Source organism: Electrona antarctica, assembly GCF_951216825.1.
Source record: "Electrona antarctica genome assembly, chromosome: 8".
Classification (NCBI taxonomy): Eukaryota; Metazoa; Chordata; class Actinopteri; order Myctophiformes; family Myctophidae; genus Electrona; species Electrona antarctica.
Window position 1 is genome coordinate 16883326 of NC_136789.1, and position 144179 is coordinate 17027504.

The 144179-nt window shown below is 43.0% G+C and overlaps 2 protein-coding genes across 2 annotated transcripts; one reads left to right on the forward strand and one right to left on the reverse strand.

The window, feature by feature from the left end:
• Window positions 1-11347: 11347 nt before the first annotated feature.
• smyd4 (SET and MYND domain containing 4) lies at window positions 11348-20662 on the reverse strand. Its single transcript, XM_079508317.1, has 10 exons — window positions 20372-20662; window positions 19958-20108; window positions 18316-18405; window positions 17040-18105; window positions 16491-16778; window positions 15203-15387; window positions 14144-14291; window positions 13014-13133; window positions 12156-12279; window positions 11348-11849 (listed from the first exon to the last, which is right to left on the reverse strand). The coding sequence occupies exons 1-10, from the start codon at window positions 20503-20505 to the stop codon at window positions 11726-11728; spliced, it is 2430 nt and encodes an 809-aa protein (XP_079364443.1). The 5' UTR covers window positions 20506-20662; the 3' UTR covers window positions 11348-11725.
• A 247-nt stretch (window positions 20663-20909) lies between these two features.
• LOC306928557 (replication protein A 70 kDa DNA-binding subunit-like) lies at window positions 20910-87722 on the forward strand. Its single transcript, XM_079508789.1, has 17 exons — window positions 20910-21082; window positions 21265-21312; window positions 21739-21826; window positions 23584-23686; window positions 24328-24419; window positions 24599-24898; window positions 39707-39818; window positions 45394-45496; window positions 46140-46208; window positions 50894-51089; window positions 59775-59911; window positions 62140-62288; window positions 67091-67217; window positions 77148-77324; window positions 78132-78239; window positions 79290-79376; window positions 86884-87722. Exons 1-17 carry the CDS (start codon window positions 21050-21052, stop codon window positions 87031-87033), a joined length of 2079 nt encoding a protein of 692 aa, XP_079364915.1. The 5' UTR covers window positions 20910-21049; the 3' UTR covers window positions 87034-87722.
• Window positions 87723-144179: the final 56457 nt, after the last annotated feature.

Consider the following 144179-nt stretch of genomic DNA (forward strand, 5'->3'; position numbering starts at 1 on the left):
CCACCAGTACTTGGGATTCAAACTTGTGTCCACTCATTTGCTGCGCTAATAAAGAAAGCCACAGGGGAAGAGGAGAATGTTTTGTAGCTTCATGCAATACGACTTGCAAGATTTGTCAGTAGAAGAGCAAGTAGACCAACTAAAACGTTATGGGTTGTAGCTTTAATTTAAATCTGAATTTAAGCATATAATTATAAATGATAAAAGAACATTGAGGATTTGTTTTATTTTTTATTGTTGTGTCATGGTCTGATGGATTCCCTTAATTTAACTCATTCTAAAATTGGATCAGAGCAATTTAATATCTTTAGGTATGTGGAATTAGTAGAAAGACAATGGTGAAAGTGATCAAAACCGTAATGGAACAGCAAAAAAACAGACTTTAATTAAAACAGAATTTCACCAAGACAAAACAATAACTAGACACTGACTACACTAGACATTGAAATAAATTAAAAAAGGACAAGACAAAAAAAAGGGAGCAACATAATTATTGCAAAGAAAGAGTAGCCTACAAATAAAACGTTTTAATGTGCGAAGGCTCCTATATGATTTAGAGGTGGGGGAAAGAGGTTTCTTTTGTACCACACAGGGCGAGAAGGTTGATGGGTAAAGTGGTGAAAGGCTCCCCTCCCTCGAGGCTTCACCCCCACCGTTCTGCTATATTACGGTGACAGACAATAACCCCATGGAGTTCCTCCACACAGCTTAGCAACCTCAGGCGACAGCAGAGAAATGTCACACACTGCTACACCAACAACTCATCCCACAAGAGGTAAGATAATCCCTCGTGTTTGGGGACGTGGTGCTAAACCTGTTCAAGCAGAGACATTGGTTCCTAATGATAATGAGGAGACAAGCATGCACGTGATTGGGTTTGTTGTGGTCTTGCCGTTTAATAGTTACAACAAGGTCACCTAGAGGTGTGCGTAGCTGAGCCATGTGTCTCATCATTTGTGGTGCGTATAGGTAGTGTGTTACACAATGTTAAGGCATTTTCAACACCCTCTGGTGAAGAAATGTGTGGAAAGTGAAGACACACACACACACACACACACACACACACACACACACACACACACACACACACACACACACACACACACACACACACACACACACACACACACACACACACACACACACACACACACACACACACACACACACACACACACACACACACACACACACGTCATTGCTCAAAGTTATCCAAACGAGGGCTGGCGCATCACTGCCTGGGGTGGATAATGAGGGCAGCGATAATTTGTTTATCACATAGCTGATAAAAGCTGCACCTTCCTCTTGTACCGCTTTCCTGTGCAAGTGCCTTTTTTCCTTTGCTTTACCATTGAGCTAATAGAGCCTGCGTCATACTAGCGTCATGTGGGGGTGAACTCGTACATCAAGCTGCCTCACACTACAGAAACAGGAGATAGGCTCCTGCCCTATATGCATGGGCCTCATGCCTTGGCAAGGCTTACTTAATAGTGCCTGCCTGCTTGTTCAGGGGATAAATTGAATCTTGACCTTCAGGTCAGAATTCGTGTCAGATCCTGTGTCTATGACCTCACCTAGACACATGTCTAGAGGTGAGGTCATTCACCTAGACCTATTTAGACTTCTAAATGTCTCAATAGAAGAGCAGGGAGACAAAAAAAAAAGCAATCCCAATTAATTGTACATATAAAACCAAACTTGAACAGTTTATCATATTAGAAGGGACCCCTTTTGCAACCAGATCTCATTTTAATGATGTTTGGGAGACAATAAACACTTTCCTGGGGTTTTTGTGTGGGTAATATGCGTTTTTAGATATTTCAGTATTTGTACAATACCATTGTATTGTGTGATTTTTAAGAAAACACAGCCCTTTTACTTTTGAAAATGTGTTTTTTCTACTATCAAATTGTTTTTTTTAAATGTTTACATAACACCTCTGACACGCTGTGATTGTAGACTATTTTCAGCTAAAGTATAGGTACTGTATAGTGAGACTAGATTCCCCAACACACTGGATAAAAGGACAAAGGTGAAAAGACATAAATATCAGCCCTGTCCACTGACCAATCTGCATACCGAGTGATGATGAGCAACATCGCTGCTGAAGGAAACCTGAGCGACTGCTGTGGAAGGACGTTTCACAGAACAACAAGGGAGAAGGGCAGCAGCAGCGCATTCTGCGGTGCAGCCTATACTCCAGATAGCCCAGTGGGACTACATCTGCCATTTCCTTGGCTCAGTTACTTGTTGACAGTAATGTTAACCGCTGAAGCCCTGTATACTTAGCTGACCAGGGAGCCCCAGGGCTCTATAGGTGATGACCAGAGGTGGAAAAAGTACTCAAATGTTTTACTTAAGTAAAAGTATCAATGCTGCAATATAGAAATACCCCGTTACAAGCAAAAGTCCAGAATTCAAAATGTACTGTGAAAGTACAAAGGTATTGGCATCAACATGTACTTAAAGTACCGAAAGTAAAAGTACTCCAAGTTATCAAATGCACATATTTTGAAAATAGCAGATCTACAAGTAAAGCTCTGAGCTTGTAGAGAAATGTATATAGCGGGTTGAAGTAGTTAATGTACGTTTGTAATAATAATCAGAATCTCCAAAGTAACTAACTAACTAAAGGGTTCAAATGAAGTAGTCGAGTAAAAGTACAATATTTGGATCCGAGATGTAATGCAGTGGAGACTGTGGAGTAGAAGTAAAAGTATTGGAAATTGGAAATACTCAAGTGCAGTACACATATCTCAAAATTGTACAGTAGATCCAAGTCCATGCTGTGTTGAGGTTGGTACCATAGTCTGAGAGAACAGGCAAACATTGATCAAAACAATTATTTTACATTCTCTACTTCTTGTAATTTAAGTAATGCAGATGTTTGAAAATAATATAACTCTTGAGAGCGTGAAATGAAACCAATGGGCCGTAAGGATCCATTTGGTTTCATTTTACGCTCATAAGGGTCCATTTGGTTACTAACTCTCCTGGGGACCACCTGGACCACCTGGTCCCTGGACCACTGGTTGAAAACCACTGTTCTATAACAAATATCTTTCCCCAAAATAGCCACTGTAGGGATCAGCTATGTTTGCCGAATGTGAATGTTTTCCCCAGAATAGGGATGCTAATGCTCTTTTTAGCTTGCCTCGCACTGACTGATCAGTGTTACCAGTTGCTATAGCTCACTGAACTGGTACACTTTTTGCGTACAATTGATGCGTTACAGCAGTAATCAGCATAATATGATACAAACTACTAAACAATAATCAACCAGAATCACATCAGACAAAGATTGACATACATGTGATAGGCCTACTGTACATCAAATTGCCTGGCTTCCAACCTCAGGCAGGTTGCCGCTGGCTCTTGGTTGGAAACGTGTCTATATATTCATCATGTCATCATTTACGTCATTGACACGAGTTCATACTGAAAGCAAAAGTTATTACTACAGGCAATTCCTTGTTACATAATAGCCTACCAGCACTTAACATAATTCATGTTGTTTCAAAAGTGTGAGACTTGAGGTCCAAGTTCATCGCCATAGTGACCACGCTGTATAATTCATGTAGTTACGGCTGTCATGTCAATGTCGGGTGACTGCCAGTAAAGACTTTGTCAGGGCAAAGTTACATATCGATATAACCGTTACATAATGATGACGCACGTCTTGTCATAGAATAGGCTACACGCAGGGCAGACTTTTCCATTTTAGTTGGATGATTTTAATCAGTGGTGCAAAAAGTAATATAGGGGCGCATACGTTGGTCCGACGTAGTCTACTAACAGTACAAGTAAAAGTCCAGAAATCAAAACGTACTTGTAGCTGGTAGATTGGCTATTTTCAAGTGGCCGAAATGTATCTGTTGAAGTGGAAAATGTATGTTTTGTAATAATATTCTAAATCTACCAAGTAACTACTAACTAAAATGTTCACATAAATGTAGTGGAATAAAAGTACAACATTTGGATCCGAGATGTAGTGGATTAGAAGTACAGTAAAAGTAATCGAAATACTATAAAGTACAAATACCTCAAAATTGTACTTACACCAGTAAATGCACTTAGTTATTTTCCACCACCGCATTATAGAAAGACATCTGATAAGGCTCAGTCTAAGATCACAGCCGTTAGAAATGGCTTCAAGTAGCGGTGAACAGTAACAGATAAATCTTCTGTGATCTGATATCTAAGGACCAGGCACATGTACTGTAGACCTGTTATGCCAGCTCTCCATTACAGTCAGTCCTTCCTGTGTATCATTTGCTCTTCCTTTCACTGGCTTTCCTTCCACTACAATATGGATTTCCTGTTGGCTGTCTGGAGAATGTTCCACACAGACCCAAACGTGCATGCACGACTTATGCATGAGAACTTAAATCTTTTGTACTCGAGAAGTTGCACACACGCACACGCACGCGTACACACGCGCGCACACACACTAAACTGCACAAACCCTAATGGTCAATAGAACAAAGCGGAGATCCGGGCACACTTAAAGGTTCAAAAGGAGGATCACTTTATTCAACCATACAACCTCACAATATGCTGCGAGCTTGGTTGAATAAGGTTTTCCTCCTTTGTGTGCCCGGATCTCTGCTTTGTTCTATAGATGTGTTATCCCGATTGATCCCAGGAGCACCTTTTAACTTTTTTACATTTTGTATACCTGTAAAACAATTCAGTGCTCCAAACTACAGTAGGATAGGTAGCCATCAAATGTGTCTAAAAAAATAAAGAAAATAAACATGCCATCTCAATAACATACTGTAGCATATGTGGACAGGCAAACAGAACACTTCCATCTCATCCATTTATTACACAGAAAGATATAACTGGACTGAAATTAATGACCAAAACACCTGATAGTTAGTATGCATCTTTACCAAATGACCTAGGAGGAGAATGTCAGATACTAGAACGCCACGCGTCTGTGTCACAGTGCAATCTGAGTGAGACATACACACAAAAAACATATTTTGAACGAACACAGACAGCGATGTATCTTTGGCCACTGACCGGCTTTTTTCTGTGCTGGTCAGGTTGTGTGGGCACTCTAGTTTGTAATCGGTTCATCGCATCACGGAAAGGGAAACTGCACCCACAAAGCTGGGTTGAAAACGCAGAGGTAGAGTCAGTGACTTATCACGACCACAAAGCACAGGCATAAAAGGCACTTCTGCATATGTCACGGTCTGTCACCCTCATTTATCAATATATATGGGTGCACGCCGGAATTACCGCAATTTTCGGCATTTATAATTTCCGCAAAACCTTGAACTTGAACGTGCCCCAGGACAAAAATCACGTCAGGTCGGGAGCTGTCGTGGGCTTTGTCCTCAGCTGTTTTTCTGACGTATAAAAGCGGAGCAGCATTGACTGACCAGCTGACAGGCTATCACAGGCATCTAAACATATGTATTCACTCCTAAAATGTTAATATAAAACTGTATTATGTAAATACATGTAAAAAAAGAAAGAGAGATTTCCAACTTTACATACAAGCAATTAAAAACAATATAACATGTTGACAATGTACAAGTTTATGCTTAATCAAACAGTGCTTTACTGGCCTTGTTAAACATATATATATGCGAGCGCACTTGTGAGATGATTCGGGAGCGCAGCGTGACATCAGATGCCTATAATCCCTGTGATATTTAAATAAAAAATCACACCTGTGTGAACCGAGTGGTGCAGTGACGTCACACACTAAACATAGCAACCATGCTCACCTGTGCGTGGGGCCACGTACAGGTACCACGTACAGGTACACGGGTACATACACACATACACGGGTACAGACAAAGCTGGTTGTTGGAGTGGTTTGCACCACTCAAAAATATATTTAGGCATAAATGGACTGCAGTCACTGCACGCCTTTATTTCCAAGTGACAATGACAAGCATAGGCCTATAGCTTGCCTATTTGCAATTGTATACGCTATAGGCCTATAGGTGTAAGGGGCTTAATCATTCACCCATTTAAATAAGTGCTTTAACAGTCATTCAGATAAACGGCAGATCTGGTCATCTTGGTCAGGATGAGCGCTTATGCGAGACGGGACGGGACCGCAGTGGGCGCCATTTAAACAGCGACACCAGCACCAGCACATACCAGCCTTCATCCATATGTTTATGATTCATTCATCAATCACTCCATAACGTTGATTATTTAATGACTGCCTTGACAGCCAGGTTATCTCTCATTAACGTGCAGGGCAGGGCTGCAGGCATCACGACACTCACCCACCCACAGCATGCACACAGCAGTGTGCTGTGTGTCAGAACAGCATGGGATCGCCTTCTCCTAGGCTACAATTTACAATTTAGGCATTTAGCAGACGCTCTTAATCCAGAGCGACTTACATTAAGCAAGAACAAAAAGCATGGGAATACATCACATATGTAAAATGCATTTATCGCGAAACATGCGTAAGCTAAGAACGTGACTAGAACATATCTATATAATGACACTATACATATAAACTATAACTAGAACATATCTATATAATGACACTATACATATAAACTATACATATATGCTATACTATGCTGTACATATATACTATGAAGTGCTATGACTACATACAATGCACTTATTGTGCTGTCTACATGACATGCTATAAGTCTGTTTCAAATGCTATATAAGTCTAAGAAGTGCTGTCTAAGGGGGGGTAGGGTAAGTGCTATGGGCCATGATGGAGTCTGAAAAGGTGGGTTTTCAGACTACGGCGGAAGATCGGGAGTGATGCTGCAGTTCTGATTGCAACGGGAAGTGCATTCCACAGTTTTGGGGCCAGAAGGGAGAAGAGTTTGGGACGTGTGGAGCGTTGTCCCGGCGTTTTTAGTGAGGGTACTTCCAGCTTCCCTGCGTTGGCTGATCTGAGTGCGCGGGAGGGTTTGTAGGGTTCAATCATGCTGGCAAGATATGGGGGAGCCATACCTTTGGTTGCTTTAAATGCCAACATCAGAGTTTTGTATTCTGTGCGGGCAGCGACCGGGAGCCAGTGCAGGGAGCGGAGCAGGGGGGAGACATGTGAGAATTTTGGCTGGTTGAAGACCAAGCGAGCTGCGGCATTTTGGATCAGTTGGAGAGGCTTCAGTGCACATGCCGGTAGGCCAGTAAGGAGAGAGTTACAATAGTCAAGTTTTGACAGGACTGTTGTCTGGATTAGGAGCTGGGATGATTCCTGGGTGAGGAACGGTCTAATTCGTCGTATGTTATAGAGTGTGAACCTACAGGATCGAGTGACAGCTGTGATGTGAGTTTTGAACGAGAGGTGACTGTCCAGGACAACACCAAGGCTACATGACTGCTTTAACGCATTGCACACGAATGGGTAAAATTATAGTAGCCTACAAACGTATTCCATTCATGGCGATGCAACTGTGATGTGTCTTGTAGCCTTGGTGCGTGCGTGGACATGACAGCCAGACAAGCGAGGCGAGAGGGAAACATGTGTAGGGTACAGCTATTATTTAATTCATGCAGGAGTTCGTTCTTTATTTATTGTCTCCACCAGGCCGAAGGCATGGGGAGAGATTATGTTTTGCACTCCGTCCGTGTGTGTGTGTGTCCGTCCTTCCGTCCGTCCGTCCGTTATCAGCTAATCTCCGGCACCGTTGGCCCGATCCATGCCAAACTGCACACACACACTCCCTGGATGCCAACGACGAACCTCTGCCCCAAATATTGCTCAAAGGCCTGTTATAGCGCCACCATGAGGGCGATTTAGGTAAAACACATTTCTGTAGATAACTCGTACACATTTTATCCATACATCACACAATTCGGTATACACTATCTCCATAGTCATGTGATCAACACAGATCTGCACAATTTCCCATCTTCCATCCTGATTGGCTAAGATTGACTTCCAAAGCTCACATGATTGGTCCGTTTCGAACAAAATGCCACAAATCACAAACACAGTGTCTAATTTCCACTAGGCCGAGGACGACATGCCACTATTTCCCCCCCAAATCAGCCTCACAGTGGCGCTATAACAGGCCAATTCCTGTTTTTACCTATAACTGCATTGATCTGTATACAACTTATGTATGCCACTCCCTAGAGGCCATGGAAAAACATTTTCTCTGCATCCCTCCACATCTGCCAGTAATAGCGCCACCATGAGGCAGATTTCTGCAAAACACATTGCAGAAACATTTTGCCAAACATCACACACTCCTATCCTCCTGGTGGAGACCTGTGCCCATAAGGGCACTTTTTCTAGTTTAAGATACAACACACCAGTTGGGCTTGCAAGTTGCGTGTGCGTGCGTGCGTCTGTGTGTTTGTATGAGAGGGGGGGGGGGGGGGGGGGGGATGGGGTGAGGCGGGCAGCAAGGCAAGCGGGGGAAACTTTTTTATTGGCTTTTTCCATCATGTAACTATGGTTTCCATACGTTGTTTGGTCGTATTGCATATGTTCATGTCGCAAAAACGAGGGCGAGGCTTGATTTCATAGGGCGTGCCAGATTGAATTTAGCCGTCACATTTATCACTGCTAGGAATGAAATTAAGGAAGGATCAGCTGTTTGGGATCACTTTATAAATGTCGTGCCGATGTGAGTGTACTCCAAAACCTAGGCTCAAATTTGGGGCAGATTTTACACTCGATTGATAAATGAGGGCCTATGACTTCGCCAACCGAACCGTGCACAAAGCTGTGCTCTTCTCAGATGTGAGAGCACAGACATTGGTAATAATGTAACTATCAGGTCAAAGTGTTACACTTGGTGGGTGTGTATATATGCCCATGGTAAAAGGGGTCAGACGGAAGCTTTAGCCTGTGAATAGCTACATTATGTTATCTCTAGTTCTGTGGTGCCCTTGGGGCAGTTTGATCTGCTCGAGAGAATGTCTCCAATAAATAAAATATCAGTTATCTGATATGCTACACACAACGAATAAAGTGGATGACATGGAAAGCACTATATGTAAATAATATATTTGGGAGGTTTTTTGGAGCCAAGGCCAACTCCAAACAGATTTATTGTCTTATACAATCCTTAAATATAACTACTCATTGTTTTCCAGTGGCATTAGACGATTTGGTATTCTCAAACAGTAAATTGATGAATAAAATAAAATGCACTTCAACATATTAAAAAAATCCATCTTATTTTTGCCAATTAAAAAGGTGGATTCAACTACTCTGAAAGCTTTAATAATGGCTTTGAGTCTCAGCCAGCATCATTACCCTCCAGAAAAAACTCCTAGTGTTTTCATATCCTTCCGACTTTCAGTTGACCTTAATTTACCACAGTAAAATCCTTGAGTGTTAATTTACCACAAGTGTAAAAAATGGACACATAAGCACCTCTTTTTACACTTTAGTACTTGCATCGACACGCTGGTGACATAAACATCAATAATGACCATGAAACATGGCACAACTTATGACATCCTCAATGTCACTCCTCCGGCTTGATTTCACTGCGAGTTACATAATGTACCGAGGTAGCTTCACACCGCCTGCCCTCTGCACCAGCCCCGAGTTAACCTTTCCATCCACTTTCCATCTGTGACCTGACCTCGAGGGACATCCGACTGCATGGCAGCAATCCAGGCTGACGCTTAAGGAACTCCCTTCTGTGTTTGGCAGTTTGTCTGCATTGCTCAGCAACCCTTCCTCCTCTCCTCCTGACAGTAAGTGAATGCTCAGTTCTCATTCTTTCATACAGCGATATCTTGTGCCGAAAGTGCTTGTAGATCAGCCATTTTCTTACAACCGCAGTGATCACTAGAAGTGTTCATACATGCTTGGTGTACCGTCTACCAGTGTGTTAATTTTGATACCGCGTGTTAATTTTGACAGAAAATTCTGATTTAGTGTTTGTTTTTTGACGAAAACCCCATTTAGTTTTAGTCTCATTTTAGTCATCTGAATTGTTTTAGTCTTAGTCGACTATATATCAAAATCTTCAAGTCTTTTAGTCTTAGTGTAGCAAGTTACACAAGGATAACAGCAGGTTGGCATATAGATTGATACATTGACTGCTTTTAAACCAGAAACAGGCTGGGAGCTCAATGTGTGAGTGAAGACCAATGAATGAGAAAGGGAAAAAGAGAGTTGAACTTAAAGATATATTGAACTTTTTAAAAAGCATGTGACATTCAAAGAAAAAAAAAGAAATGGGGGCCCTTTAAAGTGGGGAAGTTGGGAAAGTACAGTTCCAGTTGGCCTGTGGTTCACAGGGATTTGTGTCTCCTTTTTGGAAGACAACTTAACTCACCTCTGAGTAGCAACTGAATTGAGTAGAAGAGTATGATCAGCAACACAGGAGTAGGAGTATGATCATCATCAAACACGGCAGCCGAGCATGCTGCCACCAAACATTCAAGCACAGGAGGGAGTGGAAGTCTAGGAAGTGACTTTTTTGTCAGGTGAAACCTGACTTATGAACGCTCATGAAATGTAAGCGACCAATTCGGATTTCGACCTATTTATACTGATCTGATTGGCTCCTCTGGCCAATGGGACACCAAGCAACGGCAAAGCTGCCCTCTGGCCAATGGGAAGGGGAGAGGCAAATATCCCTGGCAGCCACGCAGCAACGCAGCAGAGAAGCATGCTCACACTCACGGGGTGACGGGGAAGGAAGAGTATCGATATAACTAGTACTCCCATAGAGTATATAAAAGGATAGAGACTGAACTGGCGCGAAGCTCCGCCCCCCCAGCTATTCATGTCAGTGGAAGTTGCTCAGTGGCGTTTTGAAGCACCCGGAAGACTGCCGGAAGTACCGTCTCAGAACGTCTACTTCCGCATTTGACCACCAAATTTTGGTGGTCAAATGCGGAAGTGCAACCGAGCGCTCAATGTTAAAGCCCAGCTGCACGGGGTTTCCCGGTCATGAATCCACGGGTCCGCCTGTAGTCCCTCCTCCTACCACTAGGGCCCAGAGCTTCAACGTTGAATAGCCTCACTGGCCCCTTGAGTACTCCATATAACGCGGCTGAAACAGAGCAGCGCAGCCAATGCAAAGCCACAACAAAACACAGTCCTTGAACCACGCCCAGAACGTCGGAAACGAACGTAAACAACGGCCGCGAGGTTGTGACACACAAACATACACATTACTAAAATAATAATCAGACAGCGCTTCTTTCACCTGACAAAAAACACTATGTGATCCTTTCTTGTTTTATACTTATATCACATGACTGACAGATTACCAACCATGTTTGGTAACTGGGTTACACTAGTCAACAAAATTAACACTGGACCAGTGGCTTTTGTGACTTGAATAAACCTTTGCTGTTGAGTCATGTGCAGCTTAAGCAAATGTACCTATTATGGACATTAACAAAAAAGGGATGACAGCTATAACATGCAACACATTTGATTTTGTAGGTCAGTTCAAGAAGCCATACCATGTTCCAACCATGCCCCCTCTGTTCACACATGCTCCATCCTGATACCTTGAGACTGGCATTTGTCAATGGATAATTGCTGCCACCTTGAGGCCAAGAGGTGGAGCTACATGTATGTCATTTCTGTCTCTTTCCATGTATTGTACAGTATCAACTCAATGAAATCACTGACTCCTGGTTTACCAGCAGAGTGCAAGACAACATTGAAGATCTTGTCCAACTATACAAAAATATACCACCTCCATGTAGATACCGTACACAGGTCTTCATCGGAGCCCCCCAAAATAAACAAGGTATGTTGTATTTACACAAGACTACCCTTGCATTAAGACTACCCTTGCAGGCAGTCCTCCATTGCTTGTAGCTCATGTAGTTCAGGGCACTGAGGGCCACAGTGGAGGCAGAGGAGTCGCCTGGCTCTTGGGATGACAGAGAGGGCTGCTCCTACGGCACCACTGAGTGACAAACACAGAGACACAAGTAGCCTATTAACCACTTCAACCCTAGTATCCATACTGTACTGTAAACAAAATGGGGGTCATCTTATTATCAGAGTCGTCTTAGTCGGCACATTACGGTACAAAAGATTCCAGGGGGTCCCCAGCAAAACGAGGAAAAGTTTAACACAATCTACAAGCTCACAGCGTATTGTGAGGTTGTATGGTTGCATTTTATTTTATTTTACAAATCATCTTTTATGGCACCCAATACTTTCCAATCGAGGTCCTTGACATGAACATATTGAGAATCACTGTACTCACCCATTGAAGTGTAGCTGAGCCAGTTTGAAGAGTTGTCTGCTCATTTCAATGCTGTCCTCTCCGTACTGCGAGTGAATGGCCACAGCACTGCGCTGCAGCTGAGAAGCTGCACTGGTCCAGTCACCTACAGCCACAGCAGAGTGGAAACATGTGAGAGGACTGCAAAATCCCCAATGTCCAGCAGCGGGCACCACTCAACAACTATTCATCCCGTCACGCCTTGAGTCCAGTAATAATAATAATGGATTGCATTTTTATAGCGCTTTTCTATGCACTACGTGCCTACTCAAAGCACTTACAATGGTCCATTCATTCATACATTGGGAGGAGAAACACTGAACAGTCGACACCAGCGTCCTCACTTCCCATATTCACACACCAATGGTGGCAACCACTGGAGGCAATGTGGGGTTCAGTGTCTTGCCTAAGGCCACTTCGACATGTAGACAGGAGGAGCTGGGATTCGAACCGCCGACCCATGGATAATTGGACGACCTGCTCTACCTCCTGAGCCACAGCCGCCCCAGTAATAATATCATTTGACCTCAAACAAATTGCAAAAAAACAAACTCAGCTGATTTTGTATCTTCAATATATCCTGAATAACAGAAGAAAGGTTGCCTGGAATTGTCTGAGGGGAAGGTTTTGAAAAAGGCCTGTAAAGTAAGTCATTCCCTGATGAAGGCTTACCTGCTGAAACGTTGGATTCATGATATCTTAATCTTGGGCTAAAAACGGCCATATCCGTCTTGACAAATGTGATGAGGTCAGCACATTTGGGCAGTGCATTCCAACATAACGTGATACTCATCTCCAACTCGGTTTTCATTACATAGATTGCATAGCTTGCATTCTCACCCATTGTTGCGTGTGCTCTGGCCATGGCATCTGCGACCTCCCCCTGTAACGGATGGCTCTCTGTGAGGATCAGCGCCGACTGAGACACTGTGGTCCTCTGCAGCAACCTCAGGGCCTCATCTGAGGTGAAAGCAAATAAGGATTATACAGTAAGAAACTGTTGTGAGATACTTCCAAAAGGGACTCATATGGTTCACACGGGAAGACACAACAACACAAAGGCATGTTGTGAGTTGTTTGGAGCAGCTGCAATGCATCATTGGGTCTTTGCAACATAATGTCACTGACTTCCTTCCATTGACAATAGGGACTTTAAGCAACGACTGTTTTCAGGACGGCTCCGCTAGGCGGAAGTACGGCGGCTATGACGCAGTCGCCGTAGCTGTCAAAATCGTTAAGCAAACAGCCGTCGGCGACGGCAACATTGGTTCCCATGGTGACGCGTCGATGCAGCATGTGTCAAACATAAACACTTAAAAAATATATATATATCCCCCGTCGCGCGTCAGCTAACTTGCCGATATTGCTTAATTCTTACATGCGCTGGACATGATCAGCAGTGGAAAGAGGAAGGTGCTATAGCAATCTGTGTTATTCTAAAACCGTTTTAAATTAATAAACATGGTTAATATGACAAATGGTATTAGTGTTATTTCTTCATTCAGAGCATGCCAACACATTACACAGCATAAGAGAGGTGATGGGGCAATCGGTGTAAATGTATGACAGCTATAATTTCAATAAACATGGTTATGACATGTAAGTGTAGATTCTGCCGTAGTAGAAAGGGCTGCGACGGCAAGCAGGTTTATGTGTCGAGCACTGATCCATTTCCGGTTGCCGGAGCCGACTGCCGTAGCTGCTTAAAGTCCCTATTGAATGGTAGACTGCATCTTTTACATTTCCTGTGTGAACACACCACCAATAGGGTTCATTACTCCAGTGGTTCTCAAAGTGGGGTCCTCCGGGGACACTCAGGGTTCCTTCGGGGGCTTCCAAATGGACCCTTACAGGTCTGTAACTCTGAGAGTATACAAATGGAACTAAATGGACCCATATACTCCATTTTGGTCCATTTGCATACTCGAGTCCTGCGTGAAATTACAGTAGCATTTGTCACTGCCACACACCTGGCCTGTCTCTCTCCATGAGGTCCACTGCTTTCTCCAAGTGCTTCCTCACTTCCTGCAATCTGCGGCTCACTTCAGAGGAGGATATATGCTGACCGCAGGATGGCTGTGCACACACATATTTGACCCCTTCTTGCACTTCACATTTCTGAAACGGCCAGATGGCAAGTGAGTTGGCTGACACAAATTTGAAAGACAAATCAAATTCTGACAACTACACTCTCCTGCAAATGGAGATCAGAAGGTTTCTTAAAAACAAAAAAACGTGGTGGTGGTTCAGTGTCTTGCCTAAGGACAGGAGGAGCCGGGATTCGAACCGCCGACCCATGGATAATTGGACGACCTGCTCTACCTCCTGAGCCACAGCCGCCCCAGTAATAATACCATTTGACCTCAAACAAATTGCAAAAAAATCTTCAATATATCCTGAATAACTACACTCTCCTGCAAATGGAGATCAGAAGGTTTCTTAAAAACAAAAAAACGTGGTGGTGGAATTGGGGGAAAAGATTAGTTTTGTTTGTGTAAAAAAAGTTTATCAAATTATTTGAGGTTCTCAAATATTTTTGCCTCAGGTCACCCCTGTAAATATTTTTTTTCATCCAATGCACCCCTGAATTACATTGATAGTAGCTAAGTAGCACCTTACATTTAAGTCATTTTACGGTACATAAATATGTAAAATATTTTCTACTATCCATTTTGGGCAAATTGAACATAACTTTCTACTTTCCATTTAAGCACTTGAACCCCATCATCCCTATTCTGGGGGGGGGGACATTCACCAAAAATAGCAGATCCACAAGCTCACAACGCGTGACACGTTGCGACACGTTGTGAGCTTGTAGATCGGCTATTTTTGGTGAAGAGATTCAGTGTAAACTGAAAAAGAACGCAGTAAAGTGCAACTCAAGTCCATTTCACTCAGTATAGAGGGTCTAAGTGGTTAAACTGAAGTGATATCGATAGATTCCAAGTATTCTGCGGCAGCCCTGGTCTTGCGTCTCGGCACCCACCCATATAAATCAAATACAAGTTCTAAAATAGATCAACATCCACCTTGAGTGAGCCTTTGCACTTGGCACAGTGCAGTCCAGAGGCGCCTGACCCCTGCCGACTGCCCGCTGTCTTCTCCTCTACCTCCTCCTGTTGCTGGACGCATGACTCACACGTGCACAGGAAGTAGTACTGTTCCTGCAGCAGGCGCCGACGTTCACACATAGCCATCCTGTTCCTGTGAGGACCTGAAGGACGAAAGATGGGGTGTTATTAGTGTTTCAGAGCATACCTATTTACACGCACCTTGACAGTGGGTGCAGGGCCAATAAGGCAATTATGGAAGGAGGTAAGGCCCGCACACCATTCTTTTGGTAAAGAATTACTTTATTGAATAAATAGACAACGTTTTGATCTTGACAGATCTTCGTCAGGTCAGTATCTGTCAAGATCGAAACGTTGTCTATTTATTCAATAAAGTAATTCTTTACCAAAAGAATGGTGTGCGGGCCCTACCTCCTTCCTGTTATTAGTGTTTCCCAAACAGTGGGTCAGGACCCGTATGTGGAACGCAGACACATTTTTATGGGTCAGGAGTAAACATCCCTTTATTTTTTGTCTAATGTTTTTTTTTCCATTAATTAGAAATAAATTCAATGATTTTTCGAAATAATTTCATAGAAAAATGGAAGCTTGTAGATCTGCTATTTTCACTAGTTTGGGTCCTGGGCACAGGGAATCAACCCCTCCGAGGGCCCTAGTGCTACACCAAATCAAAAGGCCCCATGCACGCGCGATTCACAGGCGTGCATGTGATTCACTTGCACGTACAGTAATACAAACAGCACTTTTTATACGGCCAGTGAATGAACATGCGTGCATCAGCACACCACCAGGACGATTGCCGCTGCTCCGAGTTATAAGGCTGCTCCCCGACGCTGGATCTGCTATATTTGAGTCTCCACTCTCCTCCAATCGAGTGGATAAGAAACAGCTGGATGACCAAAAACACTAGCTGGGGTTCCTGTGTTGCGTTACATTGAAATCGGTGATCCATGAACGCGGTTTTGACAGAAGCAACAGCTGTAGCTATTTGAAATAGTCTCGCACAGGGCCCTGCAAGCTGCGGGCCCTGGCGCTTAAGCTCCAGTAAGTTCCATTGTTAATTTGCGTGCCAGGCGAATGTCTAGTTTAAATTTTGGGTCTAAAAAGTTTGGGAACCACTGTATAGTGTACCTATGACAACTAGACACCATATCATGAAATAACACTGCATGATTAGCACAAATATTTAGACAGACAGAAAGATATGTCTGAACAGACATGGAAACAGTAGAAAACCTTTTCTCACCATAGCAGTGCAGGATCTCTTGTCCCAGAGCGATGTCTTTGGATGCTCTGACAGTGATGGCGACACCACGCGCACTGCTGTTGAATCTGTCTATGCGCTCGCTGGCATGGGACGATGCATCTGGGCCAGAGCGTACAGAGTGTGACAAGCTGGTTTGTGCACCTGCTCCTAGGCTGAATGCCAGGCTCGTGTTTGGCGAGCAGGAGTGATTCAGAAGACTCAGTGTCGGGAATATTGCCGTGGCTATCCGGACTTCGTGGCTAGATTGGACCACAGAGTTCGTCACACCTGTGGGATGCAGAGACGAGATGAATACGTTTACAGCGGCGGTAACATTCCCCATTTGTTTGGTAGAATGGGACATTTACATTCAGTTAAAAAGGAACATACCACTTTAAAATGCAATGATCATGTAACGACAAAAAGCAACATTCAAGTCAGAAGGATTTATACGGTAGTGAAATGAATGGCTTTGGAAAATCAGTCAGCCCATCCATCCTTTAAGTGAAAAAGTATTCTCTTTTAGGTTTACTGGCATCTTTGACTCACCTGCATCCTGGAGCATGCTTATTGCCTGAGCATTGCATCTCAGCTGCAGCAAGTGCCTCAAAACCACGCTTCCCAGCAGCCACAGGTCTGGACTCCAACCTACAGATCCACCCTCGGCTTCCGGGCCCTGTGATTGGCTGTTTGTCACAGAGGAGGATGCCTCGAGGTCCCAAGGCACAGGTGGAGGCCCTGTCCTGCTAAGCGTCACGTAAAGCATGGCAGCGGTCACAGCACAGAGGAAACGCAGACTGGCACCGTGGCCGTCGAGGTGATGCAGCAGGTGGTAGACACTCGAGTATGAGTCACCATAATGCACGGATGATGGCTGAATATTAATACTGTCATATGAAGTACCAGTAATTGAACATTCGGTCCCGGGCTCCGTCACTGGTTTATAACTACTGTTCCCGTCTTTCACTGGCTCCCTGGCACTTTGGACACCTTTTAACCCCGCCTTCAGTGTGACCCTGAGGGCCAGCTGTGACATCACACCCAGTGCCATCAGCGGCGCCCCAAGCGGACACTCCCAGCGATGATGCTCCTCCCATGCCTCTTGCAGACACTCACGTGAACAGTAACGGCTGCAGCTGCAACCTTCGCAGGGCACAGGACATAATGTTTCCCTCAAACACCTGTGACAGTGCCTGTCCTCTGTCCCAAACAATCCTCTCTCCTTGGTCTCTGTCCTCCGTTCATTCTTTCTCATCTCCTCCGTCCACGGTATGAGGACACAGCTGTATGGCCTGTCTTCAAGAATCACCTGTCCACGTGCTATTCTCTCTGTAGCCACCAGGTGTCGCCCTTTCTCTGGGCTGAAGGAAACAGCTACTCCTTGAGAAATGCCTGGTGGATCGATGCCGTTATGAATGGATTCGTTGGCTGGTTTTACATATGTTGTGTCTCCAGTTCCTCTCGTATCTCCCGAGTTTGGTTCAGGATAATCTGGCTTTCCACTTTGACTCCAAGAGAGATAGCTTTGGCATTGCACACGGCGATCCTGCAGTTTGTATTGGAGATGAGAGGGATAGCCAAACGCCATGGCCCTGTCGATATCATCAAGAGATTCCTGAGGAGACGAGAAACGCTGCAGTCAAAATTGCAGAGAAAATAGGAGACTCGAGAGCTACTGTAGACCTATAACTAATTGATGAAAATTGTGATTCTGGGTGCATCAAAATACTATGCAGTAACAATTAAAAAGCTGTGGCCTGGTCATTGTGTGTGTGACGACACACCCTAAGTAGGATAATTATCATGTGCTGAAAATCCATCTCACCTGGTAACAGTGCAGATGGCAGAGTGCTGCAGAGCGGTTAGCGTAGCACAGAGACAGCTGCTCTGAACTTTGGGGCGCAAAACACACGCCCTGTTGCACAGATAAGAGATGACAGACAGAGAGAAGAGTGTTGATACGCGTGTGTAAAATGAGACATCACACAATGCAAAAGGTACACAATTTCAGATTTACATTATCAAGAATATTTCATGCATTTCTTAAAGGATCTTGTCTCTGGGCGAGGACAACCGTCATGATGAATCCATACATTAAGTTGTGTGACAGATTTTTATTATTAGGACTTTTCAATATACTGTTTAGTCCCTCTCTGTCTTTCCTGTGAAGGTCTAACGACCGAAATGTCAATTTAATAAAGAGCGTCCTTTTTGCAAGTTCTAGACAATGTGCGGGACCTTTTTTCTGAACATAGTCCCTCTCTAGTGAAATGCTAAAATATCACTAGTTTGCTCTCCAACCGCGGTGGTCACATTCTAATTTGTCACGCTGTGTGTAATCACTCAAAAATGTGACAAACTGACAGGGGTCAATGTAGAGTAATCACACCTGTCTGTTTGTGTGCTTCATACATTATGCTCTCATTGAGGGACACTTAAACACGTTTAATGCTACTGTGTGTGAATGGCATAGCATCCCATCCTGTAAAGAGAATGTGGTCAATGTGAATCTTGAGGCAAAGTGGAGATATTTGACTAAATACACATGTTTTCTGCCAGAACTTACAAATGGATATGACACTAGATAGAAAAGAGCTGAGCCCAAGTCACAGCAATTCACAATTGTGTGAGTACACATGGAGCGTCACAAATTAGAATGCTGCCGAGATTAATCCCTCCACGAAAAAGGGTTAGATATAGATGTGTTATACATACAAAGAAATAATAAGTATGCAATATATACAGTAAGCAATTCTAGGGCTAATCTGCCTCCAACTCCCCTTGACTAACACCTGCTTAACAACATCTTTATAAATGAACCCATTTTGAAAGAGCTTCTTGGGTATTTGGAGGGCCCATTAAAAGATCATAAAAACTGAGGAGGGGTTAGCTGGAACTTGGAAATGGTCTCTTCGGCACAAAAACAACTTTTTCACAGGGTTGACAGTTAAGTGACAATTTTTTATATCTTAAAAAAAAACATTACTGCATCAAAAGTAATCAACACACTATTGACTATACTATAAAAGTCTGGTCAAACATTGGCCAAATGATCAAATAATATAAGAACCAGGCAACAATTGTGAAAATAGATGATTTACAAGCTCACAACGCGTTGTGACTCTTGCAAGACATTGTGAGTTTGTAGATCTGCCAATATTTGTCCCGAAGGACATTCATTTTCACAGTCTGTTCAAAACACCCACAACAAAACAACAACATAGCACAGAACAACATATCACCAAGAAAATACATAAACATGAGGTCCTCACTGTACAGTACACAGAACCATCCTATCAGCAGGACAGTTTGTTTAATGCCGCACTGGCTGAGGGGACAAAACTCCTACTAAAACTGACCTTTTCCACGCTAACTTAAAGGGTCCATTACCATTTGGTTACAAGTTACAACTGTACTTTCTCACTCATTTTGACTATGCAGCTCATGTGTGCCGACTGTGCTCAGACCTGTGAATAGTGCAGGGCAGCTCCTGTGTAGTCTCTGGTCTTGAAGCAAGAGTTGCCCCTTTCCCTGGAAATAGCTGCTTTCTCTGGGTCCTTCTGCACCAATTGTGCCTTGGTCTTGGAGATGCTCGAGAGAAGGTCCACATCCCCTTGACTGGATGGGAGAAATAGACAAGACGACCTGAATGCAATCCAATGTCACTTTTTAAGCGGCTCACTAGTAGTAAACAAACAAACAGTAAATTCATTGCCAAATTGATATGATTCATCACATCAGGAGGATTAGGAGGTGGATTAAGCAAAAGCAATTAAAGGAGTCTTACAAATACAGCACAGTCTTACTTTACAATGTATAACAGTTATAGAACAGTGTGTAAGGTGACAGATGAGATGAAGAGAAGAGGTACACCAACTCACTTTGTCTGAGTTAAGCCAAACTGGAAAACATCATCTATCTCCAGCAGAGACGTAAAGCACTGTTTACGTGCAGGATCCAGTCTGGACCACTTCTGTGCAACATGATCCTGCCACTGGACGCATGGAAGATCCATTATGGAAACAAGAAGCAATATATCTGTTCGTAACAATAATCGTGTGTATTTGTATTATTATAACTCTATGCCCACTAAGCGAGCAGCACGCATGTGATGTGGTAACCAACCAAGGCTGTCTAAAGAAGGAACGGTCAGCTACGTCAGGCACTGGAGAAGAAACGTTTCTTGCTAATGGATTGAAGTCAATGACAGCCGCGGGTGGACACTTTATACTCTAAAGTGGACACGCGTCTGAATAAACCGGAATAAAACACAAAGGCGAATAAGACACGCCTTTGACATTTTGTCAATCAAATAAACGTTTGAAAAATAAAAAGACAAAGCACACACGACGTGACGTATGTGGCTGTTCCTTCTTTAACGTCTGAAACAAACCAGGAAGCAGTACAAGTCTCGCGAAGACTGCGCATGTCCAAACAGCAGCCCTGTAAAACACCAAACCAAAACACAAGTATATACGTGTAATAATAACGTCAAGTTCAACGGCTCTTCATCTCCAGTGGCTCTAAACACTAATCAGCTGATGAAGTATTGAGAAGATATGGTTGTAACATTAACAGAGGGGGCCGTTGAGGTAGGCGCTGTCAACAATAAACTAATAATGATTGAAATACCTGATGGGAATTTTCTTGCATATGCTAATGCTGTTGGAGCAGATATCATGCATCAATAACGTGCAGTAGACTGTTGCTTGCAGCAACATGGCAAACATTATTTTGGTAAGTGTTGAACATTGTTGATTGGTGTCCTGTGTAGGCCCTGATGAAAAATGAGGGGGTGAACAGACCGGTGCTTCAAGTGCTGGTAAGTGAAAAAAAAGCATTCAACAATGACATCAAGCTGTGCATGTCCTCTCATAAACATGTATCAAAATGACCCCCCCCCCCCCCCCCCAAACATAACGGAAATTAAGCTGTGAACATAATGTGCACATTATTTTCAATGTTGATAGATATATCTTTGTAACGGCAAAAACTACAGTTAACATCACATCACAGGTCAGTAAAGTTTATAGCCATGAAACCTGCCGATTCTTATATTTACCAATAATTCGTTGGATAATTTGTATTCACAATAGCAGTGCACCCTGCAGTGTTATTGTTGGGAACAGTTTTGTACAACATTTACTTCCCAAAAAGTGAGATTGTATTAATCAACGCTATTTTTTTTTAAATCTATTTTTGTTGAGTTAAAACGCACAGTTGCTCTTTTTGTGGCTTGGATCCGCAGAAAATTGGTGAGGTGGCTGCCAACTCCGCCCGCCCCGGCCCACCCAAATTCCGGCTGATGATGAGTGACGGTGTGCACTCCAGCATCTGTGAGTACTAGTAGTAACAGCATCCATGACACATTCACATGGCTTCTATCTGTTTGCATGTTATCTTGGTACAATGTTAAAGTGCTGAACATTAAAAGCTGTGATCCAGAACTTATTTGAATGAATTAAACATAATTTCAACCTATGGTAGACCGTAGTAGAGCAGGGTTTCTCAAAGTAGATGCCGTGACACAGTGACACAAGTCCAGGGATTCTTTGAGAATATTTGGTCACGGTGTGATCGGCTATTTCTGGCGAATGTTCACCACAGAATAAGGATGCTGATGGGGTTCAAGTGGTTTCTCCCTGGAAATAAAAACGTCTGGGTTTTCGAGGCTACAGTGGTTAAACACCAAGTAAAAAAAAGTTATTTTCAATATGTCCTAATGGAAACAGTGTTCCTCGTGACGTACTGGATCTTAGAGGGAAAGATTCACATATTGTTGTAACATAATATGACATAGATCAGTGGTTCCCAAAGTGGGGTCCGGGGACCCACAGGGGTCCTTGAGGGTCCCCAGCTAAATGATAGTTAGTAACCAAATGGACCCTTATGGGTCTGTAACTCAGAGAGTGTACAAATGGAACCACAAATTTGGTTCCATTTGTACACTCTCAGAGTTAAATTTACTTTGATTTTACAATATAAATTGGGGGTCCCAGAGATAGAATTACCATTAAATAGGGGACCGTAGCCTAAGTCAAGTCAAACCGGGGGTCCTTGAAATGAAAATGGTTGAAAATCACTGCTAGAGCCGTAAAAACAATCTTCTCTTATGGGGGGTCCTTGGCATATATTTTCAAATAGGGGGTCCGCAGCCTAATGAGTATCATTTTGGGGGTCCTTGACATGAAAACGTTTGGGAACCGCTGACATAGATTAAGCCAAAAAACTAACCTGAGACAAAACAAATTGAGAGCCCAGTCCCTAAACGGGGACTAGGGCTGCAAATTAGCCTTGGCTATAAACCCTATGTACAATGCAACGGTTTCATGTTTTTACAACTTGATACATTGTTTTTGTATTGTCCCTGTTAAATAAACGTATAAATAAAAAATAAATAAATAATGATTACAATAATGCCAGAACATGTGCAGTGCTTAGCGGTGGTCTCGCTACTGTTCCATTTAGAAATGTAGATTGTTGTGTTAGTAGGACACCTGTTGGTTGACAACTGCTTGAAGCTTATATTAAGCCCAGTAATTCCCCTAGCCAAGAGGGGATTCCTTCTTGCCAAGAGGGGATTCCCTCTGCATGAGTGAGTGCTATATGTGTGGTCTCCCAGTCCAGTGAGTCCACACAGGAGAAGACCTGGCTGTGAATCCCAGGTGTCTCTGTCGGGAAAACCTAAAAAAAAATATATATACTGTGTACTTGTCTCGCTTCCCTTTGTTTTGATGATACTTTCCTACCTGTTAAAGGCACATTTTGAGGAAAAAAAAGGCTAACATTATGACTAGCACTGACTTTTAAAATAAGGACATGGACATTGCCTCAATTTCACCTATTTATGTTTTTCGGACAGAATGTGAATGTTTTGGCCTAGTCAACATTTATCATATCATTTAGTATGTATTGGAACGTTTGTTCTATGTTCAGTTGCATACTTGGGATACGTGTGCAGTGTGTGTTTATAACTATTTTTAATCTTACCAGTTTTCCATTCGAATAGCTAGTCTTTCTGAGATGGTACCTAAAGGAAAGTGGGTCTGTTTGTGTACGCTGCAGATGCTTATTCACTTGTTTCTGTGTGTAGACTTCATGCTAGCAACCCAGTTAAACAGTCTGTCTGAGCGGATGGCAGTTCACTGTGTGTGCCAGCTGAATAGGACAACTACCAACACACTGTCAGATGGAAGGTAAGTGTTCATGCATTGTTTCGCTTAGTTACCTCCTCTCTCCGTTTCTTCCTCCTCCCCTCACTTACTCCTTGGGCTCTCGTGCTCTATATGTATTCAAGTAGAAAAACACATTGTGGTTGTGTGATTCATAATATACTGTATATTGTACTATACTCATTATCTACCCATATAGGCCTACTATATACAGTATACATAGTACTATGCTATTTTATAGTAATATAGTGAAGACATTTTATGAACATATAGAGGGTGTGCGCTGCTGCGTGTGACATCATCATCATACCCAGAAGTTATCTGGGACGCCTACTCGTGGCAAAAAACTACTTTCTGGCCTACATCCAAACAGAAATATCTGATTGCGTTAAACAATGTTAAACTCACTTTGTTGCCATTCACTTTATGCATGTGCATACCCTCTATTTTGTGCGGTCGCAATGACATTGGCCTCCTACTTCTAATCATTTCACCTTTGAGTCCAAGTGCATGTTTCTGCCTAATTTGACAAAATTCCCTCAAGGCGTATGTTCACAAGGGTGGGATGTATGAATGGACAGACAACCCAAAACATAATGCCTCCGGGCACAGCTGTCTGCTGGCAGAGGCATAATTATGTTTTGTACTTTGTGTTTGTTCTTCAGACGTGTGGTTATTATATTGGACATGGATGTAATTAAGTCGGCTGAGGAAATTGGAGACAGGATTGGAAATCCCACTCCATATTCTGGCAATGGTAAGATTCTTTCAAATAAATAAATTAATGACTCGCTCTAATCCATCTTGTACAAGTGTGGCCATGTCATGTGTATTTGTGGATCATTGAGACGTTTTGGAAAGTTTGGGAACTTTAACTTTGGGAAAGTTTACACCTCAGCATCTACAACTCCTTTATGCGGTGTGTTCAACCTACAGGTACGACAAAATCTCCCCAGAAGCCCAGTCCAAACACCACTCCCCAGAAGCCCAGTCCAAGCACCACAGCGTTCTCTCCCCAGAAGCCCAGTCCAAGCACCACATCGTTCTCTCCTCGGAAGCCCAGTCCAAGCACCACATCGTTCTCTCCCCAAAAGCGAGCTCCAAGCTCTCCATTCTCCTCTCCCGAGAAGCGTCCTCGAAGCACCTCGCTCTCTCCTCAGAAGCATACCCCAAGCAGCTTCAAATTTGCATCTCCAACTGCAACACGTCCTGGACCATCAAACAGCTCCACGTCTGGTGAGTGCCATGCATTTGAATGTTTATCTATCTTCATCATGATACCGATAATAACAATGGGAAAGGCAATCTAGGTCATTCAAAGTGCTTCACACAAAACATTAAGTAGTAAGACACAGAGCACTTTTCTGGGAGAGTTTGTTCCAGATATTTGGTCTATAAAAACGGAACGCTGTTTCTACAGATTTAGTTCCGTCTCTGGTTAAGAACAAAATGACATAATTGCGGAGAAACTAATGCATTGCCTTGCCAAAGTCCAATTTGACATCTCTTGCATCTCAGAGATTTTTTTGCTTATTTTAACCCATGTGAACATCATGTGTAATTCTTCAGAATTATGGTTGTCAATGAATGGTCAGCCTCTCAGCCGTTTAAAAAAGAAGAAAAATACTTTATTCTATTTTTTTTATTAAGCATCACCTGCGGTGCTAAACATATTTGGTCAATTTGCATAATAATAAATACCCGTTTGCGCACCAGGTACTAGTTCAGAGAGAGATTAAGAGCGATGGTGTAGCTCTGTTTGGGACCATTTCACAAGGAAAGATGATGACAAAGTTGCATGTAATATTTGTGAAATGGTGCTCGAATATAACAGCTGCACAAGCAACATGCAATCAATTAAAATTAGCACCAGTGTGTCCAAGCCATCCGTTATTTATGGATGGATGGGGGGGGGGGGAGAACGTGAGGCAACTGATCTTGCTACTAATCTTATTGTTGCTGAAGACAATGGGCAAGTAAACGAAGTGGAGAGGTTTCCCAACCCCTGGAAATGACAGGGGCGGGGTTAACATCCGTGATCTAATTGTCCGTTTCGTGTTTTCCCTAGACTGCCTACCTTAGCCTTATGTTATCTGTTAACCGTCCTAGACTGCCTACCCATTACCCAACAGAGTGCCCCACTCAACATACTGCTGTGCCACCCGCTTTTGATGTTCTCAACCGATTCAAGTCAGAATGCTCCTTATCAGAACATGCAATGGAGCCATGGACATTTCCTACATACTGCCTACCGCGGGTGGCTGATAACAACGTCAGTAGGTAGAACATGTCCATACTGGCTACATTGCGTGGTCATGATAAGGGCTGATGATGACGGTCATTAAATTGTCTCGTAACATCCGAAGCCGCTAGCTGTGCTCACTGGATTCATACCAAAACAGGATGACATGTTATGCTTTTCATTTTAATTTGCGTATGTGGGACATCTTAACTGTATTTCAGCCTTAGGCTACACTGTTAATTAAATCTTGAAACAATTGATGTCATGATGTCGGCTCATTGTGCCACTGACTATCTATTAGTTGCATCCTTAGTCAGAAACTCAAGGTGTGCATGTGATTCATGCCGTTTTATTAACACAATCTGAATCTACCAGCAACAACGTACCATGGACAGTTTTGAAGAAAGGTTAGCTGAGGAGGATATAGGAGATACACACCTCTATAATCCCTATCTGATGGGTCCCAATTTCCACTAACACTACCAGATGGCAATTCATTCTTGGGGAGAGATGGCACTGTGTCTGCTGTGTCTGTCACCAGAAATGGCAAAATATGTCGCAGACAAATTATGTCAAAGCATAGTCGTGGGTTGATGAAAACAAACTGCTCTATCACATAGAGCAGTGATTCAGAACCTGTGGACCATGAGGATATGCAAGTGGGCCCCAAATAATTGCCAAAAAAGTATACAGCGCTAGTTCCATTGATTGAAGACGGAATACAATTGTTTGATAATTAAAATAAACATGAAAATGCACACGGATTCGGCTGCCGAGTTAAGTTGTCAGATCGGTGGCCTGTGAACGCCTTTGAGATTTTCAAGTGAGCTCTGATCCTGAGAAAAGGTTGGGAACCCCTGGAGTATAAAACAACTTTGTCCTCAGAGAACTTGTTTGGCAAGCTAAATTAAAGTTCAACTTCGTTTGACAAACATACGGCCAGCAATGCACTCCGAGCTCCTCAAACATTTCCTGTAGCATAACCGAGCGCTGCACATGCAGAATTCTATAATGTAATAATTATTAGTACAATTATATATTAAGTACAATTAACCTGGGCCAAATCATTCTGGGCCAAAAATAGCAGCTCTAGATGATATATATAGGACCTCGGCCAACTACCTTAAGTATATAGGGCTTAAGAGTGGTTAAAAAGTTCACTCTTTAACACTTGAGTGTCTGCAAGGTTTTTCTCATCCATTTTGAGATTTTGAAGTTGATTACCTTTTCCACGTGAAGCTTTAAATCTTTTTTTTTATCTGAAACATTTTCTAAATATGAATTTAAGCATACTTATACCATCCCTGCCTATTCGTTTTTGTCAAAAGCCTCTGGAGACAGTAGCCAATAACATTGCAGGGAAAAAAAGGGCTTTTTGACCTTAATTCAGCTTGATGTGTGTGGTAGTGGTAGGTGGCCTTACTTCAGTCATGCGAGTGTTAACCCATTTTGGGCGGGAACCCCTTTTGGTGTTTTAAACATTATGTTATAATTTAGCTATTGAAAAATAGCAGATCTACAAGCTCATAGCTTGTAGGTCTGCTATTTTTGAAAAATCGTTAAAATGCGGCACAAATCTTTGAATATATATTCTTTCAGAGCGAACGTTTTTTTTATTTCGACATCAGGCCTAAATGGGTTAAGGTTAAATGTAAGCATATTAGCATAAGCTATCTTCAAACTTAAATGGAACTCCATCAAATTCATGACAGTCCGTATGACATTTTTCATTGTCATCATATCACTTGGATCTTTTTGCTTAGTGGTTATAACAGAACATTAATTCAAATGATTTCCAGTACTGGCTGGGCCTATTGACAAGAGTGTCAGTTTGTTTCCGGTAGTGAGTAAACATTTCTGCTCTATAGGTTTCCTGGCCACATTTCCAGTGCTGTTTGTCTGTTGCTGTTTGTTTTTAGCTTGCAACCATACTGCTAGTATTAGATCAGTAGGTCTGTTTGTTTTTCAAATACGTGTTGGTTTATCACAGATACCGGTAATTTTTATTTTGTTAAAAAAATAATATATTTTATTAATTCAAAAAACGGACCTATAATCAGTGAGATCTATATTTTTGTTTGCTGCATAGCTTCTTTTCTTAACCCAATGCAAACATTCCACTAGAAATCTGCCTGTAGAACCTATATAACTTCCCTGTTAGCCTACCAAAAGACCTCATCGTGATGAGAACGCTATTTAGAGATAATTTTGACATTGATAATTTCAGAAGAGGAAAATCTCTATTTGGAAATCCTTGTATCACCAGCAGAGGGAGCAAGAGACTTGGTTGGAAAGCGGTATTGCATTATCATTTATGGTCCCCTTAACATCATACAGCTGTAAAGTGGTTGATGAGACTGCAGTAATTATCTTTTTCATATAAAAGAAACAACCTGAAGTCACCTTTTCAGCTCTTAACTAGCGGGTGGCCTGTGCATACGGTTGAAGGCTTTCGGATGTGTTTACAAAGGTTTGCTGTTCATGTGCTTTTTTTGCTTTCAAGTTCTTTTTTTCTACGTGTCACTGCCTGGAATGCACAATATATTTCTTCACAAACATTAGACCAGGATCTGATATATTAATGTAATGTTTTTAGTAGTTGACTGATCAGTCTGTTTTGGCTGTTTTGGCTGGTAGACTGGTAGACAAACTTTGAGCTATAGCCTCTAGCCGCCGTGGCCAGACAATCCCCAAAATCCCCCAGTATTTAGTTTGTTACCGTCTACAATAAAACAGAAAAGCAAACCAACACAGAGAGAGTGAGGAGGGAAAGGCGGGAGAGAGGGAGGATGATATGCAGCGTTACTTACAGCGGGGTATCATATATGCTCTCTTACTAGGTGAGCTCCGTGTTGAGATAGCCTAAAGACACAAAATAAACTAAAATGCAGTTTTGTCTTAGTAATCATCAGCATAATAACACATCAGCAGAATGCAGCCACCCCTTTGGCCACGTTAATGAAATGGAAAGATTAAAGTCTCAATTATCCCATTAGGCAATTTCTACTATTTGCTATCATGCATGCAGCATGTGTACCACGTCGACAACTATCTATATCAAAGTTTTGTTATTTGTATTAGGATAAAACAAGTTAAATAGGGTAGGCACTATAAGCTAAAGCTACAGTTGGGTGCCACCGATATTGTCCCTTATTATTTGACCCATTTAGGCCTGACCTCAAAATTTTAAAAAATCCTTATAAATCCTCCAGTTTTCTGAAATAAATATTTTCACGATTTTTCAAAAATAGCAGACCTACAAGCTCGTAGCGCGCCACTCGGTGGCGCGCTATGAGCTTGTAGATCTGCTATTTTTCAATAGCTAAATTATAACATAATGTTTAAAACACCAAAAGGGGTTCCCGCCCAAAATGGGTTAACTGTCCTTTTGCGCAGATCACGCAAACCTCAGCAAAAAGAAAAGGACAATATCGATGGCCTCCAACTGTATATCAAAGTTTTGTTATTTGTATTAGGATAAAACAAGTTAAATAGGGTAGGCACTATAAGCTAAAGCTATGGCTTCAGCCTACACCTTTTCGGTCCAAATATTCTCTGTAATGTTTGTTCTACTTAACCCTGTACATGATTTAAGATCACAGACCCATTAAAACCGAGTCCGTGGACAAAAATGGGCCCTGTATTTGGGAACCAATGATGGAGTGCCATGTATCGTAGCCCAAGAATTGTATTTGACTTTGTTATTTTTATCTTGGCCTTTGTCTCAGTCAAGTTGTTTTCTACAGCTGGCCGCTTTGAAGACAGACATTGATTTTGTTATGTGCCAGAAACATATCCAACAGTTCTCTGTGGAGGAGCTGGCTGTGTGTGGGCGTGCGGGGGATGTATAATGAGTGTTGGGCATATAGTGTGTGTGTGTGTGTGCGTGCAACGAGCGTGCGCGTGAGTGTGTATGTGGGCGGCTATGCGCGCGTTCTGTTTGAGTGTTGGGGCTTGTGTAGGCCGGCAGTACCTCTAGTTCAAGGTTTCATGAATATTGCGCTGAGTTTAGGCCCCTCGGAGAGAGACAGAGAGAGGGAGAGGAAGAGGTGTAGGAGGGGAGGTAGAGAGAGAGAGAGAGAGAGAGAGAGAGAGGGAGAGGAAGAGGTGTAGGAGGGGAGGTAGAGAGAGAGAGAGAGAGAGAGAGAGAGAGCGAGGAAATGACAGAAGGTGAGAGAGAGTAATTTGCCTCAACACTCGGCGCTGCATTAAGCAGCTCATCAGAGTGCTTCCTTTGATCCGTGCTACCCCAGAGATCCCTCTGGATACAAAGAGTCTCTTTCTACTGCCGCGTGCGATTGTTCTGCTGACCACAGAGCCTTGATCTTAAGGACCCAGAATGAGCCTGCTGTGCCAGGGCTAGAATTACTTTGTTTTCACACACATTTGACCCCAAACACTTCCCGCATGTACAGTATGCATCTAAATTGTGTTGTGTTTGGATGTAGTGGTGGACAGTAACCACTGATATTTACCAATGACTGTCCCAGCAAGCCAAATTACGTTATGATGACGTCCTCCGGTGACTCCGGTGACGTTCAGGACTATAGGCCAGATCACAGCCCATATGGGGAGGATCTATTCTGGGCTAGATCTGACTAGTTATGATATGATTTAAGTTGATCTGGCCTGAGTGACCTCTATTGGACTCTCTCTGATTCATTCAGGGACGCCTGTCTTAGTGGGCAGAATTTATGTTGGTTGAAATCAGGTGATATTCTGGGCCAGATCTGAATAGTCTTGGTTTGACCTGATTTGGCCCCTAATTGTCACTAATTCGTCCAGGTCCTGACCGTGCTTGCTGGGGTACTTAAGGAGTAGTTCTTACACACCCCATGAAGCCTTGGATTCATGGAGATGTTTTTTGTTTGTGTCGCATTCCTGAGCCAATAGACTAGCGGAGTCTCCTACTGCAGCTGTAGGAGACCCAATTGGCTACAGTATATGCACACACTTGGGCCACTTCCCTACTTCCTGGTGTTACCGATGATACTAATGAAGGCTCTGTTTCATTCTGGTCAAACAGAGTCAGGGTGCTGCTATTGTGCATGTTGGCTCACTGGAAACACTTCTGCCACACCAGTGTGTCTCAAAGTGTCCCTGAGTGGGTTCCAAATGGCTCTGTACGGGTGTGTACAAATGGAACCAAATGGACCCGTACTCTCAGAGTTATGGGGTTCCTGGGGTGTGTAATTGATTGAAAATAAGTAATTTTCTTGTGAACTACTCATTAAGTACATTATATATATTTGGAAACATGACTTTTACTCCACTGCATTTCAAATATTGTACTCCACTACATTTCTGTGAGGGTTGTTGTTAGTTAGTCATATCTTTGAAGTCAGCTGTTGAATTATTGTTATTTATTTTTTTCATCACAGGAGTAAAACCAGTCTCAGTGCCCGTAAAAGCAAATTAAATGATCCAGCTCTGTGAAACAAGTAGACAGAAGTGTAACTGAAACACTCAAGCTGTGTTCTCCCACCAAAAGATAAAATATTGCTGGGTGTTGCATTGGGACAAAGTTTTGTGGTTTGTGCCAGGGAGAAGATTGGTGTTAAAAATGTATTCAACATCTTCTAGATTAAAAAAAAATAATAATAAAAAATAACAGATGTACAAGCTCCCAGTGACGTGCTGTGAGCTTGTATATCTGCTATTTTTGTTGTGTGTGTGTGTGTGCATATACTGTATGTGTGTGCACACTAAAAAACACATGATGCAACATGTGACACAGATGATACAGATTCTATTCCGATTTTAATAGGTTAATCTAGCAGTGTGAACATAACACACTGCCCAGTGAGCTGTGGCGTTCCACAAGGAAGCATACTAGGACCTCTACTGTTCCTAATATATGTAAACGACATGACTTCAGCTTGTGACTGCAACTTGTTCCTGTTCGCAGATGACTCAGCACTGCTGGTCTCGGACAGGGACAAACTGCAGGTTGAAAATGCCCTCAGCTCTGAACTCGGTAGAATCTGCACCTGGCTCGCTGATAACAAACTATCTTTACACCTGGGAAAAACTGAATCCATTCTCTTTGGCTCTATTAGTAATCTCAGCAAGGCAAATGGCTTCTTGGTTAGAGTGGGTGACAATGTTATCACACGTAAAGATGAAATTACCTACCTAGGTTCCATCCTGGAGGCTAATCTTTCCGGTGATAAAATGGCCACCAACGTAATCAAAAAAGTCAACCATAGAACAAGATTCCTCTACAGGATCTCCTCACTGGTCAACAAAAACACCTTGAAGACCTTAACAGGAGCCCTTGTACAGGGTTTCTTTGACTATGCATGCACCTCCTGGTACCACAGCACCTCAAAGGCCCTTAAAACCAGGCTCCAGACTTCCCAAAACAAACTGGTCAGGCTCCTACTTGATCTAGCCCCCCGAACCCACCTCACCCCTGCCCACTTCGACAGGCTGGAATGGCTTAGGGTCGACGACAGAGTACAGCATCTTGCAATGGGTCTGGTCCACAAGATTCGATACACCACCAAGATACCCATGTACCTGTCTAGATACTTCCTTAATGTTAACGAAGTCCACACCCACAACACCAGAGGGAGTGCAACGAACCATGTACAACCCAGATTCGGCACAAACAAGGGACTAAATTCTTTTCGCTCCTATGCCACCAAAATGTGGAACACCCTACCAACTGTCATTAAGACATGCGAATCCCTTGACTCCTTCAAAACCGCTCTCAAAGGGCACCTACGGATGGCTGCAATTCGAAACTGGCCCCCGTAAAATCTGAATCCCCCCCCACCGCCCCCCCCTTTTTTCCCCTCACTGTATATATTTCTTTTCCCTTTTTACCTCCTTTATGATGAATTCCTGTTCTGTCTATAGAAGTGTCTATTTGTACGTCTCTAAATGTTTTGATGATTTGAACATGGTGGACCCTATTGGAAACAAGTGTAATGCTTAATTGGGTCGTCCACTCACAGTTAACAGCCTTTGTATTGAGTTTGTGCTTGAAATGTACTGTAATTCTGCAAACTGTTAATAAATTCTTCAATCAATCAATCAAAACAACTATTGAGCACCACTTCTATTTCATGACTAAAACATTGATCTGATCATCGTTTCAAGCTGTCAAAATCACAGGCCGAGGCAGGCGTGTGTTGTTGTTTTTTCCACCTTCCCAGCATGATTGAGCACTGCAGGACCTCTCCCGCTCAGAGAGAGGTCATGATTGAGCACTGCAGGACCTCTCCCGCTCAGAGAGAGGTCACCTCGGGACTCGGGAGTAAATGGAACAAACACAGGTTGTTGCATAATGTACATGAGGAACCCTCCAGAGATAATTGATGGTGTTAATGTAACTCTTGGAGTTTAACCAAAAGGACTCGCAAGGAAGTAATACATTGTAGGCCAATTAAAACTATCTTAAAATAAAATAAAGTCCAAAACAACTCGAAGTGTAATCACTGGGAGGCCTGCTACTGTCGCGCCTATCATTAATATAGTATTGTTCTTGTTAAGATTGGCCTCCTATTTACTTAAATGATTTACAAATTGGAGGATTAGAACAGGAATGCGACAAAAACTAAAAGTAAGTAATTGATAGGGTGAACTCTGCCTTTAAGCAATTTTGTACGATCACAATCATCATCACCATTAGACTTTTCATTAGACATTAGGCATTCATTAAGCATCATTAGGCTTTTTCTAACTGTGTCGTGTTTGATCCCCAAGGTTAAGAGGTGCACGCACATCCACACATTTCAACGGGTGCAGGATCCAAAAAAGTAACTAAGAAAGGAGAGAAGAGATCCGCACACCGTTTTAAAAGCTCCCAAAAAATTATTGACAACAGAGCGGAAGGAAGGTTCCAAGGTTGCCTTCAATGGGTTGGGATGTTGGAATGTCATTTGAGCGTTTTGTCTTTGTTCAACCTTTTTATTTCAAAATATTCCATCAGATTAGTTCTCAGAAAGTACGAAACAGAAATAAGGTTTCTCTCTTGCCGAGGTGTGTACTCCAAGGATTTTGCACCGTCACTCCAAGCAAGGTGTCTGTGTTCGCATTGAAATTGTGATATATATGGTTGTCATTCAGATAACCTGCGGAATGCTACAGTGGGAGCTGCATGTAATTCTGACCAGATATTTACATTTGCTGAAATGCTGTTGAAAAAACTATTCATTATTCATCGCCAACCATTCCTTGCAGGTTAGCTCTGCTAGTTTTTCTTTTCCTTTTTCTATCTTTTTCTGTCTTCACGAGGAGCCTCAAGTCACAATATTCATGAGGCCTTGAACTGGAAGAGCGGACAGCCAACGTACAGCACATGGGCAATACTCCCACCATACATGTATACAGTACATTGCAATTTAGTTTCTCTTCTCTCTGTTTTTAGAGGGTGAAGTTCTAAAATGAAGAAAATCTAAGGAATGCTAGAACAGTAATATCACTACACTACAAATGTAACCAGATGGACCCATAACGGCTCTCTTTGTAATAATACTAATTCATACAATTTATATAGCGCTTTTCTGAGTACTCAAAGTTGCTTAACAAAACGTCAACAAAATAAAAACGACTATTAGGAAACAATTGTTAAAATGTTAAAAGCTATAAAATGAAAGGTAAAAAAAGGGGGTGATTAGGGAATGCAAGTCTGAAAAGGTGGGTTTTAACTTAAGTGCAGTTTTAAACTTGGTGAGGGTAGGGGGCTTTGAGGTGTTGTGGGAGTGAGTAGTAGAGAGAGGGGCCGTCGAGAAGGCCCTGATGTCACCCCAGGTTGGTTTCTTTGTCCTGGGAGGTCCATCCCTCCCTCGGGCTTGAGGGTGTGGGCGTGGCTGTAGGAGGAGTTCAGAGGTTGTGCAGTCCCTCATTTCATTAGCTCCTGTCTCTTTAGGGCCCTCACCATTACTACATAGAGTAATAAAAGGATAGAGGCCGAACCGGAGCGAAAGACCCCCCCCCCCCCCCCCCCCCCCTCCCCTGCTATTCATTTCGATGGAAGTTTGCTCAGTGGTGTTTTGAAGCACCCGGAAGAACGGTCTAGTGCAAACGGGCGCTCAATGTTAAAGCCCACATGCACAGGGTTTCCTCGTCATAAATCCACCGGTCTGCCTGCAGTCCCCGCTCTTACCACTAGGGCTGAGCGCTTCAACGTTGGAGAGCCTCACTGGGGGCTTGGCCCTCACCCTAAAAACTCATTGTCTTCTGATTGGCCACTTTAAAATTAACATGTTAGAGGGTGGCCGTGTAGGGCCATTGTGGGCAAAGTAGAGACCATTGTAAAGAAATCCTTCAGAAGTAGACATATCTGAATGGGTAGAGAGGTCAATCGGGGAATCAGAAGGTCCCTGGTCCTCACGTCACCCCTCCTCCCGTTGGCGGTCTATGTGTCAAAGTGTCCCTGAGCAACATACTTAACCAGGGGCGTAAGGTTCTTAAAACGTCAGGGGGTGCTCCCCAGCCCCGCCTCCCAGCCCCGCCTCTTCCCCCCCCCCCCCCCCCCCGACGCGGGGAAAAACGTAAAGTACCAAACGTTTTCGTTTGGTACTTTATTTAGTTTGCTATTGAACACAGTGCGCTTTCAGTTCACAACAAACACATTAAATTGTTTCAAGGTTCAAGGTTCAAGGTTGTGCTTTATTGTTACATCTTGTGTACAGGTACACGTACATAAGAGTAAAACTTATTTTTGTTTGGCTTCCTTCAGACAATGCAGCAGCAATAATATAATACGACAATATAATACAATATAATACGACATCAAAACAGCAACACACAGTCTTTCGTAGAGTTGTACGTGATCCAGGTAAATGTCTCTTTCCAGATGGGTTGATATTTGCGCCCCCGGACTGCTGGCTGCTGCGGACGACACCTTTCTTTTTTAGAATTATTAGCTCTTAAAAGAGCCGTTGTGTTGGCGCTGACAGTGCTGTCCGCCTCGGCAGCTACGTTGTCGGCGGCGGGCATCGTGATCTTGTCGGCCGGGGTGGCCGCGGCGGCGGGCATCGTGATCTTGTCGGCACCTTATTAGCATTTGAATGAATGAATACCTGTTCGCCCAGACAGTGGCCCAAGCACCTAAAGGTGTGTGGAATGTGCCTACGTGTCTTGTTTTTGTTTTGACTTCAGTGTTGCCACATTGTGTGAGAGAAATAAGCCAACCCACCTCCAAAAACCAGGGAAGGGGATCTTCAGCCCTTGATTTCGTGACAAAATGAGGGGATATCTCAGTGGGTGCTATTTGGCTTATTAATTTTTCAGGGGGTGCCCAAGCCCTCAAGCACTCCCATAGTTGACGCCGTTGTACTTAACCCCTAACTGCTCCCCGGGGGCTGTGAAAATAGTGCCCACCGCTGCTCTTAATGATTAGGCTGGGTTAAATGCAGAGAACATATTTCACGTATGAGCAAATGTACTTGTACTATGACAAAAATAGCCCCTTTCCCAGCCATTAACCCTGACCTCTGGGAGTGTGCATGCAAAGCTTCCCACAGATGGGTCCAGCGATGCTTGTTGTGCAAAATGAGCCCCACCTTTAATTTAGTCAACGAGAAAGGCATCATCCTATGACTACAGAGATATGGTGTACCAATTTGGTTGAGATTTGTACAACATCGGTAGGAGTAGTAGTAGAAAATGTGTTCAGCAAAAAATGTGTTTTGCATAAAGATAATAATAAAAAAAAACAGGCGGAAAAGCTTGTCAGGTGTAAATGGCCTTGGCCTATTTGAGGAGTTGTGTAATGATCCATGTAATCCGGGGGAAAATAATTTAGATTTTATGACCAAGAGGCCGATTAGAAAGGTTTAGGGACTTGGACTAGTGGGAATGTAGCTTCACGGCAACCAGACACTGCTTTTATTATTGATGGCATGTTGTGCAAACTTTGGAAGCAAATAATAACCAATCGGATTGATTATGTCTCCATCACATGACCATAGAGATAATGTGTACCACTACCAATTCGCGTGAGTTTTGGACAAATTTGGGTAATAAGAAACAAGAATTGATGACATCAATTAATTACCAGCTGCTGCCTTATATCCTATGGCTGAGAGGTCGGATAGAGGTTGCCTAGAGATGAGGCAGCCAATCAGGACGGTAGCTTGTCAGTACAGCCAATGAGAAACATAGGTCTCAACTACAGCAAGTGGGCGTGAAAGCACCACAGAAAGAACATTGGCCAGATGTGATTACACAGCAGCTGATAAAAATGTGTTATGCAAAAAATGGTCTGCTGATGGCGCTATAACTGGCTGATATGAAGCAGAGTTTCTGCCTTGGGAGTGTGTGTGCAATGTTTCACGCCGATTGGTCCAACGGTGCCGGAGTTCAATAATTGTTTACAGGAAAAACACACACACACACACACACACACACACACACACACACACACACACACCTGGAGCAGACCTGTCGTTGATCCAGGCGACGGAGTCTCCGTTAATCGATTCCCGCCTGAAAGTATCTTTACTCTTGTTTTCTTTCTCTCTCTCTATTTCTCCTGTTCACTCTTGTCCCGTCTCCTCTGCCTCTCTCCCGTCTCCTCTGCCTCTCTCCCGTCTCCTCTGCTCTGCCTCTCTCCCGTCCCTTATTCCTCCTCCACCTCTTTTCTCCCAATCACTCCATCCGGGTAGCGTGTGTGTGTGTATGAATATTGATGTTAATTACCCCTTGCCTGGAAATAGCTGCTAAGTCTGTGATTTCCCCAGGGACTGCTCTCACGCCTATACACGCACGCACGCACGCATGCATGCACCCGCACACAAAGTAGGGTTTTAGAGAGGTGAGTGTTTGCTGTGAACCACAACAGGAGCTTAAAACAAGAACATATTCTCAGTGGAACTGTTTTTTGTTTGCTGTTTGTTTATACATGCTCAAAAGGGGGGGGGGGGGGCAGCGGCAGGGTGTGATACATTGTGCACGCATGCATGCACGTGCACACACACACACACACACACACACACACACACACACACACACACACACACACACACACACACACCAGTCAGTTGACTTAGCTCACAGTATGGCAGAGGTTTTATAGTTTTTATGATTTATTAGTCTGTATTCAATCATGGTAGGTCCACGTTTCTGGAAGGTGATGAATGATCTGATCTGGTGCAACTGTGCCGGTGGTCTCATGAGTGTTTTGGGGGGACTTTCTGTTAAACTATGTATGGTGTCTGGCTGTATGCGGTGTATGTTAGGGCGGCTATACCACAGTAAGTTGCAGGTATTATTGGCTGAATTGCCCAAATCTCACTATACAGTGCTCGGGAGTCGGAACACATCCGCCTCGCTTACCTGACCATCAAACGTCCGCCAGCCACTTGTTGCTAACAAAGTCGTTTTTGTTTTCTTTCTTTGCTTTGGTATGATGGCGATAATGCACTCGAGGTTGTGCTATACTGTTACGTAGTAAAGTCCTCCAATTAGTTACTCTGAGAGTGCACAAATGTAACCAAATGGACCCATAACACAGGAGATTAAAGTATAGTATTGGCACAGATGCACTGTGGCCATTGGCTGTAGGCCACACAGTCTGGCGAAAAGTAACTAAGTACATTTACTCAAGTACTGTACAAATTTGAGTATTTCCATTTTTTCTATATTTTTACTTCTACTCCACTACATCTCAGAGGCAAATAATATGTTACTCTTACTCCACTATTATTTGAAAACTTAAGTTACTTTCTAGATTTGGATTAATATTACAAAACCATGATGTACTTGGCTGGCTATTTGAAAATGTCCGATCTACAAGCTCACAATGCGTCGTTTGCGCTGCGTTGTGATTCTTGTAGATATTTGCAAAGGGTTTTTATACATTTATACATTTGAAAACGGGCGATGGTCGAGAAGTGGACGGGGCAACGTCGCCCCAAAAGATAAAAATAATTCATCTTTTTGGGCGATGACGGGCGATTGGGCGATGTGTCGGCCGATGCTCACCTGCTGTTAAAACGTACTGTCACTGCATCACAGGCCAAAATATCAGTTGCAAGAGATTCACACACTGCAGATCCATAGTTATGAGCGACGGCTAGGGTTATTTTACTGTGCAATTTTAGTCGAACACATTGGACACGAAGAATGAAAAAAGGCCTTCTAATTCAGCTTGTGTAGAAATGAGGTGTCAAATTATTTGTCTCATAGAGGTAAAAAATTGGATCGTTGGAGCCATGATGATGATATAATGTGACTGTCGTTGCCGTGCTGTTTCTATTCGCCTGTTAAATCCACAAAGCAAATAAACATATACTTGAGTTACTGTGAGTTCAGTTTGCTTGCCGGAGATTTATTGCATACATAGCCAGATATGAAATCGTGTATAAGTATTTGTGAGTTATTATTGGAGCCATTTGTCTTTGTAAAATGCATAGTGCAGCTTTAACCGTCACAATAATAATAATGGCGAGGGAGTAAAGGACATAATACAGTATAGGCTGTACTGTAGACTACCATAATGCATAATGTATTGGCTTGCAACTCATTTATTTTCTTTTACATATTCAGACCAAAGACCTACATGGAGAATAAGCCTGGGCTGGGACCTACATTTGGAAAAGTTTGCTAAATCAATGTTTATGGGATACTATCAAAATAAATCATTTTGCAATAGTACAAGTACAATGTACAGTAAGTGATGCATTAAAATAACCACCAAATATAATTGCACAAAACAAACAAAAATCTCTCTCTCTTCGCAAGTGCGAAAAAGTTTTTTTGCTCAGATCGATGGACATAATAGTTAGTTTAAAAACAAACTATGTGAAGTTTTATATCATTTATTAAGTGTGAACTCCATTTCCCAGCATCCCCCACTGCTGGCCAGGGTCGTGGCAGAGGTTTGGTGAAGACCCCTCCTCCACCTGAATCTCCAACTAAAGTGATTCCTATTGCCTGTCTCAACCCCTACCAAACCAAGTGAGTAAGCCTCTTAACGTACTATGTAACTCCTCCTACATACCCAGAACTTGCATATTGGTGGAAATAAATAAATAAGCTGTGTTCCAATGGATCCAATGTAAAGTAAGCCTTGCCGAGCCCTGAGGCCAATAGGGCAGGAGCCTATCTCCCGTTTCCTTAGCGTGAGGCTTGATGTTGCGGGGGCATGCGTCCATTTGTGCATTTGTGTATCGTGTCGGAGACTGTGTATGGTTATGTGTGCCTGCACGGTGCACGCTAGTCAGTCGATTTGTATGGAAATTAAACGAAATGGCCTCAGACAGATACTGGCTGATTTTAATGGCTGGTACTGCTGAGTGTTTCATTTATAGTTCGCTGCCGAGTTTTTGATTCCTGGTTATTTGCCCCTGATGGGGATTTGGCCCGACCTGCTCCTTTCCTCCTTCCCCTCTTCACAATCACTTCGTCTCCTTCAGGAATACATTTTACTGCTGTCCCCCCCCATCACACCCACCCAAACCCTTTCTTATAGTTTCATTAGGTTTACACCCTCCCTGTGACCTTTTAAAAGTAGCCACAAACAGATAGACGAGCGCTGGTTGATGGAGTCGTCATCCATGTTGAGCTACACATATCAGTCAAAACTGTTTTTAAGCTCACAACAACGTGGCCAAGACTGAAATTGCAAGCTGTGGAGATAACTACGCCCGTAGGTGTTGTAATAAACGAATGACTCATCTAACTTGAAAGTTTGGATGGAGCTAATGCCACAGCTCAGTGGTCTTGTAGTTAAGAGTGTCCGCCCTGAGACTGGGAGGTCGGGGTTCGATCCCCGACCAGGTCATACCAAAGAGATTCCTGCCCTATGGGCATCATGGCTCGGCACAGCTTACTTACTTAATGAAACGGATGACTTTAGCAATGGAGCTTTCAATTATGGTTGTCGTGTCACGTGTATGTGCAGTGTAGGCTTTGTTTCTCTATGTTAGTATGTACTAGGGCTGACCTCGATTAGTCGAATAGTCGACTAATCGATCGGAACGGGTCTCAGTCGACTGACAACCTCTCAGTCGATGTTCACCAAAAAAAAAAAAAAAACAGTCGGGACGAATTTTTTCTTTTGGGCCGGGTGGAAAACCCCTCCGTTATAATGGTATGCTCCCAGTCCCCGCACCGCAGCATCGGGGAACACTCTGGCAGCCAGAGTAAAGGCTGGGAGGGACCGAGCCGAGGGAGGCTACTGTACTGTAGCCTACATGTTGTTTATGCTCCGGAGTCCAGACCCATGCAGTTTAATAATATACAGTCACAACAGAATGCACACTGCTGTCTCGTGTCTCATCACAATCCCAATGCGCCACCCGTGAAGTCGGGGGGAAAATAAAAAACAGGCTGCTAGTGTTAGTATAGGGTCGGGGATCGTTAGCTTAGCGCGTAGCTACTGATTCAACCCACTGATTGAACTTCATCTCCGCCTGTAATCTAGGTTATTTTTGTATTGACAACGTGAACGAACCCCGACACCAGCGCTGCAAAAATAGACAGATCTACAAGCTCTCAACGCGTAGCGAACGGCGCTGCAAAAACAGGCAGGACGCGATGCCTTGAGAGCTTGTGGATCAGCCTCCCCGACGGTGCGGGGAGGCAAGAGTTCTCCGGGGAGGAGGAGAAGTTACCAGGGCAGGCTACATGTTGCTGCGGCTAACAACACTGTCACCAGCCAGTGGTTGTGATGTTAGCTTGTGCAGCTGCTTGTCCGTTCCAACTTCACTTCATCTCCACCTGTAACTTATTTTTTATTTTGTTACCCTGGCTGCAGCTGCGCTGCAAAAATAGACGGATCTACAAGCTCTCAACGCGTAGCGAACGGCGCTGCAAAAACAGGCAGGACGCGGCGCCTTGAGAGCTTATCGCCCAACCTTAATGCAAATGTGTTGTTTTTTTTGGGAAGGGGGGTGCAGGGGGGTGTTCAGTCGACTATCAGTCGACTAACAGCAAATTTATTCATATTAATTTCGACTATACAAATCCTTAGTCGGGGACAGCCCTAGTATGTACTAGTCCTTACCTGTTCTGAACAGCAAATGATGTTCAGTGTGGGTAATGTGATGTCATAGATCACATTACTGATAGGGGGGGAATTGTTTACAGATGGTCTTGGGAAGTTGGGTTGGGCACAAAAGTAGGCTAATTAGTAGGCTAGTTCTTTTTGCAAGAAAATGCTGCAGTACAATCATAAGTACACCATTGATGTGTGATGTAAATTTGGTGGTGATATTCTGCCCGGAATGTGTCGTTCGTGAGCTACTGAGCCAGCGTTGGTCATTGCATCCGTCTATGTATTTTTGTCTCCACCAGGCCGAAGGCATGGGGAGAGAGTATGTTTTGCACTCCGTCCGTGTGTGTGTGTGTGCGTGTCCTTCCTTCCTTCCGTCCTTCCGTCCGTCCGTTATCAGCTATTCTCCGGCACCGTTGGCCTGATCCATGCCAAACTTTGCACACACACTCCCTGGATGCCAACGACAAACCTCTGCCCCAAATATTCCTCAACGGCCTGTTATAGCGCCACCATGAGGCCGATTTAGGCAAAACACATTTCTGTAGATAACTCGTACACATTTTATCCATACATCACACAATTCGGTATACACTATCTCCATAGTCATGTGATCAACACAGATCTGCACAATTTCCCATCTTCCATCCTGATTGGCTAAGATTGGCTTCCAAAGCTCACATGATTGGTCTGTTTCAAACAAAATGCCACAAATCACAAACAGTGTCCAATTTCCATGAAATTATACACGCACATTTCCACTAGGCCGAGGACGACATGCCACTATTTTCTTCACAAATCAGCCTCACGGTGGCGCTATAACAGGCCAATTCCTGTTTTTACCTATAACTGCATCGACAACTTATGTATGTGCACTCCCTAGAGGCCATGGAAAAACATTTTCCCTGCATCCCTCCACATCTGCCGGTTATAGCGCCACCATGAGGCCGATTTCTGCAAAACACATTGTTTATGTTAGTCGCACAGATTTCAACCAAATCTCACGCAAATCGGTACACATGATCTCTGTAGTCATGTGATCAAGACGAGCCTGTTGGATTTCTCAGATTCTACACTGATTAGCTAAGATTGCCTTCCAAAGTTTTCAGGAGTGGCCCGTTTTGTACAAAATGCTGCACATGTCCTGCTCATCCAGAATTCTATCCTCAGAGATGCTATGAGTGATCTGGCTCTGCATTTCCTCAACAAAATGAAGAAAATTGTTGCAAGAAACAAAAAAACAAAACAAAAAAACATGTTTATATTACTCCTAAACATTTTGCCAAACATCACACACACACTCCTATCCTCCTGGTGGAGACCTGTGCCCAGAAGGGCACTTTTTCTAGTTTTCATTGTGTTGTTCCGACGGCACGGGATCCGTCTTCCCCGGATTATAGTATTCATATGTTATGATCCAACAGATATAAAAGTGCACAGTAGTGTAACTGTTGCCAAGGCAATGCGCCGTCCGGGTGGAGTTAAACCCTGTTGTTGTTGCATGCTAACGGTAGGCGGTTAAGAAAACGTCTCAATTTGGCCACCCCGAGTCCCCGACAGATAAGCATTCCGTTATGATGGAGCTGTTCAGTGTGTCACGCAGCCACGCTGTGTGCGCGCAGGGCTGTAACCTGTCGTTGTCAGTGTCCAGGCTTTCAGCGTGCATGTAGCTCATGTGTACGGCATGGCGAAGGAGGTGGTAGAGGAGGGAGCGGACAGTGTGGTGTCGAAACAGATGTTGCGCGGAAAACTGTGTCCCAGTATTATTCAGTGTCCGTCCCAAAATGCATTTCACTGGTGACACTGGTGACACGTGATTTCCGGGGAGATGAGTTGTTTTTGACGCAAATTAATTTAATTAAGATGATTGTTAGAATGTTTGGCGTGTGTAATGCGGGGCAGATTGAGGTTGGAGGACAGGGCTGTGCGGCGCTAGGTTCTGTGAGGCTGTCCGTGCGTTGTGGCGTTGTGAGGAGGCGCTTTGCTCTATGCGGAAGTGGACAGACACACACACAGCGGTGCTTGAATTTAATAATGATACTCAGTAAGTGTTCATTTAACTCATGGGCAGGTGCAAATGCAATCAAATGGACCCGTATCGGTCCATTTGCAAATTAATTTTACAGACTGGTAGCTACCGAGCCTTGGATAGGTTTCTGCGAGGCTGTCTCAGCAACACGCGCTTCTTTATGTGTGCCTCTGTATGGCCCTCTCATCCTGTTCTACCGCTGTTAAGTAATAGCATCCAGAGGAGGCTATAATTGGTTTTTAGCCGCCATAAAGCCTGATGTAGCAGCCTTATCCATACGGAGCAGGGAACGAGGTTCACTCGGGGCCAGCAGCTGTTCTCATGATAGGGGATTTAATTGCTGGCAAAGTTATGGTGTGAATATCCTCCACTGCCTCAATTTTCAACACAGTGGAAAAGCTCACTGCTGAATAACACTGCCATGCTTGGGTGGCTATTGTGGACAAGGAGCACCTTTTATAGCAGACCCACGGGTTGGAAATTGCTCAACACCTACTGTAGCTCTGTCTTTGAATATAGCTAAATTAAGTTGTTTTTTGTTTGTTATATTGTCCCCATCGTTCTATTTGTTTGTTTTCTCTAAGTAGCTGAACAGAAGCTTGTGTAGTTTCCACGGTAATTGTTTTTTTGCCCAATTGTATTTTGGCAAGTGAAAGGGGCCATTTTGGGATTGCGAGTCAACGAGTCATTTCAGTTGAAGAAATAAAATACACTATTGTTGAGCGATTCTTAATTAGGCGTTGCCCTGTGCCATTCTTTTCCGGCTAGTTGAAATCCACCATCTTTGAACTTCCGGTCCCGCAATGCTACCGGGACGGTAGCCTCGGAAACCCAGGCGTTTTATCAAGTGTAGTGTTTTCTCTGAGTTCCATGCAGGGCTTGCAGGCATTATTAACAATATGTTCCTCATGAATATGCTGCCGTCTCTACAGGTAGGATGTGATGTATGATGCGCTCGCCATGTAGAGCAATCCCATGGACGACGGTTCTGCCTGTGGCCTTTTAGATATTTTGCTAGACAATCAAAATAAATCGTGTCCCAATGGGAACTTCATCATACATTCAGTATATGACCAACATATACTGTAGGCCACACATTGCTGAAGAAAACACAGGGGTCAATTTAGCCTCGTTCCAGCCCTTACTCACCTCTGAGGAGAAAACCTATTTGTCACAACCTAATGCAGACAGTGTCTATAGAAGTGCAACTTCTGTGCTATGTATTTCCCTCTGAAACACTTGTTTAATTTCCATTGGTACTTCCGTTTAGACATTTATAGGTCATACCCAGTGTGGGGTTAATTAGACTTGTTTGGATTGGATTACGGTATGTATCACAGATTGAAGGGAAGACCACCGATTGGTCTTTCTCTAGCTTATGCTTTCTACCGTACCATAATTAAAATGTTATCTCTAGAATCATGGTCAAACTCATTTTGAGAGCTTGCTTTGGCCAATGCGGTCTTAACAGGATGAGAACCATCCCTACATTCTATTTGTCTCTCCAGGTGGACTGTCAGAGCCCGGGTCACTAACAAGAGCAATGTCCGTACATGGAGCAACTCTCGAGGAGACGGAAAGCTCTTCTCGTTTGAGATGATGGATGAAAGTGTGAGTATAGAAGACTCACTCTTTAAGTATCAATGCAAGTCATCAATATTATTTCTTTATAAAGCATGGTGTAAGCTTAGATTTTAGATAAGGGCTATATTAAAGCTGTGTTTCTTTATTATTATTATTATTATTATTATTTATTTTCTTCATACATCTGGAACTTTGTTATTTTTTCGTTTCGAACTTTGTTATTCTTTGTTATTTTATTTCTCGCTCACTCCCATTTTTTCAGCTGGTGCATAATGTTTGCGTGTCGGAGACGGTGAGAGGGAGAGAGAGTACTCTGAAAAGAGCCTGGGGATGCTCATTCGTGTTTATGGACATTGGACAGATATATCTTAGATCGTGTGAATAGCGAACAAAAGAAGGTTGCTTCCAGTCCCCAACCACTTAAGCCCCATATGGTTACACAGCTGTTCAGAGGTCAATAAATCAATAGTGACTAAATCAAACTACAATTTCAAATGTTGATTCTGTTACAGGGGTGTTCCCCCTGTAACAGGGTGTTCCCGTTCGGGAAAGCAGAAATGCAAGCTTCACTTCCCTGAATGTTATATTTTACTTGTCCCGGAGAAGGCAACCTTTAGTGCCAACCCTGGTCCCCTGCATGTGGTTAAGTGTGAACTGTGTGTTTTGACAGGGGGAGATCCGGGTCACAGCCTTCAACAAAGAAGTGGACACGTTCTTCACTTTAGTGGAGCAGGGCAAGGTGAGCATCATCCACACAGATCAATGAGATCATGTGACTTTTTCAATGTCAAGGACCCCCACATTAATATGTGTTCTATTCGGCCACGGCCCCCATCAGAAAATGTTTTGTTCCCAGGGAAGGACCCCCAGAAGAGAAGATTTGTGTTCATGAATTCAAAATTCAAAACATTTTCCAAACATTTTCAGGATTTTTCAAAATGTCTTAAAATAATGGCAAATGGTGAGCTTGTAACCTGCTATTTTTTAAAAGCCAACATACAGTATAAATGGATAAGTGGTTGAAATGATTGTGACGCTATATTAACACCCCGAATGCCCGGGGGTATTTAGGACAATTAAATCAGGGCGCCCAGCGATTTTCCAGCTTCAGGGCGACTGTGGCTCAAGAGGTAGAGCAGGTCGTCCAATGATCCATGGGTCGGCGGTTCGAATCCCGGCTCCTCCTGGCTACATGTCGAAGTGTCCTTGGGCAAGACACTGAACCCCAAATTGCTCCCGATGTGCTGGTTGGTACCTTGCATGGCTTCCGCCGCAATCGGTGTATGAATGTGTGTGTGAATGGGTGAATGTAATGCACAATCTATGTAAAGCGCCTTGGATAAAGGCGCTATATAAATGCACCATTTACCATTTACCATTTATTTCAAGATGGCATGGCGCCATCTTGGAAGTAGCTAGATGTAGCCAAAACACCCCCTAGGGGATCGACAACAACAGGAGCTATGATTACTTCTAACGCGACAAGCGACGGGACCACGATGGGCCGTAAAAAAACCCCATAATATTTGGTTAGAATTGGAATTTATTCACGTTTTAAGATTTGATCTCATCCACTCAAATGGAGGGGGACCACTTTGGATGACGTCCCAACCGGAAATGACATCGAATGTTGCTCAATAGACGCTACCAGCTTGTAGACCACATGGTGCGCTTGGTTATGATATCAATAAAGATGGAACTTTTGTTTAATCTCCATCCTGGGCATCGAGCGGGATTATTTGATAGGACGGAGACCTCCGTTTTTGCCGCTCAGGGTGTTAACAGGCGCACCCATGCTTTCAGTCGCTTTAATCTCAAATTCCCCATCCCAAAACAAAACAAGGCTTATTGCACGGAGCATAGCGGTCGCTCTAATGGCGCCGGCCTGTACTTCTCATTGGCTAGTGAGGGTCTAGAGATCAACACCTAATCTAACAACACACACACCATTATGTCAACATCCGGTTCCGGTCGCGGTGTTTTGGATCTTCAAAATAAGGGTTGAAAGGGGGAAAACCGTGGCAATACGGGATTAATTCATTAATTAAGATGGCGGGGATTGTGTTATTACGTCCCTGGGGGTCCCCAGACCCCACTTTGAGAACCACTGTGATAATGATCCTTCAACTTCGCCTTGTGAGGTGGAATATTTAATGCAAAGATATCTATGTATACATTTTTTAGAATGTATAGATCGATATTTTAAGTCGTTGCTGTATTTGATTGCTGTAATATTTAGTAGTTTATGTTGCACAAAATATTGAATGGCTGGTGGGCGTCCCCACTATAAAATGTTGGTAGGAGAAAAGTGACAGTAAAATCCTGTATGTTCACTCTTGAGAGCATATAAATAGACCCAAATGGACCCACACAAAGTGGAAGTAACACCTGTACTGTGTAGGGATTCAGTGTTTCGCTCAATGGCAGTGAATACTGAGCTAATACCAAGTATGAAACAGACCATATACCCAATAACAAAACTAGCATTTTGACACTGGTAAAGCGTCAGCCTTGTTTGCTGCTGGAACTGTTGAAGGATATCAATATAGCAAAGGCTAAATTGAATGTCAATTAGTCAGAAAGTTGAAATACAATGATGTGAAGTGGGGATATTCCTGAATGAGGTAAGATAAAAATGTATTGATTGATATTGGGCCATTCTAGCAGTGAAAGTGTCGGATACGACAGAAGGGAGAAGGATTGTATAAGGATGTATTGTATAGACTAATCCGTTAAACGGCAACAATAGCTGCAGTGTCAAGTGGCGCCGCTTGAATACAGCGACACAGCAGCTATGATTGCCTACAGGGAAGCGCTCCGCGGATTTGTCTATATATAAATACAAATGTGTTATTTTATGGAGGTCCTGGGGCTCTGAAGGGAGATGGTGAGTTGGTGACCCGTCTGTCAAAACTACTAAGGAGGTCCAACTCTCCAACCAGTGCGTGCCTGACCTGCACGATACCCATTTAATTACAGACCGGTAGAAACACATGTCGAGATGCTGGCGCTCAGCTTAGCTTTTCTGTGGGCCGAAGTCCAGCCAACAGAGCTTAATAACTCAATTAACCCCAGCCGTCACGTGTCAGACCCCGCGGGCTCAGGTAGCAACCGCTGGCGATGACTTCGACACAGCCCCACATTTCATTTGTGCCCTCTGCTGCCCTCCAAAGAAAACTAAAAGAATCAGTCCTACCCTCCGTGCTGAGCCACATACTGACAGAGTGGCATGTGTGGGCGTGCCTGGCTGGCACCAACCACCTTGTGTGTGTGGGCGTGCCTGGCTGACACCAACCACTTTCAACCTGGCATTCCTATTTTTGGCCATGAATGCTTATTATCACTAGGGGTGCAACAGCTTATCGAACTAATCAATTTAATCGATTATAACAAAACTATCAATTTAAATAAAATAATAGGTTTTTTTGGGGGGGGTGGGGGGGATCTGTATAAAAAAAAATCAATGTCAAGATATTTTAAATGACAAAAGAAATCTCACAATAATTGCTGTGAGAAAATAATCGATACTTGCAGCCGTACTTATCTCTTTAGTTTCACCTACAACATCTGGGTAAAATGAGACAGAGACAGAGAGTGGATATGAAGAGATTTGGAGGGTGAAAAGGTTAGTAAATGCCTTACAGATTGACTTTAAATTGTTTTGGATATTATTAGCAGGCGCTCTCACTCTCGGCCGACTCTATTTTCTGGTGAATTAGAGAGCTGATGGTGCTGACAAGCCAGCATGTCTTATTAAGACCTTAACATTCTCCTGGTGTTATTGTGGTTTCCGAGGGTCATAAAACTCACTTGCGTAAGGAAATGTATAATTTATGGGGTCAGTTCAGCTGCTTGGGTGGATTTTCGTTGGCTAAGCACCAGCCTAAATGGAAGCACAATGTCAGGTAACTGCATTGTGTAGTAGGCTAGTGTGTGGGGGTGGACTTTGGTGTAGAACGAAAAAAAGGAGCAGACCAAGTATAGAGCCCTGGGGGACTCCAATCAAGTATGTAGTATTATATACAGTACATGAGCCTTTTCATCAATTCCTTTGATTAAACAAGTCTCAACAGCTATCAAACGTAGAAGAACACACTGGAGCAGCTTGGACAATAGAGGGTATACGCGTGACATCATCATACCCGGAAGTTATGCGGGAATGCCTACTGAGTGACAAAAAACTACTTTCTGGCCTTGACAGCCCATACATCCTAACAGAAAAGGCCCATCTGATTGCATTAACACATTGGATGCTAAGGACGAGTATACTTGTCTTATCAATTTAAACAGCTTTGTTTAAATTTGCTTGGTTTAAACCGCTTGCTGCATCCGCGCAGCAGATCAAAATCTGGATGTTCTGAGCTCATTTCTGACTTCATCCTGCATCGCGGTTACAATATTAACACAGAAATCTAAATAATAGTGTGATTTTCAGGAACGCCTACTGAGTGATCTGATTGCATTAAATGCCGTTAAACAACGTTAAACTCACTTTGCCACTCACTTTATGCATGCGCATACCCTCTATAAACCTGAAATTAAGGTGCTAATAAAAGCCTGATGTTTCCATGCTACTGCATCTTCCTCAAAGTCATGACTCTGCGGGAGATTCAGTCCCTCCAGTCTTTCTCTGTCTTTTATTATACTCGGCACGTTAATAGAGGCTTATTGTCCGACCTGTTCCGGTGTGGTGTTCTACGTTTGATGCTGTTGTGTCCCACTCCTGTGACACACTGGACCTGCCTTCACCTGGCTGAGTCGCGGCAGAATGGGCTATATGCACACAGAATAACTCTTCCTACTTCCGGGCCGCTTCCCTACTTCTTTCACAGGTGTTCCTGTTAACAATGATACTAATTAAAGGGGAATTTCTCCCTAAACCTTTTTTTTTTTTTTTTTTTTTTTTAACAAAAGTTGATAATTATGTATATGGACAAAAAAAAATTAAGATATAGCGGAGCTGAAGCAGCAGAAGGACCTGGAGCTGCTGCTGGAGGGGTCCAACGCTATAGAACTCCTATTCAATCGCGCAATTGTTTTTTGTTTTTTGTTTACATCTGTTCTAGATGATGTGACAGCAACACTCCATGCATTGTTGACCTTCCTGGTCTACGTGAGCTGATGTTAGACCCCTCCAGCAGCAGCTCCAGCTCCTTCTGCTGCTTCAGCTCCCCTATATCTTTATTTATTTATTTATTTTTTATTTTGGTCAATATACATAATTATCAACTTACTAGTGTGCAGTGGTTCTCAAACTTTTTAATTTCAAGGACCTCCATAACTCTGAGAGTGTACAAATGGACCCTTACGGGTTAATTTGGTTCCATTTGTACACACTCAGAGTGTGTGTGTGCATACTGCATATAGCCCATTCCCTTTCTTCTCAACTCACAAAAATGACATTCATCCATCCCGTGTCTCTAGGTGTACCTCATCTCCAAGGGAACACTAAAGCCAGCCAACAAGCAGTACACCACAGTGAAGAACGACTACGAGATGACGCTGAACAGCACCACCACCATCGTGCTCTGTGACGATGACAACCTGAACATCCCAGTACTGCAGTGTGACTTTGTGCCCATCGCTGAGCTGGAGAACAGGGACCCCGACGCCATTATTGGTGAGAGCAGCCATTCTCATCTCAACCTCTAAGCATATTGCATGTGGAGCCCCAAATAATTTCCAAAACGCAAACATTTCTATGATAACGTAAAATAATACAAAATAATATCATGGTCTTTTTTCTTAGGACTGAGGCCGATTCTTAAAAACGCCTTCTAAATCATGATCTAAGTTTTCTGAAAACCTTCAAATATTTATTCAAAAATGACAAAAAAAATCACACCTGTGTGAACTGAGCAGCACAACTATGCATTTATTGTTATTGCGAATGCAGTGATTTCGAATGCAGTGATTGCGAATGCAGTGATTGCGAATGCAATGAGCGATTACTATAGAAGCCTGCCTAGCTCGTCTGTCTGTGTGTGTCACGCTGTAACACCACCCGCCCGCCACCAGAGGGCACAGCTGTATCACACACAAAAAAGCACACACGCATGCAGTAGAAAACTAAAAAAAGAGAAAACTTAAAAAAAAAAAAAAAACGTATTTATAGGGACACACATAGCTGCGTAATGGAGCGGAGGAACCGCTCAAAAAAGTATGTTGCTAAATAGCGTCCATAGCAACGCAAAAGGTGTTCCCATCCTGAAAGGTATACAGTAGTTATGTGCGTGAAAAAAAGAATCATGAAAGGAGCTAGTTCCAGTGGAGTCATTTGATTAGACAAGAGGTATTCTGTGAGTGCATTAAAATAATAAATGTTTAGGGGTTCTCGACAGAGTGCATTTGCACACGCATGTAATGATTGTGTCCTCTGCATCACTTACCCATCCTGTGTGCCGGGGGCAGTGGATGCTATTAAATAAAGCACCATTAACCCATCCTACCTGTTGGGGGCAGTGGATGCTATTAATACACCAGTTAGGGGTTAAGTGTCTTGCTGGCTCAGAGACACTTCCGAGCTCGTAGTCTGGACGAACCCATGACCTTCTGGTTACCAGGTGCCCTCTCTCTAGTACCCACTCAGCTACTGCCACCGACAACAGCACAGTAGAACAACATTGGAATGTTTTAGTTGCTAAATTATCACTCTTCTTTGTATGATTAAAACCATGGCAATTTTCTAGTGGTTAGTGGGTGGGTGGGCGGGGGGGGGGGGGGTTGTCCATTGTAACTTTGCCATTGTTGTTGGCATTGCACACTACCTTTGCCTCGTCCCCAAGAGGAGTTGTTTGGATGCTTGTCAGACATTAGGGTCTTGTGGGACTGTATTATGCTAATTTGGTCGTACTCTTTGACAATGTGAGAAGAATTGTCTGCGGTACTAATGCAGCATGGAGGAGACATAAATGCACTTCCATAATTGCTAGCACCTGTCCTACATAAAGGGTCTTGGATGCAGCAGAAAGCTCATGTACGGACGGGGAGGTATGTACACTACAGAAGAGATTTCTCATTTTACCCAGTGGTTCTCAACCTTTTTAGGCCGCCACTCCCCCAAAAATACTCCCCCAAAAATACTATAATATTTAATCTGGGGACCACCACCCTGATAAGCACTTGGAATTGTAGGAGTTGATCGAGGCATTTAGTTTGACTCGGTTCCACAGATAAATATTGTGAAAATAGTAGATCTACAAGCACAACACTCACAACACCTCGCAATGCGAGGCTGGCAACCCAATCTACGATGTAAAGTCCTCAGTGATAATTTAACATTGAGAGACTGTCAGTCTGTGCGTGCGTCCGTCCGTCCGTCCTTCATTCAGTTACCAGCTTTAAAACGATAATTGTTCTCATTAGTTTCAAATACATCCAATTGATTCTTGTAGAGCTGGTCACATTTAGAGTGTACTCACTCATATAATAATGTCATTGGTGAGAAAATGTAATATAAAGATAAGAAATGATTTAGGCAAATGGATTGACATTTAGCAGAATGTAGCAGAGCACGTGGATTCGCTACATTTTTACTGGGTCAGAGGACCAGTTAATTCAGACATCAAGTATTGAAAAGATTACAAAAAAAGGGGAATATATTCATTCCAGTATTTTTCTTCAAGGTTAGTTGGGGTGCCGATCCTTCCTGCTTTCCACCGGTGTCTTATCTCCAAGGCAGGTAAATTGGGGACAAGTCCCGTTATAGATAAGGGTTGAAATTGGCTATCGAAGTTCGTTCGGAGTCAATGCTCAATCTTTTTCCGATCACAATTAGGGATTGGGCCGCGTACACAGGTAACCCAATGCCCGAAAAATGACTATTTTATACAATACGCAATATTGTATACAATACGCCAGTAATGTTGCACACTGTTTTTCAGACTGACTGGGTAATTCTCAGACTGGATTTAACACATTCATTAATAATTATTAATTAATTACCCTCACAAAAAACACGCAGTAATCCTGGTCTCTAAACTACCTCCCCCTGGCCAGCCGGGGCGCCTGATGGAGGGGAAAGGAACTGGTTGGAATAACGTGTTCCTTCCACGTGCCACGTCCTGCCGGGGAAACTCCCCCCTGTCAGGTGAAAAGAAGCGGCTGGAGCCCATAGGACTTCCATGGTAGAAACAGCCTACATCCCAATCCTTGGCACGTGCACGCACTCATTAGTGTTTAAAGTGCTCAGAATGGGATAAAATACAATGTTGGGAGCTTAATATACAACATTAATTCAAGGTCGCGCTAACCATAATAATAGTCTGATTGGCGCTACACAGCCGCGAGCGACCCTGGCGTGGCAATGGAGGACAATCACTTCCGGGTCGGCCGGATAATCCTTCTTCTCTGCTTATGTTGCGCATTTCACTGGCACTGGCCTCATGTTACCGCCTATGGTAACGGGAGGGAATGTGTTAAATTGTGTTTGAATTGTTTGTGAAATATCCCCAGTGTCACTTTTCATTTTTAATGGCTTTGCTCTGAAACTGTAGTTGATAAAGAGACAACTAGATAGTAGGAAACCAAGAGCCAAGGCAGTGACAAATATCTCCATAAAGACAGAGGACATTATTTGGATGCTATTCACCTTGCAGACATTTGTCTTCGTTTGCTGCATCAAAGTAATGATAACGGCTATGCAGTTGTCTGTATAGTGCAGTTTCTCTGTCTAAGTGGGGTGCTCCTCAGCGTTAATTTGTATAAATATGACGTCACGCTACGGTTAACCACAGAGAACCGCAACCACTCAAGTGTACACATGTATTTGTACAATAAATTGGCCATAACGCCCATTCCTAATGATAATGTACCAGTGTGACAGCGGCAGCCTGCTGTTTCTGAGTGTCGGTCTTTGTAATTATGTTGGTAATTGGCACTTGCTGTGCTTCTGTTGTGACTAGCTGTAAAGAGGAACAAAAGGCAGTGGAGGATGTTTTCATGCCCCTTGTGTTTGCGTAGTCCACCGATGACCCCTATACTCTTTGTGTTTGACCCCTATACTCTTTGTGTTTGTGTAGTCCTTGTGTTTGCGTAGTCCACCGATGACCCCTATACTCTTTGTGTTTGCGTAGTCCACCGATGACCCCTATACTCTTTGTGTTTGCGTAGTCCTTGTGTTTGCGTAGTCCACCGATGACCCCTATACTCTTTGCTCACGAGGAAGGTTTGGATATATGCCTCCTTATAATCCATACACATGGAGTCGCCTACCACTTAACGGTAATTTCACCTGACAGTGTGGAGTTCAAAGTGCGGATCACTGGCTTCCTTTAAAACAGGCCTGAAAATTCACCTTTCAGGAGGCCAAAGAGGGAGGTAACATTCACTTCCCCCTTAAACAGCTGATCACACCCCCCCTTTTTTCTTACTAAGTTTTATATTTAGTGATGATATAAATGCATTTATATCTCACGATTTTTGTAACCCTTTTTTTCACCCAGTGTAAATTGTCTAATGTAATCCTGTGCGCTACACTCCCTCTGCCAACCTGGGGAGAGCAACGGACTGACCTCATGCTTCCTTCAATGCATGAGGAGTCCAAGCCGCTTCTTATCACCTGACCTAATAGCAGCTTTTCAGTGCCTTCTGCCAGCTCTAGACGACATATTTGAATGCCAATTAGTTTTTTGTTTACAAAAAAAATAAATATATATATATATATATTTTTTTTTTTTTTGCATTATGTCAACGGTAGTGGGGGATTTTTCGATTAATTACGTCAATAACGTCAAGGGCAATAAGGGGGTTAAGATCTGGTCATCCCAGCTTAGTAAGAGGTTCAAACTAAGTAAAAATATTTAGGACGACCATCGATCCGATTCTATTCTATGGCTCAAAGACATGGACACTTTCAAAGAATTTAGAGAAACGGCTGGATGGCACTTACACCGCCTTCTAATGAGAGTGCAAGATCTCTCTTGGACTCTCGACTTCTCTAATATACGGCAACCTTCCATGTGTTTCTTCACTAGTCCGATCCAGACACACAATTTGCCGGCTACTGCTACAGAGCTGATCATGAGGTTATATCTTCCCCTTTTCTCTGGAATCCTGACCAGTGGGAGGCAGTATAGAGACCAGGATTACTGCATGTTTTTTGTGAGGGTACTGTACCTACCCTGGGAGACACGTGGAGAAAGGCTTTCACTTTTTTTTTACTAGTTGCCTAGTTTACTAGTCGACTAGTTGTTTAACTACCTATTATGTAATTTTTTTATTTTATTTTATTTTTTAATAGTATGTGTACATTTAAAAACTGTACATTGGTGACTATAATCTAGCATGCTAGCTGATCTTAAGGCCTACAAAAACGGGAGAAAAACAAACTTTTTATTATTATATATTTTTTTCTTATCAACTAGTCAACTAGTACCAACAAGGTCAATTAGTGGATTTACTAGTTGAATAGTCGACTAGTTGCTTAAAGCCCTGTAGGAGAACATGCAAACTCCACACAGAAAGGCCCTTCCAACCCCACCTAGGGTATGGGCACTGATTTAGTGATGATATTGAATCTTGTTATTATTTATGAATTGAATACATAGGACCTGAATGGAAGGACCAAGGTGTTTGACTGTACTACTCTGTCCCTCCCAGTTCTGCTCCTATAGGAGTTGCTAGTTAAAGTGCAGTTGACAGAGATCACCCTCCCTGCAGGCTCCCCACCAGCAGTGAAAGCTATCAATGATGTTTGTTGAAGTGCCCTGCGAAGCCACTATAGGCACCACGGAGGAATGAAACCCCCAGTTTCACGCATGCAACACGTCACTGTGAGCTTGTACTGTAGGCGTGCTATTTCCGGCGTGCGACAAAGTATACATCGACCTGTGTTTGCAGTTAATTTGACTTCTGCCTCCCAACCAACCCCATCCCCACCCACCCGCCTCTCTCGTCTGTCTCCCTCTCTTGTCTGCCTGTCTAGTCGTTAAATAGGGGATTATAACATGGTAATGAGAGCTGTCAGAGTGTTCCCGTGGTGATAATGGAGTTCAAAGGTGTATGACATCGTCTCGATCATAATGGAATTAAGCAAGACTGCGAGAGCAACAGACATGCAGGGAACAAGGTTGGGTTAGACGTTAGAGGAAGGGTGTTTTTCTATGTGGTGGGGGGAGGGATAGTTTAGAAAAAGGTTTGTGCAGTTATGGCAAATGTAATTTGTCCCCCATGCTAGGCTATATCATCACCCGGATTGAATTCCTCCTGGGAGCCACGTTAGCTGCTCTTCAGCACAAGTGAATTAATTGTTGTGGCCTTGAACGTGACAAGGATCATGACTGAGGAGGAGTTTGTGTATTTGTTTGGTTGTGACTAGGAGTGTGGGGGCTGAGGTTTCTGACATCATGTTTGTGGAATTGGTGTCATTCTGCCTGTAATGACTCGCCGTTAGACACCAGGTGTCAACTCCCCACCATGTGGGATCTTCACCATTTTATGATCTGGTATCAACTGGCATCTTGTAAAACTACATCTGAGGGCATTTCACCGATCAATATGGTAAAAGAAGCATAAAACTTCCCCTTCCCTGTCATAGTTTTTACTACCTGGCTTTAAAGATGGCTCCGTCCGTCACGGAATACGTAACAAGTTCATTTTAAAAGTAACGCTAAACAACACTGTTCTTGAGATATGTGAAAGATAGACATACAAGTCATACATACAGAGGTTCCTGGAATTTACACAGAAAGGTTTTATTCCTTCAGTGTGCAATCAATGGCACTAGAAATATTATTGGATTTTCCTTTACATCTTGCCCCATTAATGAGCTTGTTGGTCAGGTAAAACCACACAGCCCGGTCGTGTGTAAGGAGCAGCCTCTCTAGGGGCTGCTGCTAGTGAGGCTTTCAGACCTCTCTAGGTCAGGTAAAACCACACAGCCTGGTCGTGTGTAAGGAGCAGCATGTCTCTATAGGGGCTGCTGCTAGTGAGGCTTTCAGACCTCTCTAGGTCAGGTAAAAGCACACAGCCCGGTCGTGTGTAAGGAGCAGCATGTCTCTAGGGGCTGCTGCTAGTGAGGCTTTCAGACCGGTCGTGTGTAAGGAGCAGCATGTCTCTAGGGGCTGCTGCTAGTGAGGCTTTCAGACCGGTCGTGTGTAAGGAGCAGCATGTCTCTAGGGGTCGTGTGTAAGGAGCATCATGTCTCTAGGGGTCGTGTGTAAGGAGCAGCATGTCTCTAGGGGTCGTGTGTAAGGAGCAGCATGTCTCTAGGGATCGTGTGTAAGGAGCAGCATGTCTCTAGGGGCTGCTGTACGGTCGTGTGTAAGGAACAGCATGTCTCTAGGGGTCGTGTGTAAGGAGCAGCATGTCTCTAGGGGTCGTGTGTAAGGAGCAGCATGTCTCTAGGGGTTGTGTGTAAGGAACAGCATGTCTCTAGGGATCGTGTGTAAGGAGCAGCATGTCTCTAGGGGTCGTGTGTAAGGAGCAGCATGTCTCTAGGGGTCGTGTGTAAGGAGCAGCATGTCTCTAGGGGTCGTGTGTAAGGAGCAGCATGTCTCTAGGGGTCGTGTGTAAGGAGCAGCATGTCTCTAGGGGTCGTGTGTAAGGAGCAGCATGTCTCTAGGGGTCGTGTGTAAGGAGCAGCATGTCTCTAGGGGTCGTGTGTAAGGAGCAGCATGTCTCTAGGGGTCGTGTGTAAGGAGCAGCCTCTCTAGGGGTCGTGTGTAAGGAGCAGCATGTCTCTAGGGGTCGTGTGTAAGGAGCAGCATGTCTCTAGGGGTCGTGTGTAAGGAGCAGCATGTCTCTAGGGGTCGTGTGTAAGGAGCAGCATGTCTCTAGGGGTCGTGTGTAAGGAGCAGCCTCTCTAGGGGTCGTGTGTAAGGAGCAGCATGTCTCTAGGGGTCGTGTGTAAGGAGCAGCATGTCTCTAGGGGTCGTGTGTAAGGAGCAGCATGTCTCTAGGGGTCGTGTGTAAGGAGCAGCATGTCTCTAGGGGTCGTGTGTAAGGAGCAGCATGTCTCTAGGGGTCGTGTGTAAGGAGCAGCATGTCTCTAGGGGTCGTGTGTAAGGAGCAGCATGTCTCTAGGGGTCGTGTGTAAGGAGCAGCATGTCTCTAGGGGTCGTGTGTAAGGAGCAGCATGTCTCTAGGGGTCGTGTGTAAGGAGCAGCATGTCTCTAGGGGTCGTGTGTAAGGAGCAGCATGTCTCTAGGGGCTGCTGCTAGTGAGGCTTTCAGACCTCTCTAGGTCTTTGTTTATTTGGTTATTTATGCGGATCCCCATTAGCTGATCCTGTAACGTCAGCTAGTCTTCCTGGGGTCCAAGACATTAATATACCTTAAATATTAAATTACCACCCAGTGCCAGCTACCGCCCGCATTTACTTACCTTTTAAGTACTCACAGAATATTCATCTTCACTACGATCGCAACCCTGATCATTGATAATCAGAGAGCCGTTTGCTGTGCGTTCGCATTTCTTTTCTTTCTTTTTCCCCCGACTTTGCGGGGCGTGCATTGAAGCACATCAGTTGAGATGAGACACGAGACAGCAGTGTGCATTCTGGTGAGACTGTATTGTATATTATTGAACTGGGTCCAGGACTGGAGTGACAGACGTAAACAACATGTAGCCTACAGTAAGTAACTTCTCTTCGCTCCCCGGACGCCCCAGCTGCCTGCTGCTTGGGCAATGGGGCATACCATTACAAGGGGACGAGGGGGGGTTCCACCGGCGGCTGTTACTAATTTGCTGGCCCAAATTGATTCGCATTTTGCTCAGACTTTATTTTGCTATACAATTTTCGATAAGGTTGAGTATTATTTTGCAAAATAAAATAAAATCGCAGAGAAAATAGCCTATAATAAACGTATTCAGCGATGGACTCATCCAATCCACAATTGCCGATATAATCGTATCGTCACCCAAACGCTTTAAAAAATATGTACGTCAAATCATGTCCTTGACAGGGAACAACAATAGAAAATATTACAATCACAGTGTATCACAATTTTTTTTTTTTAAATACTAAAAACAACGACGAAAAGGTTGAGTAAAGATGCCTGAAGGTCTAGTTATGACCGAAACGTTGCTTGAATAAAATTGTTCCTATTGTGCAGACGGTGTGCGGGTCTCTTTGTTCTTCTTCTCCATGTTGATCCTTGCCTAAGCACCCGTCTCTGAGCCGATCAGGTGTGCATGAGACTGTCGTTCCGTACAAAAGTCAAGTATCGCATAAAAAGACCATCAGGGATACAACGGATTTAACAGAGGTTGCACTATCAATCTGTAGAAAGATGTTATTGTGTGATGCTATTGTTTGTTTCATCGACATACTCTCAATTAGATGGACATGTATCTCTCTCCCTAGATGTGATTGGCGTGTGCAGGACTGTTGAGGAGGTGTCTCGAATCACCACTAAGACGGGCAGAGAGGTCTCCAAGAGAGAACTCAGCCTGATGGACTCCAGCGAGAGGGAGGTGCGAGTCACCTTGTGGGGAGAGCAGGTGAGAACCGCAAAGTCAGTGGCACACAGCACCATCAGGCTTCTTGAAGTGTACTATTTATTATTAATGTACAATTAATATGCTATTTATCTTCACCGTCTACTTACTACTGTTGTTCTCGCTGCTTCATGTTGAGGGACCGAAACCAAATAGTTTAACTCTTGTGTACTACATAGTCGCACAGACTACGTATCAAAGTAGTGACTACAGCGTGGAAAGAGGCGTTCATGGGAAACTATGGACATATGCATTTATTTACCCAGCAAACCTGAACAAGACGGACCACCTAACGGCTCCTCCCACAGTCCAATCATCAGAGCCATCTGGCCAGTGAAGTTGTAAAAGTCATTTCCTCTCCTCCAGTGGGGGGGGGGCAGAAAATAACCCTGTTTCCCTGAGCCAAGCCTCCAAAAACTACAAAGAAAGATCTATAAATTAGAAGAAAAATAATTAAGAAGCAGTGAAAATAGGCTCATAACGTGGCGCGAAGCGGCGCGTTGTGAGCTTGCAGATCTGCTATTTTCATTATTTTGGGTCCCGGGCAAACGTTTTGGGTCTCGGGCTAAATAGTTTGGGAACCACTGGTATAGGTGAACGCTCTCTCCGCCCCGCGTGTGACCACTCGGCTGCCAGCTGTGTTGTAGGCAGCCTCCATTCCATCTTCCCATGGAAGAGTCCTCGTACAGCCGTAATGACCGTCCTGGTCCAAGTGGACCAGAGCACCATATCTGGCCGTAGGGGAGGAGGTCGTGGTGAACTCTTGAGGGATTAACTGCGGACCGGTAGTCGAGGTCTGCTCTTCGCGCTGCACTCACCTCCGGGTGACAGAAGAAGGGGCCACGCCCCTGCGCTTCTGCTCTCGACACCCACAAAACCTGGACAACACCATGTGAAGCATACACACACACACACACACACTGCACAAAGGTGTGCATGTACGCAGACACAGATAACACACAGAGAAGCTCACATACGCCCGGCTACACACCGAGCCCATATGCATATAGACACAAAGATCACAGCCATTCTGCTCGCCCCCGGCTTTCTCCATCACGGCCAGATGGATTTGTGCTTGCACCGCAAAAGCATCGAAAGCCATTAATCCGCGTGCGTTCGTGTGTATGGTACGTGCGCGCATTCTCGCGGGTGTTGTGACGTGTTTGTGTCGGGTGTGTTTGGGTTTTCTGGACTGTAAAATCCCAATCAGCCGATTCAACCCTGTGTCCTTCAGGAGGCCTTTTGGGGACCAGTGCGTCTGCTGCATGTTTGCATTGGCAGACGATTGGGAGGCTGACGTGCTGAGGGTTTTGATACTGAATTCGGTGTGCCCTGCCCCTTTGTGGGGGAAAAAAAGAAATAATCGGCAATATGTAGATATTATAGATTTTGTCGCTGTTGTGCAGAAACCTTGTATCTCCATATTTTAACATTTTGTGTTTCCGTAAATCAATGCCCTACTTCGATTCATTATGCAAAAGTCAGTGCATCACAAAAGTAGTGAAATAGTCGATCAACTAGCTCACAACTTGTTGCATTAAATAATAATCTTTTATTGTCCCGAAGGATATTCGTCTTCACAGGTCTGTTCAAACACCCACATCAAAGCACACAGCACCATGAGATCCCCACTGTATACAGAACCATCCTATCGGCTTGGCAGTTTGTTTAATGCCACAATGGCTGAGGGGACAAAACTACTACTCCTCCTACTAAAAAGGACCTTTTTCCATTGCATGTTTCTGTCCAGATGGCATGAGGTTAACAAAGTGATACAGGGTAATTTGATATTGTAAGTGCTAACCGTGTGATGGCCTTATTGTTCATATCAGAATGTGTGGGTGCTTTAAGGCCGATTATCTTGGAAGCAACATGGGTAATTCTGAAAAGTTTGTTTCTGTTTGGGCATGGACAATATGCAGAACAGTAATTGGGATGCGTTGTGCAGATCTGGTATTTCTACCATTTTCCCCCAGATTTTGGAAGCGAAAGTGAGAGCGAAAGTCAACTGTCGCAACATGTCAAAAAAGTCAAATAATGGTCTATATACTATAGTATTTTATATTGGTCAAACCGATAAATTGGTCAGGCTGTAGTAGGACTCTGGCCCATCCCTACAAGTCACAGACGCAGAGTTGACAGAAGCGCACAACACCATGACCATTTGTGTCGCGGCATCTTGCCTTTCCTTCCCGTCGTCTGTTATTGACTCCTGTTCACTTCCTCACCAGGCAGAGACGTTCGATGGCTCTTCCCAGCCCGTGGTAGCTGTCAAAGCAGCTCGCCTGTCAGACTTTGGTGGCCGATCTCTCTCTGCGTTGTTCAGCTCGACGATCATGGTCAACCCAGATATACCAGAGGCCGTTAGCCTTAGGGGATGGTGAGACACACACACACACACACGCACACACGCACACACACACACACACACACACACACACACACACAATATTGCTGCTATCAACACATGAATACCTCTATATATTCTGTACATGCAAGTACAGTGTGCACAACAGATGCTCTCTGTCTATCTCTCTCCCTCTCCCTCTCTCTCTCTCTCGATCCCACTTTCACACATACACTATAGCCACACACCACACTGCATATATCGACAGTATGGGTGATGCTCATGCATACTTACAAAAGTACATAGAGATTCATGGCATGCATAATGGAGGTATTTTTACACACGTTCTTCACGCGAAGCCATGCGCAGTGAACAAATGCACAAACCGTTCACACACAACACCATCGACAGACAGAAGGTTTATATCGCCACGCTGCTGACAAACATGCATGCAAAGATAGGCTGTATCACCCATACCTGCATACACAATACACGCAGCACTACAATACAGACTGACTCTCTCTCTCTCTCTCTCTCTCACACACACACACACACACACACACACACATACACACTCTACGTACAGCAGTGGTTATCAACCTGTGGGTCGGTACCCCCAGAGGTGGTCCCCACATGATTTCTGGGGAGTCCCCAGATGTCTTTACATTTTTAATATCTCGAAAAAAGAAAGGAACAGACCATTACTGTAGCAATAGTAATCAACAAACTATGCTATAAAAACTATTCAAATATTGGCCAAATTGTATAAGAAAGAGGCAAACATTTAGAAAATAACTGATCTACAAGCTCGTTGTGAGCTTGGTGATCTGCTATTTTCACAATATCTACATGGGTAACCGAGTCAAAATGAATTTAATACCTTAACTCCTACAATTCCAGTTGCTTATCAGGGTGGGGGTGGGGCGTCCTATCAGGGTGGGGGGTGGGGTGTCCAGTTCAAATGGGATTATTTTTGGGGGGGGTCACGAACTGAAAAGGTGGAAAACCACCGCACTACAGCACATGCAACACGACGAGTGTGCACGAGTCAGTCACGTGTACTGTAGAGAAGCAACATGCCTGCTCATACTCCTCTGGGACCAGGCAGAGAATAAAGAGAGCAAGGATATTTCTGGATTCCAACACATTATCTGTTACCACACACACACAACACACGCGCACGCACACACACGCACACACACACACACACACACACACACACACACACACACACACACACACACACACACACACACAGGCTCATCATACTGGATTCTTATTAGCAGCTCCCGTAGAGGGATTGGAGTTGGTGATTCATGTGCTCATTAAAGCTGTTCCCAAGTCCACCACTTAAATAGGAATACACATTTTCAGTCTGAGCACACGGCTTAACGGGCGATACATGCTTGTGAGCCATGTGACTTGTCAGAGCCGTACCGAGCAAGTAATACTATTCTTAGGGATGGTATTTGCGTCAGAGCTCATAGGTTTAGGCTTTGTGTCTCTCGCCGAAAATAGCCACTGCATTGCGACGCGTTTTGAGATTGTAGTTTGGCTATTTTGGGAAATGCTGTACAAGTGGAGTATAAAGTAAAGTCCCACTTTCCCAAAAATGTATTTTCACCTGTGAGCTTTAACACGTAAAATTCAGACTAGCACTCACTGAAAACTGGCACTCACTCTAGCTGCTTCAACGCGTGGCTCTGTGTGCCCCCCAATGACGTCATGTGGCAGCCATGTCTATGGACTTTTTATGGAACTTTTTATTCAGTATAAACTTTTTTGCCCAAGTCAATGGTAAAATTGTCCTATTACACAAACATTTGGCAGCCCCCCTCTAATAACCATGTGGACTCCCTAGAGTAGACCCATCTAATAATATGATTTGTAATTAAAAATCACACCTGTACTGTACTGTACTGTACTGTACTGTACTGTACTGTACTGTACTGTACTGTACTGTACTGTACTGTACTGTACTGTACTGTACTGTACTGTACTGTGTGGGGGTCCCCAGGGGGCCCCGGAACATCCAGACCCCCCCGAGCCGACCCACAGGAGCGTGCCCAGGGTGCCGGCCCGGTTGCGGCGAGCCGACCCATATCTGAAATGGTAGAGAAATGACAGAGTTACCGTGTGGGGGACCCCATCATGCACCTGTGCACAGTGTGAAGCCCAACAGCGCCACTTTGTCAACTCTAGACAGACAGACACACATTGCTGTTCCGTGGAGTGGCTGCACCACTCAACTGTACAATAACCAGCAGACACTTTGTTTTCTTCCAGAATTCTATGAGTTGGCTTGATAGACAGAGATGCAGAGCCTACTAACCTACAGTAAAACAAATTCATTGCTTTGAATTGAAATGTAATGGATTTAAATGTTGTTGTTTTTTGGCTTTCGCCTTTATTTTATATTGTTTATGGAGGGACAGACAGTAGGCTGACAGGAAATGGGGAGAGAGATGGGGGAGTGACATGCAGTAAAGGCCGTCGGGATCGGGAGTCGAACCCGCGGCACATTGCCTGCCAAGGTGCCTGGACCGCTGAGCCACGGCCCAGGCCAATGTAATGGATGTTTAGTACATGTTTTGGGAAATTAACAGGGGCTTTAATAAAATATTGTGTTGAATCACCTCGTATCGCACCGAATCAGATCATATTGCATTTTATCTATAATAAAATCGGGATTAAATCGTTCTCAAATCACATCATGAACATGGGTGTATCGCATCTTATCGGCAGGGGGCTTCAATGCATCGTTAAAGTATCGCATGGCTGCCAGTGTATCGAGATGAGTATCGAATCGGCCTTGGTGAAGGAGACTCACACTGTGTGTGTGTGTGTGTGTGTGTGTGTGTGTGTGTGTGTGTGTGTGTGTGTGTGTGTGTGTGTGTGTGTGTGTGTGTGTGTGTGTGTGTGTGTGTGTGTGTGTGTGTGTGTGTGTGTGTGTGTGTGTGTGTGTGTGTGGGGCGCGCTGTGGCTGCAGGGCTCCAGCTTTAATCTGAGTGTTATTAGTCTGGTCAATATATTGTCTCATCCTGACATTTCAAAGGACCAAACTGCAGGCTTTCATCCCTTCTTCCATGCTTCTCCAATCCCCTCACCTTTTCTCCCTCTCTCTTCTTACTCACTGATCTCTGCCGACACTTTGGCCTCGCTCCAGTTTACATGCTGACAGTCAGCTACCCACACAATGAATGACAATGAAGATCATTCATGAATTTCAATATCAAGAACCAAGAGCGAGAGCGAGAGAGCAGGTGGGAAATTGGAAATGCTCTCGCTGCTCTTTTATTTGTTTTTCAGGTGTCTCAACTCCAGCTCTCGTGGGCGATACAGTGCATTGTGGAATATGTTTTGGCCTGGCTCACATGCATAATTGAAATCCTTAATCAGTGTGGACGATGCCTTGATTAGATTTTGTACTGCTGAACCAAAATGCTGAGCGGAAAGCCTGACTTATGCTTTGCCATGCGTTGGTGTCGCTCGGCGAAGGGAGCCGATCTACAAGCTCACCCGTGACACCTGGTGAGCTTGTACTGTAGATGGGCTGTTTTCATCCAGTGACACTGTCGCACAACAGTATAAACTAGAAAAAGTGCCCTTCTGGGCACAGGTCTCCACCAGGAGGATAGGACTGTGTGAGATGTTTGGCAAAATGTTTAGGAGTAATATAAACATGTTTTGTTTTGATGGCAATTGGATGATTTGAGGCATTTTGTTCCAAAAATGTGTTTTGCAAAAATCAACCTGTTGGTGGCGCTATAACAGGCCAATGTGAAAAGGGTGGGATATATTCCTCAGCCTAGTAAGAAAATGTGTGAAAGATTTCACGTAAATTGCATGCTGCGTTCATGATTTGAGGCTTTTGTTCAAAACGGGGCAATCTTGCAAACTGCGAAAGCCAATTATAGCCAATTAGGATGGAATATGAAATATTGGACAGATACGACTTGAGCACATGACCATAGAGATACTGTGTAACGATCTGTGAGATTTTTTAACAGAATCTGGAGGAGTAATATCAAAAAATGTGTTTTACAAAAGTCGGCCTCCTGGTGGCGCTATAAAAGGCAGATGCGGAAAATGCAGGTCAAAGGTTTGTCCTTGGCCTCTAGTGAGTGTGCATGCAACATTTCACGCAGATTGGTGCAGTTTTAGGTAAAACATGTGAAAAGCTGCCTCATGGTGGCGCTATAACAGGCCGTTCTGGAAAATGCGGGGCAGAGGTTCATCGTTGGCATCCAGGGAGTGTGTGTGCAAAGTTTGGCATCGACCGGGTTAACGGTGCCGGAGATTAGCTGGTAACGGACGGACGGAAGGACACACACACGGACGGAGTGCAAAACATACTCTCTCCCCATGCCTTCGGCCTGGTGGAGACAATTAAGCAGAAGTATATCCAATGCAGCTGTAAAGAGGGGATGGATGGATGGACTGACTAGCTAGACGAGTAGGTAAAGAAAGACGAGAGATGTGTGTTCACATGCATCACAATCCGTATCACACAAGCGCATTATTCACCAAAGGCTGCGCTATGACACTGTGCAGCTCTATAAGGGAACATATAAATACATATTGTGGATGAAAGTTAATACATGATATGGCACTACTCCTAGTCTCAGTAACCAGTAGTATCAAGGGACATATCTTATCCCTTCTACACAGGAGAAAATCACGTATATAAATGCAACGCATGCACATACAAACATGCACAAATACCCTTACATTTGCACACTCTATCTCTCTCTCTCTCTCTCTCCCTCACCGAAGGCTGAATAATGTATTTCACAATGTCATGTGTCCGTGTTACGTGTGTTGATTTGTTCCAGGTATGACAGGGAAGGCCATGCCCTAAGCAGCCAATCCTTGACACAAACCCGGTCATCGGGGGGCATATCGAAGGTCAACTGGAGATTCCTGAGCGACGTGAAGGATGGACCTGGTCAGGGACAAGTGGTAAATGACCACACACTTACCTGTTCATTTCATACATTTACTCACATTGATTTACACACATTAATTAATAAGCGCTCAATCTTCAGAATCAAAATTCCTTTGATAATTCTGATCAAACAAGGTATTTTCTTTAGGCGTTTTCTTTAGTAACTACTAGTGCTGTGACACGTAGTAAATCCTAGTAAAATATAATTTATTTACAGTTTTTGTCTTCCTTCCTCAAACCCGTTTGGAGCCCCGGCTGCATTCAGGATTTACTGTTGCAGCCAGTAGTCTTTCCAGAGTGACTTACAAAGTGCAAGATCGAATTAAGTGACATGAACCCTAGTTAATGGGAGTGCAAAGAAATCACTTTGTGTTTAGGATACCAGGAAATCGTCAAACCTAGCATCTGTCTAAACCAGGCGTTCTCAACGTTTTTGGCCGGGGACCCCCGGAAAGGCTTTGGCAATGTCTCTGGACCCCCGCCCCCTCCCAACCCCCAATATAAATTGACTGCTACAATAACCTTAATAATAGAGACAATACACCATAAATAAATACTGAAACCAGATATAATCATTAGGAATGTGTATGCATCTATGTGTACCATGTAAACTCTAAATTTTCGATTTTCCATCCATTCAGTTGGGGAAAAAAATAAAATAAAAAATAATAATTTGGGGACCCCCCCAAAATAATTTGGCGACCCCCCGAGGGGTCGCGACCCACGGGTTGAGAACCCCTGGTCTAAACAACATGCCATCTAAATAACATACCTAGCGTTTGTGGGCGTACAGACGGTACATGTCTAACCAGCCTAATATAGTAGAAAGAAACCCAACTTGCATCTGCATAGAATAACTAACATCTATCACAGGCATCTATCTAAGGTTTGAGGTAGATTCTGAAGAGTTGAGCTTTCAGACTGCAGCGGAAAACGGACTGACAGTCCTGACTGAGAGCCAACTGAGAGGTCATTCCACGTTGAAATTGGGGGGAATTTATTGAAAATCATTTGAAATAATGATTTAAGTATGTGGGAATGCCCTTGATTTCCTTGTAGGTCAATCAAGACAAGGTCAATCAACACAACAGAATCCAGGTGTTCAATTTAACTCTGGACGCTGGATTAAAGTCCTAACACACCAGGAGTGTGATAAAAAACAAATAAATGCATTGCAGAAAATTGTTTCATACAGATTTATGCTTTTTTTTAAATTCACGGTAATACATCAACCTAGTTCCAGATTAAACTGGGTACTGGGTACTACATAATATTCGCTTGTAGATATACTCAGTCATGACACAAACAATACTAAAGGAAAAAAAAAGATATGTTCGGACAAATTAATCAGAAGAAAAGAACATCCAAACGTGTAATGTCCTTTACATTATACCGTAAAATGTTAATTAAACATTAACATTTAAATGAACGCTTCAGATTTTACAATGGTATGTGACACTCACAAGAGAACACTACACTACAGCTTATTTGTTGGGTTTTTATCTCCATTCAATCTAGCTCATCTGGGTCTGTTTTTCATTCTTTACCCGTAAGCGCTTGCTAATTAACGTAGTTTCTAATAAAAAAATATAATTACGTGACCGAGGCGGAGGATGCCTGTGGGGCTTTTAACACTACCAGAAGGGAAGAAGTCTGGACAGAGTGAGTGGAAGAGATCGAGAAATTGAGGGTGGGGGTGGAGGTGGAGGGTGGGGGTGGAGTTTGCATCTAGATCCTTGAGTGTGGGTTGTTACATAGTACAGTCCATTTATAACCCCATTTACTGTATTGAAATTAACAGAGGTTTTAATGTGTTAAGTGTGTGTCAAACCATAATGAACTGTTTTAAAGCTGTGCTCAAGCAGGGATGGAAATGAGGCCATTTAGAAAAGAGGGCGGGGGGGATCTGGGGTGACTCGGAGAGAGATGAGCAGGGAGGGGCGGCTGAGACAGGAAGACTGCAGGGGACAGACATGAGGAAAGGTTTTGACAGGTGAGAGGGTGTAAATAATTGAGGCTATAAGGTTCTCTTCTCCACTTCTTTCTTCACCTTGCCCTCCCATTTTGCCTCCCGACGAACCAGGTTTATTCACAGCTCATAACTAAAGCTTTGATGATCGCGGTTACAAACTATGTTTTGGGTGAATTCAATAACGATCGCGGGACACGTGACGCAGCCGGATTGTACTTCCGGTTCACGGTCCAGGAGTTAATGGTCTTCAAAATAAGACTTCCGGCTGAAAAGGCCTTGGCAAGGGGAGAACAGGGGGAGAAATGAGTCTGGCAGGCAATGAGTTGTCTCTGTTACACACACGCACATGCACGCAGAGACCCGATACATGCGTACTGTGCACGCGTGCGTGCGTGCATTGTGAGAAGTATTTTAAGCCCATGCAATGTGTGCCAGCAATGTGAATGGGATTCTCACTTCATCACCACCACACACCAAATTTAATTGCATTTGGGTGCCAGAGAGTGGCACAGGGATTTACTGTGATGAGAATGCTAACCATTTTTAAAATGTATTACGCACACTTCTTTGTACCGGTATGTGTGTGCGTGAGTTTGTTATTTGGGTAGTGTGTATCTTTGTTAGTGCGCACACACACACACACACACACACACACACACTCTTGTGTAGAGGCCAGGGTTGAGGTGCATGCACGTGCACGGCTAGTTTTGCATGTGATGCTTTTTCCTTTTGGCTCTCCTCAGTGTACTTAAGGTTAAGACTTTGCCCAAGGGCCTTGTATGACAGAAGATAGGGACAGAGAGAGAGAGAGGGAGGCATAATGGAATCTCCGTAGTGTGCATCCCTCTCTCTGACCCGCAGCCTCTACCATCTGTACTATTGTTTGCATTTGCCCACATCACAACATCGTCATTGCTGACCACTTAAACCCCACATGGGTAACTGGAGTCCCTCGGGGCTCAATACTAGTGTATTTTCAGTTTTTCTGTTATTGTGGGGAAAGCGTTACAGTAGCTGAAAATAGCCGATGCGATCGGCTATTTTCAGCGAATGCTTTCCTCACAAACCCCAGCATCGGGCTGGGGTTCAAGTGGCTTTAATTGTCTCCACCAGGCCGAAGGCATGGGGAGAGAGTATGTTTTGCACTCCGTCCGTGTGTGTGTCCGTCCTTCCGTCCGTCTGTGAACAGCTAATCTCCGGCACCGTTAACCCGGTCGATGCCACACTTTGCACACACACTCCCTGGATGCCAACGATGAACCTCTGCCCCACATTTTCCAGAACGGCCTGTTATAGCGCCACCATGAGGCAGCTTTTCACATTTTTTACCTAAAACTGCACCGATCTGCGTGAAACGTTGCATGCACACTCCCTAGAGGCCAAGGACAAACCTTTGACCTGCATTTTCCGCATCTGCCTTTTATAGCGCCACCAGGAGGCCGACTTTTGTAAAACACATTTTTTTATATCACTCCTCCAGATTCTGTCCAAAAATCTCACAAATCGTTACACAGTATCTCTATGGTCATGTGTTCAAGTCGGATCTGTCCGATATTTCATATTCCATCCTAATTGGCTATAATTGGCTTTCACAGTTTGCAAGATTGCCCCGTTTTGAACAAAAGCCATCAAATCATGAACGCAGCATGCAATTTACGTGAAATCTTTCACACATTTTCTTACAAGGCTGAGGAATATATCCCACCCTTTTCACATTGGCCTGTTATAGCGCCACCAACAGGTTGATTTTTGCTAAACACATTTTTGGAACAAAATGCCTCAAATCATCCAATTGCCATCAAAGGTGTATGAAGTAATGGCACCCTTTTCACATTGGCCTATTATAGCGCCACCAGGAGGCCACAACCTGACCTGGCTTGGTGGAGACCCGTGCCCCGAGGGGCACTTTTTCTAGTTTAACTTTGAGTTTGTACATGTAACCAATATTGCATTTGTGCAAACTCAGTTTTACATGAACACAGCATTTTACTACGTAACAAGGCTCATGCATCAACGTCTCTCTCTCTCTCTATTCCGCCTACAGCCACCCTGCCTCTACCCGTCACCCATCGCGTTCCCACCTTGCCAGCCTTCCAGCAAACCGATCTGGCCAGGTCTGTGCAAGATCTGATGAGGCAGGCAGGCGGAAACACGGTGGGGAAGGGAGTTGGAGAGGGCTGTTGCCGATGGGCAAAAGTCTCCTAATTAAAAAGTAAACCCCTCTTGGACTGCGTTTCTTTTGGAGGGAAGGTTTGTTGTGACTGTGGGTAAATGGGATGGATGGATTTGAGGTTGTGAATCAGCATTGGCAATACTTTGCTTCTGTGACCTTCTGTCATTCAGACACACGGAAGCAGGCACCTCAAAAGAGACGGGAAAGAAGCTGCCGCGTTTACACCGTCACTGCCACAGATTTAGATTACTTTATTTGCATAAGCCTTTTTATACAAGGATAAAAAATGAGGCCGACATGCTACCGCTTCATCTTTGTAGGATTGTTTTTTTCATTCATTTATTTTTTCCATTCCCAGCAATGATACGAAGGAAATATTGTATTGCTTCCCATTCTGTTTATTATGTCTTATTTTAAGGATCTTCTACAACTTGCTAATTCCACCATTTAACTATCAATGTGCAAGGTGCAAGGGCTCTTATAAGAAACACAGCCCTCACACCTACGTCGCACCACCGTATACGATCTGAGTCATAGGCCCTATGAGCAGGTCCTGGCTGGAAACAAGTTCTTGATCTTAGCCCAGATACCCTGGGTAAATATAGTAATCATTTAATTTAATTTCATTTCCCTGTCCAGACGGAGATGTTTTTACAAGTTTTTAATCGTATTGCCGTTTCGTCCACACGGACCGAATATGCTCATTTTTGAAACCCAGGTCCCAGAGTGAACAGATCTGAAGACGCAACCGTTGCGTCTCCGTGTGTACAACAAATACGCGTCTTTCCTGAACCGATGACGCCGTAGTGTTGATGAAGTTAGATCGCTAATTTCACCACCGTCTGAATAGCTCTTGGTTGCTAAGCATTCGATAAACAGGAAATGGTCCATCAGTGAAAAAGTTCCCCTTCGTCCACTTCAATGTTAACTGACTTTTTAAAACCCATTTGTCAGATTATTTTCCCAGATTGCGTTTTTTTTTTCGACTTTATTTTATATATTTTTATAGAGGGACAGACAGTAGGCTGACAGGAAATGGGGGAGAGAGATGGGGGGGTGACATGCAGTAAAGGCCGTCGGGATCGGGAGTCGAACTCGCGGCACACTGCCAGACTTGGACTACCAGCCAAGGTGCCTGGACCGCTGAGCCACAGCCCAGGCCCAGATTGCGTTTTTGATCAAAATAATCTTTATTTAATGCTCATAACTAAAGCGTTGCTGGTCGCAGTTAAAAACAAATTTTTCGGGTGAATTATAAAAAGATTGCGGCTAACATAGCCTAGACATTTTTACTTCTGGTTCTAGGCCCATGAGTTGTTGGTCTTCAAAATAAAGGTTTTCTCTGAAAAGACTTAAATGAGTTAAATAGGGACCTCTGAGTAAAATGAATACTAGTCCAGATGTTTATGTGTAAAGGATGGTGCTAGATTTTGGCCTGAATCCTGCAGAGTTCCTTTGATAGATTTATTTAGGCCAACATTACTAATGAATGAGTCTGGCCGCGGTCTAGCTTGAAGTTGTTCTTTAAGGTGCTTTCCATCAGATTTATTTTTAACTGACTCCAGTTTTGACAGCAATTTACCACATTCATATGCCTCTGTGTTCCAGTCAATCTATGGACAATTTCTCAATAATAATAACTAAATAATAATTAGGGCTCTAACGATTACAAATTTAAGTTGACAATTAATTGTCACACAAATAATTGCGATAAATGTTTTAATTGTTTGTTTTTTGCATTGAACATTGGAACGTTAATAAGAAATTACACAGGGCAGATATGACAAATTGAAATAACTATATAAAGAATTCACTGACACATTTAATCTTTTTTTATCATTTTTTCTTTGCAAAGAAGTTACAAAATAGCGTAAATAGTTTATCTACAAGCTTACAACGTGTCAAAAAGTTGCTTTTCAAAACAAGGTTACAAAGTGATTTACTAAATAAGATAAAAGCAACAGAATATATAAAAGGTCCAAAGTAAACCCTTCTATACTATCCTACTGTAAAATGAGGACACCTCTGTCTGTCCTTCCTTTCTCTGTTCTGTCCTACATTTTCTCTCTGCAGTGGGTTGACCAATCGATCTGAACTTGCACAATGCACATGGTCATAGAGCACCACTGGTATGAAGTATATGAAGGGAAGGGAGTGAGGAAGCTCTTTCAGTTTTCACAAACTTAAGCTGTTCATCCACATTTTTGTGAACTCTCACTCAATTAAGACGGCTGTGGGTGGAAAGGCCCTCATCCCTTTTTCGCCTCAGTGGGTTCAATCGATCTGAAATTGCACACGGGAATTGACCATTGGCATATGCAGGGAGTGAGAAAGATGATTCTTTACTTTTCTCAAATTTAAGCTGTTTATTCGAATCTCTGTGAGCACTCACTTTAAGCTGTTTATTAGCGTTTCTGTGAACTCTCACTCAATTAAGATTTGCTGTGTGTGGAGTTGGGGTAGCAGTGCCAGGGTTAATTGATCGGCAGGTGTTTCCGATTGTCTAATTGCGCTATCCTCTTTATACTCTAGTAGCATGCTGTACCTGGGCTCAGGGCTACACACACACAACACACAACACTAGAGAAAATGTCAGCAGGAAGAGAGCTGGATCAATGATGCAAAGTTATTAAAGGACTTTGATTTAAACGATTAGCAAGCAGCACACCCAGAAAGGCAGGACTATGCATAGACTATTTTGACTTGGTGCACCAATTTTGTTAACCTGACTTCAGCCCTTGAATCGCTAGCCACACCCATTTAAAAATATATATTAAAATTCAGGCCGAGTGTCAGGCTACCAATATGTATGTGTGTTCAGTAAAGCACACAAGCTGTAATTATAAAACGGTGTCATTGTGCCGGCAACAACCCACAGTACAGCTGCAGTACAGCTAATTTATTCTAATCTTTTGCTGTGGGATCTGTAGTAGTGCCAGTTGCAATCTCAAGAGATTGAGTGCGAGCATTGACTGGTAAGGACTAGTAAATATACTATACCATATTTATTACATTATAAACATCAAATGAAAACAAGTAAATAAATGGAATGAAATAGAATAAACGTAGATAAACAAGGACTAGGAATCAAGCCGGATGGCTTACCCAGGGCCATAAGTTGCACTAACTAGATCTACAAGCTAAACAAATAGCAGATATGTTGCAACGTGACACTTTGAAAGCTTGTAGATCATTTTGCCGAATTTCGTCCTAGAATAGACGCTAAGGTTCAAGTGGTTAGCACTTAGCAGAATGGCAAATATGCATTTGCTTTCTATTATTATTTTAAAAAAAATAACACTTTACAGATCACCAGGTTACACAAATATACATAATAAAATAAAAGTTTCCATTTGCCACTTTCTCTCACCAACCCCCTGTAGTACCCCTAGGGGTACATGCACCCCCATTTGAGGAACATCAGTAACATGATCAAATCAATTCTGATCCTCCCAGGAAAGCAGAACCAAGGACCGGTTTAAAATGGTTGTATTTGAAACTCTAGCAGCTGAATTTATTTGGCACCAGTTGGAGATTGGAGATCGCCGTTTTTACTGTGTGCTGATTACAGGGAATTACAGTCATCTAATCATGATTAAATAAAAGCGTGTGTGATACATAATTCAACTACAGATTTGTGAAGACATAATGTTACCTGCTTTACTAAAAGTCAGTCAAATGTCACTGAAGTTAATTTGGAATTAAAAACATGAATAAAACAATACTTGTACGTGAATGCATCCAGGATACAGTGGATGTTCTATTCATCCAGGATACAGTGGATGTTCTATTCATCCAGGATACAGTGGATGTTCTATTCATCCAGGATACAGTGGATGTTCTATTCATCCAGGATACAGTGGATGTTCTATTCATCCAGGATACAGTGGATGTTCTATTCATCCAGGATACAGTGGATGTTCTATTCATCCAGGATACAGTGGAGTGGATGTTCTATGCATCCAGGATACAGTGGATGTTCTATGCATCCAGGATACAGTGGATGTTCTATTCATCCAGGATACAGTGGATGTTCTATTCATCCAGGATACAGTGGATGTTCTATTCATCTTTGATGTTTTTGGAATTGGAAGGAAAACACTACACACTGATAAATGGCATTTGTTTTTATCTCCTCCAGGCTGAAACTGACAGGGGGCGTATGGTTTCACCCCTGTCCATGTGTGTACATGTGAGCAGTTAGTGCGAACAGGCAACAAGCTCACAGCATGTGGTGCTGCTGTGCTTTGTGAGCTTGTAGAATTTCTATTTTCGGCTTTAGCGTTGAAAAAAAAGAGAAGACAAATGCATGCCATTGTTTTGGTAAAAAAATAGCATTCATGGAATTGCCTTCCTACATTGTTGATTTCCTCCCAAGTGTTCATTCAAACGTGTGTGTGTGTGTGTGTGTGTGTGTGTGTGTGTGTGTGTGTGTGTGTGTGTGTGTGTGTGTGTGTGTGTGTGTGTGTGTGTGTGTGTGTGTGTGTGTGTGTGTGTGTGTGTGTGTGTGTGTGTGTGTGTGTGTGTGTGTGTGTGTGTGTGTGTGTGTGTGTGATTGTGTATTTGATTGTGTATTTGTTTGCATCTCATCCCTGTGAGCCTTGAGTTGATGTGCTGTGTACATTCTATGTATTTATATTTATGGAAATAGGGTGGCAAGCCTTTTTCCCCTCTTGGAATTAGCATTTATTTTCCTCTTTAGCTGTTGACTGTACCAGCATGAGCTCTACCGCCTAAGGTGCTAATATCCGTTTAAATTACCGCAACATCGCTGCATTTTAATTTGATTCAAGTCGAGCATGCGCATGCTTTTAATTTCAATTCACAACCGGGAAAAAGTGAAGTTTGTGCCATTCTCTTTATAATGTGTGTACATTTGAAGTAGGGGGGATCTGTGCTCGATCTAATTAGTGTGTGTGTGTGTGTGTGTGTGTGTGTGTGTGTGTGTGTGTGTGTGTGTGTGTGTGTGTGTGTGTGTGTGTGTGTGTGTGTGTGTGTGTGTGTGTGTGTGTGTGTGTGTGTGTGTGTGTGTGTGTGTGTGTGTGTGTGTGTGTGTGTGTGTGTGTGTGTGTGTGTGTGTGTGTGTTGGAGAAGAACAGAGATTAGGTCCATCCAACATGTATTATGCATAGATTTCTCTCTTTTTAAACTGCTTTCTTGCTACATTACTTGGAAGTCAAATTGAACGAGTACCCTGCATGCATCTGTGGAATGGACCTACTTGTTTTTATTGATTGTTATCCTCTATCCTGGTTCTATCTTTACCATTATCTCTTAAACATAAACATACATATTGCACCATACTGAAGTGTTTCATGTTTGACACCCAACGATTTGGCATGTTTCCCAAGCACTTACAGACAGTTCTACATTGCAGGTGAAAGATGTCAGGTTCTTGGTGTTATTTTCTTGAATCTAACACAACCTGCATGCAATTTTATGTTCACGCCAGACGTTATACATATAAATTCAGCAGCCCATCTGGAAGATAATCTGTTCCATGTGCAATTTAGAAATTGCAGTTTCCAATTGGGATGTTCGAGTGAGTTTTGATTAACCAGTTTCAACCTGTAATTCCTATTTTGGGCATGTCACATATATATATTTTCAAAACTTTGCAAATTGTAGGCAATCTATTAGGTCACAACGCATCACAATGTGATGCATTGTGAGCTTATAGATCGGCTGTTTCCGCGGTGTGACACCATCTTCGGATATTAAAAACAACAATTATATATGTAATTAACACCTTGTTCAGTGCTCTTCCCAAAATGTCAGTGATCCTGATGTCATCTCCAGGTGGATTACTTCAGCTGTTTGGCGACAGTGGTGAGCATTCGCAAGGAGAGCTGCATGTACCAGTCGTGTCCCCGTGCAGACTGCAAGAAGAAGGTCGTAGAGCTGCCGAATGGCCAGTACCGATGTGAGAAGTGTGACCAAGAGTCCCCCGACTTCAAATACAGACTCTTACTGTCTGTGAGTATTAACACATTGAGAGCCCACGCAAAACTGCCCAAAAATCACTTTCACCTAGAAAATCCATTCACATTTTTTATAATTCAGCTGACTGTGGAGACACATGCTGGAACTTTTTACTTTGAAATGTTTTATAGTTTCTGAGTTATTTAATTTAAACACCAAATGCATTCTCAATGGCGAAAACACAATTTTTGGCACCACGTATAAAAAAAAAAAAATCATTGTTTTGATTTTTTTGATTTTTTTTAATAAAATATATATATATTTTTTTTTCTTTTTTTCAAAGACGTCCACAGACGTCTTGGGCTATGCACGTGCGGTAATACCCAAGACGTCCACAGACGTCTTGGGCACAAAATGTGTTAAGAGGAAAAAGCGTGCCGTAGATACAGCATTTACTCAAGTACTGTACTTAGTTATGACGTAGTTTTGACATACTTATCGTATTTCCTTATTTGTTTTCAATACTTTATACTTTTATCTCAACAAACTATTTGTCTGAGGCAAATATTGTACTCTTTGCTCCACGACACTTATTTGACAGCTTTAGTTACTTTTCAGATTTAGATTTGTAATTTTTTTACAAAACATTCATTAATCACTTATACCCAGTTTTATACTTCGAAAGCTCATAGCGCGCTGCGGCGAGTTGTGAGCTTGTCGCAGCTATTTATGAGCACTTATTCTTACACAGTGTGGAATTAGTACTTAAATAGTAAATACACACCAAATTATCCTCATCTCTGGCGTGTGCTATGATGACTTTTACTACCCAGATATTCCTCTTTTTTGTTTGTCCTCCAGGTCAATTTAGCAGACTTTGGGGACAACCAATGGGTGACATGCTTCCAGGAAACCGCTGAGTTGCTGCTGGGTCACAATTCAGAGGCACTGGGACATCTCAGAGACACAGTGAGACACACACAGGCACACACACACAGGCACGCACACACACACACACACAGTCTTGCCTCCTACTTTACATTTGAACATAAGGCCTAACTTAGGCTCGTATCTCCATGTTTCAAGTTTTTTACGTTTTGTTGTAAATTCATGCCCTACTTCATCATACAAGAATGTCACACAAAAGTAGTGGAAATAGCAGATCTACACCACCACAGGGAGTGCAGTGCCCGATATCGAGTCTGTCGTATACACCGTTGTCCAGAACCAGCACAAAAGCCTCTGCTCGGACTCTGGACCTGATCACCCCCAAATCTCCATATATGGAGCTGGACTGTTCTGACATCACTTTTACACAGAATCACATTTTTGAGGGGCACTAGCCCCTCCTATATACAGGTTTAATGTTTGTTTTTAGTTCAATGTTTGTTTTAAAAACACCATTGACAATGAAGGGAAGGTTTACGTCATATTGTCCCTCATAAGTCATATTGTCTCTTTATTGTTAATGGCATTTAATGTTTGTTTGTTTTACATTACCATTACATCACCTAATCAAAATGAGTTAGACTTTAATATATTAGCGCCCCTCACTTCACACGGGTGCGATTGTTATGGTCATGATTCACCAGTAGTAGTAGTAGCCTAGATGGCTTGGTTCAAGGCTTAAAATATTTTATATAAATATTTTTAGACATCTCTATGGTAAACATATGAATCTGTGGCACCACAAAATGGCCGCCACTGCTATGGTATTTGAGCTATTATTATTATTATTATTATTGTCCAATTTGGTTTTGTCCATATGACCCAGTTTAACTCCAACTGACTATGTCCTGTATAAAGCTGCTGTCTTTTCATGTGACAACTGTGTGTGTGTGTGTGTGTGTGTGTGTGTGTGTGTGTGTGTGTGTGTGTGTGTGTGTGTGTGTGTGTGTGTGTGTGTGTGTGTGTGTGTGTGTGTGTGTGTGTGTGTGTGTGTGTGTGTGTGTGTGTGTGTGTGTGTGTGTGTGTGTGTGTGTGTGTGTGTGTGTGTGTGTGTGCGCGCGCGCGCACTAGGATGAGGCTGCATTCGATGACGTGTTCAGCAAAGCCTTCTTCACAACTCACATCTTTAAAAACAGAGCCAAGCTGGAGACATACAATGTAAGTAGCCGCGCAGAGGAACACAATGGCATTTGACGTGCCATACTGTACAATTTACTTTCCGCTGGACGGAAAGGTTGGAATTGAACGACATACAATGGAACTCATCATTGTCCTCTTGTCAATGACAATTCTGACTGGCAGTGTCTGCTGTGGGACTCTTGATTCAGCTGCCTATTACCAGTCAGATTTCAACAAAACAGTGTTCCAAATATAAATGCAATAACAGATGTTCACTATGTCAGCTATGCATAATGGTACAAGGTTTTTATGAAGCCTAGTGTCCCTATTCCGGGGGTGCGAACATTCAGTAAAATTAGCAGATCTACAATCTCACAACGTGTCACGATCTGCTGTATATAGAAGGGTGTCTATGGTGAACTACAGTTTTTTTCTTTTATTTATTTTTTAGCTTTTTCTTCCTTTATTGATATATTGAAAGTAGGCTGACAGGAAATGGGGGGGGGGGGGGGGGTGACACGCAGAAAAGGTCGTCGGGATCTGGAGTCAAACCCGCGACACGCTATTGGGCTGGTTTACCAGCCTAGGTGCCCAGACGGCTACGCCAGCCTCCCGGCCCGAACTACAGGGTAGTTAGTCGTGTTAACAGGAAATTGTATTGTTCATTGTTCAACATAAACCTTATCCAGCAAACATGACCATTGAACATTGTGTTTACACCTTCAGTATTTCAATGACCACAGTTATCGCAATGGCAAGCAGACAACTTTTAGCATTAGCTACGTAGGTGTCGGCTGAATTGGTTGGTGACGTGGCGTAACCAACAAGAAGTTAGAGCAATGTTGCTGTTGGTAATAAATAAAAGTAGTCCGTTACTGAATAAGGACAATATTCTATTTTATTTTAATTCTATTAATGTTTAAGGGCATGTTTCTATTTCTTACTGACCTGCAACATAGGCAACAAAAAGAAAGAAGCACACAAAACAAAAACAAAACAACTAGATATCGCTGCTTTGATAGGATAGCAAATATCTGTCTTACTGTTGGCCCTGTGCTGGGGCGATTTGAAAAATCGAGATGAAAGTATGCATGCAAATTTCATGCCAATCGGTCCAGCGGTCCCCAAGATTAGCTGTTCACAGACGGACGGACATACAGACTCACAGGAGTGAAAACATAATCACACTGCCTTTCGCCATTCCAGCCTCCTGGAAGACATTTTAAAAAAAGACACACACAAAAAGGCGCAGCGTGATGACATGCATCTGAAAACATCTCAATCTGTTTCAACACAGATTTGTTATGTGGTCATTGCAGCAGGGATAACGGAAAACAAGGCTATGGAATCATTTCTCTTGATTAAGCGCTAATTAGCATTTAGCTACAGTCTGTCTAAGCCTAATTAGCTTAATTATTGAAAGGCTAATTTGCTACTGGGGCTGTGTACCAAGCCTCCGTGAGGAATGTTTGGACTTAAGCATAGGCTCAGAGCTGCTCTTAACCATGGCCTCATGAAAATTCATTTTGGGATACAACTACAGAAAATTTAATCTGACATTTGGCAGCTTCACAAAATGTCTGTAAAATTTTGAAAATACATTCTGTAATTCAACCCTGATATAAATTGCTATACATGTTAACATAGAGAAAGTTAAGTTTGAACCTCTTAAAGCCTATATACTTGACTGGATTCTCCCAGGGGTCTAATAAAAATCACACCCGTGTGAACTGAGTGGTACAACTCCGTGTGGGGGTCCCCGGTGGGTCCCCCGAAATTCCAGAGCCACAGGAACGCACCCAGGGTGCCAGCCCGGTTCCGGCGAGCCGCGTCCGAAACGGTCGAGAAATGACAGTGTGTGGGGGAATTAGCATTTAGCAGACACCTCTCTCTCTCTCTCTCTCTCTCTCTCTTTCTGTAATTAGCAGGCAACAGTGCAACACTATCTCTCTCTCTCTCTGTTTCTAGCACAACAGCATCACTTTTGCCCCTACTGGTACTCTAAACATAGGGACGGACGTACAGGTAGGTGGACATAAGCAAGGACATTGCTGTTCCTTATAATAATAATAATAACTTTATTTATATAGCACTAATAACATCACATAGCAGCATAATAATACAAGAATAAGATAAAACAGATTTAAGAGAGGCCCAAGGGAGTAAAGTGCTAAACAAGAGATTAGGTCATAAACAATTATTAAACTAAGAAAGATTTAAACACATTGCAGGTGTCAAGTGACTTAAACAGATATAAACATACATTACAATTATGGGAAGGCTTTTCTGAATAGATGAGTGGTTGCACCACTCAACAAAAAACTAGATAAAGTGCCCCTCGGGGCACAGGTCTCCACCAGGGCAGGGCAGGTTGTGGCCTCCTGGTGGTGCTATAATAGGCCAATGTGAAAAGGGTGCCATTTATTCTTATGCCTTGGATGGAAATTGGATGATTTGAGGCATTTTGTTCCAAAAATGTGTTTTGCAAAAATCCACCTGTTGGTGGCGCTATAACAGGCCAATGTGAAAAGGGTGGGATATATTCCTCAGCCTAGTAGGAAAGTCCATGAAAGATTTCACGTAAATTGCACGCTGCGTTCATGATTTGAGGCTTTTTGTTCAAAACGGGCCAATCATGCAAACTTTGAAAGCCAATGTTAGCCAATAGAGCACCGAAGTCTGACGTCACTTTCAGTAGAGGGTGCCAATACACAGGTTCATGTATTTTTGAGTGGTGTAAACCACTCCTACAACTGGCTTTTGTGTGCAGAAAAAAATGAGCATGGTTGCTATGTTCAAAATAATTTCTGACGTAATTAAATCACACCCGGGTGAACTGGATGACCGTAGCAACCATGCTCATTTTCTCTGCACAAAAAAAGCCAGTTGTGAAATCACATCCAGGTGTGATTTCATTACGTCAGATCAGAGCTGATCAGGCTATATAATACCTTACCTTATATAATACCTCACATCGGACAAAAACTCCAGCTGAATCAACTTCATGGTCACAAATCATCACATCAGAAGACGAGTCTACCTAGCCAAAGATCTTTAACGTCAGACATTACGTCAGACCACAGCTGATCATGCTATATAAAACCTTACACCACTCAGTTCACACGGGTGTGATTTTTTTAGTTGCATTGAGATCCCATAGGGCAATTTTAGGTCGCTATAAGAACATTAAATATCAATACAATTAAAATAAACTTAATTAACATTCAGTTTCTGTTGTGCGACGGGCAGATGCAGCAACCCCGCCTACCTGGAAATGTAGTCTCTGGGTTGTTTGACTCATTTATAACGCTTTTTTGGTTACTCTTTGGGTATATTTGTACATTTCCACCTTCAGTCGATGCTTCATATCCATATGAGTGAAAAGGCCGGGGTGGTCGGTTTATTTTTCAAACACAGTTCTTATATGAGGTGATCTAAAATCCCCCTATGGAGATTACAATGCAAATAAAAAGTAGACGAACCTGTGGATTGATGCCCTCTACTGACAGTGACGTCAGGACTTCGGTGCTCTATTACAGGGGTTCTCAACGTTTTTGGCCGGGGACCCCCGGAGATGCTTTGGCACTGTCTCGGGACCCCCGCCCCCTCCCGACCCCCAATAAATAAATACTGAAACCAGATATAATCATTAGGGAAGGTGTATCTATGTACTATGTGTATTATATGTAAACTCTTCATTTCCATTTTCCAGCCATTCAGTTGCAAAAAAAATAATAATTTGGCGACCCCCAGAGGGGTCGCGACCTGGCCTTATATACACTATACCAAACTGAGCGTCCTTGAAATGAAAATGTTTGAGAACCACAGCTCCAACCTGTCTCACGCGCTCTCACTATAGAGTCTCTATGTATGTGTCTCTCTGTACACCTTACAGAGCCAAGGTTGATAGAGAAAATGTACCGATGTTGAGAAAGGAAAAGATCTTTACATCTTGCTCTGAGTTCAATTTGAAACTCAGGACTTTGCTGAATTTCTCCACAGATAGTAATGGGGCTAGTTCTTTGCCATGTAATGTGGTTCACTTAATGCCAGGATGGGGTTGAGTCCTCTTGCTCAAGGGTGTGTGTGTGCGTGTGCGTGTGTGCGTGTGCGTGTGTGTTTGTGTGAGTGTGTGTGTGTGTGTGTGTGTGTGTGTGTGTGTGCGCGTGCGTGCGTGCGCGCGCGCGCCTCAGTCAATACACTGGTGTCAGATAACACTTCCTTTATACTCCTCTGTATTAACAGACCAAACATTCAGCATCTAACGCACGCGCACATACACACACACACACACACACACAATTAACATTCATGGCATGTCAAGTCTGCATGGGGAAGAAGACCTTCCACCACTACAGGCAGGGAGATCCTCTCTGTCACTGGCTGTAGAAACGAGTCTGACATTTATATATTTACATTCTTTATTAGGAACAGATGCCCTTAAAGACAGTAATACAATATACTGTGAACACACATCTCTCTCTCCTCATCGGGTTCAACAATGTGACACCTGATTGTGTAATGCACAAGGTGCAGTTCCATTAAATCTTGTACTTCATTGTCACACAGGATCACACACTACATAGCTAGCTTAGCGAATGTGTAAAGCCCTATATGACTTGATGCAACATGCTAGGCCTGCATGTGTTAAACAGTCATATTAATAGGCTAATTAGCAGTTTCCCTGGTTCAGTCTTAAACTCACCCTGGCATATCCAATCCTGCTTCTGCCAGAGGGATTTCCTCACTTTTCCTGCCTGTAAAAACTTCAACAAAGTCATTGAAGTCCTGTCTCCTGATCAACTTCAACTCTATAACTACCACTTAACATGTTAAACCCTATATTCTGTGTTGACAGGGGTCAACCCAAGGGGTCTATCCTTGGTCCACTCCTTTTTTCCGCCTCTTCACCAAATCTCTTCACGGAAAATAGGTGACGTGTTGTGAGCTCGTAGATGGGCAGTTTTTGAGGAATGTTATGCCCAAAATAGAGAGACGCTAGGGTTCAAGTGGTGAAAGGGATCTCAATCTCTGTTGTCCTAATAGTAATCATCATTCCATTCATTATTTAATACTTGAGAGAGACACCCCCCCTCACACACACACACACTTTACACACTTTGAGTGGCAGGTACACCAACTCATCTACTCAGAGACCCAGGGATACATTAGCACATCATGGACTCTATACATTTCAAGGACACATTAGCACATCATGGACTCTATACAGTTCAGGCACTCACCAGCACCACATACTATACTGTATATTACATCATACACCGGATCAAGGACCGCAATGGAATTGAGCTGTACATTTTTTTTTATCCTGTATCCTGTCAGATGTATGTTACATTTATTTCATAATCAATAAATATATCAATCAAGCAATCAATCAACCAAGTTCTACTTCAGTAAGCTAAGGCCTCATTTACACGTATCAAACACCAATCAAGCAAATGTTTGGTCGTATCTTTGTTTTTTTAGGCCACCACAATGCTTTTCCAATTGGGGGGGGGGGGGGGGGGCAGAACACCACCAGCAATCAAACACAAATGTTTGGTCAAACCATGTGACTCCCATTGGAAAAGCATTGTGGTGGCCTAAAAAAACGTTTGCTTGATTGGTGTTTGATACGTGTGAATGAGGCCTAAGAGAAATGGGCAAGCTCCCTATAGACAAATCCACGGAGGGCTGCCCTGTAGGCCATCTCTATGCCATCAATGCTGCGGTGTCAGGCTGACCCGTAGCATTGATTGCATACAGCTGGCCTACAGGGCAGCCCTCTGTGGAAATCTGCATTTTTTTTTAGTCCTGATCATGATTTCATCAGGAGATGCATCCATTGTGGTCCATTAAATGTAACATTCCATCAACTACTTGGCTGCTGAATAAGGCCAAATACAACTGAATGCTATTGATTGCAGTAGGCTCCTTTTTAAGGTGCTTTCTCAAAGACTTTGCACAATGGGAGCATTCATTTTGTGCGATTAATTCACATTATTTAAACTGCCGTTTTGACATGAAGACATCTACACAGAACGCATATATAATGAGGCGATAAAGCAATGTAATTATTTTTCCGCAGATAATTGCATTACCTGAATGAATGAGGCATCAAGTTAATACTTTAATGTGAAATATTCGCCGACGCATATCGTTTATTCGCCACGCTCCCAGTTTGTAAGGACCTTTACTCTTTCAGTATACGCTGTCTCTTAGAAAACGACAGTTTTTTGTGTGTTATTTAAATGAGTTGTCATCTGTGAATGTGACCACCTCTTTGACCCCTGTTCTGCCGTCACCAGACAGGGGGAAATAGAAAATATTCATAAAGCTGTTGGAACGCATTTGAGACAGATGGGTGAATATAGAACCACCCTTGCTGGTTGTGTAGTTAATTACGTATGATGCATTGTCCCATGGTTAATTATCCTCATTTTCAAAGCGGAGGAATTTTTGCTTCTAAGCACTCATGAAAAAAACAACACCTGCTTTTGAATGTTTATGTGCAATAGATGCATGTTCATCACAAACCCATAGAGATGTTTGTGAATTCGATGTGGGGAACAATGACCAAGAGTCTAAACAAAATAATTTAGGGGGCATCGTCTGGGAAACATATATAGCATATAGCATTTTTTTGCCTTTATTGATAAGGCATAGTGGAGATAGACAGGAAACGTGATCAGCATTCGCCTATAATGTGGTATGCGCCTGGACCGATAGGTCTGCGGGTGCCCCGAAGCCAGTACTTTTTGAGATAATGGGAACCAAAATGGCAGACGGACACAGACACCTAAGAGCCAAATCAATAATAATAAATTACCAGTAGGTTTGAGGTGTGCACACTACAGGGTAATCAGGGAACTTTCCTGGCTATTGGGAGGGGTGTTCCCCATTTGAGGTTGATCGGAACCAATTATCTAGCAAGACTATCCTCGTCACTAGAGGATTGTCTTTCCAGATAATTGGATCTTTCAACCCCTCACAGTAGATTCTAGTGTGAGAGGTTAAGCCTCCTGATTTGCTCATAGGCGATCAGGGCCGCCCCGGAAAGTTTCTGAAATTAATGATGACACCAGTCTAAACAATCAGTGTGGTGCAATTGTCTATATAACGTGTTTTCCCAGACATATCACAACCGTTTGTCTGTTACCACTGCAAGTTTAAATGATTATCTGCGTGCCGTTTAGGTGCAAACAGATTTCAAAACTTTAACTTTGTGTGACTCCTGTTATGTGAGCCCAGCTTTAGTCATGAAACTAATTTTCATCTCTTATACATTCTATTGTGAGAGGTATAAACTATAGCGTCAACCTTAACAGTGATGGCATTCAACCACTATAACATTCTGATGAGCGAATAAGCAAGTCACACTGTTTGACCCTATATCATTTGTTAAAAGCTCACACAAGTTGTTAGCTTTTAGATCTTCTATTTACATCAAATGTTTGCCACAGAATACGGACGCCATGGTTCATGAGGTTAAGCATTATATTATATAATTGTAATTCTCTTTTGTTTTTATTTCTTCCCCAACCTTCAGGATGAGAGTCGTTTGAGGACCACCGTAATGGAAATCCAACCAGTTGACCACAGGGAATACAGCAGGAGGCTGATCAGCAACATCCGCAGAATGGCCAGCTGCAACCCCGATCTCGACCCCCCAGTCGTCAAAAAGGCCTCCTCCAGATAAGACTACAGTATCTCTTTAACAGCAGATCTCGGAGCAGTCTCTTGGCCTTTCCCAGCAAAGAGATAAGCACATGTTTGGACAGAAGTGTCTTCACACATTGACAGTTTCCAGAAAATGACTGTTAGAACAATATCTTTGTAAAAAATATATATATACGTTTGCCTATTGTGCTTTGATTTCACGGTGTGTTGCAATTTAGACATACTTTAAACATACATATTTTATTTTGTTTTATTTTATTTTATTTTTTAATTGTCGCTATCGCTTGATTTGGAATGGGTAAGAAAGAACATAGTAGATTGCTCAGAGGGCATATGCTGCGTGTTAATTTATCTTCTATAATAATGAGCCCTCAACTTTAAAGTTAATGTGTTTTTGTTGACTCTGCTTTTAGAAAGCAGCGAGCCACGGACAATGTCTCTAGTTTTCTTTTAAATATTGTTTTAAAAAAATATGATCACGTGTATTGTGATGCAGGTGCATGTGTGCATTCGTGCCGTTGGTCACTTGAGTGGCTCTTATGTGAGTGTGTGTGTGTGTGTGTGTGTGTGTCTGTGTGTGTATTTCATTTATCTTTACACACATCTTGTTTATGTTCATCTCTCAGTGGGTGTTGTCCCTCTGGGCTCCCAATTATGTCAAACAGGGAGAGAAGTTAGTAATTAAAAAAAGAATCATGTTTAGTTAAAGAGTGTCTGTCTCTATCATCTGCCCCGCTAATGGAGCCATGTGCTTACATGTATGTACTGTATGTAACTGTCTATTCTCAGGGTTTGATTTGGCATACAAAGCAAAACAACTGAACGTTTTCTTAACCGACCGGGAAAGCCGCTGGCTATACGTGTGTATAAATTCATCATCATACAACAATTACAGAGAGAATAGCGTGTATAAATTACTTCATCATCATACAACAATTAGCAAGAATAGCTGATCTGCAAGCTTGTAGATGTACTGTTGCATTGGAAAAATAAGAAAATGAAAATTTTACAATTTTCATTCTGACCAGAAGCAGGGATGATATATCTCCACCGGCCATAAAAACTAATGACCGGGGGGCAGATATCAAAAGACGGAGCCTTGTTTTTATCTTCCCCATCCCCCAACAAATGGAACCCTGGTGATGTGATTGTTTGATATGACATTCTCTGCTCCATCTAGTTCCACTGTAGAGGCAGGTGAACTCTGATGCCAATGGAAGCTCCCTAGGGCACATGATGTGCACACATCCATTGTGGAAGTCTGGCTCCATGCGGCATGCTTGCTGAACTAATGTGCCACATCAGTCTCCGCACCACACAGGATGGTTAGGAATGAGCCATTCTCTCCTTTCAGCCAACACCCGAAGGATTGGATTCACTGGCTCATTGGATGAGAGATAATGGAATCCTGTCCTCGTCTTATTCTACAACAAAAGACCTGTTTACAGTATGAATCTTTTCTATGATGCTGTTTAAAGAATTATGTTTTATTCTCATAAATCAAACATATTATGCTACTACTACCATTAGCCACTTAAACCTTATATACTTCATTGACCAGGGTTCTGTCCTGCTTCCCTCTGCACCAAATCTCTATTTTGTTTTCCGCTGGTTATTGAATTTGTGACATGGGCAGAATCGGAATGCTAGGGTAGTTAATTCAAGCAAGTGTCAGTGAATTCAAACCACGGTTGTTTTATTGTGGAATGACGAAGAATTCATGCTTACATCATATACCCCTTCATGTGCACTATATTTTGGAAGAACATCACGCAAACATGCCGTGGTGATAATTATTTTCTTAAACGCAATCAAAGAAAAATAATAAACCAAACTCATCTCCTAAACCAACTCAACCTTCCATATCACCGGACAGCTGTTTTGACAAAAGGACTGCTTTTGTTTTATTTTTTGATAAAACTCCTGACTGGTTTGATCTTTGGTAAAACAAACAAGAACAAAGTCATGTTCCCATTCACATTCTTACATCAGTGGAGGTACAATAATAATTCTAGACATGCAGGGGAGATAAAAAGCAAAGCCTGTTATTATATTGGCGTGTTGGAACAGCAGGTGCACTCTGCCCTGCAAAGCCAAAGATTTCTGACAAACGTGTTTAAAAGTGTTTCAAGTTATATTACACTAATTGAATATCCGTTCTTGAGGTAATTATTTATCCCCCAAAAATCACAAAGTTAAATTTGACCTTTGGGATACATAAATAAGTTGGTGTTAGATTCATTGTCGTCTTTTTTTGGGTGTCATCAGTTCAGAGCTGTGATGCATCAATAACTTGCAAGTACTTTTACTTAGATCAAAACATAGGAATTTAAAAAAAAATCCAAAAAGGTAGCACATCCAAAAATTAAACAAACGGCGTACAAAGTACTCACATTTCCATTTCTTTATTGGCACACACCAAAAAGGAACGCTTACGCGTTTCGGCTATGCAGCCTTCATCAGAGCAGATGCTCTGATGAAGGCTCACTCCACTCCACTGTTAGAATAACCATTTAGAGAGGTTTAGTTGTGCAGTAGTAACGGTAAGATGGTAGACTATTTTTTTGTGTGCAGACAACAAAGTTTGTTGAAAATGTGCTGTCACTTTAAGACGGAGCATCTCATCTATATTGAGAATCCCCCTCTGACTGTTTTACATTACTTTGGAAGATATTGTTCACAAGAATTATCTGTAGCCTAGAGGGAGAATGAGACATGACTTTTTCTCTTGTGTGCTGTTTACACTCAAGACGCCGGAGAACAAGGAAGTCGGTTTGGAGGTGACATTGTTCTTTAGTGAGGTGAGACTCAAGGGCGTGACACTGATTCACGTTGGCAGGACTGTCTCATTTATGCTCCGAGTCTGTCGTACACAGTACTCACTAGCATCAGTACCATCATCTACTCCTCGCTGCCTGCGAGCCATGCTGTGCGTGTGAGGAGGTTGCATCCCCATTTCACCTTTTGCTCAACTTTCTCCATTATCTCCTCCTGCTTTCTAGAGAGAGGACATTCTATTTAGTTATTTTAATGTATATTTCTTTCAGTTCAGGAAGGTCATGATTTCTATTTGTGTGTTTTTGTTTTTCTCTGAGGCGGCAACAGCAATCAATTTATAATCTATCTGCCAGGTCTAGCCAGCATTCACTAAATCCAGGTTTCATATTTAAGCGTGATTTATATACTGCCATTGCACAGTACATTGGGTATTACACAGTAGTCAATGGGGAAGGGAGGGGGGAAGTGTTTGACTGTCGAATGACGGAAGAGCTATCTGCTCCTTTGAGGAAGTACTGTAAATGACTAATAACCCAGGCTAACAACAGTGTTTGACGCCTACGGCACTAATCTTTCAAAAGATTACTGGATCAAAGGTTGGAAGATTTCAATGACCAAAGAGGGAAAAAAGACAACCTGGTTGTAGAAGAAATGTTCCATTACTGCTGATATGCAGAGTGCAGAGAGTGTATCTGTACGCACCTTGTACTGAATGACGTGCGTTCAGCACTTTTCAAAGTCAATTCCAAGGTAAAGCCTTGTCTGTGATTGAGACTTAAGATTGACAGAGAGGCATCAGTCTGCAGACCCCAGCGCACCACCTCTGAGGAGGTCCCATTATGTGGCAGCAGGAAACTCAATGAAGAGATTACATTTCATTCTTAATTTCCCCTGTAGTATTAACCCCTCGAGAATTTTATCAAGTAGTAACGCAGTAGAGAATTGAATTGGTGCATATCTTCTTCTACTGGGATATGTGACTGTACATCGTTGGTTCTTCTTTGTAGTTCATTTCCCCCTCTCTCTGTCTCTCTCTGTGTGTTCCATTCCAACCTCCATTTTATTACTTGAGAACGAACAGACCAGAAGACTCGAGTTTAAATGACTTTGTTGGCAAATAAAGCGAACCAGCCAGGCGTGACTTATTATGGCTGACACTTGCAAGTTATTGATGCACCACAGCTCTGAACTGATGACACCCAAAAAAAGAATAAGACAACAACAACAACAGTCATATGTCTCACCCATTGGTGAACAGCAGTGGTTTTCAACCGTCATTTAAGCCACAGTACACCATTTTGATGAGATTTAGCCTCTCAGAGCCAAGACTTAGAATATTTTATTATCGTTTTGTCCACAATTCCATGCTGTATTATTGATGTTGGTACACCACAGAGACAACAGGCAGATGATCAAACATAACAATTATTCTACATTCTCTAATTGTTGTAGACTACTTGTAAATTAATGAATGCAGATGTTTAACAATAATTTAACTATTGAGAGCGTCAATAAAAGTGTTCCAATGGATCGAATAATGTAGTTGTTTAGTCACAAGCTCGTTAATACTTTTCATTGGTTAACATTTATGAAACTCACAGACCTCACCACTTTATCTATACGCTCACACAAGCTGAAGAATGCCAACAGCAACGATCTCCTGTTGCATGATGGTACAGTACACGCTCTGCATACTGTGTTTTTGACTTGCAGAGGTTCTATAGGTCCAAGTCATCTCTGATAGCCCTGCAGCACATTTTAATACACACTGACTGTGTCTCTACTTTTGATTTTGAAGTGCCCACAAGGACACAGTACCCTTGAAAAGGTATTTATAGAGCTTTTCTCTCTCTCTCTCTCTCTCCGTTCCTCCCTCCATGTGTCTGTATTGGTGCATCTCTATTAGCCCAAACTAGCACAAGAAATGTGATCTCCTCATGTTAAAGTTACACAAAAATGTGCAGTTTCTTCCCCTACACACACACACGCACGTGCGCATGCACACACACACGCACACACATACCTAAATGTCCATGGTAGGGATGTGAAAAAGACACAAGTCAAAAACACTGTCAAAGACGTGTCAGTTGCCTTGCTCAATAATGCAGTGTGCCTTGGATTTTTTTGTTCTGCAGTTTATGCCACTGGGGGGGACAAAGCAGTAGGCTACCTCTTGAACTTTTATGTTTATCTGCCTCAGCCTAGCTGTTCCACAAAAGGTGGTCCTTGGTATTGTATAGACAGACATAACAGAGAACAGACAATTGATCCTTACAGGGTTTCTACACAAGTATGGAAACGTATGGAATTTCATTTCATACTTTTCCAGGTCTGGAAAAGTATGTAAAATGTATGGAAAGATATTTATGTTTCCAGACTATAGACCTTTCGGTAAGCCCCACCCACTCTACCAGTCCTAGACCAGGGTTAGACAAACATTGCCTCTTGCCCATTGACTCGCATGTTATATGACAGATTTTCCCATGTAAATAATCAATCATTTCAGGAGCAAAGGCTTCTTCTTGAGCGCCTTGCTACATTTACAAAGCTAACGTGTACATAAACATTCAGATTTCGTGCATTTTGCACCTCCCCCTGGCCAGCCGGGGCGCCTGATGGAGGGGAAAGGAACTGGTCGGAATAACGTGTTCCTTCCACGTGCTACGTCCGGCCAGGGAAACTCCCCCTTGTCAGGTGAAAAGAAGCAGCTTGAACTCCTCATGCATAGAAGGAAGCATAAGGTCAGTCCGCTGCCCCCCAGGTTGGCAGAGGAAGTGTAGCATCCCCAGGTTGGCAGAGGAAGTGTAGCATCCCCAGGTTGGCAGAGGAAGTGTAGCGCCCAGGATTACATTAGATAATTGACACTGGGTGGGAAAAATGGGTTTGCAAAATCGTGGGATAAATATTTACTAGGAAAAAAAACAACACAGCCTTGCCGTTTAAGTGCAGATTTCAGCTTGATAATGCACCGTACAACCGTGTTCTGGACTCGTGGAATCTGTCGCTGCCTGGTTCATAGACAGTGCTGTTGCGTTATCCTGGTATTCCTATTCTTGCTATTAATGTTGCAAATGATTGTGTTTGCAGGTGAAATAACATTGGCAGCTAAGGCAGGAGACAGAAGCATTATCTTACCATGCATATGCTATGAAGAACGAGCATCACAATGGCTAACATTTCACTGTATTTTTAGTTTATTGAAATAATGTCGTACATGTTTCCAGGGCAGAGTAGAGTGGGTGTGGCTCGTGCTCTTGCCCTAACCTGGGGTGTTCGTACTCCCAGGGCGGCCAGTACATTCTGGCCTTTGCACGTGGCACCACCATGGGGGTGGAGTTTTGCCCCTTTGGCCGCCCTGGGAGTACAGACACCCCAGGCACCTAAGGCGACAGCACAAGCTGGAATCACCGACCGGGCAGGGACCAGGGTCCTCCCCCCAGAGTCCCCTGCCCTGGAAAAGCTCTCTCTCTCTCTCTGACCGGCCGCAACTTGCCTGGGGAGCAACATTCAGCCCAAAATTACAGTCTGGAAAAAGTATGGAATTTTGAAATTCCAAATGTGTTGGAACCCTGTCCTTAAGCCACTGTAAAAACTCTACAACTACATAAACTACCGTACATTTATAAAACTAAGACCTTATTCAGACATAGATGAATAAATGATATGTCTCTGGAGCTAATCTTACAAACAGCTGGACCAATCAGAGCTAGATTTGTTTTGCAAACTGCCAGTACGGGGAAGAATTAACTTATTTTGAGGGGTCAAACTTACGTTACCATTCTATTAAACGTTACAGTATATATTTTAGTTGACGGGGTCCGCCAGGGATCTATAATTCGTCCCCTCCTTTTTTCCCAAATCTACACCAAATATCGTCGCCAAAAAGAGTTAACATAATGACATGCCCAGAAAAGTGATACAAGGGTTCATGTGGTTAGATTGTCGAGTTATTTGAAAGTCTAGCCAAAATTGGTGCCTACAAAGATTTATGGACAAAATAAAATTTTCCATGAAAATTGAGTCAATGTTTCCATGAAACATTGACTCGATTATTCAGGATTGTGTGGTAGTGTTTTAATGACGTAGGATAAATTGTAAGCAAATCTTAAATAAACATGAATGCTAAAATGTCTGTTTACACTTTACAGTATTTACAGTATATACGATATGGCAGTACGTGGTTCTCAACCGGTGGTCCTTGGAGGGGGTTCCAGGTGGTCCCCAGTGACATCTAAATGATGGAGACTTGGTAGCCAAATGGACCCTTTTATAGATTTTTAACTCTTGAGAGCGTAAAATGAAAACAAATGCAAGGATCCATTTTACGCTGCAAGAGTTAAATTAATGTTAAACATAATTACTTAATTTACAAGAAGTCTACACAATTAGAGAATGTAGAAGATTTTTTTTTTATCTTTTCTTTTAATTAAGATGCCTGTTATATCTCTCCTATATGGTAGGCCTACCACATACGGAATGGAATTGTGGACAACTAATGGACCTTGATATGAAAAGGTTTGAAAACCACTGCCCTAGAAAATATAGACAGTGAATTGGTAGACACTCCCTGAGCACAGTGAGCAGGCTTCAAGCCAAGCAGGCGCTTTAAAATCCTCCGGTCGGTAGCCACGCCCCCTCCCCACAGGTGCGCACTGCAAACAAACAAACAGACACGAGATCTTTGGTAGTAAAAACTAGTGAAATAAACAACTTATAATGTAACTTTACACCTCATGGAAGTTGAGTGCAGTAGTCTGGGTTGCTAGGAAGTGAAAACTGCTCAGTCACAAGTGTGTGACAGTTTGAAAGAGAAGTTAATTCATCTTCATAACAACGACGTTTTGTTCTGCAGGTGAGTTAGCTACCTAGAACCTTAGTATAAGCATTATCACGTGTGTGTGTGTGTGTGTGTGTGTGTGTGTGTGTGTGTGCGCACGCGCGCGCGCGGTAGCAAGGGGTAGTGAGTGAGTCAGTGACATGAACAAACAAAGCCAAGGTGCTTGAAGTCTTTGTGCACATGGGTCCTAATTACACAATAAAATAGGGGTGTCACAGCACCTGAGCAACAAAATCCTTGTATGAGACTTAATTCTTAACTGTTTAAGTTTTGTGATATTGAACCATGAAGTGTTACAACCTGAATTGCATTTCTACTTCAATTTCTTACGTATATCTACTGTACAACATTATACTGGGCTCAGGCTGTGTATGTTGTGACAGGATACCGATATAAGTACCGATATGTACTGTACGTATACCAGTGGTTCCCAAACCTTTTCATGTCAAGGACCCCCAAATTGACACTAATTAGCCCGCGGACCCCCATTTTAAGAGATATGCCCTAGCAGTGATTCTCAAGCAGTTTGATTTCAAGGACCCCCAGTTTGACATGCAGTCTACGGACCCCCATTTTTTTTAAAGAATTTATTTATTTATTTTCCTTTTTCCACACAAATGACAATACAAATATACAAAAAACAACAATGAACATTACAAGACAATTACTCATATAAAGAAAGCAAAACAACAATAACCAAAAAAAGAAAAACAAAAACAGCACTACTCCTCTTCAGCTTCATCCATTAAATGACAAATTATTGTTCTTAATATATCTTAGAAAACGACCCCACACCTCCTGAAACATTTCTTGTTTGTCCTTAAGAAACGGACCCCCATTTAATGGCATTTCTATCTCTGGGACCCACTTTTCTTTGTGACCACCGCACTCTGACTCATGGTGCGTTACCCGTTCAAATCATGCAATAGAAATATCTCTGGGACCCCCAAATCAATGTTAATTTAACTCAGAGTGTACAAATGGAATTGGTTGGGGACCCCCTGGAACTCCCTCAATGACCCCTAGGGGTCCCCGGACCCCACTTTGGGAACCGCTGCTGTATACTAGGCTGTATATGTTAACCGGAACGCTGTATTTGTGAGTACAGGGTACAGTGTACAGTATGTGGCTCTTGGTCAACTCACTTTCTTTCTTTCTACCTTATCGTACTTACTTCTACTCAAAGCATATGGTGTCTCAACCTGCTCCACAGGTACACAAGCCAAGGTGATGACCCCAGACCCCCATGCTCAGCTTCTTCTCAGCTCTGAGTCCATTCTCCTGTGACATGCTGTGAATGCTGGATCCTATAGAGCCTGCCCTAAATCCCTGACCACTGCACTACACCAGAATGATGTGTGCAGTACTATACATCAAAGTCTGAGTGAGAAGATGGCAGCCAGGAGAATGAGGCTGGACGGTGCTATTGATACTGGAAGGAAAGTATACACTGGCCAGCTAGCCAGATGTATGGAGGATGGAGATGACCGGAGATGCCGCTGGAGGGCTCATCATTAAACACTATCCATGGGTTCCAAAGTTTGACCTATCACTTCACAACTGATGAAGTCAAGGAAAAGATGGCTCAAGGTAGGAACAGTACTGTTTTTTGCTTCTTTGCTGCTGCTGCTGCTTGTGTTGTATTGCTGTGTGTATACTAGTGTGATTCAAGCTGGTACTATTACTGTCATTTTGGGACCCAATAACTGTGTGGCAATGAAACATGTTCAGTAACTGTTTCTGGCTCTGGAATTCAATGCTGATGTGAATCTATCGTTTGTATGTTGTATCTGCTGTTGAAGGTGTGAGTTGTAACAGGGAACAATATTGTGTATGCATGTGGCTCTTGATCACTTCAATACTTGAGTGAATTTGCCACTTCCTTTTGGTTCGAGCTAGAGGTTTTGGGCTTTATAACAGCTTATAGCTGGGAGACCCCAGTACTGTTCAGAACATGTTCTTCTGTTTACAAACTGTCAACTTGACATGTCAACTTGACATTCCATCTGACCCAGTAAGGCCTGATGAAAATGCATGCTTTAAAATAATAATAATAATAATAATTTAAAATGCAATGCAGTTGTTCAACTTGGGTTGGCTCTCACGGTGTCAGTTTTCTCCCCATCAGTTCTGGGTGCCTGATGCAGTGCATGCCCTGCCAGCCTCATCCTTCTGTCTCTGACCTGTGTCTCTGTGACCCGAGCATGGGCTTTGAACCGGTGGTATTGCAGGTGGTCCATGGCCATTCATTCAGAAAATCATCAGGTATAGCCAGGATCAGGCATTCCTGGAATGAGCAACACAGCTAAATGTGTGGGTAGCGCCTCCAAAACAATTGCCCTAACTCCTTGGAAGCCATAGGAGAAAGAACGAGATTATTTTAATAATGCACAGGTATACGACGATAAGGCAAGATTTGATAAATGAGCATTAATCCAGAGCAACAGCCAAAACCCGAAATCCTCAATTCACGCGCACGTGGTCTTTAGTGACTTTATGGCTCATAATGGGATAAAGTATGATGTTTGGAGCTTAATAAAATATAAATTTGAGTTCCCGCTAAACAAATTGATCGCGAGCTACTATAGCTGTGTGACCCTTAGTAGAACAGGGGTGATTAACACTTCCGGTTCAAAGATGACAACAAGAGCTGTTCTTTTCTGCTCATGTCGTACATTTCTCTGGCACTCGTCACCTACTGCCCCCTATGGTAACCAATGTCCAAGGTGTTAAGGCAAATGGTTGGTATTCACCCTTGCTTTGAGTTGCTTAGCAGATTGGATGATTGCACTCTCCCACAGTAATAAGGAAAAAACAACACATATTGGGCTTTTCCTTTTTTGGGGGCTTTTTGCCTTATTGATAATGTACAGTAGGTAGACAGGAAACGAGGAGAGAGATGGGGGGTGGGGGGGGGGAGACACACAGCAAAGGTCGTCGGGATCGGGACTCAAACCTGTGATACACTGTGATGCTGGATTGCCTGGACCGCTAAGCCGGCCCAGGCCACATATTGGCCATTTTTACACATTATTATTTTTACACTCAGTGTTAGGGAACACAATAACATCTGGAAGATCCATACGTAGCCACAGCAGCTTAGTATGGTATGCAGTATCTCTCACAGGCAAGACAGAACTTGTCATGATTGAAGGCAATCTCAATGCAGTGAGGTCCCATATCTTCAGAATATGGGACCTAATGTCATCCTCCTGGATGACAACGCTCGCCCCCACAGAGCCAGGATCATCACAAAGTACCTCCAGAATTTGGGAGTGGAGAGGATCTAATGGCCTCACTGCCGTGAGTCCAGACCTCAACCCAATTGAACACTTGTGGGATCAGCTTGGGCGTGCTGTATGTGGTAGAATGACCAACAGAACCACGTTGGCTGACCACAAAGTCTGGCTGAGGAATAGGATGCCATCTCACAGCAAAATGTGGCTAGGTTGGTGACCAGCATGAGGAGGAGGTGCCAAGCTGTTGAGGCTGTGTATGGATCTTCCACACGGTACTGAGTTCTCTAACACTGAGTGTAAAATTAATAAAGTGTAAAAATGGCCAATATGTGTTTTGTTTCTCCTTATTACTGTGTGAGAGTGCAATCTTCCAATCTGCTAAGCAACTCAAAACAAGGGTGAATACCAACCATTCACCATTTTGGCAGCCATAGACTTGGCTGCCACATTACATCACGTCTAGTGCTCTAAACAAACATTAAAAGTAGACTTGGCTGCCATATGATGTAATTTCAAAAGCCAGACTTTGGAGGGGCTAGCGCATCTCTAAAATACATAAATTACTAGAAAAAGTGCTCCTCGTTTGTGATGTTTGGACAATGTGTAGGATGTAGTTTCTTTTGCAAAAATGGGCTTCTTGGTGGCACTGATAAAAGGGCAATGTTAAAAGGCTCGCATTAATTGTTTTGATGTGCAATATAATCACACCCGTGTGAAGTGAGGGGCGCTAATATATTAAAGTCTAACTCATGTTGCTATGATTAGGTGATGTAATGATGATGTAAAACAAATGGTGTCAAAACAAACATTAAATTCTCTTTATTGTTAATGGCATTTAATGTTTGTGTTAGGGACAAGATGACGTACATTTTCCATTCATTGTCGATGGCGTTTTTAAAACAAACATTGAACTAAAAACAAACATTAATTTCTCTTCATTGTCAATGGCGTTTTTAAAACAAACATTGAACTAAACACAAACATTAAACCTGTATATAGGAGGGGCTAGCGCCCCTCAAAAAACTAAATCACACATGACTATAAAGATCATGTGTACCAATTTGCTTTTCTAGCCCCTCCTACGGTATGTCCAGCTTTTGGTGTGTGTAACCCAAAACTTGTCCTAACACAAACATTAAATGCCATTGACAATGAATGGACAATTTTGAGTCTTTGTGTAAACACAAACGTTGCGTAACACAAACATTGACGAAATGTGAGAATGCAAATTCTGATTGGCCGGAATGAGATGATGTATGATGATAAGAGCGCCCCTCACTTCACACGGTTGTGATTTTTACTAAATCCGAATGACCAATATTAAGAAATGTGTTTCACATAAGTTAGCCTCTTGGTATGGCGCTATAAAAGGCAGATTTGGAAAATGCAGGGCAGACGTTTTTCGATGGCCTCTAGGGAGTGTGCATACAAACTTTTATGCAGATTGGTGCAGTTATAGGTAAAGATGCAACTGTGCCACCATGAGGCTGATTTGAACAATATCAAGTGGCATTTCTTCCTCAGCCTAGTAGGAATGTGCAAACTTAAGATGTCAATCGTAGCCAATCAGGATGGCATATGAAAAATCTAACAGATCCGTGTTGATCACATGACTATTGAGATGTATAGTGTATACTGTATACCGATTTGCCTGATGTGTACGAGTAATATAAAGAAATATGTTTTGCAAAAATCTGCCTCATGGTGACACTATAAAGTGCAGGTGTGAAAACTGCAGTCTCTAATTTCATGGAAATCGCATGATTCATGATTTGAGGCATTTTGTTCAAAATGGACCAATCCTGCAAACTTTGGAAGGAAATCGGACAGATCTGTGGTGATCACATGACTATTGAGATAGTGTATACCGATTTGCATGATGTATGAATAATTTGTGTACGAGTAATCTGCCTCATGGTAGCGCATGGCCTACCATGAGGCCAACAGGCCGCTATGGAAGATTTGGGGCAGAGGTTCGTCGTTGGCATCCAGTGAGTGAGTGAGTGTGTGTGTGTTTGTGTACAGTTAAGCAGCGACTGGGCCATTGGTGCCGGAGATTAGCTGTACACGGACGGACGGACGGACACACACACACACCGACGGACGGACACACAGACACACACAGTGCAAAACATACTCTCTCCCCAATCCGCATGCCTTTGGCTTGGTGGAGACAATAAGCACAAGCAATTTGCGGGGTGAAAGTGCTGGATTCCATTGCAAGGTACATTGTTTTGATAGTTGTTATGTTTCCAGGTCTATGTGTCATTCCATATTGGACCAGTCTGTCTCTACAGCTAGTTAACTCCCCCAACCACCCGAGGGCCTGTTTGTACTCGGTGGTCTGCCATGTTTAGCCCACTGACTATGAATCACAGTGTGTGTACTTGACATTACTGCCAACCAGTTTCCCAAAGCATAATGTGATTTGTTTGCTTTTTGGGGACACCTCACAGGATTCCATTCATTTCACTTACACTTATGCAAATCAACTTGCAGAGTCTTGAAACCTGAGATACCATACTGTTGGTTATTCGGCATGCACAATTCCATTGCACGTTGTGTTATTGTAGCGTTTTTTTGTAAGCAGCAAAGTCATCAAAAATAGTCCCTGTGGAAAATAATGTATTTAATATGTTGATGACTTATTAACCCTGCAAGACCCGGATATATTTCTACTTGCAAAAAAGAGATTTCTACTACTTTGTACTACTAGGATTTGCAGAGGAAAGTTTTATGCAAATTTTCCCCGGAGAAATTATGTTCGGTAACATTTTAATGACTTTGGAGAGGATGTTATGAATGTGTATGACTCTAACTATCTAACTATCTGTTTTTTGTGAAGCAGTGGTGGAAAAAGTATTCACATCTTTTCCGTAAAATTATCAATACTGCAATGTAGAAATACTTACAACTAAAAGTTGAGTATTGTTATAAAAAATGTACTTAAAGTACCACAAGTAGAAAGTAGAGTTATTATGCAGAATGCCCCATTTCACAACTTTTCAAATGTATAAAATGTCTAAAACTATTTAGAAAATAGCAGATCTACAAGCTCACAATGCGTCGCATCGCGACACATTGTGAGCTTGTAGCTCGGCTATTTTCAAATGGCCGAAATGTATATTGGGCTGAAGTGGTTAATGTATGTTTTGTAATAATAATCCAAATCTACAAAGTACTGTAACTAGTAACTAAAGTTTTCAAATATTTGTAATGGAGTAAAAGTACAATATTTGCCTCTGAGATGTTAGTCGAATAGAAGTCAAATTGGAAATACTCAAGTAAAGTACAAATACCTCAAAAGTATGCTTAAGTACAGTACTTGAGTACACGTTACTTTCCACCAGGCTACTGTACAGGCTGTACAGTAGCTGAATTCTACATGGCTCCATACCATTATCAGTGATGTAATGTAATGGGTCCCGGGACCCAGGGGTGGTCTTTTAGATGGTCCCAGGGACATTTTATGAGTCCTACTTCAACAACGTTAGAGTACAGTATTGCATCCCAGGACCCCCGGAGGGCGACATGTTTGTGTCCTTTCTCAATTTAGTGAGTCTAAGGATGCAGGATGGCATCGCTGCCATATATCAAACCACGAGGCATACATACATAATCAACGATTAATTACATGATGTGACCGTGCTAGGTAGACTAGACGAGCAGTGACAGCAAATAGAATCAGGGCGTGGAGCAACAGATGGAAGTGATGCATTACACATACATTAATTTGTTCACATACCTCATACTACATTAGAGGAGTGTCATTGATATTATGGGTTGCAGGCATGCAAACAAAAAATAAACCAACCTATACCTACAGTACTATACCCATACCATACCAACTAGGCGTGTAACGATGTAGTAAAAAATTTTAATTCCATGAATCGAAGTATATCAAAATGAAACCTCAAAATATCGTATCGTTTGACTTTGTATCGTATCGTTTTGAAGTGCTAATAATCGGCATCAAATCGTTTTGCAATGCAAATAATCAATGGTATTAATACTAAGCACTTGTGCGTTGTATTTAGCAATTTTAAGAAGGAAAAAAGTAAATACAGGATTAAGTACTTTTCCATTCCATATCACTTGGTCTATCGATAATGTTTTCAAATATAATGTCCATGTATTTGCCAGAGATAAATGTTTCCCTAAAAAAACCTGCTCTATCCACCTGTTTCACACAGATTTCATGTCTTTTCTAAATAGTTACTGTATTGATTTTAAATCATTGATTCGTATCGTATTGCCATAATGAACCAATATCGTCCATGTATCATCGTATCATCAACCATGCATGTGATACGTATCGTATCGCTGCCAAATGTATCGTTACACCCTTAATAGAGGGTATGCGCATGCATAAAGTGAATGGCAAATCGAGTGGGAAAGTGAGTTGGCAAAGTGAGTTTAATGCCGTTTAACGTCGTTTAATGCAATCAGATTCTTCTGGACTTCTCTGTTTGGATGTATGGGCTATCAAGGCCAGAAAAGTAGTTTTATGCCACTCAGTAGGCGTTCCCGCATAACTTCCGGGTATGATGATGATGTCACGCGCATATCCCAAGTCTATACCAACCCATGAGAATTATGTGTCATATAATAATATACTGTGGATTGATATTGATTCACATACTCCTCTGGAAAGACTGCTTATATGAGCATACATACATTTATAAACTAATTTGCGTTTACATACATTTATGCAATATGCGCATCCTGGTCGGTCAAAGTGCGGACAGCCAAACAAGAACCCAAATTAATTTATTCCTAAGTTCCTATGTTACTTCCTATTGCATAAAATCTTGGTTGTATCTCTTTTTTCTTGTATCTGTCCAGTGTCTCGTACTGCGGTGTGGTAGCCTACTGCCATGTCAAACTGAATTTCCCTTGATTAATAAAGGTCTATTTATCTTTACACAAAAACGAGAGGGCTAAAATGGTAGTCTTCTGACTGGTACCTTTTAAAGACTTTTTAATGAATAAAGTCATTTTGTCCAATATGTAATTTGGGGTGGTTGTAATTTGTCCCCCTCTTCTATTGAGACATTTAGATCGTGTCAAATGTCACCTAAGCAGGATACCAGGTTCAAATCCGGGGTTACAGTTACATAGTGCTGCTTTAGTGCTGCCTTTTATGAGCACTTTTGCATTGTGTTTCCGCCTTCTCATTTTGGTGAGTGGGTTGGTTTGTTCTTTTTTCCCCTCCGACTATTAGCCTCCACTCCAACCAATGCAACAATGGTTGCTGTTTTTATTGCTTTACTGTACTTTGTTAAGCCGTGGTTTGAACCCTTCTCTCACAACAGATATTATTGATTCAGCCAGAGTGCATTATTCAAGTCAAATGTATGTATGTGTACATTATTTGTCTAAATTTGTTTAACGTCCTCATTCACCGATATCAATGTTTTGTGTTTTGTATTTCTCAAAATTGTAATAATCATAATGTAATAATAATTGTTTTTGTTGGGGGGGGGGGGGGGGGGGATCATGGCACCCCGTCTTTAAGAAAACTACGACAAGTCAGAATCATTGCATGTTCTTAAATTGCATAATTGTTTGTGCACATGTTCTTTCTTAACACTTTGACTTCTATTCACGAGTTGCTCGAGTTAATTCATTGTAGAACACTTTCCCTGCGATTCGCGAGTTGCCCGGGTTATGTTTTCATTGTTTAATCCGCGTTTTAATAAGTTTTAAGTCATACGGGCAATCCACCGGACAGAATGGGATAAGAGTTTTGATGACGTCATCGCAAAAGGGTCCGTCGCTCCGACGTGCAAAGGTTTATGGGAAATGAAGTCCCCGTTGTTTACAAGCAGCGCTCAGCTGCCCCGTCCGGTCTGTTGTTGTGGTCGGCACTTTGGAATATTTTTCAACACTACAACAAGCAATTACACCGTTTTAAAGTGGATTTTCATGGCAAGCAACTCAGCGGTCGGTGCACTGGCTGTTCAAAGATAACTTTAAACATAGGCAGTCTAGCCTGAAAGACGGCCGTAAATTGTAGGCATTCAAGCTGTTAACCACTGTATCTCTATAAACAACTTTGTCACAACAATTTATGAAAATCGTAAATGCAACACATTGTGATCTTGTAGTGTGTTATTTGTGCTATGTTTGAAGATTTGGGGTATTGTATGAACATAAATGCCTAAAATAGGGATGCACAAACATCAACATGAAAATAATGGGCCTGTTTTTACACAGATTAATGGAAACTTTTTTTTTTCTTTTCTTTTTTGCGTGGCCCAAACTCTGAAGTCTTGACAAAGGTCGTATGACCAAAACCTTGATAGATTAAAGCAGTACTCTGTAGGAGTAGGCCACGTTCATATTGTTTGACTAAACTCCCAGACAGACATCTTGTTTCCTTCAGTCAAATTAATACTTTTGTCTACAGTCTGAGGTGAAGTAAGGTCGTGCTCTACTTTCCACGGGCTGCCAGACATGTTTCTGGGTTACCATGTTCCACACTCCTCCTGGGGAATGCTTCCCTCCTACTGCCCTCCAGGCAGTGCTGGAGAGTAACTAAGTAAAAGTACATGTACCAATTTCTGAGGTGCTTTCACTTTACTTGAGTATTTCCAGTTTTCAATACTTCTATACTCCACTGCATCTCTGATTCAAATATTGTTTTTTACAATGATTTGAAAACTTTAGTTACTAGATTTTGATTATTATTACAAAACATAGATTACATTAACCACTTAAGCCAGATAGATTTTGGTCATATGTAAATAGCTGATCTAAAAGCTCATTGTGCAAGCTTGCGACCAGAAGCGAAATAAAGTGACCTCCAATGAACTGCTGTGCTCTGTCTAGATTAATATCTACGCAGTGATATTAGTTTGGCCATGCCAGGCTAGTGTCTAGAGACCTGCAGATACTGTTGAAACAGCATACATTTTATGCATTGCCTCATTAAAATACAGGGTTTTCTTCTTGTAGCTGTGGTGCTGGCATTGTCTTCCGCCCTTGTCCTTGCATTGTGCTGCAGGAGTTGTTTATTCATTCACAGAGTATTTCTACGGTGCAGTATTGATACTGTTATTTTTCCACCACCGCCTCCAGGACATTGTTCAGTTTAGAAACAGAACCCAGCAAGCCAAATTACGTTAATGACGTTATGATGACATCCTCCGGTGACGTTCAGGATGTTCAGGACTCGGCCTGATCACAGCCCATAATGGGGATGATCTTTACGTCATTTCCAGCTCGTCTTCACCAGTTGAAATAATATAGCTTATTCCGGGCCAGATCTGAGTAGTTATATGATATGACTTAAGTTGATCTGGCCTTGATCGGATTCGGACTCTCTCTGATTCATCCAGGGACGTCTGTCTTAGTGGGCAGAATTTATGTTGGTTGAAATCAGGTGATATTCTGGGCCAGATCTGACTAGTCTTGGTTTGACAAAATGTCACTATTTCGCCCAGGTTCTGACCGTGCTTGCTGGGAAGTAAAGTGTTTTAGTCCAGGTTCTGACCGTGCTTGCTGGGAAGTATAGTGTTTTAGTCGTCGGTGCTGGTTGTTGTTGTTGTGGTAACACCATTGAGGTAATAACACTAATGAAGCAATTATTATATTCTCAATACAAAGAGCCAACTAGAAGAGGGTCTTGTCTTGTGTGACTGTGTTTGTCCAGGGGACTAATCTCGCAAGCTGCTGGATCCATAAGCGGCAATTTCTTGTGCTCTAGATTTAAAAGTATGTTTTAATGTAATTTCATTCATTATGTTGTAGCATAGTATTGCAGAACACACGCCGACATTTCGCTGCTTGTACCCGTATGAATCAGTGATAAATAAACCCCTCTCGATTCTTCATTCCTGTCATAGGATTTTACAAAAGTGACAATACAGCCAAAGCCAGTGACATTGTGCTGGCAGAACCAATTCAGATGCCAAGAATAGTTGTCGTATTAGCCCGATATGCACAATGTCTGACATTTAACAGCATTCCAATCCATCCATGTCCTTTCTTTGCAATGCCATCAAAATTCCATACAAGATGATCATCGCGATCCCGTCCCTCTGTGCCTGCATGTGAGGCCTCACAATGCCTCTGTACACTATACAATCATGAGTGTTCGTTTAACCCATACTGTACAAATGGAACCAAATGGACCGATGTGTGACTCTGAGGGTGTACAAATGGACCCTTACACAGATGTGTGACTCTGAGAGTGTACACATGGAACCGAAATGGACCCTGTTGTACACTCTCATGATTTTACTGTGTACATGGTTTGATTTAAAGCTCTGTCATCATAACCCCTGATTGCAGGGGAGGATATGACTGCTATAATTCCTCTGCGTGCACTGCTTATCTTCACTGGGATGAGATATCATCTTATTGGCATCAGATATAATTTTACAGGATAGGAGCGTGATTGCTCCGTTATGCAGAGGAAGGAGAGGAAGGAGAGGTCAGGGCTGATAATGAAGGCATGATTGCACAAACTGTACAGATGTGCACCTCCTACGTGTTTAGCAGCTGTTGGAGGGAATATGCAAGTAAATTGGATTGTTCTCCCCACCCGCATGTCCGTTGAACACATTTGAAAAATCTTAATTGATAGAAAAGTGCACGCATGCATGCAGAGGGTGCCGGTAATGGAATGAAATTAAAATATGTAAAGCTATGCTTTAGTTTCTTCGACCACACTCAGTTTAACAATTTATGTCCACACATACAGGGACAATTAAAACATAACCTACCTGTAATCCTGACCCTAACCTTAATCTTAAAGTCAGTAATCCTACAAATAAACCATAAATATAGCACCTAAATGCCTAATCGTAACCCCAACCTGAATCTATTCCTCATACCCTAATCAAATTTCCTTGTGTCTTTCATCAGAAAACCAGTCCCCAAGGTCAATTTCTGTGAATCCACCCTAGGGTAGAAACACACACATGCGCACACGCACGCACACACAAAGAGGCAGTCTTCTTTTCACCCATTTATTTTGCTCATAATACGTCCTAATGGAGTGCAGGGAAGAACATGAAAGGGTGATGAATTGTTATTGTTTGCATTTGTTCTCATTATGCTGCTGTGTGGTTTTGTAATAAATAGTTTATGGATTATCACTTCCTTCCTGTATGTAGCATCCGAGTCAGCAGTTGCAACGCTGCATGCATCTCCCTGCCTCTCTCAGAGGTAAGCGGAGACGCAGGTAATTACCCAGTTTTCAGCAAAAAAATAATTATGCCCTTGTGGTAAAGGTGCACTTTGAGCATGTGCTATTAGTGCACGTGTGTATGTGTCTTGACTGTTGAGCATTGTGTAACCGAGAGCTCATTTTAACACAAGTTAAATATTCCATTAAGTATTTCAATTTCCCTTTACTGAATTTCTTAATTAATTACGGTAAGTAATGAGTCTGCACTGTATAGGCTACTCTGTAAAATTACTGTATCCCTTTGTGAGTGTACAAGTATAACCAAATGGACCCGTAAGCAAGGGGTCCATTTGGTTATACTTGTACACTCTCAGAGCACTGAGGATTTATTTTACTGTTATCTGAAAAATCTAAATGCCATAATCGGAAGAGCTCGGCTCTGCCTCGCAACAGCATGTTCAAAAAGTAGGTGTCTGACCCAGAATGAAACATTGTGGTTTCAAGCTCATAAATCCCCTTCCCAGTAGGGACTTGGCTAATCGCACACAAGCCATATGTGTGTAGCTGTGTTGTTTTTGCCAGGAGATGATCAGTAGGTAGCTAGCTAGCAACGACACACATCCGACCAGCTGTGAGGTGCCAACGTTGGGAAGATGCAGACTTCTCAATTCCCATAAATCTTTGTTGTTGTTGTGGCTTTTTACCACCTTTTCTCCCCGATTTCATCGTTATGCCAATTAAATCCTTCACACACACACACACACACACACACACACACACACACACACACACACACACACACACACACACACACACACACACACACACACACACACACACACACACACACACTAGCAGTTGTTGTCACTGCTGTTGTACTGACTCAACCTGCCAGTGAGGAGCCCCCACCGAGAGGAAGTAGAGCTTCCGTCCTACTCCTCCCGCCCAACACCCCCTGCTGACACTGGGTGCAAATATCCCCCTTCCCGCCCGACTTCCCTCCACGAACCCGGGCCAATTCTGTTTGTGTAGACGCTCCACAAAGCCAATGCGCCACGATGGAATCGAACCTCCAGTCACACGGTGGTGTGCAGCTACTGTACTCTACCACCGAGCACAGTGGTAAAGTCCCCCTTCATTGGGCAAACATTGATAGCTATAGGTAATAGAGAGGCATATTTAGTATGAAATATGGGAGTGAAAAGCTTTCAAAGCTCTTGTGGATCAGCTATTTTATTTATGTGCGTGACACTAAGTGCAACCAAGTAACTCGGACTTAACGCGTTCCCTCATCTTTGTTCCCTCAGCACCATAATTTAACTCATAACTCATTTAGCTGGGGGCCTGAGACCCCCCAAGGACCCCTGGGGGACCCCCGACACCACCTTAAGAACCACTTCCCATGAGGGACCATAGGGCTGAGGGAACATATGTAGGCTAGGTAGGTGTAGTATGCAACCCTCATTTAAAATAAGGTATTTTCATCCCTTGTGCTCACCACATATCAGCATCAGTTCAGCATCATTCTTTAACGAGGTTAACAGACTCTCATGCATAATTGTGCACTCAGCCTCTTTCACACAGCTGACAAGCTTGTCAAGGCCCGACTATCAAATCAAGTATACACAAAGTAGCCTACAAAGAGGTCAAGTGAAAGGGCCCTCCCCAAATCTGCTTTACTCATATCATGCTTCACTCGTATCAGGGCATGCTCTCTGTCTCCTACATAAAAACACCTTAAACTGAGAGAGGCAACAGGAACAGAGTTTACAAAAGCTGTGGTTATTTTTCCAAATTGGAAACTTGGTCAGGAGCAAACCGATGGAATATATGACTATAAGGGGCTTAACACGCACGCACGCACGCACGCACGCACGCACGCACGCACGCACGCACGCACGCACGCACGCACGCACGCACGCACGCACACACGCACACACGCACACACACACACACACACAAGATAACTCCTGCGCACTTTAGACACACACTAACGTCGGCAAAGGACACACATTTCTTACATTATGGTGCCTACTATATAGCCATCGTCCTCGTCTTTCTGGATGCAAAGTCCTTTATAATGTCTTTAAAGTCCTGTTTAACTGCTGGCTTATTGAGCCTCTCCATTGTGGTGGGCAGTAACATTAGCTGTAACTCGGAGCTGAATGAAAAATGCATTTTCATTTTTATTTGGGTTTAAAGCTACCCCTTGCCAGCTATACCTCTTTTTCTTCTCCTTTATTTGCTGGCATCACGATTTATGTACAGGTCTTGGCATATCCAGGGAATTCACTCCAACATTTGTAGTTTAGATTGCCGACACGGTACAATACAATCAAAACAAATAAAAACACACACAGCCCTCTGGTTTTCAAACATTTTGAAAGGACTCCCGACCCCCATCGCAGTTCTAAAATGTCTTGCCAGGGACCTCCATACAAGATTTGTGTTGTTAAATTGTTCCATTTCTTTAAAGATTTTGTGAAAAAAGCTGATCCTTTTAGTATCCTAGAAGTTAAACCTTTGCCATGTTAACAAATCTTGCTTGGGGACCCTCTAGAACCCCCATCAAGGGCACTTTTAGCACCGGTGCTCTAGCGGCCCACAGATAGATAGACCGACCCACCGGGAAACCGCCCCGCTACTCCCGGCGGCCAGTGCACCCCTGGGTTGAGGGAACACAGATTCATACTCACATTACAGGGGGTTGTCAGAACGGAGTTACTGTGTACAAAATAGTCCCGTTCCTGTCTTGTCGGTTTACATGTGCCATGCATGTGAAATCATTGTCAGTACTGGTACCAGTGCATGTACTGTAAGCTATACCTGTACATTGTGCACATAATTGACAAGCAGCTTTCACACAGTCAGTTGTCAAAAACGCGGTAATTATCCCAATGCCGTCACTGTTTTTCCATTTCTGACAGGGCCCCAGGCAGGCCTTATCCACCAATCACATCTCCTGGCCGCCGCTGGAGTACGTCATCTCGCCAAACACGGGAGGAGAGAGAAAAACACTCAAGCAACACAAACAAGCACAATCACAATGGGGTTTGACATCACATAGGAAGCAGTGGGAGCATTTTGTGGAGTGAATGATGCAATGTTAAGTGGTCCGTAATACTGGGGTGCCTCTCGACTCACGAGGTCACAGGATGAGAGAGAGTCTCTCTGCTCCAAAATGGAGGATGAATGAGAGGAGAGAATATCTGCCCACCTCTCACCATCATCACCACCCACCACGCAGTGGTGGAAAGTAACTAATGATCATCGGGTACTATGATTATAGTAGGAGGACGATTTTCTTTCTTCAAAAATGTGTATAGAAAATGTTACATTTATGTAATAAGTAAGTATATACCTGATTTTCACCTTAGTACCACCCACCTGAACTTAAGCCCCGCCCTCAGCTGTTGTATGATAATGGGGGAGGGGTTAGGGGACGTCGCGTGACGTCTTTTAAATAGCGTCCCACCAGAGATGGATTCAATGCAACACTGAGGATGAGAAAGTATAAATCTCAGAGAGAGTGGAGAGACTGAAGTCTATTGTCACTGTTGCTGCTATCCATGTTTCTGAAGTAACTGTAGCTGCTGTCCATGGTGCTGAAGTACCTGTAGCTGCTGTCCATGTTTCTGAAGTAACTGTAGCTGCTGTCCATGGTGCTGAAGTAACTGTAGCTGCTGTCCATGTATCTGAAGTAACTGTAGCTGCTGTCCATGGTGCTGAAGTAACTGTAGCTGCTGTCCATGTTTCTGAAGTAACTGTAGCTGCTGTCCATGTTTCTGAAGTAACTGTAGCTGCTGTCCATGTTTCTGAAGTAACTGTAGCTGCTGTCCATGGTTCTGAAGTAACTGTAGCTGCTGTCCATGGTTCTGAAGTAACTGGCCCTGCCTGTACCTGCTGTCAGTGGTAACTGTCACTGCTCTCCAAGGTTCTGAAGTAACTGTCAGTGGAAGCTACTGTCCAGGCGGCCCCTGGTCTGGCTGTTCTGTTGGCTGTCCCCTGAACAATGTTTGGTGCAGATCAGAGCAACAGTGCCCCTGTGGCACCCCTGGGGTGCACGCGTGGTCCCTGAGGGTGAGTATTCTGATGGCAGTACCCATAGCCAAATGTCTGTGCCAAGTTTGGCGCGGATAGGAGCAAAAAGTGCGGACGTCCGCGGTTTGAGATTGACCCACCCGCTATGCAATTTTTATATGGGATTTCAGTAGTTTGGTGATCTAATTTGATACTTTTACACTTTTACTCAAGTAAGATTTTGAACACAGGCTTTTTACTTTAAACACAGTATTTCTAAAATGTGGTATTGATCCTTTTACTTAAGTAAAAACGCCACCACCACCACCACCACCACCACCTCTGTAAATGCAAATCTGCATACTTGTTGGCTCAGGAAGGCGTGACATCTCCCCCATATGTGCTATCCCTCAAAGCTAGAGTGGAACACACCAGTTAGCGGGTTATATAATTGACACTGCATTATGCATTACAATGCACCCACCGCCCACACATGCACACGCACATACAAATCTATACAGGCAGCAAAATCCAGAGAGTAGAAAGGGGCTCATCAAAAAATGAGTAACACTTGGGTGTCTGTGAGGTCTTTCTGACCCATTTTGAGATGTTTAAGTTGATTATCTTTGCCTGTGAAGCTCTGAGAAGGTTCCCCTGCCATGACTTTGACTACATATTCGATTCAAATCATGTCTGTTTTAGTTTTTTTTCTTCATCTGAAACATTTTCTAAATATGAATTTAGGCATACTTATACCATCTCTGCCTATTTGTTTTTGGTCAAAATGACCCCTGTCACTCTTCCTCCCCCACGGGAGTGGACTTCATGCACCTCCAGACAGCCCATTGTTCAATTTAAAAGACAAAGGCTGGGGGGGAGGTGTCAAAGCGTCTGGAGACAATAGCCAATAACATTGCAGGAAAATAATATTGTTAATATTGTTAGAAGAATTGTTATTTTGACCGAGGAGAGATGTTTGCCTGTCATCTCTCCTATGAATGGAATTGTGGACAAAATCATATTCAACGACAACAAAATATTCTAAGTCTTGACTCTTGGGTCTTTGATGACATGACAACATGTCATCAAATGGTGGTCCGTGGCTCAAATGCTGAATGAAAAGGTTTGAAAACCACTGACATAATCAATGATCAATGGCCATTTCAAAGCAGTTTGAAAGCTTTTCTTTTACCAATAATCAGATGAGTAATTTCTAATGAGAAACCTATTATAGTGGCTATACAAGATGTACAGTAGCCTATTAAATTCAATAACAAAAACACCATGAGACAAAACTTCCCACAGTACACTACACAGTTACAGTGGTGGTTTGGCACTATATTATTTAAGCACTTAAATCCTATATTCATGGACTGGGGTATAAGGATTAACACCCAGGGGTTTAGGGTTTATCCTTGGCCACATGCCTTTTCCCTCCCTCCGTCTACACTACATCTCTGCCAAGCTGATCTCGCAAGCTCACAACATGTTGCATTGCAATGCATTGTGAGCTTATAGATCCACTATTTTGCCAAAATGTTATGAAATGCCCAGAACAGGGAAACTAGGGTTGAAAACTTGCACAAAATGCAAGTTTTATTTGCCCACACCACTGTAGTGTGTACAATACAAACATGATTTTAATGCCTTCAAAAAGTGCATCCCTTTACAGAGCTTATGTAGACACACGTTATAGTCTATAGCAGGGGTTCTCAACGTTTTTGGCCAGGGACCCCCGGAAATGCTTTGGCAATGTCTCGGGACCCCCGCCCCGCCCCCTCCCGACCCCCAATATAAATTGACTGCTACAATAACCTTAAACCATTTTGGGCGGGAACCCCTTTTGGTGTTTTAAGCATTGTTATAATTTAGCTATTGAAAAATAGCAGATCTACAAGCTTGTAGGTCTGCTATTTTTGAAAAATCGTGAAAATAAAAATAATTTGGGGACCCCCCAAACTAATTTGGCGACCCCCCGAGGGGTCTTTGATGACATGACAACATGTCATCAAATGGTGGTCCGTGGCTCAAATGCTGAATGAAAAGGTTTGAAAACCACTGACATAATCAATGATCAATGGCCATTTCAAAGCAGTTTGAAAGCTTTTCTTTTACCAATAATCAGATGAGTAATTTCTAATGAGAAACCTATTATAGTGGCTATACAAGATGTACAGTAGCCTATTAAATTCAATAACAAAAACACCATGAGACAAAACTTCCCACAGTACACTACACAGTTACAGTGGTGGTTTGGCACTATATTATTTAAGCACTTAAATCCTATATTCATCGACTGGGGTATAAGGATTAACACCCAGGGGTTTAGGGTTTATCCTTGGCCACATGCCTTTTCCCTCCCTCTGTCTGCACTACATCTCTGCCAAGCTGATCTCGCAAGCTCACAACATGTTGCATTGCAATGCATTGTGAGCTTATAGATCCACTATTTTGCCAAAATGTTATGAAATGCCCAGAACAGGGAAACTAGGGTTGAAAACTTGCACAAAATGCAAGTTTTATTTGCCCACACCACTGTACCACACGACTGTAGTGTGTACAATACAAACATGATTTTAATGCCTTCAAAAAGTGCATCCCTTTACAGAGCTTATGTAGACACACGTTATAGTCTATAGCAGGGGTTCTCAACGTTTTTGGCCAGGGACCCCCGGAAATGCTTTGGCAATGTCTCGGGACCCCCGCCCCGCCCCCTCCCGACCCCCAATATAAATTGACTGCTACAATAACCTTAAACCATTTTGGGCGGGAACCCCTTTTGGTGTTTTAAGCATTGTTATAATTTAGCTATTGAAAAATAGCAGATCTACAAGCTTGTAGGTCTGCTATTTTTGAAAAATCGTGAAAATAAAAATAATTTGGGGACCCCCTAAAATAATTTGGCGACCCCCCGAGGGGTTTAGAACCCCTGGTCTATAGAGGCATTGGTCTTGAATACAGGTATGCCTTGAGGTTGTGACAAGCCCTTCTGTGTGTTGAAAACCACTGGTGTGTACTGTAGACAACCACACGCCTCCTCCAATACACATGGAGTCACCAGCTTGCTTTCTTTTCATCTGACAGTGAGAGTGTAACGAGTGCATAGGTTCACGATATCTCTCCTGATTCCCCTCCCCGCCGAACAGACAGTAGGAGTCACTAGTGCAGTGACAAGGACACGGTCCCCTGGCAGCCTTCTGCCCATCAACACGCCAATTGTATTTGTTGGAGGCAACACGGCCGGGAATTGAACCCAAATCGCATAATGGTATACACGGTTTAAAATGTTCTTTTAAATAGTGTACCTTATGTACCGTATATCTGCTGTTTAACCGCCTCATTCCATTGGTATTCTTAACCATGCACCTTATGTAGTAGGCTGTTAATCATACTCTACGTATATTTCCCATGGCTCATATTGATATATGACCTATTTTTCTGTTTCTTTCTTTCTCCATTTCTTTCCTCCTTTCTTGAAACTTCAAATGATGGAGCCTGTATATGTATACGAACAGAATTTCACACACCCTTTTTTCTTTTACACCTGTACCTGCTGTGATGTAACAATAGAGTTGAGTTGAGTTAAGTTATTCACTCAGCTCATGCTTTTTGAATATATTTTCATTTAATACGGTCATTGAAGAGTGAAAGAAATAAGACTATATAGTTCCTTATCTGTTGTTACATTGTCAGCAGTCAGACAAGGTTTGTGATATAAATGTATGATTTGAATAGGCCTGGCTGCACCTAATAGAGGCGTGTTACCCCAATAACTAATAGAGGCGTGTTACCCCAATAACTAATAGAGGCGTGTTACCCCAATAACTAATAGAGGCGTGTTACCCCAATAACTCTGAATAGGCCTGGCTGCACCTAATAGAGGCGTGTTACCCCAATAACTCTGAATAGGCCTGGCTGCACCTAATAGAGGCGTGTTACCCCAATAACTCTGAATAGGCCTGGCTGCACCTAATAGAGGCGTGTTACCCCAATAACTCCACCTAATAGAGGTGTGTTACCCCAATAACTCCACCTAATAGAGGTGTGTTACCCCAATAACTCCACCTAATAGAGGTGTGTTACCCCAATAACTCCACCTAATAGAGGTGTGTTACCCCAATAACTCCACCTAATAGAGGCGTGTTACCCCAATAACTCCACCTAATAGAGGCGTGTTACCCCAATAACTCCACCTAATAGAGGTGTGTTACCCCAATAACTCCACCTAATAGAGGCGTGTTACCCCAATAACTCCACCTAATAGAGGTGTGTTACCCCAATAACTCCACCTAATAGAGGCGTGTTACCCCAATAACTCCACCTAATAGAGGCGTGTTACCCCAATAACTCCACCTAATAGAGGCGTGTTACCCCAATAACTCCACCTAATAGAGGCGTGTTACCCCAATAACTCCACCTAATAGAGGTGTGTTACCCCAATAACTCCACCTAATAGAGGTGTGTTACCCCAATAACTCCACCTAATAGAGGTGTGTTACCCCAATAACTCCACCTAATAGAGGTGTGTTACCCCAATAACTCCACCTAATAGAGGTGTGTTACCCCAATAACTCCACCTAATAGAGGTGTGTTACCCCAATAACTCCACCTAATAGAGGCGTGTTACCCCAATAACTCCGTCAGCCCTCACAGAGTCATTTATTCCTCAAGTGAGCATCCTTTCTAATCATTGCTCTGTCTTTTGTAATAACATAACAAAGATCCTCTCAGGTATTCTTGTCTCCCATATAATTAGACACCCCCTCCCGAACACCCTCACCTTCCACTTTAGGCCACACCGCCTGCCCGCTAATGAGCCAGGTTTAGTCGAGCGTACCATTTCACAAAGACATTCCTGAAAGGTTGGAAATCATTCAGAGCTGCCCCCCCCCCCCCCCCCCCCCACACACACACACACCCTCATTGTTTTCATTCATTATTTATTTTCTATTCTTTTATTCAGACAGTAGACAGTCAGTTGGACAGTGCTAATAGATTGCTTTGAACACATATAGCTCTCTGTTATGAATCCTTCCTGGTCTCCCTGGATGCATTAAGCCTACTCAGTTTTCATAGCCACTAATTCTTCTGCCATTTCAGTGTCTTGCTTGTGGGTTCAACTTTTTAACCTTTTTTGACTTTGCGTGTTAACCCATATTGGGTGGGAACCCCTTTTTATGCATTATGATATACTTTAGATATTGAAAAATTGCAGATCTACAACAAGCTCATAGCGTGGCACTGAGTGCCGTGCTACGAGCTTGTAGATCTGCTGTTTTTGAAAAATCATGAAAATGCGTTTTTAACTCGGAACTTTGCTTCTGGAAGGTCCCTGGAACAACATATTTTCAGATGGGGGTCGGCGGACAATTTCATATAATTCTGGGTGTCCTTGACATGGAAATGTTTTAGAACCACTGACGTAGAAACAGGGTTTTTCAGAAAACTGTCAGGATTTAGAAGGCATTTGTAGAATCTGGTGTCAGGTCTAAATGGGTTAAGTCTGATTTATGGTGGCCCGAAAATATCCGAACAATAAGCTCAAGAAGGCATTATATGTATGTGTTGTGCGATAAATGTCAAACAAACACATCAGACAATACATGCAGTGTTTTACATGTTTTACTTGTTTTACTACACATGTTAGTAACTTAAGTACAAAAGGATTGGTATCAAAATGTAGTAGTTGTACAAGTAGTTGAAGTAGAAAGTATGCAGAATGTCCCATTTCACAAGTTTTCAATTGTATACAAATCTTTTGAAAATAGCAGATCTACAAGCTTTGACGCACTGAGTTTGTAGATTGGCTATTTTCAAATGGCCGAAATGTATACCGACCTGCAGTGGGCAATGTATGTTTTGTAATAATAATAATAATCTACAAAATAACTAGTAACTAAAGTTTTCAAATAATTGTAGTGGAGTAAAGTAGCAATACAATATTTGCTGATGTGAAGTATACATAAAAGTACTGAACATTGGAAATAATTGAGTAAATGTACTTTACACCACTGACTATGTGTCACCATAACATGAACATAACTAATAGTCTTGTGCATCTCTGCAGTGACAGAGTTTACTTTGCCTTACCAACAAAACCCATCATGTCCTCTGTCGTCTTTCATGACGCCTTTCACGCAAAGCATGCATTACACAGCATCTCTCTCTCTCTCTCTCTCTCTCTCTCTCTATCTCTCTCTGCAGTGTGACATTACAAGCACATTCATTGGATGCTTATTACTGGTGGCATATTCATAACGCCTATTGTGTTTCCAAATGGGTTAACTCGGAAAGCAACATGTGGTGAGTAGGCTGGCTGCATCCCTGACACATCCTCTTGCTGCTCAGCGTGCGTTTGGCACGTGTGTGTGTGTGTGTGTGTGTGTGTGTGTGTGTGTGTGTGTGTGTGTGTGTGTGTGTGTGTGTGTGTGTGTGTGTGTGTGTGTGTGTGTGTGTGTGTGTGTGTGTGTGTGTGTGTGTGTGTGTGTGTGTGTGTGTGTGTGTGTGTGTGAACAAAGACAGAAGACAATGGCTGCAAAAGCTGCATTACAGTTGAGCTACAGCTGAAATGGATAGAGAGTAGAGACCATTTCACAAAGCTTGTTTTGGACAACACCACAATAAAATGAGTTAATTAAACTCTGAGAATGTATGCATAGAACCGAATGGAACCCTAAGGGTCCATTTGGTTCTATTTGTACACCCTCAGAGTTAAATTAAAACTCTGGATTTTACAGTGAAAGCTTTATTTATGCATATTTATGCCTATTGCAAGAGAATTAGCCTTTCCAAAACCTATGCAAAACACATGGGGGGTGAGTTACTGACAGTTAGGAAAGCTGCTGTGGACAGTACACAGACAAGCTTAAGCGTATTCCTAGGCAGTAATTTAACTCCCTCCAAAGCTATAATAGTAGCTCAGCCATTTATTTTGCCCAACTGAAAAAAGAACTAAGCGATTGTTTTGTTAAATTATGCTCCTCTCTTTAGTGTTACTATTATAATGACTCTACAGGGGTGAATGTGTCAGTATAGAGGGTATGTGCATGCATAAAGTGAGTGGCAAAGTCAATAGCAAAGTGAGTTTAACATCATTTAATGCAAACAGATGGGTCTTTTCTGCAGGAGGGGCGAACTCCACTTGCGACCGCGACGGGTCGCTTCGACGGCTGTCTGAGTCGTCGCAACGAGTGCCCATCGTCGCGGGTGCCTGACTCGTCCCGACGGGTCGCCACAGGTGCCCATCGTCTCGACGGGGGCCTGTTTTTGTCGGCGTTTCTGAGTCGTCGCGACGATTGCCCATCGTCTCGACGGGGGCCTGTTTTGTCGCGACGATTGCCCATCGTCTCGACGGGGGCCTGTTTTTGTCGGCGTTTCACCCGTGCGTCGGAGAACGGGCGCTCGTGCTCGCATCTGCCTCTCTCCCTCCATCCCCCTGTGGGGTAGGGGGTCGGGTGGGTGGTCCCTGCGGACCTTTGGGGGGGGGGGGGGTCCGGGTCCCCTTGGGAATCCCTTTACGCATGCCTTCATTTGTCCCCGTGAATTGCTTCCATTATTTTAATCCAATAACCATATGTTGCATCACATTTTATCGATTGATATAACTTCAATAACCTCCGGAAATAAGGATTTTTTTTTATTCGATTTGAACGTTTAATGGCCTAAATGCCTGTCCGCTCACGCTCCGCTCACGTTACGTAACGTTATGAGCGTAAACGCCGTTGTGAATGAGGCCCAATGGTCCTCGCGTGAGCGGACAGGCATTTACGTGCATTCCCACATTACGTGGGAATTCATGAACTTCAACGTGAACTTGACGGTGACGTCGGATGGTCGGAATCTCCGCTAAAAGCTGCGCCACCTCAGAGGGTCGTGTACTGCTTGCGTAGATTTATTCAGAAGGCTTTGGTCTTCATGCTGACTCAATTAAAAGTCCCCAAACCTCAGATATAATATGTAGGCATGTGTCAACATTGGTCAGCACATTAAAAAAAAGATAGCTTATATATAAGCCAAGTATCACTTGTATGCCTAAATGCAAGCATTCTAGAGGCAGGTTAGCCTTGAGTCCCATACAGAAACTGCCCCTGCAAGCCCGACACCTTTTTATTTATTTATTAGGATATTTCTAGCATGCGCGATTGCGCTGCTCACTTGACAGCTTTCTACTCGCAGTGCAACGCGTTGTGAGCTTGTAGATCGGCTCTCGCGGACTCGCGCTGCATGTTAAAAAACAAACTCACAGTTATTATAAGAACATACACTTATCTGCATTCTGCACTGTACGAATCCAACGTTGTTTAGTGTAGTAATGCCTGCAGTAGGCCTATTGAAATTGTTTTGTTACGGAGCTCCTTTGAGTCACACTGTCGGTGTGTGTGTGTGTGTGGACAGTCCAATCTGGGTGAAATTCACATTGGAAAATGAATATAACGGCGAGCCTGGCCCGGACAGAACAGATTATTTCTATGGTTCACAGACATGCCGGTCTGACAGACAGACAGCAGTCACGAGGGCTAATTAGCCCTATACAAATATAGAAGTCCACATTATTGCATCAGCGCGTGCAATTCGGCCAGTCATAGTTTTAAGCCAGTGCACCTTAATTAATTATAATATGGGGAACTTATAGCTAGGCTTCTAGGCTATACATTGATCTCATCATGAGATCAATCAAGTTTGGTGCCAAATGTCCCGTGAATCATTTTAATATGACGACATCATGAAATGAACCTGCACTTAGATCTGACAAAGAGGAGGCTACCCGCCGTATATGGTTGAAATTTTTATTTAGCTATAGGCCTATGCCTACGTGTCCATGATCAGAACAAATCCATTCTCCACATGGCATTCAGACAGATGACAGTGAGATGATATTAATCTATTCCCCGCATGAATCAATGCAGCTCTGATAAAAATATCGGATATATGTTTTACCTCTGCAAAGGTGTGAGTGAGCAATTGTTCAATAGAAAAGAAAAGGCTTTATAATATAATTGCCAAGTATAGGCTAGCTTGCTGCCTTGGTCCCGAACTTAAATAAATAAATGGCCAAGCTGCATTTTATACGGTAAGTCAGCTTGCCATTGCTGTAGCGGTGCAGAGCAGCGTTCACCGTTTTGTAAGCTTGGGAAAATGATTTATATAGTTTAATGGTAGGCTATAGACAATATAAAGAATCACGCACAAATGTAATGGTATATGGATGTAAAAAAAGAGACTGCAGGTGGTGGTCGTCGCTCCGGCGCTTGACATGGTCAGATCATTTTCTTTTAATTTCCTGTCCTTTGATGGATTGAGTGTCAGTTTGTACAGTTTGTATGGTAGGCCTATAGTGGTATACTTTATACAATGGTGCAAAAACTTGTTTGTGGTCCTGCGCTCTCTCTTTCTCTCTCCCCCCCCCCCCCCCCCCCCTCTCTCTCTCTCTCTCTCTCTCTCTCTCTCTCTCTCGTGCGTAAAAGGAAAAAAAACACTTGTCTTTTCAATAGGCCATTAAACGTTCAAATCGAATCAAAAAAAATCCTTATTTCCGGAGGTTATTGAAGTTATATCAATCGATAAAATGTGATGCAACATATGGTTATTGGATTAAAATAATGGAAGCAATTCACGGGGACAAATGAAGGCATGCGTAAAGGGATTCCCAAGGGGACCCGGACCCCACCCCCCACCCCCCACCCCCCCCCCAAAGGTCCGCAGGGACCCCCACCCGACCCCCTACCCCACAGGGGGAGGCGGTCGGGGGGGGGGGGGGGGGGGGGGGAAGCACACACATAGGATGGAGGGAGAGAGGCAGATGCGAGCACGAGCGCCCGTTCTCCGACGCACGGGTGAAACGCCGACAAAAACAGGCCCCCGTCGAGACGATGGGCAATCGTCGCGACAAAACAGGCCCCCGTCGAGACGATGGGCACCTGTGGCGACCCGTCGGGACGAGTCAGGCACCCGCGACGATGGGCACTCGTTGCGACGACTCAGACAGCCGTCGAAGCGACCCGTCGCGGTCGCAAGTGGAGCTCGCTGTCTCTCCTTTTCTGTGGGCTGTCAAGTCCAGAAAGTAGTTTTTTGTTTTTCAGCAGTTGACAGAGAGTGCAACTGTGCATTCCATTAAGCACATGCTCTACCTACTGAGTTACCCAGACACAAGAAACACTGTAGATTAACATTCCATGAACGTGCAATTTTTACACTACAGAGTACATCAATGTATACATTTTGAGTTGGAGAGATATGGCAGTTTTTGTGAGGGCTCATGGATGGTCTGGCTATTTGAGTTCAAGGTGTAGGCTGTGACCTGAAAAAGCCTGCTGTGATCATTATTGAAAGTAACAATGGATAAGTTGGCATTGAAGTTGGTTATATATTATATATAATCGATTGGCGGCCTTCAGTCCTGGCCTATTGTGCAATACACGTGTTATCTGATGTACTTCTTGTACCTGTTGTCAGCTCCACAAGCATGACGGTTTTATTCTCACCGACATTTCCGTTCGCTTCCTTCACCGATGACCATAGCTCACGTAATATCTGCTCCATTGCAAATTGCTATACTTCTTTTGGTTACACACGAAACAAACGCGAATCTCAGCCAGTCAGTTAAACCGACATGGTCATGTTGGCCAATCAGGAATTTATATAGGCCCCCAGAGTTGGTGTCGAAGTGTACTCTGAACCCCTATTGCTCCTGATGAGAAGGTTGGTGCATGCCTTGCATGGTTTCCTCCGCCATTGGTGTATGAATGTGTGTGGGAATGGGTGAATGTAATGCACACTCTATGTAAAGCACTTTGGATAAAAGTGCTATATTGATTGAAAACTTTATTTCAGACACAATGGGTCTATATACAAACAACAGGGAAAAACAAGACATAGTTAAAAACAAAACAACAAAAACAAAACAATATATATAAATGCATAATTATGAAATGATCAAATAAGTAACTCAGAGGAAAGAGATGGGAGACGGTTTAAGCAGAAAATGTTCCAGAGTTATGTTCTCTTTTCACATGCTTACAGAAAGAAGAGCAACTAGAAAAAGTGCCCTTCCGGGCACAGGTCTCCACCAGGAGGATAGGAGTGTGTGTGATGTTTGGCAAGGATGTTTAGGAGGATGTTTTTTGTTTTTTTTGATGATTTGAGGCATTTTGTTCCAAAAATGTGTTTTGCAAAAATCAACCTGTTGGTGGCGCTATAACAGGCCAATGTGAAAAGGGTGGGATATATTCCTCAGCCTAGTAAGAAAAAGTGTGAAAGATTTCACGTAAATTGCATGCTGCGTTCATGATTTGAGGCTATTGTTCAAAACGGGGCAATCTTGCAAACTGTGAAAGCCAATTATAGCCAATTAGGATGGAATATGAAATATCGGACAGATCCAACTTGAGCACATGACCATAGAGATACTGTGTAACGATTTGTGAGATTTTTGGACAGAATCTGGAGGAGTAATATCAAAAAATGTGTTTTACAAAAGTCGGCCTCCTGGTGGCGCTATAACTGGCCGTTCTGGAAAATGTGGGGCAGAGGTTCATCGTTGGCATCCAGGGAGTGTGTGTGCAAAGTTTGGCATCGGCCGGGTTAACGGTGCCGGAGATTAGCTGTACACAGACGGACGGAAGGACACACACACGGACGGACGGACACACACACGGACGGAGTGCAAAACATACTCTCTCCCCATGCCTTCGGCCTGGTGGAGACAATGAAGCAGGCTTTCCCACTGACACTGTGACACAGTGCTGTGCTTCTGGTCTGGAGAACTGGCGAACGTTGCCGGCTTGTGTTTCCACCAGTTCCAGAGTCAAATGATTAAGTAAATGGATGTCATACTCATATAGTATAGTTCCCTAACAAGCACAGGGATAGCACAATAACCATGTCTAGAATTACATTACATAACTTTTTTTAAGGCCTTACAAGTTGTATTAATGACTCAAAAACAACAATTAGTGTAGTTCAGCATCCCCACCCAAAAAGTGAGAAGGAAAGTTTATTTGCACATTTTTACAAGGCATTTCAATGTGCTTAACACAAATTAATTAATCATTAAGACATTATGGCACAGAGCATTAAGACACTGCACAGAAGAAACACATTGAAGGACATTTGAAGTTAAAATGAAGCAGAAAAATAAGACAATAGAATGATCGTACAGAAGAAGTTCAATAAAAGGTAGTGGCAAACGGAAATGTCTTTGATTTAAAAGAACTGACAGTTAACAGTAGTACAAATTAACAGTAGTATTTTTGAAATAAACACACTGCTGCTCAAGCAGCAGCGCCAGTGTTCTAAATCAACAGCAGTTGTTTGATCGGTTTTTAGGGAGACCTGTAAAGCCTGCATGTTTCTAAAGTTTCCAAATCCTGCTGAAACCTACGGTAGCTGTCCTTATATTCGGTGATAGTAAGATATATTCTTAATGTGATAGTAGACTGATTTTGTCATTCTTTTTTTTTCATTACAGGAGAAGAGTTGAATCTGAGAACGAGAGGCATAATTTGTCTTTTTTTTCTCCAAAAAATATTATCCCACGATTTTGTAACCCAATTTTTCACCCAGTGTCAATTATCTAATGTAATCCTGGGCGCTACACTTCCTCTGCCAACCTGGGGGGGGCAGCGGACTGACCTCATGCATGAGGAGTCCAAGCTGCTTCTTTTCACCTGACAGGGGAGAGTTTCCCTGGCCGGACGTAGTGCGTGGAAGGAACACGTTATTCCAACCAGTTCCTTTCCCCTCCATCAGGCTGGAGGGCTGGCCAGGGGAGGTAGTTTAGAGACCAGGACTACTGCATGTTTTTGTGAGGGTACCTACCCTAGGGGACACGGGGAGAACATGCAAACTCCACACAGAAAGGCCCTTTCGCCTCGGGTATGGGCACTGATGACGCGCCCACAGCGTCCCCAGTGGGAATCGAGCCCAGGACCTTCCAGCTGTGAGGCGACATCACTACTGACTGTGCCACTGTGCCCCCACATAATTTGTCATTTAACACTTTGATCTGATTGGGTATAAGAACTATCACAGCCTCTAGGGGGCACCTGCCTTTTATTCGCCTTTATTTGCGCTTACACACAACACCCGGACGCTATTTGAGACCTGGTTCTTATTGGAGCGTTTGCACTGCATCAGCTTCATGCTGTGCTCACTCTGGTCACGTCCTGAATGTTTGTCATAAGCATTAACATATTGATATCGCCCTGTGAGACACAACACAGCCTCTCACCTCGTAGTGTAACTCAATAGGATCTCGGCTTAACGGCTTATATTATGGAATTATATTATAGCGTTTGGAACCGAATGGAATACATTAACAAACCGATAAGGATGACTCATGCCATAAACTAATAGGGGATCATAAACTAGTGAAAGCTCTTTTGTTCAAAGCCCTTCATTCCCCCCCAACGGTCCGAGTTGTGTAGGATCGTTTAGGTATTGGGGGTGGATGGTTATTGGCTTAATGTGCTGTCTTGACAAGGTCTCCGCTGTAGAATACAGTGGGATAGCATAGAATTGAACGCAATAACATGGAATCTCTGCACTAATACGGTAGAGTGTTGTTTTTGGCCTCCCTGTGGTGGAAAGAAATACTCAACTCTAATGTAAAGTTGTCATCGCAATGCTGCCTTGTGGTGGACGTTTTTTGTCAAAATTCCATGTTTGCCACGGACATACAAAATGTGTGGACAATAATATTTCCAGAAACACAAAGAGATAGCCTTGAATGACCATAACAGGCCGGTCTGTAACTCTGAGAGTGTTCAAATGGAACCATATCATATGGTTCCATTTGAGTTAAGGGGGTCTTTGCAAATAAACCGTTTGAGAACCACTACTACTAGACTCCTAATATGCCATAGTGTCATAGTAACTAAGGGTCATACATATTCTGAAGAAAACCCGGAGACTTGGCATTCAGTAATTGGGTCTTATGATTAACTCATCTACCGCTAAATGGCAGTAGAAATAATTCAGCACAGGCCACCATAGATTTGTTCTATTTTTTTAGAATGAGAGTTGTAAGATTTGTCTTAAAATAAGAACATTATAATGGTGTTTAAAAAATAAAATCAAAGATTTGCCTCGGACAACAATCTAAAATGAAATGACACGGATGCTTTCCCGGTTTTAATGGGTGTTAATGGTCTGGTAGTCTGGACTTTTCAATGATAGGACAGGCCATACAAAAATACTGTTCATCTGGTATTTGAATGTAGAGGGTTCTTTAGGAACTCCATCGAGTCTTGAACATGGAAGGGAATAGACATAATTATGTTTGGTGGAAGTGATCAACAAATACTGAAATGTTCTCTATTTGCTACAATTGGTTTGCCTGGGGGTTCGTACATATGTGTAGGTTGTGTGGATCCTGAAGAGGGAATACAAAACCAATGTGACAGGGATGTCTACGGTCATAAAATGATGTGGTGGTTTTGGTCTCCAGGACCAGATCTATGTTGTTCCTGATCCACTGTTTGAAATGTGGGTGGGATTATGTCTTAAATTGCTAAAGAAGGTATAGTTAGAGTGAGTTCAATCCTCTGATCTCTTGTTAAAGTTGGCTAACCACCTTGCATTCCCTTCCCTCATTTAGTCTAGGAGATATCCTTCTTAACTAGTCTGCAATGTCTATTGATGCATTTCTATTTTTAGGGGGTATAAAGGTGCTTTTACCTCTAAAAGGAGTGCATAGTCCAGCAGAAAGTCTTGGGTTAAGGCTTTTTTACATCCAACATCCATCAACCACTGGAAGTCCCTTGGGGCAATAATAGAGTCGGAAGAAGGCCAGTCATTGCCACTGAAGTCTGAAAATAGCCATGAAAAAGCCGGTATCAACATCTTGGTAATATGTAGTGGGACTGGGAATATAAAATAAATGGAAATTCTTAAATAAAATTCAAGTATATTTTAAAATAATGTTTTCGTGAATGGAAATGGAAACAGCTTCTGTCCTCGGCTTTCAGGAGATATAGTTCACCCTCTGGATGTCTGCCAATGCCAATTATGACTAATATAAGCTATAGCTACACTAACAATCCCAATTATAGTGTTCATGTTCTGCTTAAAGCCAGTGCCTCTCTCCATATTGGGTACAGAATATGTGTAATCGATTGAAACTGATTACAGTTTGCCATTTTCACGGGCACATTTTTATCCAATCAAGCATAAAAACTTGAAGAACATTACCAGCTGCTTGGCTGAAGACCTTTCTATTTCAGCCCTTCAGCATTGTAATTTCATTCTCTTATCTTTGTTTTGTTTGTCCTTTTATAATCTTTAACCTTCCTCTTATTTTGAATTGTATTTAAATGTACTTTTTATAATGTTTTTTATTTTTTCTTCTTCTGAATGCTGTGTTTGAAATGTATCAATATGTAATGTTTTGTGTAAAGCACTTGAAATTGTCTTGTTGAAATGTGTTGTACAAATAGACTTGCCTGGAGGGTAGGTTGCCTTGCTCTGTATTCTCCAATGTTTGTGGTTTTGATGTCGTGACCACCGCCACCGCACACACCACCGTACTAGCAAATGATCTGAATGCTCAGTTGGCGGAACAAGTACAGCCATTCTAGAAAGTGCAGGGTATGTATGTCCCCCATTCCCCCATACATCATGTCCATCTTAAGTATGGTGCCAGGACAGGACCTCCTTGGTAAAATACAAGATAATGTGGATAATCTATAGGAAAGTCAGCTCTGAGAAAATAACCCTACCGCTGCAGGCTTTCTTTAAAACCACTATGAACAATGGTGTTATGTATTTGCACAGCACCTGAAAGGTGAGTGCGTGCGTGTGTGTGCGTGAGTGTGTGTACTCTAGAGAATGAGTTGGGAGGGTTGCCCAGACCAACAAGCAGAACTAGGACACACACAATCTAGGTTAGTGTTTGTGAGGGAACGGTCCTGACTGTCTGGGATAATTCACCAGAGATAGTCTAGTCTGTGGGTGTCTGCATGTGTGCACGTAGTATGTACATGCAACATGCATGTGCGTGTGTGTGGTGCGTGCATGCATGCTGCTTATGTATGATGAACTCACCGGACCAGAAGTCCAAAAAGAAGAAACTGAGCAACGGTTCACAACCCTGCAGTATTTTAACTGATCAGCCTTTATATAACAGTGATATTCAACTGGCGGCGCGTGGGCCAAATCTGGCCCCAGCAGAGCTTTCTTGTGAAATTCACTTGGGTCAAAGTGTTAAAAAAGAACATTATTATTTTGTATTTTTTGCTTTTACTCACATGTTATAGCCTACATACGGATCCGACGTGCACGCGTGCGCTTATTACTCTTTCTGCCAAAATCCAGTGTTTGGAAGGTTATTATTCCCTGTTCTTACATGGGGGGGGGGGGGTCATTATGTACTTATGAAAAGCATCTGGTGTTGAAATATGTACTTGTATCAAAAGTATAAAGACCTTTTCATAGTACATCTTTAAAGTAGTTCAGCAATTATTATTTTTCATCCATCACAGACAAGTTGAGTTGAGTTTCGAGTGGATGTTGTTAATTACACCAAATAATGATTCTCCTCATGCATCCATTAGCTTCTATGTGTTAGTTTTGTGTGGCTGTTGTCCATCTTCCAGCTTCTCCATCTCCATCCACTTCAAACACACCAGAAGAGCTTAATGTGCTCTTGTCACCCGGGTGCTCAAAGCCCAATGAAATCACCTTTCATTCATACGCACATGTAAACACTTGCCAGCCTGCCCTTTTATTTTCTTAATATCAAAATATGCACTAAGGACAGACACAAAAGGAAGTATCAAACATCAAAATGCATGAATGCAGTATGAAGCAGGCCCTGATAAGTTACCATAATGGACATAATAAGGGTCCATTATTGTGTGCTATATGACCTAATAGCACATACAACAGTGTTTTCTGATGTCACAGTCTTTTGGCCCCGACTTCAAGTCATGTTACTGTTGTGGTCCCCTGCCTAATATATTTGAACATCCCTGATATACAGTATGTATATTACTAATAGTTGCTTATTTATGAGATCTTTATTTGGACATAGGCCAGCCAGGGAGAAGTATTGTTTATATGAACTAAACATTATGTAATGACATGTATTTTCTCCAGATGTATTGTTTATGAACTAAACATTATGTAATTTTGTATTGTATTGTATTTTCTCCAGATGTATTGTTTATGAACTAAACATGTATTTTTTCTCAGTCATAATCTATTTTATTAGCCAAGTGCGAAAAAGGAATGGCAACCGAAGTGCTCACCCAGCTGTCATCGTAAATATACATAGATGGTGGATTGGGAATCGTGGAATAATACAGTAATGCCAGTATACTCTTGAGTATCATATGACTGTGTTTGTGGATGGACACGTGCGTGATCGCGTGACATGTGTGTCTTGTGGGCATCAGTGTTGTTTGCAGAACAATGGTTTAGAGTGGAGTGTGCAAGCATCGCCATCTGTGTTTGTCTACAGTAAACCCTTCCAATCTGCTATCACCAGAGCACAATGTCTGAGTCACTCTCTGTGTGTGTGTGTGTGTGTGTGTGTGTGTGTGTGTGTGTGTGTGTGTGTGTGTGTGTGTGTGTGTGTGTGTGTGTGTGTGTGTGTGTGTGTGTGTGTGTGTGTGTGTGTGTGTGTGTGTGTGTGTGTGTGTGTGTGTGTGTGTGTGTGTGTGTGTGTGTGTGTGTGTGTGCCTGCGTGTGCCTGCCTGCTTGTGCCTGTGTGTGCCTGTGCATGTGTGTGCCTGTCTGACTTTAGTCACCCTGAACTCGATGTGATATATCACAGTAAAAACGTTTGCTTTGTTGCTGCACTCTTTCGAGAAAAAACGGATGCAGTTGGAACATCCATTAGGCACGCCATGTGAAGTGCGACTGCGAGGGAGGCTGGCTGAGGTCAAAGAAGTCTGATTCACCTTTTACTTTGAACAACTCACCTGGAGGACATGTGCTCCAATAATCTAAAGTCCAGCCACAGTATGCAAGCAAGAATTGTTGTTTTGCTCACCTGAGTTGAAATAGTCTCGACCCATGGAGCATTATTTCCTGAAGCCTCACACTGTGCAATGTTGCATTACGTTGCCTTTTACCAAATATACAGTAGGATTGAATGTGCATAATTGTGCTATTTGGGATGAGTACTGTATGTACCATAAGTGGAAAAAGTAGATGTTGGAGGGCTGATGAGTGCATGTGTCATTGCAGCTTCCAAGTGGGTTTAACTCCTGTCTCTACCGCAGTGGTTCTCAAAGTGCGGTCCGGGGACCCACAGGGGTCCTTGAGGACGTTCCAGGGGGTCCCCAGCTAAATGATAGTTAGGAACCAAATTAACCCCTACAGGTCCATTTGGTTCCATTCATACACTCTCAGAGTTAAATTAACATTTGAGTTTACAATATAAATTGGGGTCCCAGAGATAGAAATGTCATTAAATGGGGGTTAGGTTATACATTCAAATGGCTGAGAATCACTGCTATAGCAGTAAAACATCTTCTCCTATGGCGGTACTTGGCATATCTTTTCAAATAGGGTTCCGCAGACTAATAAGTGTCAATTTGGAGGTCCTTGTTGTGAAAAGGTTTGTGAACCACAGCCAGAAATGCCATCCAAGGTTGTCCTTCCGACTAGATGGGCCGTCGCGCGTGACGTGTAAAATCGCGTATTTATCGGCTTTTTATCGACCATTTGCCGTGTTCTTTCGGTTTATATTGCCAGAGTGACAGAACTACCTGACAGCCATGCAGTAACGCACGCACGCACGCACGCACGCATTCACGCACGCACGCACGCATTCACGCACGCACGCACGCACGCATGCACGCACACAAGAGATCACTCTCTCGGTCCTGCACCGCTGTACTGGAGAAGTATATCACTCTGTCGGTAGCGCAACTAACCCCCCCCCACCACCACCTCTCTCCACTACACAAAAATGAGAGTGACAGAACTGCCTGACAGCCACGCACGCATGCATGCACGCACGCGTGCACACACACCAGCCTGCTGCCTTTGTAGGCTCAATGGAAATCTGCATGCATGCCATATTGCCATAGCCATACCTGTTGTATTGCTGCTGAAGATTATGCAAGGCACATCAACGAAGCATTCGAAAAGCATAATCCTTCATTGTTATTGTCACCACCCGCCCTCCTCCCCTCCGAGAATCTTTAGTTTATCTACTACTGTCTGCTACTGGGAACACAAGTTCTTTCGAGAAAGTTAACAAGCGCACGCTGAAGTTTGAACAAACAAATTGACTGACTGTGACTGTGGGTGCGGGAGGTGGTGTGGCAGGGGAGGGGCGGGTAGTGTGCAGTGGGGAGCTCAGCTCAGCTGACTGAGACCAGTCTGTAACAATGAACGAGCGGACAGACAGAGCCAAGAACTGACAGCGTGTTTATTCATATTAAAGATGGAGTGCCACAATTTTTGTATTTTTCTAGTTTTTCATGTGTCTATGAGGTGACAGTACTTCATTAGACACCCTGGAGTCGTTTTTATGTGCAATGATGTATTCCCTTTGTATTTAGGGTTTCTTCCTGGAGGCTGAACCCTTGACAGTCAGCCCCTCCCCTAACCCCTCCCCCTTTATCATACAACTACAGCTGTGGGTGCGGCTTAAGTTCAGGTGGATCACCACCCATCACCACCCACCAGGCAAACCAGGCATACTTAATGAACTGGTGGGGGTGCCCACATAAAAACGACATTTTAACAAATACTGTACACTTTTTTGAAGAAATTCTTCCTCCTTATATAACAATAAGACCTGATAATCATGTTTTAGGTTGGAAAAAAATCATGGCACTCCATCTTTAAGCAAGACAACCATGCAGTGAACCAGATCAGGTAAAAAAAAAACACAACAAAATATTATAAAGAAAGAAATAAAGTCATTATGAAAATGATTAATCTATTTATTGTATTTATAAAAAAATATATATATATTATTTTTTTTCCTCCAAAAATCGATGGGTGGTCCAGCTTTCTATATGGGTGGCCCACACTGGCCCACCCATAGCTGCGCCCCTGGAATCACTGCTCTACTGCACGCATACGGTATGCACAGACACGCACCACTCTGCAACTGCTGACCTGTATCCTGCCCTCCAGTCTGTCCTTGTAACATTCCTTGCCTTCCGCCAGCTCCTTCTGGACAGCATTGCCCCTCTCAGTGTCCCTGCCATGAACTGCCCTTCAACTGCCCTGTTCAGCAGGGCTTTAATGATCCCATTGATCCATGGCTTGTCGTTGAGAAAGCAACACACTTTTTGGGGTGGGCACAACGCTCGCCTCACAGAACCCAATTATCGGAAGCCCTGGGAGTCCATTGATGTCTTCGCTGTAGAGAGACCCTCTCTAATAAGTCCCAACCTGCAGAGGATCTCTCCTCTGCCTATATGTACACTGTACAGTAACAGGCTGCCTCCTCACAACAGGCTTGTGTGTTGCTAAGCCTTATTACAGGTTGTGGTCTGAAGCACCAATGGGGGGGGTCCTTAATGTTGGCATAGAAGGGCGGTAGTGGCTCAGGGGCAGAGCGGCCACTTGGGAACCGGGAGGTTAGTGTCAAAGTGTCCTTGAGCAAGACTCTGAACCCCTATTTGCTCCCGATGAGCAGGTTGGTGCCTTGCATGGTTTCCTCTGCCATCGGTGTATGAATGTGTGTGTGAATTGGTGAATGTAATTCACAATCTACATAAAGCGTCTTGGATAAAGGCGCTATATAAATGCACCATTTACAATTTCCCATTTAGAGCAAATCTAGGGTCCTATTGTCTCTTGTATTACAGGCCACTATACTGAGTGAAGTTCGTCAGGGTTTTGGATGACATGGTTAAAATGTCTTCCGCCTGAGAAACACATGCCTGTACGCTGCCTTGTGGTCCTTGCTCTTACAGTACGTTTTAACAGCGGGCGACAGCCAGACGAATGTTCCGGAAGTGCATTATTTGTCAATGGGACCCGGCAACTACTGGCGATAGAGGCGATAGCAGGGGAACAGGCAATGGTCGAAAAGTGGGCGGAGGAACGTCGGCCGAAAATATACAAATAATTCATCTTTTGGTTACTGTTATTGAATGTTTACAATTATTTTATTCAAAATGTACAGTAGCTCCTTGGAGTATTTGTATGTATATTGTTGTAGGTGTGTTTCTCTGTGAACAAGCTACTCACAAGCAATTGATAACCTAATAGCTTGACGTTTGAACTAAGCACAGTAGAACATTTTGGAAATCACAAAGAAAGTAGAAAAACAGCACAGCTAACGGCGACTCAGCGGGCGCAGATTGCAGATGTTCTGATGTTCCAGCAGGGGTGAAAATTAACCCTTTGCTAGAGTGGGGCTCAGCTGCTTCTGTTGTGCCTTTAAACTCTGATGCTGTCAACTGTTAAAGTATCATATTTTGCACAAGTCCTCTGTCAAGCTGGACAGAAGAAAGTCCAGGAACTCTTCCTAAGCTGTGTTATACTGTACGTCTCGTTTCCCCTTGTGTCGAGTAATTGCCTAAAAGTAACAATACTACACAATTTGGAAGTGTGTGTGTGTGTGTGTGTGTGTGTGTGGGGGGGGGGGTCCTACTCCAGATTCTTCAAGTGGCGAAACCAGTGCAGGTTTCACCACAGTGCTGAGCGTTTTTCCTCACGTGTGTGGTGTGTCTAATATTTGTAAATGCAAGATAAAGTTTTTTGTCATGTTTGCATCCCATTTTGAAGAAAGCAATCCACTCAGAGATGAATAGCATCCGACCAAAAATGCAGATAGTCCAATTTTTCACCACACATTTAACAAGCATGGCTCTGGCTAATTTATGCTTCGGCAAAAAATGTCTAATCCTAAATTGCACTGTACCACTACCTATAGCACTCGTTCTAGCCCAAACTTTCCCCCTCTTCTATAGATGAAGTCATCGGGAAAGAAATCTGAACATGAGATCCTGATTGATGTAATTGACGAGCAGTGCTTTTAACCAGTCAACCATTGCCTTGATTGCATAATTGCCCACTTGAAACTGAAGAGTTTTCTTTTTTATTGTGGTTCCAACTCGTCTCTTGCTACTGAAGAGCTGCCCTTCTGCTCAAGGACTAGTCGTGGACCAGTAGTGGTCCTTGTGAGACCAGTTGTGGCTAGCTTTTTATTTGATTTTGTTTTAAGCCCTCTACTTAGGATATGTTGAGGACACACAAAGAGATGATATCATAATGATCATACATAATCATAATGATCAAGTTGGCGAATGACACAAGGGGATGGATGTGCTTAACCATGAGCAGAGGACCTAGAAGTGGATGTAAAGGATCGCACATACACATTGGGAGGATGGAGGTGACATGTATATGGGAGTTGCACTCCTCTCCTCTGGAGATGAAAGTGTCATCAGCGTAGACAGTTATCTAGCAGGCACACAGCAGGGGGGAGAGAGGGAGTGGCACAGAGGAGAATGGGAAGAGATTGATGGAATGATGTATTTATGTGGCTATGCGGAGAAGCGGAAGAGTGGAGAGGAAAGAGGATGATGTTGAAGGAGAGTGTGTTGGAGGACAGAGAGAGAGAGAGAGGGAGAGAGGGAGAGAGGGTGAACAGCAGGCGATCCAAAGCTTGATTCTGAGTCACAGGCATCTGCCGGAGAAGGGGGTGGGGGGGTGGGGGGGATTAGGAGGAAGGTTTGACAGAGATAGAGAGTGGGTGAGTGAAACAAAGGTAGACAGACAGAATGATGGAGAGAGCACTTCTCATCAGTGGAGAGACGATGATGGAGAGAACAAAAGCGGTGAGTCAGGCATGGAGGATGATGGGCGAGGGGAACTGGGAGAAGGCTAATAGGAAGTGTAATAGCATAACTATGGAATCGTGCATTTCCCGTCAGTTTGTGTGTTGGTCGGGCACGTGACATCACGTGACATCATCAGGGGCGGAGATCCCTGATGTTATCAATATTGGTCAGCAACTCTACATCTGACCTCAAAGCTCAAACCCGTAGATCTCCATATATGGAGCTGACCTGTTATGACATTCCATAATGTTCATCCTTCCCCATTCTTCAATGTCTCCTGTCCATTCAAACTCTAGACGGGCCTGCCCCAAAGTTATTAGAGCAGCCGTGCCCGGCAACCGGCGAAAACTAGAGTTCTCAACAGGCCCGATAGTCTACTGGAAATTTCATGAACCCATAAATGGTGTATACACTTTTATGATAGAAATGTTATCTATAGGCCTAATGGATGAAATTCAGCTTGGTTGCTAAAAGTTGAACGTTGAGCAATTTGAGTAATAAGCATAATATGTGACCATACCATTAACAGACATTTTATTTTGAAGTTTCAGACGGTTTCAAGTTGAAACACCGCTATGAAGTTTCTGAACCAATCAGAGCGTCGCATCCCTTCAGGTGATGGGACGGTAGCTAGGGACGCTCAGATAGTCGGCTATGCTGTACCAGTTTACTGTTATGTTATGTGGCTTATATCTACCCTATAATGTTTTCAGATACATATTTTAGCGTGATGATTAAGTTGAAACCGAGTAATACACTGTCTGGATGTTATCTTGAATGGGAATAAAAACAGAGGATTTCTGTAACGGATATGGTCTAAAAGTGTGAAAAACTTTTTTCATTTCACTACACCTTTAAAGCATAATGAAATTTTGATTTATTTTGCCTTGTATAGGTTGTTAATGGTGGTCACATATTATGCTAATTACTCAAATTGCTCAACGTGCAACTTTTAGCACCCAAGCTTAATCTCATCTGCTAAGCCTATAGATGACATTTGAATCATAAAAGTTTATACTAACCAACATTTCTGGTTCTAACATGGGACCTATGGGGGCTTCCAGTAGGCTGCTATTTAAAAAAAAAATGTGGTGCAAATCTTTGAATATATATTCTTTCAGAGAGAGCGTTTTTAACTCAAATCTTTGCTTCTGGGGGGTCCCTGGAACTACATACTGTATGTTCAGATGGGGGTACGACAGCCAAATACAGATAATTCTGGGGGTCCTTGACATGAAAAAGGTTGAGAACCACTGACATACAGTAGAAACATAGGTTTTTCCGAAAACTGTCCAGATTTTGAAGACATTTGTAGAATCGTCCTCAGGTTAATCCATAATGGAATTATGTTGCAGTGTGTGTGTATATTTTGTTTTCAAGAATAGCAGATCTACATGATCACAATGCATTGAGCTGCGACGTGCTGTGAGCTTGTGGATCAGCTTATTTTTTTAATATTTTTCTTTATTTTCTTTAAGCCATTTTGCAACAGAGAGGTCGTAGCCAGAGGTTATTGCTTGGCATGGAAAGGTTTCGGAACCCCTGGCTTCACACACCTGTATTTTTATAGATATTCTGCAGCCTATTACCCCTGTGTATGTATATATATATAGATATTCTGCAGCCTATTACCCTTTATGTATTGCAGCTTCATTGCAGTTTTTTTTAATATATTTTTCTCATCAACCTTCACACAGCGGTGACATGAAATGGGGAAGATAAACAACACCATAAGCCATATTTTACATATATGCAGTAATAAAACAACACTTGCATCATATTGCAATGCATCTGTACTTGTTAATGTTAACCATTTTACATGCAACCCTGCCATCCTTTTTATGGGCATGTCATGGGCGAAAGTTTTCAAAAATATTAGAAACATAAGTGCACAAAGCGTCATGATGCAATGAGTTTCTGAACTTGTAGATCTGCTATTCTCACTATTCAGCATACAGTGCAGTATAAAGGGCTCAAGTCAGAATCAATCTTTGTCACATCGCATTACAAGTAAGGTGGGTGAAGTCTTCTCCATGTATGGTTACTTAAGTTATAGGGTAAGATGAGGTCAGTGTCTTTGACCAAAAAATGCACAAGATCTCCCTGTTGTCATGTGATGTCACAAGGCGTGACCATATATGGAAGCGTGATGTTCCAAGGCGTGACCATATATGGAAGCATGACCATATATGGAGGCATGGGGTGGGTGACGGACGGACGGACGGACGGACGGACTGACTGACGTTTTCATAGTAAATGCGACTTGCGGTCGCAATAATGAATCTGCAAAATAAATGGAATACCTCCTATGTAACTAAAGTGCATAAATAACAGTCAAGAATGCATATAAAGTGGTTGTTCCCGTGTTAGTAGTTCCACATGTGAAATGAATATCTAGGAGCGATGTATTCAATGCTCTACTGTGAGGAGAATGAATGTGTCATGGCCATTGTTGACTGCTCAGATCTCCCTGGGGTATTAGTTCTTGTAACCATCATTCCTTGTATCCCTGCTATACGTATATTCATTTCATTGTGCCCTTTCTCTCTCCAAAAACCACTCCCAGGGGATTTAGGCTGCTGTGCTGTCAGGATGAAATAAAGACACCATGGCAACTATGTAGGGCCACAGCTGCCATATTTAAAAAATAATAAATAATGGAATACATGAAAAAAGTAATTAAATAAATAAATGTAGAAATAAAAGTTAATTTGAAAATAAATAAATAACAGAAATAGATTAATAAATACATTAAATACACGTATCTTTGTGTGTGACAAATTACTTATTTTTATTTCCATTCAATTCAATTCAATTCAATTTTATTAAAGTGTCAAATCACAACAAGTTGTCTCAAGACACTTTACAACCAACAAAGATCCACCCAGAGCAAGCAATATTACGACAATGGTAACGAAAAACTCCCCTTTAGGAAGAAACGTCAGGCAGAACCCGACTCTAGGGTGGGCGGCCATCTGCCTCGACCGTGTCGGGGGAGAGGGGGGGAGGGTAGAGGGGAATAGGAAGAAAGAATAGAAGAGAGATAGACAGGGTGGGCTCCATGGAGGGGCCTGGTCCACATCTGGTCCAGGTCATGCACTGTGAGGCCGGGTCCACGGTCACACTTCTGGTGGGCTCCATGAAGTGGCCTGGTCCACGGTCACACTCGGCAGTCAGTTAGGGGTTAATATTAGAGGTCCACGGAACTGCGAAGTGGAGGACAAAAAGAGACTCTGGGGAAGGATTCCCCGGATGTTGGGTTAGTGGCAGGCCTTACTGGAGCCTATACAGTGTATATTACAAGAACTGCTGGGAGACTGCTGGGCTCCATGAAGTGGCCTGGTCCACGGCCTGGTCCACGGTCACACTCGGCAGTCAGTTGGGGGTTAATATTAGAGGTCCACGGAACTGCGAAGTGGAGGACAAAAAGAGACTCCGGGGAAGGAGTTGGATTAGTGGCAGGCCTTACTGGAGCCTATACGGTGTATATTACAAGCACTGCTGGGAGACAAACCCACACAAACAATGTACAATCATGGTATTTAGCAGACACACAGCACAGGTGCGGGGTTTGGTGGGAGGTTCCCCTTACTCAGTTCTCACCCTTATGACTTTATCGGGTGAGCGAGTACTGGAGACAAGTCTAGCTATAGGCTTTGTCATAGAGAAAGGTTTTCAACCTAGTCTTGAATGTGCAGAGTGTGTCAGCCCCACGGACCGAAGCCGGGAGAAGGTTCCACAGCTGAGGTGCCTGGGACCTAAACGCCCTGCCTCCTATTGTAACTTTTGATATTTTTGGGACAGTAAGCATATTTGCATGCTGTAAACGCACTGTTGTTCTATTTGGTTTGTAGGGATCGATGAGTTCTTTGAGATATTGTGGTGCCTGACCATTGAGAGCTTTGTAGGTGAGGAGAAGAATTTTGAACTCTATTCTGTATTTAACCGGGAGCCAGTGTAGAGAGGCCAGTGAAGGAGTGATATGGTCTCTTCTTCTGGTACCTGTCAGCACACGCGCCGCAGCATTTTGAACTAGCTGTAGGCTTTTCAGAGACTTACTTGGGCAGCCTGACAATAGCGAGTTGCAGTAGTCCAGCCTTGAGGTAACAAATGCGTGGACAAGTTTTTCTGCGTCATTTTTGGACAGGATGTGCCTAACCTTTGCAATATTACGCAGGTGAAAAAAGGCAGTCTTTGAGATTTGTTTGATGTGAGATTTGAAGGACATATCTTGATCAAAGATAACTCCCAGATTCTTTACAGTGGCCTTGGAGGCCAAGGTAATGCCATCTAGGGAAAAGTTCTCGTCGGCTAGTTTGTCTCTTAGGGGCTTAGGGCCAATAATGATAACTTCCGTTTTGTCAGAGTTGAGGAGTAGGTAATTACGGGTCATCCAACTCTTTATGTCTTTAAGACATGCTTGAAGTTTGACTAGTTGGTTTCATGTCCATTTCATGTATTTCCCAATTTATTTATTTTCTTCAAGTGTTAATGAGGGGGTATAGCAATCAAGCCCAAACTCACACGCATTGTGAGCTTGTATGTAAATCGGCTTATTTTCAAATGGCCGAAATATCTATATAGAGCTGAAGTGGGTAATGTATGTTTTGTGATAATAATCAAAATCTATAAAGTAACTAGAACTGCACTCTGTCGAGTGCCTACTTGCTTGTTGCACACTAGTAGGCCATAAATGGCCTACTAGTGCGCAAGCAGAGCGCGCAAGTACTGATGTGTCGGGTGGATTAAAGGAAATGCCTCTATGTATATATGTACAGTATATGTAATTTGTAAGTTGATTAGCGGTATACTGTGGTTACTTTGCGTATGCCCCATTTGATGCGTATGTATCGTAGCAGCATATGACGTCAGGGTATAACTGGTATAACTAGCTCTCAATGATGACGTAATAAAGATATGGATTAAAGGACCCAATGACGATATGTTTTAGTGTCGGGAGGATTAAAGGTAATGCCCCCATGTATACATGTATGTAATCTGACACCACTGCCATATCAAGCACAAGTAGTCATTACTCATACGCATGAGTGACGGCTTTCGATGGTGACGTATATGTCGATCAGTGTCGGGTGGATTAAAGGAAATGCCTCTATGTATATGTAATTTGTAAATTACTGTGGTTACTTTGCGTATGCCTGTTTGATGCGTATGTATCGTAGCAGCATATGACGTCAGGGTATAACTGGTATAACTAGCTCTCAATGATGACGTAATAAAGATGTGAATTAAAGGACCCAATGCCAGGGTGTAATTGGTTTTCGATGGTGACGTAATGACGATATGTTTTAGTGTCGGGAGGATTAAAGGTAATGCCCCTACAGTATGTATACATGTATGTAATCTGACACCACTGCCATATCAAGCACAAGTAGTCATTACGTCATACGCTGGCACGGCGCAGACGCATCAAACATCGCCCTGGACGAAAACTGTTACTTGCGCGCTCTGCTTGCGCAAGTAACTAGTATACCTAAGTTTTCAATTAATTGTAGTGGAGTCAAAATATTTAAGTACAGCACTTGAATAAATGTAGGCTACTTACCGGTAGTTACTTTTCACCACTTCATCACACCATGTTTCTCTCCCATCATGGTCGTCATCGGACGTGCACATGCGCACACACCCACAGTACAAATATGTACACAGCATCTAACCTTCTGCATGCTCTCTCCATCTCTCTGTTTTTAATTTTCCTAATGCTTGAGATTTAATTAATGTGGGCGAGAGTGTGGAATCGTAAAATAGTGTTTAGTTATTAAGATTGAAGGTCAATAATTATTCCAACAAAGTGGGAGTTTCAAAGTGAAACAAAGGGGTTATGACGAAAGTGTTGTGGTGATTTTAATGTCAGTATATGTTTAAAGTTTCATTTCTATCATTGATCGATAAGGTTATGTGAAATTCGTTTTAAAAAAGTGATTTGAAGTTACAGACAGGGTATTTGTGAGTGTCGTGATGTGTCGAAAAGTGATGCTAGGTGTACATTGATGAAATTGTATGGATGTAGAAGAAGAATCATTTAGAAGAACGTAAACATGTAATCTGAACCAGTTGTAATCATTTTGGGAACTTTGTGTAATGTTGTCATTTGTTGTTGTTTTTCCTGATGTTCGGTAGGCTGTGATGGAGTCAAAAGGGGGGTGTACTACAGTTGAATATGGACTATATGTATTTTTTTTGTATGCCAATCTTGTGATTGTCATAAGGGGGGAGTGTGGAATCGTAAAATATAGTCCATAGCCAATAATGCAATATTCTGTCAATAATATTAGACTACACTTTGGTCTCTGTGCTAAATTGAGTGGAGACTCATTGTCTGGTCAAAAGTGCTTGGGTCTGAGAAGAGGAGTTCTCATGAAGTACCCTGGGGCTAATCCTTTTGTTCTATACTGTCTGAAGTTCTCAGGTGTGAATCAAAACACACAGGGGGACAGCCATCTGCTAATCAAAAGGCCATCTGTTGATCTGTATGTTAATTTTGACTCCACCTCTGAATTCAATTCTGTACTATATCATGTCATGTTGTCAATGTGAAAATCACTAGTCTGGGCTGGCTACGGTCAGTCATATGGAGGCCCTGGGCTCCAGGCTCAGGGTCTAAAGGCGAAGCTATTCTCTCTGTACTTGTACTCCTGCAATAAATACTACTCCGATGGGATTCCAGTTCACCTTTCTCTGCCTGTTCTTTCTCCGATCCGATCTGATGCTCTTTGACGAGGTTTTTCACTACTCTACAAGTTTGCGTTAGCCTAGTTCATCTCTCTAGAGTTTACTACGGTTTAGTGAGTTTTCGGTGTGGAAATACACCACATGAGTGAAGCCCTTAATTGAAAGCGTTCCTAAGAATATCAATCGCTCCTGGGGACTACTGCAATGTGCCCCTGTCTCCTAATCTAATCCCCCCCAACCCCTGCCCCCAGTTTCGTTTATAATACCACTCAAGTTAATAACTCCCACTAAATACATAATGGTACCTGTATCATGTCAATAGTATTTTTAAAGCACGTATTCCAGTAGAAATTTGACAGAGAAACTTGTGAGAGCTGCTAGGATCCTAGCCTCGGAAACCCAGACGTTTTTATTTCCAGGGGGGAAAAAAAGTCTGGGACCGAGTCCACTTCAATTCGGCATAGAGTAGCGCAAACGTCGATCACTCTCTGCTGATTTCTGATCGTCTCCACCTTTGTTAAATTGACGCACACACACTCCTCTCTCTCTGTCGCTCTAATTAATTAGTGTCATGTCGCGCAGCTGCGTCTAGATTCTCCCGGCGGATCCTGCCGGGAGCTGCCTATGCCATAGAAAGCATAGGTGGACCCCAGGCTACTGGGATCCTGATGAGAGTGCGGAAATATGAACATATCACACCCATACTCCATTCTCGACTACACTGGCTTCCCATCTCCTTCAAGATAGAATACATGGTCTGCCTCGATCTTACCCATCAGTGCATCTACACCAACACCCCTTCCTACTGTATCTAAAGGAACTCAACTTAAAGACACCCTCAAACAAATATGAATAAAGTATACAACCTATACGATCATCCTGCCTGGTGCAGAACAAGAGACACCGTCAATAGGTTAAATATACAAGTCTACATGACGTACAGTATAGAGGGCAGCACGGGTCCATAAAATTGGACCCGGTCCGAAACGGGACCGGTGATATCAGAACCGAACCGATCCGGATCCGAGAAACATTCTAATTGGCCGCACCCGGCCCGGAACCGGACTCGAAAGTTTTGGATCCGTACGGAGACGAGAAGGATTTTACTGTTTGGAACCGGTCCGACCAAAACGGCGCTGATCCGATCCGATATAGATCCGGACCCATAGTGTGTTCTCTGCAATATTATGCTTTAACATGACATGAGACTGCTCTCTATGAGCGACGTGCTCTCGAGGAGGAGGGTTGCAAACTTGCATTGGCTATAGTGCATTTTTGCGCACCGACATTCTTACCAGAGCTGTTGACAATCACAACAAAATTGTCCCACATTTTTCCTCCGAGGTGGAAAGCCTGGTGACGCGAGGTTAGTCCCACATTGCTTGTTGCTTTGTGTGTGTGTGTGTGTGTGTATCGTACTTCTATTATCTATTTATTTCCCATATATCCTCCACCTCGGAGAAAACTCTGGTAAGGCCGGCAGTGTCGGTAGGCCAATCAGAGGCAGGCGGGCTGTTACCATGTCTATGCTCGGACGTAGAATAGATATACGCATTGACAAAGCCCATCCAGCTCCATCCTAGGGTTCCTATCACTCACTTGTTCTTCAGTCTCCCATGTGGAGGGGGTGGGATATTTGACCAGGAAGAGTATACTTCAAGTACTGTACTGGTGTTGCGTACTTTTTGTCTACCACTGCTTGGTCTCCCCTATAGGAAAAAATATATATATTTTGGTATCAATACTGGCCCCAAATTCAACAATGATATCAAAACAGCACAGGACGTTTTGATTTGAGGGAGAGAATAAATTAAATTGTTGAAATCATGCGTGACGTGCAAGACTTCTCTGGTGTGTTATTAAAATGATTATTCTTTGTTACAACCGAAACAAGCCTCCCAAATTAAAGGAGCCTCACCTCAATCACGATGAATGAAAAACAAAACATGTTCCTCATAAAAATCACAGAGAACAGTGAACTTAACTAACCTGTTAAAATCTGTTGTGAATATGATTGATTCATCTGTATTTGCCACTTTTGATGTTCAGAGTCTGTATACTAATATACCTCATGAGGGTGGACTTGAGGCACTCCAGTATTTTTCGCCCACCTGCATCCAAACTTAGCACAGTGTATATGGAGCAAACATTGTATTGACTGTTTGTTTGTAAATACATCAAAGATGCATTCCATTTCTAATGGATGAAGCCTTGCCCTGGAAGAGGGGTCATCAGGTGGTCTCCAACCTTCTTAAGATGTGAATATATATATTCCCCCTCGGTTCATCCAGTTTGTGCTGCGCCAGGTCGTACCGCGCCCGTTCGCGCAATTCTCGTCTTTGCATTGACTTTGTATGTAATCGCGCCGCTCTAACCATCCAAGTCTGAACACACCTTTAGAGTGTTTCAACCCTCAACCACTACACTCTCCAGTTGGCGGGTCAGCAGTGATTGGTCAAGTCACTGCCCCTCTCCTCCAGGCTTCCAGCTATAGACGAATCCGCGGAGGGGCGCACCGGGTGCAGCCATCACCGAGGTGCAACCAGCACCAGCTATAGCATTGGCCACACCCGGCCAACAGGGAAATCCGTGTCCTGCCGGCCAGGTGCAGCAAACCAGTGCTGACCACACCCCAGCGACTGCCGTGCCCAGGGCACACCCCCGCGGATCCACCCACTGTCCTTTCTTTCATGCCAGAACTAACCAATCTGCCTTGTGTGTTCGTGGGGGACTGCAGGCACTGAGATGTCTCTAGGACTATGGTAATGGTTTGCCTCCTGCCTAGGGTCCTCCTACGTCTCACCAGACGCATATGGGTGAAATCACCCCTCAACGGCTTCTGACAGGTATACTAGGGGTTGGAACATGCATCCAGCAAGCCCAACCCAGTAGTCACTTTGACTACCACACAAAGCTACGTATAAACGGACCCCTCACCAACCTTAATCCGGTCATTTTAATGGACCCCTCACCAACCTTAATCCGGTGGACTCAAAAATAATATGAGCAGAATTCGAACCCACTCAACCCAGGAGGTATGGATTGAAAGTCTATTGCCTAACGAGGCATGCTACAAGCTGGCTGCTTTTCTAGTATCCATTATAACACGCCCAAGTCATGTAAAAGAAAAGGAAAAACCCCGCCCAGTAAGTAAATACCCTCCCAGTAGGGGAGGGGTGAGCCTTCCCCTCCCATATGTCTGTCAGAAGCTGTTGAGGGTTGATTTCACCCAACACCTCACCGCACGGTGCGTCTGTGCGGTGTGCATGCGTCATGCGTTTTTAGAGGGATTTGTCTATATGGCTATATACTGTATGTTTTTTGTTTGTTTTCCAAACTATGCTGAACCCTGTGAATCCTTTTTTCTCAAAACTTTTATTATATAGTGATTATGGATTGCAGTGTGGAGGAATTGACAGATTTAATTCCATAATTATTTAAAATAGGGAAAAGAATAGGGAGTGCATAAGCTTCCTCAACGTACACATTTACAAAAGGGACAATACTATTCGATTTGTTGTTTTATCTTTGCATAAACCTAACAGATCAAAATGCTGTAATTGTTCTTATCAAGTAGCAATAGAAGCTCATATATATTAAAAAAAACATGAGTCCGGCATACATAACCCATCAATCCATCCATCTTCAACCGCTTCAATCCGGAGTCAGGTCGCGGGGTCAACAGCTCCAGCAGAGAACTCC

Bases quoted from the DNA above. Each gene is read 5' to 3' on its own strand.
- smyd4 (XM_079508317.1), bottom strand. From the start codon at position 20,505: ATGGATCTTCCATGCGTCCAGTGGCAGGATCATGTTGCACAGAAGTGG. The intron at 20,109-20,371 runs GTGAGTTGGTGT...TCTCCCATCCAG, and splicing joins TTTGGCTTAACTCAGACAAA to TCAAGGGGATGTGGACCTTC. The intron at 18,106-18,315 runs GTGAGATGGATT...TCGTCTCCTCAG, and splicing joins GCCATCTGCACTGTTACCAG to GAATCTCTTGATGATATCGA.
- LOC306928557 (XM_079508789.1), top strand. From the start codon at position 21,050: ATGGTTGTAACATTAACAGAGGGGGCCGTTGAG. The intron at 45,497-46,139 runs GTGAGTATAGAA...GTGTTTTGACAG, and splicing joins TTGAGATGATGGATGAAAGT to GGGGAGATCCGGGTCACAGC. The intron at 59,912-62,139 runs GTGAGAACCGCA...CTTCCTCACCAG, and splicing joins TCACCTTGTGGGGAGAGCAG to GCAGAGACGTTCGATGGCTC.